Raw genomic sequence first — 140,597 nt, 5'->3', positions numbered from 1 at the left:
TCCCCACCAATTCCAGAAAAAGCTCCAGGATTGATGATGATGATGAGTCTACTTTGATTCCTGTGCTCATTCCTACATTAGTCACTGTGGCTGGGGGCATAGCGTCTTAAGGATTCAGATCTGGTTATGTGGCCACTCCAGGAACCAGGGGCTGATTCATACAAGTGACTCCACACCAGTCACTCGGGCACAAGGAACTGTGGTCAGATTAAGAGGGACTGCTTTCTGGGTAGACACAAGAGCAGCTGTCCAATAAAGAGACGACACTCTCCTCTACAGGCGGTGCTTCAAGTTACCCAGAAGGAAGATAAGCCGTCAATGCGTGGGGGGCACTAGAACAGTGAGTCTGGTTTTACCCTTAACGTCTCCTCATCCCCATGAGGCCAGAAGCTCCCTAAGGTTGGGTGCCCACTCTTGTCTACTGGTGTATTCTCCACGCTGCCTGGCATACCACGGATGTGTAGTACATCCGTGTTGACCGCATTTCATGGAGCCCATGTAGTGACCTGTTTTAACCAGATCTCTTTACCTTGCAAGTGACGTTCTGTTCTAGTCGCCATGAACAAAAATGGGGGAATGTATTGCCTCTCACATAATTAAAATTCTGCCGAGTATTTTGCTTCAGGTATGGCTGAATTCAGTTATTTAAAAGGATGTCATGAGTTCTCTCTCTCTCTCTCTCTCTCTCTCTCTCTCTGTCACCCTTCATCTTTTAAAAATACCTTTTCCAATTTGGCCTTATCTTCAGGCGGACTCTCCCATCGAGGCAGCAAACATGCCCCCAGCACCAAATACCCATTTCCTCAATTATTCCAGCCAGAGTCCTGCCACAGACACTTATTGGCTCAGCATCGGTCACATGACCAATTCTGAACCAATCACTGTGGCCAGAGGAGGTACACTCTGATTGGCCAGGGGATGTACACTCTGATTGGCCGGCCTAGATCATGGACCTAGAGCTACAGATGGCCCGTCCCCAGAGCTGTTGTTGCAAAGAAAATAAAAGTTACTGGAGTGATGGTTGCTGGCCAAACAAAACTAACGGACATCTTACCTGCGCTGACACCGTTCCCTCGCTTTGGGAGCCAGTAGCGCTGAGCCCACAATAAACACCCTTATCAGAAGGACCCTCGGCTCCCACCTCCAGAGACTCACCCTGAGGGGGGCAAGAAGGGGAAAGAGCAGGGAAAGCGGCCATCCCTCCCCTCTGAGGCCGCGGGTGCCGAGCTTCTGGCTGAGCTTCCCTTGGAAGACTGGATCACAAAGATCTGGAAATGGATGTTTCAAATGGAAACGCAGACACACAGTTAATTACAGCGTCCTGCTCGGCGCCACCCTAATTAAGGCAGTTCTCTGATGGGGGCCAAGATTTAATACTCTCTCTTTTATAGTGCGCGGTGGCAAGTGGCGGCCCTGTCCTCTCCCCTCCCTCTGATGCAGCCTGCCTGGCTGGCCAGGGTCTGGGTGGAGAGGGCCGCCTGGCTGGCTGGCTGGCTGGCCGGCAGGCAAATGAGAAACACTATGTGTGCGCCATTGCAGGGACATAGCCGCCCTTCCAGGACAAAGGACAAGTGGGTGCCATGTGGGAGGCAATGTGAGGGACAGAAATGTTAATCCTAACTCTCTCCTTCTGGGAGGTTTTCGAAGAGAAGTGTTAGGAACCAACTTGGCTCTGGGGCCTTCCAGGAATTGGGAAATGGCTCCCAGAAAGCACTGGTGACCTCGCTGGCTAGGAGCACAATCAGGTCCCAATGTCTGGCTTCACGACCTACCCTGATGCAAATAAAACGGGGAGGCCAGATCTATTGCCCCCCCCCCCCAAAAAAAGTAAAAACACCATAGAATTTCATTTGAAACCTATGGAATTTCTCTCTGCCATCCACAATATAGAATTGTTCAGTCCATCATTAATAGAATTCATTGGATGGCAGGACTGGCAGGGACATAAAAATCATTTCACATTAGAGGTGAAGAAATTGAGGTCAAGATAGAAGGGATCTTCCCAAAAGTCTAGAATGTGTTCGATTGGCATAGATGGTGACTGGCAACTGGATCTTACCTCAGGTGCCACTGCTGAGTGATTGGACAGCTGGAGGCTATGACGATAGGATTCAGGGGCATTTACCTTGCTCTGTGGGGAATAGACTCTTGATTGATTAGTGATGCCTACCATGGGCAGCGGAGGGTGTATAGTGGTCCATGTGCCAACTTTTTGCCATCCCAGTGTAGATGTCAGAGAGATGCTCTGAGATAGGTTCTGAAAGCAGGCAGTCTTGCAAGGTTTTGGCTGGCTAGAGAAGCCGAGAGTCAGACCACATTTGCTGAGACAGGCGTGAAATCCACGCAACTCCTCGATGAATTGCCAACAGGGTGCCATGAGGGATTTGTGGTCAGAATTGCAACAGGGGAACTTCCAAGGTTTTTCACGTTAAGGAACATTCTGGTAAAGCTTGGGCTATGTCTTGGCATACCTACCTACCGCCTGGAGCTGGGAATCTCCTACGCCTGTCCCTTTCTTTATGGGAATATGGGTCAGTGATCCAGGTGGTGGATCTCCAGAGCCTTGGAAGGGCAGGGTCTTGTGTAGAGACGTGCGTCGGGATGCTGGTCACGGAGTTCAGAATCTTGACTTGAAGGGCCAGGGCTGAAGGTTGGAGTGTCAGGACACCTAAGTTCTCCTCTTGCCTCTGCTGTCACAGCTGTTCTTTCTCTGCTCAGCCTCATCTACACAATGAATGAGGGCACAGTGGCCTCGCACTTGACCAAATAGTCTCCTTTTTTTGGTGTGTGTGGTAAAAGGCACATAACATAAAATGTACCATGACAACCATTAAAAAAATTGTTTTATGTTTATTTATTTTTGAGAAAGAGAGACAGAGTATCAGTGGAGGAAGGCCAGAGAGAGAGAGAGAGAGAGAGACACAGAGAGACAGAGACAGAGACAGAATCCGAAGCAGGCTCCAGGCTCTGAGCTGTCAGCACAGAGCCTGACGCGGGGCTCGAACTCTTGGACCGAGAGATCATGACCTGAGCCGAAGTCAGACTCTCAACCGATAGAGCCACCCAGGGGCGCCCATGACAACCATTTTTAAGTGCACAGTTCTGTGGTATTCGATACACACACCACCATCCCCACCATCGGTCTCCAAAACTTTTTCATCTTACCTAAGCGACACTCTGTCCCGATGGAACACTAACTCCCCTTTCTCACCTTCCCCTCCTCATCTCCTGGAAACCATCATTCTTTCTGTCTCTATGAATCTGACTACTCTAAGTACCTCACATGAGTAGGAACCTAAAGCATTTGTCCCGTTGTGACTCGCTAATTTCACTTACCATAGTGCCTCTGTCTTCAAGATTCACCCATGTTGTAGCAGGTGTCAGAATTTCTTTTCTAAGGCTGAATAATATTCCATTGTACACACATTCCCCATTTTGCGTATCCATTTGTCTGCTGAAGGACACTGGGGTCGCTTCTGCATTTTGCTACGGTAAATATTGCTGCTATGAACATGGGTGTCCCAACGTCTGTTTGAGTCTCTGTGTTCACTTCTCTTGGGGAAATACCCGGAAGTAGAATTGGTGGATCATATGGTCATTCTATGTTTAATTTTTGAGGATTTTCCTACCGTCTTGCAAAGCAGCTGCACTGTTTTTACATTGCCAACAGCAATGCGCACGGCCTCCTGTTTTACCCCATCCCTACCACACTTGTTTGACTTCTTTTTTTTTTTATTTTTGATAACAGCCATTCTAATAATATCAAGTAGCATGTCGTTGTGGTCTTGATTTGCAGTTCCCTAATGATTGGTGATGTTGAGCATCTCTTTGTGTGCTTATTGGCTATTTGCACATATTCTTTCGAGAAATAACTACTCAAGCCCTTAACTCATTTTTAAAGTGGATCGTTTAAAAACTTTTTTTAACGTCTATTCATTTTTGAGAGATAGAGAGAGACAGAGGGCGAGGCGGGGAGGGGCAGAGACGTGAGGGAGACACAGAATCCGAAGCAAGCTCCAGGGTCTGAGCTGTCAGCACAGGGCCCGACATGGGGCTCGAACCCACGGACCGCGAGATCATGACCTGAGCTGAAGTCTGATGCTTAACCGACTGAGCCACCCAGGTGCCCCCAAAGTGGATTGTTTTAAAGAAATAAATTGGATTGTTTATTTCTAGCTTGGTTTTAATCTCCTATGAGGGCCCCAAAGGACAGGTGCTGAGGAAGGGTAATTTTTTTTTTCCAGCCTTACTGAGGTATAATTGACAACAAATGTAAGATATTTAAAGTGTACAACATGATGATTTGATATGTGTGTACTGTGAAAAGATCCCCACCATCAAGTTAATTCATAGGTCCATCACCTCACATGGTCACCTGTGCATGTGTGTGTCTGTGCGTGTGTGTATGAGAATGGTTAAGATCTCCTTTCTTAGCAAATTTCAGATATATTACACAGTTTGATCAACTAGAACCACCATGCTATACATTAGATCCTCGGAACTTACTCATCTTAACGACCAAAAGTTTATGCCTTCTCACTAACATTCATGTTTTCTCTATCCATTTACCTGTTGACTGATGCCTATGTTACCTCCGTGTCTTGGCTACTGTGAATCACGCTTTAGTGAACATGGGAGTGCAGATATCCCTTCCAGATAGTGATTTCGTTTCCTTTGGGTAGGTACACAGAAGTGGGATTGCTGGATTATAGGGTAGTTCTATTTTTCATTGCTTGAGGAACCTCCGTACTGTTTTCCAGAGCGGCTGCGCCATTCACATTCCCACCCACAGTGCACAAGGGTTCGGAAGGGTAATTTTTGACGGAAGAAGGAATGTAGATAAAAAGGCTCAAGGCTGAAACGCATCCCCCCACCCCCCACCCCTCATCATCAGTTTTGCTTTCTGTGGTATCAGTTACTCGCGGTCAACCACGTTCTGCAAGCAAATGGTCCTCCTCCTGACATGTCACAGGAAGGTCGATAGTTAGCCTAACACTAGCTCACAATGCCTACATCAGTCACCTCACTTCTTCTCATCAGTAGGCATTTTATCATCTCACATCATCACAGGAAGGGTGAGAACCCAGCACAATAGATATTTTGAGAGAGAGAGAGAGAGAGAGAGAGAGCACCTTCACATAACTTTTATTATAGTAAACTGTTATAATTGTTCTATTTGATCATTAGTTATGGTTGCTAATCTCTTACTGTGACTAACTTCTATTTTTTTTCATGTTTATTTATTTTTGAAGAAGAGAGAGAGAGAGAGAGAGAGCATGAGGGGCAGAAAGAGAGGGAGACACAGAATCGGAAGCAGGCTCCAGGCTTCGAGCTGGCAGCACAGAGCCCGACGTGGGGCTCGAACTCACAAGCTGTGAGATCATGACCTGAGCCGAAGAGTCAGACACCCAACCGAGTACGTAGGGTTCGGTATCTCCACGGTTCCGGGCGTCCACGGGGGGTCTTGGAACATCTTCCCCGTGGATAAGGGGCGACTCTTGTACTGAGTCTGGTTTCCCTCTTCATCTGGGTTCTTTCTCCAGTGCTCTCTTCACTGTGGCTGCCGCGGTGGTGGCTTCCTCCCTGGCTTTCCAGTGGTCTCCTCTCCCACCCAACCCCAGTGGCTTCAGGGCCGCCTCAGGGGTCGCCAAGATAGACGGAGCCGCGCTTGGAGGAAAAACTTCACGGCACACTCTGCGAAGTGAGTCTCTTTCCCCAACCGTCCAACTTAAATCCGGGGCCTGGCTCTCGCTGGACTCCTCTAGAAGCGGGAGGTGGAGACTCAGGCCCCCCTGCTTTCTGCACGAGGCTGCTGTGGCCACAAGAGATAGAGGCCCTCAAGTGACCTCAATAAAATCTCGTGACGCTCTAAGAATAGGAACGGTCGCTGCTCCGCTGAGTGCCTTGGGACAGGAAGGGCATTCAGGGTGCCAGGTAGCTGTCCCATAGGGCTGTCTGTCTGTCCCCTCAGCATGGGGCCCAGGCTCCTCAGCCCAGAAGAAATACCCTGAAGGCGACTCTCCTGCTCTTCGCGGACTTTACCCTCATGCCCCCAGTCCAGAGCAGGGACTCAGATTGGCTCCGTGTACCAGGCCTCGACCAGATCCATATGACCCTGTCTGCTCTTGGCCCTGGGTCCCTTGCTCCGTCCCCAGCCGGAGTGGCCCCAGCCGCTCTGGCGCATGGGAAGCCCTGGCCACCATCTCTTGTCATCGCATCTCTTGGCACCACTAGCTATCTTGGCGACCCTGGGGGCAAAGCTCGGTCTGTGGCATGGCCTCCTCTGTACTTGCCCAGGTGGGGAAGGGAGCAGCTCCCGCGCGGATCCAACGGTGCCCACGGAGGCGCTGGCAGCTGCCTGGAGGGGCCGAGTGGCACACGGAAGAGGCAAACCTGGACGAGTGAGAGTCAGGAGGCAGAAGTTTCCCACCGTCCTCGCTTCCACAGACTTTTCTGAGATGGGTCTTCTTCCACGGGTCCTCTGTGAAGATGTCACTCCGCTGGATTTTTCAGGAAGCCGGGACCAGCTAGGTCACGCTCACGTTTGAATTTTGCTTTCCTTCTGCCCCTCTGGGTTCCCTTCCCTCTGCGGGAAGTTTACTGGGCGTGCACTCGGGGTCCCGGCCTGTGGACCAGCAGGTCGGACTCAAGGAGAAGTGGGGGGTGATGCAGTCTCAGTGGGAGACCCGAGGCTGGTGGCACCCTTCGGAGTTGTCCTGAGTCGGGGTGAGTGAGGGACAGGGCCTCTCTGCCCCTCTGCTGATCAGCCAGCGATGGGGCTGCTCCTGGAAGGGGGTGTAACCAGGGGACAGGGGACTTCAGGAGAGCAATTCCTAAGAGGGCGGGCAGTTGGGGGCCACCTGCCCCCCGCAGTCCCAGAGCTGGGGAGTAAGTTCTCCACTTCCGAAGGGGGATCCACTCACCCCCCTTCCCGGCTTCACTTACCCTTGCCCGTCATTCTTGCTTCCCCGGGATTGTGTCTGTCAGTCAACGTTAGCAGGTAAGCTTTGACGCAGGCTCAGCTTTCTGGGGAATCTGGGCTCGGACACCCACTAGTCCACCTTTTTGGGAGATCTTTGTGTTGCGATGTACCACAGGCTACTTGCTAATCTGTGGGATAGCTTTCCTTAGGTCAGGTGATCGACCCTCGACCAATCGTCTCTGGTCAGAGGCAGGGTGAGACAGACGTCAGCTACCTGTGCTCCAGGGACGGTGCATCCCCTCTTCCCTCAGCAGGGGACTGTGAGGGGGATGGTCTCCAGGACTGACGCATCCACTACACCTGCGTGTCTGCTATTTAATGGGCCTCGACTGGGCAGGAGACAGGCAGTGCAGGGCAACAGACAAGGATTCTGTCCAGGTGGCTCACAGTCCAAGTGGGGTCACCCAGCTTTTCCTTTCAGAGCCCTTGGGGACGACCCCAAGCAGAGGCGGAGGCCAACACTCTTGACTGCCCTCCCCCATCAGCCGTTCCCTCCTACCCTCGCGGTCTCAGGGGGTGAACTGTGAATGTTCTAACCCCATTAGTGTGGCCCATGATCGGTTTGAGTCTGGGCGTGGGACTCAGCTCAGTCCCAAAAGTTAGATCTGGAAAAGGATTTCCTCCCCAATGAAACGCCGCACACCAGAGGAAATTACTCTTTTTACCAAACTGCACGTGACTGCCTGAAAACACAAGGACATCGTGGCCATGCGGGATGCGGTGACGGCGGCATCTTTGATGATGTCGCCGAGCCACGGAACTGGCCCGCCCTGCAAATGGCTCCACTCTGGGCTTGTGGTTATACGAGGTGTCAACATCCTTATCGGTGTAGCGACCAAGAGTGACGCCTCTGAAGCCTAGCTACCTGCCACTCATTAGGTGTGTGAACCCGGGCGAGACGCTTAACCTCTCTTGCCTCAGTTTCCTCGTCTGTAATGAGTGTAGAATAAGATCCACCTTGTAAGGCTGCTGGGAGGTGTAAATGGGTTTGCATGTGTGAAGCGATTATTATAGCATCTAGCACCCAGGAAGTGGTATATTAGTGTTGTTATTTAGGCCCCCTTTAAGGACAGACCTAAGTTAACAGGTAGACAGAATTGGATTAATCACAAGCCTTGGTTTATGACATGCCACTGGTATATTTATTAATATAACGAACATCCAGGAACCCGTCGCTCAACTCAAAACTCAAGAACTCGAATATTGCCCATTGTAGTTACTCCCTGGTATGTGTTTCTCTCTCGAACTAGCCCCCTGATCACCCCACCCCGGAGCCCCCCTGTTGAGTAGTGCCCTGAATTTTATATTTATTATTCCTGTGTGTGTGTGTGTGTGTGTGTGCGGTTTTGTCCGATATAAATGTACGGCCAAACAGTACGTTACTTTGTTTTGCCTGCTTTTAGGCATCATAAAAGGGTACATGCGGCATGGTCTTCTGGGAATTTTTCTTTCCATGGAGATGCTTTTATTTGGGGTGTCTGCTTCTCACAGCCAAAGGAATCCAATCCCATAGCACCTTCTCGAAGGGAGAAAGAAAGGCCCACTTTCAACGGACAAGAAACAACAGTTAGATCTTCTCTTCTTTCTCGATTCCTGCACTTAATTTGGCCGTGGAAGTGTGCTCGCCCTCATAAGGGTCCTTCCAAAAGTGCCTTTCTTCTGAACTAGTGTGTGAGGGCATTCCTGTCCTGCGGGCCGGCTGCCCTGCTGTGCAAAGAGTCCAGGTATGAAGCCCCAGAGATGCTACTGCTTGGAGCCCTGGTCCCCGTGTGGAGATGCTGCGGCCCCTGTGGAATTTTTCTGATGCCTTTGAATCCCCACCGGGATTCATTTTCCCTTTTCCATCCCAAATACGGGCTAGGGCCCTGGAAGGCGTGGGAGAACTAATCTGAGGCAAGCATAAACACTTCCATGCCAGTGGAACCCCGGCCAGCAGGAATTTCAAGCCATCGGAGAAGTCTGCCAGCCTCTGGCTGGACTTTGGCTGGGACCCTCTGCTGTAGCTACTTTTAGCTGGGAACATTTTTTCCCAGACTCTTGAAGGCCACACTTGAAGGATGATGATTTACTCACCAAAGACCCCAAACTGACCAGGGGCATTTCTATATCAAGTTAGCCATTTACATGCCTGCCTCCCCAGTTTCCCCATTCTGGGTGGTGGAACCTACTTGTTAAGACCCAGAGCTCAGGAGGCAAACAAACCTGGTTCTACCCCTGGGTCTACCTACCTCTTATTGACTTTGGGCCAGTGACCTAACATGTCTGAGTCTGTCTGTTTCTTCATCTGGAAAACAGAGATGATGATGATGATAATAATAATAATAAGATACCTACTTTAAGAGTGGTGAGAATTAAGTGAGGTAATAATGTATATGAATATACTTGCACCTAATAATGTTTGTATCAGTCAGTCCAGGTGAAATTATGCTGCAGTAACAAACATCCCCCAAAGCTCAGTAGCTTAACACAACAGAAGTTTTTTTTTTCTTTTTAATGCTTATTTATTTTTGAAAGAGAGAATATGAGTGGGGGAGGGACAGAGCCGAGGGGGACAGATGATCTGAAGTGGGCTCTGCACTGACAACAGCCCAATTCGGGGCTCAAACTCACAAACTGTGAGATCATGACCTGAGCCAATGTTGGATGCGCAACAGACTGAGTTTATTTTTCACTCTTATAAGGTTTGCTGTAGACCTAGGCCACTCCCCAGGGCAGCTTTCCCCCATGCGTGTGATACATGATCCAGAAGATCAAATTCTGGTTCCCCCATTTCAACAAGAAGCCCCCATGTTCACTGTGGCAGGGGAAGAGTTTAGCTAAAGAATTGGGAAGAGCCCTTTTGCCCTCAATTAATTGCACAGAACTACTTACATGGCTTCATCTAACAACAAGGACATTGGGATATACAGTTTCCTGTATGTTTGGGGAGGAAAAGTGAACCAGGTACCGGGGAGAACTCAGTGTCTCCCACAGTGTTCAATAAACATTAGTTTCCTGCCTTTATTTTCTACCCTCAAAGAGTTTAGAACCTGTTCAAGGTGACAAGGCATAGATAGATGAAAAGATAAACATATTTTCTTAGTTCCTTAGAAGCATGAGGTCCTTTGCATTTTGTAGAAGGCTTTTCAGCCTCATTTCCATAGTCTCCCGGGGAGGATTTTTCCTGCCGGTGTATGAGAAGGAAGACGGGGAATGGCGTGTGGGAGGCCCATGTAGGGACTGGATGGGCAAGCGTCAGAACCATCTGGTTTTGCGGAGGAAATCCAAGTGCACCAAGCCTCCCAGGAGGGCAGAACTTGAGGCTGGTAACTCAGTAGCTGTCTGTGGACGGACAGAAGGACAGACCGTGAGCCAGGCATCAAGCCAGTGCTATACGTACTGTCAGTCATGTAGTTACTATGAGTACCCCAATTTTACAGATGAGGAAACTGAGGCTCAGAGAGGTGAACCATCTTGCCAAAGACATGCAGCGATGGCACAAGGGAGGAGGGATGGGGGGGGGGCGGGGATCCGGAAAGTCTCTGGGCTGAGGAGTGGGTCAGGGATGCCTGGGTCCTCCCTCGTTCCTTCTGCACGGGCTCCGGCTGAGCAGGCAAGACAGGGGGCGCTGTCTGCAAATTGCCAAATGTGAAACACGCAAGAGGCTCTTTGCAAAAATCCAAAGCACTCGCGGGAATTTTTTCACAAAAAATAAGATGAGACTTTTCAGTATAGAAGCAGCCAGCGGCTCCTTTTTGGATAGAAGGGAGTTGGGGGAGGGAGGGGGATTCTGCAGAGCGAGGGAGGGCACTCTTCTCCACGTTGGGGCCTTAAGCTGGTGGAGATCCGAATCAAAGTGTCCTTCCCTTGTAAGATGGGGACACTGAGGCTGAGAGCAGGGAAAGGTTTGTTCAGGGTCACACAACCAGGAAGTGGCAGAGGCAGGTGGGAACTCGGGTCTCCGGATGCCTGTCCCTCCCGCCACCCCCTCCACGGCTGCCTCGCGGGGCAGAGCGAAATGGAGGTCAGACGGCACAAAGTCAACACCGAGCCCTGTGTGCAGGCAGGACGTGGGACCTCTCCTGAGGCCTGGTCTATCCCCGCAAACCTGTAACGTCCCAGAGAGGAAGGGAGCAGGAAGGTGACACCCCCATCATACCTCAGTCCCCTAAAGTATCTCGTTTTCCATAAGGGTGATCAGCAATCTGTTGCCGTGACATTGTTATTTATTTATTTTTTTTTAGGATTCTGATACAAGGGCAGAAAAATCAAGACCAGGAGGCATCAAAAGGGGATCAAACGGGAGATACCCTTATTTTTTTCTGCCTTGACCAGGGAAGCAGGCCTCCTAGCCAGCTGGGCCCCGGCCTTCCCAGACTCCCCCTCCTGACCTTAAACTACAGCTCAAGCCCTAGTATGTGTGTGTGCCTTGCTCCCCACATCCTGAACTTGGTTTTGCCGGGAACTGGGGTGTGGAATGTTTCAAACGTGGATGGGCTGCCCGGTGTGGCATGCTGTGGGTGGTGTCCCAGGGGGGATGGGAGGGCTCCCCCCCCCCCCCTTTTGGCTTGTGTTTGGCTAACGGGACGTGGCACCCACGGATCAGTCAAGCCGTTCATTCCCTGCTTCTCTCCCTGCCAGGCCTCAGCTCCTACCTGGCGGCCTCTCCAGAGCTCACCCCTTCTGGGTTCTGGTACCCGCTCCGAATCCTAGTGCTTTCGGGCCTCGCTGGGGTAACCGCCCACCACTGGTGCTCGGTCCTCTCAGGGTGCCTCGCGGCCCACGTCCGTTCCCCTTCCCGCGTGCATGGCCCCGTCACAAAGTCCCCTCGCCGTGCCTCTGGGAGATGCCATCTGTTTGCCGCCGGGGCCTGGACTGACACAGGCAGAAGGGGTAGGACGTCCACCCCCGCGGCCCCCGTCTTTCCCGGAGGCCGCGGTTCCCAGGTCCTACCGCTCTGCCTGGCGGTCCCGGCATTTCCGACAGCCCGGCCCCTCCGCGTGCCAGGCCCGCGCCGAGCTCCCGCCAGCCTTATTTATTTATTGAACAAGATGCAAGCACGGTTTCCTTTTGTGTCTAATGTGTCAGCGTTTCAGCGGATTCTGACTTCAAGGCGGGGATTTTGTTGACAATAATGAGATCACCCAGACAATTACCGTTTGATTTTTCCGTTTGCCAGAGAGGGGAAGATTAAAGAAAAGTTAAGAAGCTTTGGCTGTTTCCTGTTATCCATTTGCGGGGAGGGGTGGGGGTAGGGCGGAGGGTTGGGAAGAAGAGAAAATCTAACCGCTTAGAAATGTCCACGTCGGGAGGCGCTCAGCTGTCTGCACGCGGCAGGCTTCGCGCGTCGGTGAGGGCGCCCACGTGGGACGATCCGAGAGGCGCCCGAAGCTCCTCTCTTCCCAGGTTCTTCCTCACCTCAGGCCACAGGATCTGAAAGTGCACCAGCTCCAGTATCCGTTCCTGCAGCTTACATCCTGGAGTGAGACACGGGGGACTGGGATTCAACACACATGTATCATCATCATTATTATTAGGGATAGAAATATTATTGTTTTGGTTCAGCCCTAACTTGTTGGCATGGGGTTGGCTTTACTCCTCCGGCCTCAGTTCCCCCTGTGAGGGATGAATGAGAGGATCCAGACCCCCTTTGGCCCTGACTTCCACCGCCCGGTGCTTCCCCCTGATTTGGGTGGCCAGAGTTTTCGGATGGGGAGACCCTGGGAAGAGCATGCATGGATGCTGAAGGAGAAGAGGGTGCTGAAGGCACAAGTAGGGACTGGAAGCTTCTTGGCTCCCGTCATGCGTTCCTAATGAGACCTCAGCCCCAGGAGGCCAGGCCTCGGCTGGGGGCATTCAGAGCGTGTCCCATGGTCTTCCTGGGGGAGGAACGGTGCCGGGCAACTTAGGCAAGCTGGAGAATCTTCTCCCTCCTTCCATCCTCCATGTGGGGTTCCTAGTGGGGCCCCTCCTGTGAACCAACCTCGCTGGCAGACATCATCTGGCTTCTATGCTCAGAAAGACCATCTAGAAAATGACTCTACCTCTGGAAATGTTCTCACGGCCTCTTCTACACCTTACACCTCTTTCTAGAACATCACAGAGGCTCTCACCCCCAGTGGGTTCTGCCTTTCCCTCTACCTATCACCTTCCCTCTCCCTCCCTTCCAGCTCTCTGCCCCCTCCTGTGCGTGAACGTGTCACCGTCTGCTCCTGCCAGGTTGTCACTCTATTGGTCTGTCCGGGTGCTGGCACTTTCAAACAACCTGCTAGGTACAGTATGTTGGAAGGTGATCACTGGGACAACACAGTTTGTCACCGAAAAGAGAAAAAAAAGAAGAGAGAGAAATCATAGCGGGGTGAAGGGACTCAGAAACTTTAAGCAAAAAGAATGCTAGACAAATGGGAGAACTGAGGCCCAAAGAAAGGGGTGGCTCCACAATGTAGTGCTTCCTCTAAGGCTTGCGTCCCCCACGGCAAGATAAAGCAAGCCGAGGCAGTTTACTGAGTTTTGTTTTGGTTTTTTTCTTTTTGAAGTAGGGTTCACTCCCAGTGCGGAGCCCAGTGCAGGGCTTGAACTCGTGACCCTGAGATCAAGGCCTGAGCTGAGATTAAGAGTCGGACACTTAACCGACTGAGACACCCGGGCGCCCCTGAGTTTTTCATAAAGCTTTTTCTTCTGAGAGTTAGTCCTTCCTACTTTTGTTGTTTAAATATCCACTCTTTTATGACATTGTGGTGATAACGCATAGTTGCTGATTTTCTTTTTAAATATCCTTTTGCGTGGGGGCACCTGGGTGGCTCAGTCAGTTAAGCATCTGACTCTTGATTTTGGCTCAGGTCATGATCTCACGGTTCGTGGGATTGATTGCCGTGTCGGGCTCTGGGCTCACAGAGCAGAGCCTGCTTGGGATTCTCTCTCTCCCTCTCTCTCTCTCTGCCCCTCCCCTGCTTATGCACGGTCATCTCTCTCTCTCTCTCTCTCAAAATACATAAATAAATATTAAAAAAATCCTTGCTTGGCATAAGACACAAATTTTAAAAATTGGCAATATCAAATTGATAAGCCAGATTTGGGTGAAATTTGACTGTTGCCTGATGGCCAATGTCTGGGAACCTGTGCCTCCTAGCATCAGGAGAAGGCACAGGCCAGCGTTTGTTAAACTCCTCTCCTGGTGGAGAGCTCCCTACCTCTCCTGGGAGGTGGTTCTGAGGAGCACAGACTTAGGGAAGCCAAGGCTCACAGCACCCCACTGGCCTGGGCCCGAGCCCCACTGTGGGAGGGAGGTCACAGTCAGGCCCCTGCCACATTGGTTCCTGAGGCCTTATGTTGCTGTGGGCCAGAAAACGCAGGACAAGGTTTCTCCTGCCCAATTAGTGATTATGGGTGATGTTTCACTTTCTTTACTGTTTTCACTTTTGTCTGAATTTTTACAGGCAGCAGAATAACTTTTATAGCCACCTCCAATAAATCCTCTCTACATTGGAGAAATACAAGCCCGCAAACCTTTGTCCTCCATTTTCCTTTTTTTTTAAAATTTTTTGTAATGTTTTTATTTATTTTTGAGACAGAGACAGAACATGAGCAGGGGAGGGGCAGAGAGAGGGGGAGACACAGAATCTGAAGCAGGCTCCAGGCTCAGAGCTGTCAGCCCAGAGTCCGACGCGGGGCTCGAACTCACAGACCGTGAGATCATGACCTGAGCTGAAGTCGGACGCTTAACCGACTGAGCCACCCAGGCGCCCCTGTCCTCCATTTTCTTAAAGTTTATTTATTTATTTTGAGAGAGAGTGAGCAAGCAAGCATGTGTGGGGGAAGGGCAGAGAGAGAGAAGGAGAGGGAATCTCAAGCAGGCTCCGCTCAGCACAGAGCCGGACTCGGGGCTCGAACTCATGAACCATGAGATCATGACCTGAGTCAAGATCAAGAGTTGGATGCTTAACCGACTGGGCTACCCAGGCACCCTTGTCGTCCAATTTTAAAGTCATAATTGCTCATGGCACTAAATTGGAACACCCAGGGAAGGACAATGAGAATGTCTGCCTCCCACGAGAGAGTGATGGCCAACATTTTGGGTCCTTCCTTTCCATCCTAGGACCATGCAGAAACAGAGGACACAATTGGCTGTTCCCTCTTGGGGTTCCTCTCTCTTCCACACGACCCACCCGTTCCCTCTAACCTCCCCAGACGCTGATGCCAGCCCAGTAGGAGCTCCCCTGATAAATGTTTGTGGAGCTGAATGAAAAGGCAGTGGAGAAGAGCCAGTCCCTGAGAGGTGGGCCTCCACTCCCAGGCCCCCCGGAGAGCTCTTTCGGCCAGACTTTGACAGGCAGGGGTTTGTTTCTTCATGTTGGTTAGCTCAGAACGGAGTTAAGACTCCTAATCATCTCAAATGACCTGAAATGGTTTCCCAAGCAACCTGGGTAGACCCTGGGGGGTCCAGAGGGCATGCAGGGGCCCTGGGCCTCTGAGGCTGGAGGCCTGCCCGCCCCTGCTCTCCCTGACACAGATTCCAGAAGGGCAGCAGATGCCTGATGCCGAAAGCCTGGGGAGAGTGAGCGTGTGTGTGCCGGGGTGTGTGGAGCGGGGGGCTGGGAGGGGAGCAGGGGTCTCGCTTGGGCCTGGGGCATTGTCTCCAGGGGCAGGGAGAGGAAGTGGCCTGGGGGCATCGCTGGGGACAGCGATGAGTGAGAAGAATGGGGTCATTCTTCCAGAAAGCTGAGCGCTCAGAGCTGGGGTAACTCCCAGGGGCAGGGGGTCCTGGCTGCTGTTTGCCCAGAGCAGGACGGTCTGGGGATCAGTGCCAAAGCATGGCTGGAGGGTTCCCCGTGGGAGTGGCTAGTCCCAAAGGGGAGGGAGAGCTGGTGCTGGCCCACCATGCAGTCCTGGGATCTGGGGCTTTAGGACGGGGAAGGCCTTCCCGTCATCCACAGTGTGGGGAAACCAATGCCCAGAGAGGAGCAGGGACTCTCCTGAGCTCCCTTAGTGAGTTAGCGGCAGAGCCGGGACCTTAATCCAGAGGACTCTGGAGACTGGGGTTTGAGACCCAGGTTGGTCACTTAGTAGGTGCGTGTATGAGCCCTGGGGCCTCAGCTACTCTGTCTGAAAAATACAGCTCCCCACAGAGCTCGTGCAGGAGGCTGGCTAACATGTCACGGACAGTTTTTAGCTGCTACTTATAACCGACTCTTAAATCTAGTCTCCGGGCTCCTGCTGGATCCTCTAGGCCCCTTACAGCCTGCTCCTGGCTCCTCTGTTCAGCTACTTGAGGACACCTGTTCTTGCTCTGTTCTCCGTGTTTGGCCCCCCGGTGCCCAGACGAGGATGAGCCCAGGTCCCCGTTCTCTCCTGCATTCCTTGCGGTTATCCTTTAAGAACAGATGGCTGGGACAAAGGCCTTTCTCCCAGTTCCGGCCATGGCCGATCCGCAAAGGAGACAGGGAGCACAGCTTCCCAGGAACCCGTCTGACGTGTCCCCTGGGTTACTGGCTGCCGAGAATGGGGGTGGCCTCCGCAAGGCGACCGGCGTCTCTGTGCACCAACCACGTATGTGCCTGATGTGTGATAATCATTTAAGCCTCACAAAAGGCCTGTGATGTTCACGGTATCTGTTACCATTTTGCAGATGAGGAAACTGAGGTCCAGTGGGCCAGAATCACTTTGCTTTGGACGTTCTGCCTCCGTGTGGCCTAAATCCTCCAGGCCAGGAGCTCGAGCTCTGTCCTGCTCCTCGCCGTGACCGGGCACCTCAGGGGCAGGGCTGGGTGCCCTCTGGCTTGGGAGCTGGGCAGGCTTTTGGCTGGCAGCAACTCTGTGGGTTCCCAGTTAGGAGGCGACGGGGAAGCCAGGGCATTTCCTGAGTGCACATCCTAGCCTTCTCGGCGCAGGAGGCCTGCGGCCCAGGGGAGTGAAGGCAACTCTGTGGTGGGGCCTTGTACTGCTGTTTTCCTAGCAGCTTTGCCCTCCAGCTGGGTGGCCCTCAGTTTCCTTATGGAGCCTGGGCCTTGAAATCACCCTCCTGCTCTCTTGTACCTCCCTGCCGGGTCTGTGAGGCCAGAGGAAACTCAAACCGGTCTTGCCTCACCCCCAGGAAGGTGAGGCCTCAGAGAACTCTGGGCCTTCTGTCACCTGTGAGCTCCCAGAAGACCGTGACTCCATACACCCACCCATCCCCCTAAAGGTATAGGATCCGAATGAGTTGGACACAGGCAGCTTCGTGGAGCCAGAGGTCTTGAGTCCTGGGAAGTGGTCAGGCCAGGCCAGGTCCGCAAAGGGCTTGCAAGTCCCGCTCAGCCAGGCACCCACAGCCGCCTGTCATCAGCCGCAGTCTGGCTGCTCAGCTTTCTTGGACCTCTGCTTCGGAGGCCACGGAATTGCTGCCAGTTTTAAGGCACAGAGATCCCAACAACTAGAGATTTCTACCACCAGGTCATTTATTATCTCACACAAGAGAAGCCCAGGGACAGGGTAGCTCCATGGTGGTTCCACAGTCTCTCGCGCACTCGCTTCTGTCCCTCTGTTCCCTCCACTGTTCCTAGCGTGAGTGTGACCTCTTGGCTCGGCCATCCTCATGGCCTCAAGATGGCTGCAGGATTGAATGCCCATGGGCACTATCCAGTGGGGAGGAGACGGCCAGCTTTCTCTCATGTGTCTCTCTTCGAGGGCAATAGACCCCCTGCGGGAAGCACCCCCAGCTCACCCCTTTCCTCTCACTGGCCAGAGGACACCATTGCCATGAGGAGTTTTGACCAGTCAGGATTCATCCCGGGGACGGAGTCTAGACTCCCTCCAAAACCCATTACTTTGGACCTGAGCAAAATGTTAACGAGGTGGAGGAGGGAATTCTGGCAACAGGCATTCAAACACGTTTCCCTTAAATCTCTGTGTAAATACGCGTTTGTGTGCATATATATGTACACTGATGTCTGTTTCATCTTTAAAGCACCTATTTTAATATTATTGAATTCTGATGCTGGTGCCACTGCTGAGATTGCGTTTAGTTGGTCGGGTCTCACCTGGGCTTCAGGATTGCTGGCAGTTGCCCAGGAGATTCCAATAGGCAGCTCGGGTTGAAGACTGAACAAAAAGTTCCCTGAGCCCGTTTACGCCCCCCCTGCTACCCCGGCCAACGCTCAGTATTAGCTTCATTTTTGCCCGTCTGAGAAACGGGAAACAGTCCCTCGCTGCTGTTCTCATTGGCATTTCCCTGGTTACTCTGGAGGATGGGTATCTTTGGGGATGCTCATTATTCATTGGTGCTCCCTACCCCAGGATTGTTTCCCCGCACTCCTGCCCGTCTCTGTCCCTCACAGAGCCGGGACCCTTCCATTATCCTGTCTCATTGGGTCTCCTAGAGGCCTCGGAGGACAGACGGTAAGGTGGGGCCCATTTCCCACTGTGGAGAAATGGACATCAAGGCCCAGGAAGGACCCCAGGACGCGCAGCGGATAAGAGGCAGAGGTGAGCTCACACTGAGGTCTTTATACTTAGGTTCGTCTCTGTTTCCAGGACGCCAAGAGCTTCGAAAACATTTTAGGTAAGGAAGTTTCTTTTGACATCTTACATATAACCCCAAGTAGAGAGCAGGAGAAAGGCCTGTCCCTGAGGAGCTGGGTGTAAGGTCTGTCCCCTGCAGCTCTGTCCCCTGAGGACAGGGGCTGGGTCTTCCAAACTTCCTTGTATCCCCAGTGATGCCCGGGCAGTCCCGGCCACCGGTGGGATTCCACAGGTGCCACTCATAGTGCTGCTTTGTTTGGCCCACAGGGTGATTTTTATTTTATTTTTCATGTTTTATTAAGGTATGCTTTTTCCTGAGGTGTAATTTTATTGTATAACTTCTCTGTAGGAAAATTCACCCTTTTCGGTATTCGGTGCTGTGAGTTTTGACCAACTGTCACCACAGCGACATATAGATAATCTCCATCGCTCCCCAAAATACCCAGAATGCCCTTCTCGATCTATCCCTGCCCGCATCCCCAGCCCCCGGCAATCACCGATCTGTTTTCTGTCCCTATGGTTTTTGCCTTTTCCAGAATGTCATAGAAATGGAACCTGACACGGAAGGGTCTTTTGATTCAGTGCTCTATAACTTAGCAGAATGCATATGAGATTCAGTAATTTTGCTGCACGAGGAGGTGGTTTATTCCTCTTATTGCTGATTGGTGTTCCATTTCATTGAATGTACCACTATTTATCCATCACCTGGTCGAGGGACGCGTGGGTTATTTCCAGTTTTTGGTGATTACGAGCAAAGCTGTCATAAACATATCCTTCCAGATTTTTGTGTGGACGTAGATTTTTTTAAAGTTTATTTATGTATTTTTGAGAGAGAGAGAGAGAGCGGAGGCAGGGCAAGACAGAGGGAGAGAGAGAGAATCCCAAGCAGGTTCCATGCTGACAGCACTGAGCCTGACCAGGGGCTCGAAACCACCAACTGTGAGATCGTGCCCTGAGCCGAAGCCAAGAGTTGGCCACTTACCCGACTGAGGCGCCTGTCATAAATATTTCTCTCTCTTGAGTAACCCCAAGGAGTTGGGTTGCTGGGCTGCACAGCTGAGCGTATGTGTAACTTTATAAGAAACTGTCAAACTGCGTGCCATATAGCAGTACTGTTTTGCATCCCCTCTAGCAATGCCAGACTCTTCTGGTTGCTCTACCTACTTGCCAGCACTTGGTATTGTCAGTTTTTCTGTTTTTTTGGTTTTGTTTTTTGAGAATTTAGCTATGCCAATAGGTGCCTAGTGTTATCTTCGTGTGGTTTTAATTTGCATTTCCGTGATGACTAACGGTGTCGAACATCTTTTCATGTGCTTGTTTGCCATCTGTGTATTGTCTTTGGTGATGTGTCCACATCTTTCGTTCAGTTTGTTTTTAATTAGGCTTTGAGGGTAATTTATATATTCTGGATACAATATAAAGGGGTTTTTAAAAATCGGAATCTGTTTGTAATATTCAAAGAGATTCCAGGAGATTTCACGTCAAAGTTGGCTTTCTGGTTTAAAAAAAAAAATGGGAAGATCTGACAAGGTTGAGGCCAGCATCCCATGTGACAGCAGTGGCTGAGGCAGGGTGGTGCCTGCGTCTTCATATTGGCTCCCTTCCCCAGCCTCCTGCCTGTTTACACGCCAGCCTGGCTCCCGCAGGCATTGGAGTTCCAGACCCTCTGAATGGTGCGTTTAAGGCTTGTCCTGGGGGTTGGCCACATAGACAGCGCCCCCTAGGGCTGAGTTCAGGCTTTGCACCGTTTTTCTTCCCATCTTCCCAATGACCCCTTGTCTGAGATTGAATCCCCAAAACCTACTTTTTCAAAAGAACACAAGGCTGATGCTCCTTGGACCCTTGATGTTCCCCACCTGGCCACCATGTGGTTCATTCACATGGTAGCTTATGTGGCTGGTGCCCCCTGGAGTTGTGCAGTGCACAACCCACATTACCATACATGCCAGCCGAGGCCTTTGTCGCGCCCTAGCCCAGGCCTCAGGTGTTTATTGTTTGCTCACCAGACGGGAGGATGCTATGTAGCATGTACTGGAACCTGAAGTTGTCTCAAGACACCCTACCTTCTCGGCCTTTGGTTTTAAACTTATAAATTCACAAAGAGGATTATACAGGATGAGTGGTTCTTAAACTTTAGCATTTGCTAGAATCTCTTGGAAGCCTGGCTAAAACACGGATTGCCAGGGTTCCTGGGTGACTCAGTGGGTTGAGCACCTGACTTCTGATTTCAGTTCAGGTCATGATCTCATGGTTCATGAGTTCAAGCCCCGCATTGGGCTCTGTGCTGACAGCTCGGAACCTGCTTGGGATTCTCTCTCTCCCTTTTCTTTCTGCCTCTCTCCTCCTATTCTCTCTCTCTCAAAATAAACAACAAACAACAACAAAACATGCTTTGCTAAGCTCCAAGAAATTGCATTTCTAACAAATTCTCAGGTGATGTAGATGCTCCTGGTCCAGAACCATGTTTTGGGAACCACTGTTCTAGATCATTCCAGAGGGAAGGAGAGAGAGAAGAGTGATTCTGAGTGGGAGAGGTTAATTTAGGGAGAGGAGGTCATGAGAAGAAAATGAAATGCCCTGAGAGAGGAAAGGGATGTATGGAATTCTCAGGTCCCTAAAGGACAGAACCAGGGGAGAAGGCTGTGGCAGTCCCTCTGAGTGACATGGCTACACCTGGGCTGGCTGGACCGCGGCCCCGGGCCTTCGCAAAGGTGCTGCACCCAGGTGAGGCTCAAGGCGGCAGAGGTGCAGCCTTGGGGGAGTGGGGGGAAGAGGGGGTGGGGGGAGGAGGGGGTGAAGGGAGGAGGGGTGGGGGGAGGAGGGGGTAAGGGGAGGAAGGGGGAGAAGGGGGGAGGAGGGGGTGGGGGGGAGGGGCGGGGGGAGGAGGGGGTAGGGGGAGGAGGGGGGGAGAAGGTGGGGAGGAGGGGGTGGGTGGGCCCTGCAGGGCTGTCAGGCTCTGCCTTGGGCTGGAGACCTGTCAGAAGTGATCAGGACCCCGTGTCTAGTCAGGCTGCTGGGAGAGTGCTTGGAATCTTGTTTAATTTGATTTTAGAAAACCAAAATAAGGACTTTATTTTACACATCGAGATCATGGAGTAAAATTCATAGCTGCCATCCATGATTTCACTGTGAGCGCCTCTGCCTTCACAACTGCAGGGGTTTTAGCCAAGGATAAAATAATTCCGGGGTGCCTGGGCGTCCAGCTTTGGCTCAAGGTCATGATCTCAGTTTTTGGGTTTGGGCTCTACGTCGGGCTCTGTGCTGACAGCTGGGAGCCTGGATGGAGGCTGTTTCAGATTCTGTGTCTCCCTCTCCCTCTGCCCCTCCCCTGCTCTCTCTCTCGCTCTCTCTCAAAAATGAATAAACATTAAAAAGAAATTAATGGAAAGATAAAACAATTCTTTCTTAAGCCTGCAGAAACCCATGGTGGAAAGAAGTCAACAGATGATGAAAATCAGTTTGTAAATAGCCTGCAAAGTAGAACCGTTAAGAGGTGGTTGAAACTATTGCTCGTTCTCCCTACCTCGGAATCTGTGTAATATAGTAGTGATCAAAGGTGCAGAGGTGATCAAAGCACGAGCCAGGTGCCGAGGGTCTGCTGTATCGGGCACTATGGGCAAGAATTTCCAAGTACATTACATATTTTGAATCTCCCCACAGCCCTGTGAGGTAGGGATCTATTGCTCCCACTTTATAAAGGGGAAACTGAAGTCAGTAAAAAGCACTGTGTCTGAAAGCACACAGCCAGGGGCAAAGGTGGGATTAGAACCCAGATCTGTCTTACGATTTACGTTGTGGATTATACGCTGTGGGATCGGATAATCTCTCAAATCACCTTAAACATAAAATGGCGCTCCACAGGAAGGGTACGGGGTGATGGCAAAGGGCAAGGGCTGGGGGTGGACTGGACCTCAGCAGGTTTCTCCCTGGCTCTCTGGGGCCATCTGGCCTCTGTGTCTATTTCTCCCCGCACATCAATTTCATCCTTCTTTCCTTTGGACACTGCATCATCCGGCTTGCCTGTGGTCCAGTCTTGGTCAGCCCCAGCATGGTTTAACAGACTGGATCCCAGTCCCTACTCCCCAGGAGGAAGGAGCTGATGGGTCCAGCTGGGGTCAGGTGTCTCCCACTGGTCCAACTGGCTGTTTCAAGGGAGGACGTGGTGGTCAGGGGAAGGAAGTGTAGCCTTGGGTGAAGGCTGTCCTCTGAGCCTTCAGCTGTCCTCTGAGCAGGTGGCCCCCGTGTTGTATAGGAAAACCCAAGGCTGTGAGACTAATCACCCAGCTCGCGATGCACTGGGAATGAAGGCTGCTTACTGGGTTTTGAGCCAGGCAGACGGGGGTGGATCCCTTGGCCCCACTGTGTACACTCGGACAAGTTCTGGAGCCCCTAAAGCCTTGGTTTTCTCAACTGTAAAATGTAGAAACTGTAACCATCTCATAGGATCTTTGTGAAGAGTGGGTAATGTCTTGCTCCTTGCACGTAATAGACCTTTAGTGTTAACATCACACATCCCTACGTATAGGAAGGCACCTTTGGGGCTGTTTCTTTTCCAAAATAGCTCTAGTACCAAAATATCCAAATAGAAGAGGACAGATAAATGCTAATTCCCTGTGTCTTGTACTTCTTGATTCTTTGCGTCTATCATTAACCTCTGGGGGGACCTCAGGCTGGCTATTTGAATGGCACAGGGCCTCAGTTTTCTCGTCTGCCAAATGGGCACAATTATTTCCTCACCACCCCCTACCATCTCCAACAGCAACGCAGAGGTTCCTGCAGGCCCAGGGATGCACAAGAAGGCACTTCAGGGGAATCGATACTTTACAGCAACAGGTTCTTATTATTTTTTAAGGTACCTGAAGAGACTTGAAAACCCCTATGCCCCAAGGATCAGGAAAAACCTTCAGAAAACTGGTTATCTCATTTCAGCTATAGATGCCCAGTATTGCCAGATCATCTGATTTTTAAGGAGAAATTAGAAGGAAAATACTTGATTTAAGGAATACTTGAGTATCTGGTCTATTTTAAAAATCATTTAACATTTGAATTAGTATTCATATCAAAAATCATCATGGGGGTCAAATAAGACACTCCCCGGGGCCACCAGTTTGAGTCCCCTCCCCCCACCCCCTCCCACATCAAGGCAGGCAGGGGGTTCGGGGCCTCGCTGCGAAAGCTGTCCCCCCACTCAAGCTCTGGTCCAAGCCTCTGGCCAGGGTACAGAGGCGGCCTTCCCCCAGCCTCCTCCCTGCCTGGGGCCAGGGATGACTTCAGCTGGAAGACAAAGGGGCCTTCATGTTCAAAGGCCGGCAAGACGGTTCATCCTCCGTCCTCCACAAACAAACAGGGAGGCTTTGATCTGGGTGGGGGTGGAAGCGGCAGCTCCAATTAGGAGATCAGCCCGTGCCTGGGCTAAAGAATGTTTGTAATAAAATAAAAGATCTAAGTGACGGTAATGAAGGGTAATAGAAAAATGGTGTCACTCAGGATTCCCCCTGAGCTGTCCCATTTGAAGTGGATGAACCGACTGGTGCAGGAGACGGGACAAAGGGCCGGTCCGCCAGTCTCTCCCTGCCTTCGCCCTCACCCCCGCTCTGGGTGCACGTAAAAGGGCCACCGGGAGAGACGGCATGGCCGTGTTTGCGGAAGCATGTCCCTCCTCACCTTTGCGGACATTGCCACTATCACCCAGGGGTGACCACCCTCCTTCCTTCGAGACGTGCGAGTCAAGACCTTCCCCAGAGACCTTCCTACCGGGAAGACGTCCCTGCTGTCTCGGCCTTTCTTCTCCTTATCCTGCTGTGAGTTGCTTCACACTCTGGAAGCTGATCCATGGGGTTTGGTCCTGCAATATAGCAGGGCTTGGGCTATTTCTTGCTGGAAACTTTTGTTGAGGGCAGAGGCACTTGCAGATTGGGGATGGCAGTTCTTCCTCCCGTGCTGACGTCCACTGTAAGGATGGAGGAAGGTGCATGGAAAAGACTGAGCTGAAGTCGATGGTTTGATATGTAAGCTTACACAGACAGAGGCACAACACATCAACTGCTTTATGTTCGTCATCGGGGCTGCTATGTATGGTTGCCTGGATCGTGCACTGCACAATCCTAGAGGATGCCATTTATAGTTTAGGGAGTAACTATTTCCATAATTCCGTTTCTCTTCATGATAAGGCTCAAGGCAGTCGTTTTGGTTTCCAGATAAGGAAATTGAGGCTCGGAGGGGTTGCATGATATTCTCTAGGCAAGACAAGTAAGCTAGGAATGTGGGTCCTGCTGGCCAATGAAGTCCTTGTGTTACCACATCAGGATACGACACTGAAGGTGACGGCCCAGAATAGGAATTTAGAAGGCACGCTTCTCGGGCTGTATCTTTACTAATTCCTTGAATCCTTCCACATCCTGGTGAGGTGGTAAGTGATTGTCATCTCCATTTTCCAAATGAGGAAGCCGGGGCAGAGGTTGGGCTGGAGGTAGCTTGCCCGAGGACATTTAGTAAGCAGAGCTGTGGGTACTTGAAGGCAACGGGCTGGGTGCTCAAAGCCCGTGATGTTACCCACTGTACTATCTTGCCATCATCGTGACCCTATTTCCGGCTCCTTGGTCCGACGTGGTTTCTATCCCCTTCCAAACTGGTGATTCCATTCGTCTGAGAAAGCCTGCGGGTAGAATATGAATTCCATCCCTGACCACACTTGTCCCCCTCCACGACGGCAGGGATCCCTGAACAGAAATTTCTGGGGGCGATGGGGTCTTGCTCCTTCTTGACCACATCATCCAGCACCCCTCTCCCTGCTCTATCCGGAGGCAGCAGACATCAGTCCCGCTCTCTCCTCCTCCCTCAAGGGGCGCCTGCTTCTGGGGAAACTGCCTGAGTACACCCGGATTTATCGACCATGTATGAAGCAGAAGGCAGCTCTTTTTTAAAAAAAATTTTTTTTTACATTTATTTATTTTTGAGAGACAGAGTGTGAGCGGGGGAGGGACAGAGAGAGAAGGAGACACGGAATCCAAAGCAGGTTCCAGGCCCCACGCTGTCCAGCACAGAGCCGGACACGGGGCTTGAGCCCACGAACCGTGAGATCGCGACCTGAGCCGAAGTCAGACACTCAACCGACTGAGCCACCCAGGTGCCCCCCGGAGGGCAGCTCTTGCCTCGACATGGAAGTCCTTTTAGCTTTTATTTTATTTTTTCTGTTTCTTATTAGTAGTTTCAACTAACCTGGTATGACTTGACATGGGTTGCCTCCCAACTAGCAGTGAGTAGACGTCATGGGGGGACATTAGCCTCGTTCCTGTGTGTTCAAGGACACGAGACACGCCTTTTGAAGAAGACGGGAGGACTCCCAGGGAGCAGCAGGCTCCCACCCTCCTGGTGGTTCCAAGGGAGAGGGACAAGGCAGGTGGCTGTGGAACCAGGACTTGGATTTAGCCCTTAAAACAGAGGAGGTCACTGAGCCTGCAAGGTCGGGCGGGTCCCCCTCAGAGCAAGGACAAGCAAATCCAGAACGCCCCTCTGGAGTCAGCTCTAGAGCCACACATGTGTAGTTTCCTCCTGGCGGGCTGCAGACTTAAAATCCGCCAGACTTTGGAAGCTCTTGAGTTAGGTTCAAATTTCACAATCGCCACCGGTCACAGAAGCCAGCTCCTCCGAGAAGAGGTGGAGATCTGCCCCTTACCCCACTGGCTTGGCATCCTGGGGGGAAGGTTTGAGCGCGTAGAAAGACATAGGCCACTCCGCGGGCCACGGCAGGGGTCTTCCAGGGTAAATCTGACTGTATTCGGGTCTTGCCCTCCCGGCGGTGAGCGCCTGGTACCCCCTAAACTGCACATGCACACACACCGCTCAGGCCCCGTCCCCTCCAGGTTTGCTCCTTCACCGGCACATCCGGTCCCGGGTCCCGGCTACCTCTACCTCAAGGCTGACACCTGGGCAGCTCCGACCTCCCCATCCCGCCGGGTGGGTGCTCTCCTTTGTCAGAGACCTCCAGAGTGAGAGTGAGGTGGGGGGGGGGGGGTGACACATAGGGGTGTGCTGCGTCCATAGGGAGGTATGTGAGCACGTGCGCCTTCTAGAGAAGGACCCCCAGGCAGCGGATGCCGGATTGCGTGGGGTGGGGGGCAAAGGAGCTGGGCAGGGGCCAAGCAGGGTGAGCTAGCTGAAGAATAAAATCGATTCTCCAGGATCTTCATTAGGAGAACGAGAGCTCCGCCCACTCCAGACACATCCCACTTCCACGCATATGTTACCGGGGAGGTTGGTGGAGGCCCGGAGGGGGCTTGAACCGGGGCCGCTCTGCTCCTAGCTCTCCTGGGTGGGGGAGTGGGGGGGGGGGGGGAGCAGGTGGCTGTGACAGCTCACCCAGGGTCCTCCTGCCAGTCAGTGCCCTGTCTGCAGGCAAAGCCAGGGTCCGGCTCTCTTGAACCATTTCTTGCCGTGTGCCCCCGCCCCGCTCGCACGCACGCGCCCTTCAGGGCCTAATTTCTGTCATCTGGACAGGAAGGGGTGTGTCCGGCTGGAGGCGGTTTCCAAACCTCAGTTTTCCCTGCCAGCATCTGCCCCCTGGCCCTGGCAAAACCAGAAAAGGGAGGACAATGCAGTGGGTTGTTCGTACATCTAAATGCATTCCGTTTAACGGACTTGCCTTTCTTCTGAGAGGACGCCCTTCTTCTTTTTTGAGATTTAAATGCCCTTTTAAAAATCAAACGATAGACGCCGGGCGTGTGTGGGCACGTGTGCACGTGCACGTGTGTTTACATATATATATATATATATATATATATATATATATACATATAAAAGCAGAATGGCAAAAGGCAGAGCGTTATCGAAGCACAGTCTGAGAACGCCCGGAGATCTCCCTAGGACCCTTTCAGGGGTCTGCAAGGTCAGGACTATTTTCCTAATGATTCTGAGCTGTTGTTTTCCCTTTCCACACCAATGGTGCAGGAGCAATGGTGGGTAGACACACTGACGCTGGAGCATGATGCCCTCACAGTTAACACAAAACACCGAGGGGCGCCTGGGGGGCGCGGGTGGTTAAGCGTCCAACTCTTATCTCGGCTCAGGTCCTGATCTCACGGTTTGTGAGTTCCAGCCCCGAAATGGGGCTGTCAGTAGAGAGCCTGCTTGGGATTTTCTCTCTCCCTTTCTCATTCCCCCTCCCCGGCTCGAGTGCTCTCTCTCTCTCTCTCTCTCTCTCTCAAAATAAATAAATACATAAGCAACCATTAACAATGACAACAACACAGAAAGAGACAGTATCACTGAGGAAGGCCCTTGAGGTGGGGACATGGATTAATATGTGTTAATTTCTTGACCCTCGAGACAGCCATTTTAATATTGCGGGTCACCAAATGCATAAAACATTCCTCCTACAGACTGAAATACGGTAATTGTCTTAAGGAGAAGTCTTTGCATGGTAGGCTGAGTTGTGAGCTGACCTAACTGAACACCGCTTTTACTTCGAGAAAAAAAAAAAAACTAACCGAGAAATTATGGTCATTCCGACTTGAGTCCTGGCAGCCAGTAAATGAAACGCGTGTCACTTCAAGGAAAATAATGGAGAGTATTTGCTGCCAATGATAAAATTCAAGCTTTCAAATACCTGGAACGGAATGAGTGTCTGATAAATGCTTCTGTCCCTCTCCCTCCCTCCCCTGCTTCTTTCCTTCCCTCCTTCCTTCCTTCCTTCTTTCTTTCCTTCCTTCCTTTTTTCTTTCCTTCCTTCCTTCCTTCCTTGCTTCCTTCCTTCCTTCCTTCCTTCCTTCCTTCCTTCCTCCCTTCCCTCTCTTCATGGTGGAGATTAGCTCCTCGGCCCTGGATGGCAAGACCTCTGAGAATTTAGTGTGAGCAGGGAGAGGAGGTGTCAGTTAGGGCACAGGATAAATTGCCGGAAGAATAGTGTCTCCAAGTACAGCGACTTAGATAAGACAGAAGGCTCTTCTGCCTACGTAAAAAAACACCAAGATGGGGAGTAGTCTGGAAGTGGAGGGCAAGTGGACTCCGTCAAGTGGGTCAGGGGCCCAGGCCACTTCCATCTGGCTCTCTGCCCACCCCGCATGGCTGAAGCTGGATCTTGGCCCCCTGTGTGTGCTCTAACCCGCCAACAGAGGGCAGGTGCACGCATCCCCGGCAAGCAGGGCCACACTTAGCTGCAAGGGAGGCCGGAAAGCGGAGGCTCTCGCTGTGTGGCCTTTCTATTTCTAAAACAAATACGGACAGAGATGCTGGGGCGGGGTTAGCTCTTTCTGCCGTGATGGGCGTGGTGCAGGACGGGAGAGGAGAATGTGGAGAGAGCAGGACGTGGCATCTCTAGGCTCCCACTTCAAGGAGAGGCTCACAAGGACTCAGCACCCTGGCACTGATGCCTCTTCCCACCTTGTCAGTCTGTGCAGGTGATGTGGGCCACGTGCCCTCACGCGTACCCCAAGCACCTGACCTTGTTAGACCTAGAAGGGACCTTAGAGATGCATCCTCATTCTATAAAAGGGAACTGAGCCCCAGAGAGGGGGGAGACTCTTGCCCAGTGGCACACCGTGAGTCAGGGGTGCTACCAGAACCAACTCTCCTTCCCCTGGCCCATGGCCTTCCTGCCGCACCGTGCACCCCTCCGCCATGCGGCACCCCGCCTGCTTGCCCCTGGGTGCTCCACGTGACTCTGTGCCAGAGCTGACCACCCAATTCCTTCTCCTGTGTGACCTTGAAAAGCACCGGGAAAGGAGTTAAGCACACGAAGAGAAGAACAAACAGAAGGATGTAGCTGACGGAAGCTTCATCCTGAGGAGGGGTTTTCCATCCCTTCTCGCGTGTAGATCCCTCGAGATCCTTTTGGCAGTAGGAGCAAAAATCCCACTCAACCCTGCTTACACAATTAAGGGGGAATTTATTGGCTTACGTACCCAACAATTCCGTATTTTGGGGCTGGGTCGCTTTCCACACGCCACTTCCGGTACCAATTTCTAGATCACGTGAGGTGTCTTGTTGACCAGTGGCAGCCCCAGGCGCTGACTCACCTGAGCCATTTGGGCCTTCCATTGGAACCCCCCACAGAGGGCTGGAGAAAGGACTGGACAATTTGATCTGGAGGCTGTATCTCAGAGGATGTCAGAACAGGGGATCTGTCAACTTATGCTTTGATCGCAGCCAACTTCCACCCCTGAGATCAAGGGCCAGGTCTGGGGAAAGAAATTCTGATGGCATGCCGACCCGTCTGAGGTCACAAAACGGTGCGGCGAAGAGGGGGAGACATGCCCGATAGACAAAAACACGGTGATCACAACCTCCCATCTCCCCGTGGGGGGACACTGTCATTCCCTGCGTTTATGGGGTCATGCCATACGGTTATGGCTTTTATTCTCAAGTTTTAACTTACAGATACACACACAGCCTCTGTCGAACAGGAGGCAGTGTGTAGTGAGAAAATCTTGACCCAACATTCAGTAACCATATAACCTTGGGCAGGTTATTCAACTTCTCTGAGATTCCATTTCTTCCTCTGTGAAACGGGGGTGAAAACTCCCTGCTGTCGAGATAACAAAAGACAGAAGGCACCGAAGGATCTTGAAGTGGAGTGGCAGTCAATCAACAGTGGCGACATTTATCACTACGGTCTCCCTCCCTCTCTGCTCTCTTAGGTTGGGTTCCCGGGAGCAGCTCCCAAGAGGAGGGAATGTGTAGGAGGTGGGGAAGCGGGGCCAGGAAGGGAAAGTATCAGTTAGGGCACAGATACCCAAGCAAGCATGTGATATCGAGGCCGTGATAGCCAGCAAAGCAGGGAAGTGATCTCAAGCAAGCCTGGGGTATTGAGCAAGGATGTCATATCAAGAAAGGGTGGCGGGTCAAGCAAGGATAGATTTGATATCAAGGATGTGATGTGATATCAAGCAAGGATAGGGCATCAAGCAAAGCAAGGATGGGCTGTCATGCAAAGACCTGCCGGAGGGTCACGGGGGCTCCCTTCCACCTGGGTGCCCCGGAGATGTATGCGTCATGCCTCAGAGTTGCAGAGGAGCAAGGGAACAGGGGTAGCGATGCCCTCACTCTGCTGGGTGTTGGCCGAGTTCTCCAGTCGCCTGAAGGGAGCTTGCCAACAACGAGACACAGGTTCTGGCGATCGGGACTCAGGGCGGACATCGGGGTCAGGCAGAGGGGTCCGAGGAGACGTGGGCGGACCTACCGGCCTCAGCGGCTCTTTCATACTCCCCCAGGAAACCTGAAGCCGGGAATGATTTTCATGGTGAGGCCAGAGTTAAAGAAGGCCCAGGGGCAGGCCCAGCAGCCTCCATTCTCTGGATCAGAGCTCACCCACTCTGGCTCCAGGGTGCACCCCTTGGAGCTGCCAAATTGCAAAGCACTTCCAAACAGGAGAATCAACGTGCTCAGCTCAAAAGCTGGAGGTGGTAATTTGAAATACCGACCTGAGGAATGAGGGATTTCGACCCCAGAGGCCCTTCGCACTGTGGCCTTGCACCAGCAGGCGCTAAGCTGGGCCAGGCATATATATATACATATATATCAGCCCAAGCTCAACTCGTATTCCCGCTGCTCGAATTTTGAGGGTATAGAGAGACGCTGGAATTTGTCAATTGGCAAAAGGCCTCCCTGCTCAGGTGTCCTCCCAGTGTCTCCTAAGCACCTACCAGGCACCAGGCACTGGCCTCAGCCCTGGGAAGACCTCAGGCCTCACAAATTCATCAGTGACTCCAGTTGCGGCTCAGAAAAGACAGGCAGACCACGTGTGTTGGAGTGCCAAGGAGAGGATGCCACTTCCCACCTGGAGAGGGGGGGAGGCCTCAGGGAAGGGATAGATTTTGAGCTGCCCTAAGAAAGGATCTGAACTCACTGAATTGGGAAAGGGAAATCAAAAGGGCCTGAGTTCACTCACGGCCTAGAGCAATGTTTTAGAATATTCTAGAATATTCTAGAATATCTTACTATTTATTGAGAAACATTACTAGGGCACTTGTATGTTCTAGGACAAGCTCAGGAGTTTTTATATTTGTGAAAAGTATGAAGGTTCAAGGGATGTTGGGGATTTGGGCTCCCTAGCATCTGACCCTATCCTCTTCAGGAGTCATATATCTGTTCTTTCTCTTCTAATGGCTAAGGCATGACTGGGCCAATGGGATGCTTCCCCCTTCAGAGAAGCAGGGGGAGCCAGAGATGCCCACCCTGCCAGCAGCGGCCTAAGGATCCAGCACCCAGAGTCCAGGTAGCCAGTGGTGGTCTGTTTCTCACCTATGTGTCTTCTGACCCTGGTCCCAGCTGCCTGATGCTTCTTGCTTCCTGCCTATTTTCTCAGTCTGATTTTACAGCTACCTGTGAGTCCCTTCTCTGTTAGGATTAATCAAGGTTAGATTCTGCTTTGGCATGCAGAGTCCTGACAGGTCCAAAAGAGAAAGTGAGATGATAAGGCCGGAGAGAGAAATGGGAGACTGACTGATGAAGGCCTTGAATGCCAGGCTAAGCATCCTTTTGGCCAGTCGTTCTTTTTTTTTTTTTTAAGTAGGCTCCATGCCCGACGTGAGGCTTAAATTAAACTCACGGCCTTGAGATTGAGAATCACGTACTCTACCGACTGAGCCAGGCAGGTGCCCGTAGGCCCGTGGTTCTTAATCGGGGATATGCTTCAGAATCACCTGATGCATTAGTTAGATATGGCTGCAATAATGCTGCATAACAAGTGAGTCCATGAGGCATATGACAGCAAAGATTTCTTTTTCTCAGTACAGGTCTGAAAACCAACTGGGGTGACTGACGAATCTGAGTAGAATTGCCTGAGCCAGACTAGGGGTTGGGTTCATATCTGCTCTGCGTATCTCTCATTTGGGGACCCAGGCTGAAAGGCTATTTGGGGCAAATCCTTCACGGTGAATAGTAGAAGTGTGAGAGGAAGGGGTGGAAATACGAAATGCCTCTTACGGCCTTGGCTTGGAACTGGCACCGCGTCACCTCTGCCCCTATTCGACGGGGCAAGATAAATCCCACGGCCAAGTCCTGCCTTCTGGGTATGGGAGAGCCTCCTCCGCTCACCGTGAATCATTCAGAAGTAGACAAGGAAGAGCCGTGGACAAATCGTTTCATCTACCACACCAGCGGTGTTTCCACAATCTGATACCCTGATTCCAAGCCCTCGAGTGGAATATCTGTATTTTGAAAAAGCCGTCCCGGTCACTCTGATGCGCACTCCCGTGGGGTATGTCCTCCTTCTGTGGACAATGAGAAGCCATTGAAGGCTTTGAGCAGAAGCAGGACATCATCAGTCCTGCGCGTGGGAAACGGCTTTGGGCAATAGACGGATGTGGAGGCTGGGACATCAGTCGGTGAGCGTGTGGTCGCCTCTGAGCCAGAGGAGACGATGAAGTCTTGGGCCTGGAGTTCAGGTACGTCTGCTGTGTCACAAGGCACCATAAAACTCCGTGGCTCAACGCAGCCACCGTTTCATTGTCTCTGGTGATTTGAGGGGTTCGCCGGGCTCAGCGGGGACAGTCTTGCTCGACGTGATGTCGACAGGGACCCCAGTCATCTGGGGACTCTCTTATGTTAGACACCCACAATGACCGTTGTTGCTGGCTGCCGGCTGGACACTCAGCCGGGGCTGTCTGCTGGCACGCAAACATGCCCTCTCCATGTGGCTTGGGCTTCTGGCATCGCGGCTAGGTTCTGAGAGGGAATGTTCCAGAAGCAAACATTCCAAGTGGAAGAAAACAAGAGCGGCTCACCGCTGCCACCATATACTCTGTTGGTTCAATGGTCACAGGCCAGCCCAGACTCAGGGGGAAATAAGCAGCTCTGCTTAACAGGGACAGTGACAAGTAGGGACAGTGACACATAAGAGTGGCCATCTTCAATCAGTCACACCTGGGCAGCGGCAGTGTGGAGGGAGGGGCTGCAGATCTAAGAGAATGGACGCAACGTGGCACCTCATGGATCATGGAAGGAAGAACGGAGATGCCCAGAAAGCCTGGCCCTGGGGGTTTGTCAGGGTGGCTATGGGGATCTCATGTGGAGTGGCCCCTCTGTCATGTATTATGTTCCCGGGAGGGATGGCAACGGTTTTCCTTTATCCTTGGAGGCCCAGGGCCATCTGGAGAAGGGGGTCTTCTGGTTCTAGTCACCAGGAGACAATCCAAAAATCATCTTCCTGAACACTGAGACCAGGCCTCGGAGGGCAGCCCCGGATCAGAGTATGATACAGACTTTTCTTTTTCCTTTCTCAACCTCTGGCTCCCTCACAGCTTTCCTTCAGATCTGTGGCTTCTGGTCTCCATGTTCACCCGTGTCACCAAGGACGGTTGCTTTCTGGCACTCAGATTGTTCAGTCTCTCATTCCTGTGTCTCTACTGTTTTCTATTTCCCTTTCCCCGGGGCCAATTTCATGGGGTCAAGTCTACCCATTTGTGCATTGGAGGGTGCAGTTAGGAGGATATTCTGCCTTCCTCAGGTAAGATAATGACTCCCGTTCCCTGCTTCCTTTGGGGGCCTTGTTCCTTCCCATCCAATGCTGTGGTTGGGGGTGGAGCCACCACTCAACTCCATCAGGCCACAGGGTTGGTTGGGCACCTGACTCAAGTTGGACCAACCAAACGCCTGTAGTGATTGGTTCAGAAATGTGCACATGACCCACCCTGGACCAATCAGAGTCCTTCCCCAGGATTTTTCTCTCCTGAGCTGGGGAAGAATAATTCTGTTTTCACGCTGAACACAAGGTTGTTTGGTTATAAGTCTGAAGCTGCTCATGATCTGTCTTCCCAGTACCTGGGTTATGTGACCTCATAAACTTTTTCTTTCTTTCTTTCTTTCTTTCTTTCTTTCTTTCTTTTTATTTATCTTGAGACAGACAGCATGAGCAGGGGAGGGGCAGAGAGAGAGGGAGAGAGAGAGAGAATCCCAAGCAGGCTCTGGACTGCTGTGGAGCCTGACGCCAGGCTCGATCAAACTCATGGACCGTGGGATATTTACCTGAGCCGAAACCGAGAGTCGGTCGTTTAACCGACTGAGCCACCCAGGCGCCCCAAGCCCATACATTTCCTTTCTGCTTGGGCTACTTTCAGTTGGGTTTTGTCACTGCCATTTACAACCAAAAAGTGCTAAAGAAAACATTATTTTTTGGTGTTTTCATGAATGACAATGATGACGGCGATGACGATACGATGGTCCCTTTTATCACAGGTCTGTTATTTGCAGGCTCTGTGCCAAGTGTTTGCACACATTGGCTAGTGATTCACCTTGGTCTGTGGTTATTTGCATGCACGGTGACACTTCCCATGAACCTAATCTCCTCTCTTCGAGATTGGGTTTGTCCCAACACTGTGTAGGGCACCCAGCTTGGTGCCTGTCCTGCACGAGGTGTAGGGCAGCCTGATGACAGCCCCTCAGTGGGTCACCTCCGACTTAGTGTTCAGTGTGACGTGAACGGGGTGGTCAGTGCAGACGTTCTGTTACCGCACAGATTCCACAGGCCACCTGGGTTTGGTCCTCTGGCCAGAAGTTGTGTGGGGCCTGATCTTCGGGAGGTGGCTGCCTAAAAGTGGGAAGGACCCCGCCTCCAGCGCCTCCTGCAAACCCAAGCCTCAGTTCCTCCTTCCCTATTAGTATGTTGACAGCTGGCCCCAGAATTCCTTCTGGGGACGGTGAGGAACCGTGAGGAACTGTTCATTTCTACTAAGTCACTTGGGCTGGAGGCAAGACCTCCCCAGGGCTCCAGCTGGGGGTTCACATGGAGGCTGGACAGTTGGCACGTGGAGGAAGAGGTGACATCTACACCGGCCCTGAAGGATGAGCAGGGGCCCGGAGTGGAGAGAGTAGGGGGCAGAACAGCAGTGAGAGGGCATGGTCTCAGGAGCCTGCTTGGGACTCTCTCTCTCTCTCCTGCTCTCTCTGCCCCCCTCCTCCAGATAAATAGGTAAACTTAAAAGACAGAAAAACCTGCTAACTTGAATGGAGAGCCAAGGTTACCTTGACTTTCCAGAAGGACCACAGCTTTCCTCTGTTTAAAACCTTATTTATTGTGATCTTGTGCCCATTGTCTGGGTTTTTGGTGAGGCCCAAGAGCTTTTCAGTGGTTTGCTAGTCCTCTGTCTGCCCCCCTGGACCATCTAGGCCCCCTGCATGCTCTTATGTAGACAGGTTAATGTTTAGGGGACGAGAAGGAAGAAGATGGGGCGGGGCTCCCAGGCCCCATTCTCAGTCCCTCCTTCCTCCTTCCCTGTACCTGCCCCCCCCCCCCCAGACATCCAAGACTCAGCATGTGACGACAGAGGACAGCAGGTAGTATGGGCCCCACCTCACCTCACACAGTGTGGGACCTTGGTCACCTTCCTCCTAGGTCGTAAACACCAAAGGTCGACAGTGATGTGCAGCCTGGTGAATTCTTGAAAGATGGTCTGATGCCCGATGAAACTGAGAGCCATGCGAGTGTCTATGCAGGAGGGAGGCCTGGCCCATCCTGAGCATGGTTCCCATGGTGGGAGGTCACAGAGGTGATGTTCTTGACGACAAGGCAGCATGAATGATGGATAACGTCTGTGGAAAGCCCACCCTCAGTGGGGGAACTGCAGACCATTTTACAGACGGAGGAAGTGAGGCCAAGTATCCAGCCAAGGCCGCTCAGCTGGCAGGTGAGGAAGGCAGAGCCATCTCGAATAGCCTAGAATCCCTCTCCAATCGTTTCAGCATGTTCCTTTCTTAGCTGTAATCCCCATACACAGATGAGAAAACTGAGGGCAGATATGGGAGACAGGAAGTACTGATGCTCTGCATGGTCTTGGTTTCCCTCAGGTACCCACGGAAGGCAGAAGGTCTGGGTAAAGGAGGGACTCGTATCTTCACCAGAAGCAAGATTTGTGCCGGGAAGAAGGGTCTCAGGGGAGGCCTCAGACTCAACATTCCTTGGCTGAGCCCCAGGCCTTTACACAGACATTGATAAACACTTAATTTGTCATAATTTTTTCTACCACTGGTTGGCATGTACAGTTGCACAGTGTACACACTGACCCACTTGAAGCGTTATGTGGGCATAAACCTGGACGACCCATCTTGCAGTACGCAAGGGCTTGGCTGGCAAGCAGTGGGAAGTCCAGTCTCTGCAACTGTGTTGAGAAGCTCCATTCCTCTCCTTGAACCTGTATCCTCGTCTACAAAGTGGAAATGATAATCAGAGTCCCTTCATTTCCAGGGGGTTGTAAGGATCATGTGGGATGACAAAATGCCCATAGCCCTCCACACAGGGCCTGGCAACAGTGGGCTTTCAGTACAATTTAGCTTCTCACACTTGTCTCCTTGCCTGGTCGAGGGCAGGCAGGAGCCCCACCTGATTAATTCCTGCATCCTTCCTGCCCAGCCTGGTCCCGGCACATTGGAGAAACTGGGTACCCCTTTGCCAAGGAACTGAAGGAATAACATTAATTGGGGGGACACTGGAGCATCAGGCACCGGGCTGGCATTGCCACCCCTAGTTTTCCCTTTTGGAGAGAGCCTGGGACCGGGTCTGAATTATTACCTTCCCTCTCCAGTGTTCATTGTCTCTGGATGAGTTTACCTAAGCAGAGGGTGAAACTAGTGACCACAGGCTGGGTTCCCGTAGGGATGCATGCTCCCTATGGCCTGCGCCACACTTAAAATCTTTACAGTTCGTGGGGCACCTGGGTGGCTGAGTCAGTTCGGCCTCCGACTCTTGGTTTCGGCTCAGATCATGGTCTCACGGTTTCGTGAGTTCGAGCCCCATGTCGTGCTCCACGCTGATAGCGTGGAGCCTGCTTGGGATTCTCTCTCTCCCCTTTTCTCTCTGCCTCCCTCCCCACTCGTGCTGTCTCTGTCTCTCTCGAAAATAAATAAACACACTTAATTTTTTTTTTTTTTTTTTTTACAACTCATGGCCAACTTAAAAAATTTCGAAGATTTCATTTAGAAACCCGGATTCACAGCTCCTTTTGAAAAATCCAAAGATCTAGCAGCTCCGGGCCCTCGGGTGGTAGCTGGTGTTGAGCTGCGGCTGTCTCTTAAGGCTGGGTATGTGCCACCAGACCTCCCTGGCCCCTGCACTTCCCTTATGTTTCCTGCGCTTCCCCGGTGAACCTGTGACCAGCGCCCCCCCACTCCCCCGGCCTTATGGAGCTCCTGTGCAGTCCCAGTGACCTCTCAGACCTTGGTTTGGCATACCAAACTGTGCCGGGGCTTCCTCCGTGTGATGCGTGTACCTTACTAGCGAGAATGTGGAGGTGCTCTCCAAATGAGCTGGCCAACGCTCACAACCCAGCCTGCATTGTAACCATCCTGTGGACCTTCTCTCCCCCCCCCCGCCCCCGCCGCCCTCCCTGCCTCCCTCCAGTCAGCCAGGCTGCTGCATTGTTTTGGGACGCAAACATACACACGTTATTAGAACCCCAGATCAAAGGCGGCATCCCACAGCCTGCCTCTCAATGGTCCCTTTGTGCAGACAGAAGCCTGCACAAAGTCAGAACCCAGGGACAGAGGGAGGGGCTGGGGAGGGGGGCGCTCAGTACAAAGATATTTGTCACCCAGAGAAGTCCGCAGATCATGAAGCTAAAAGGGGCGCCAGGTGGAGGATGCACCCCCAGTAGCTGTGGGAAGATGCAAACAGAGGAGAAAACACCCATCCCTGTGGTTTCAGAGGGGAGGACAGCCGCGGCCCGTGGCCCAGTGCATGGCCCCCATCTGTCCCCCTGCCCTGGCTGGGAGCGGAAGCTGCTTGGAGCGATTGGGTGGCAGTGACCCGTTGGGCACAGAGTCAGAAGAAACAAAAATGATGTGGGAGGGGCCTGGAGAAGACCCGAAGAGGCCATGGGGGACAGTGTCCCCTCCGGTCAGATGGGTTCATGTGCTGTCATTCCTGCCTACAGCAGACATTTTTTTAAAAAATAAATCATTGTTCCACTATATGCTAACTAACTTGGATGTAAATTTTAAAAAGTAAATAAATTATAGAAAAATAAACTTGTTTTCATGTTTACTTATTATTATTATTTTTTTAATGTTTATTCACTTTTGAGAGAGAAAGAGAGAGAGACAGACAGAGTGCAAGTGGGGAAGGGGCAGAGAGGGAGGGAGACACAGAATCCCAAGCAGGCTCTGGGCTCTGAGCTGTCAGCCCAGAGCCTGATGCGGGGCCTGAACTCATGAACTGTGAGATCATGACCAGAGACAAAGTCAGGTGCTTAACCGACTGAGCCACCCAGGTGCCCCAACTTACTATTGTTTTTAACGTTTTATCTATTTTTGAGACAGAGGGAGAGAGAGAGAGAGAGAGAGAGAGAGAGAGACAGAGCATGAGCGGGGGAGGGGCAGAGAGAGAAGGGGACACAGAATCTGAAGTGGCCCCAGGCTCTGAGCTGTCAGCACAGAGCCCGACGCGGGGCTTGAACTCACAGACTGCGAGATCATGACCTGAGCCGAAGTCAGATGCTTACCTGACTGAGCCACCCCGGCTCCCCTATGTTTGCTTATTTCTGAGAGAGAGAGAGAGAGAGAGAGAGCACAAGTCAGGGAGGGGAAGAGAGAGAGGGAGACACAAAATCCGAAGCAGGCTCCAGGCTCCAGGCTCCAGGCTCCGAGCTGTCAGCACAGAACCTGAAGTGGGGCTCGAACCCACGAACTGGGAGATCATGACCTGAGCCCACGTCGGACGCTTAAACGCCTGAGCCACCCAGGCGCCCCAACATTTCTAAAGCCCGTACTGTGGGCCAGGCATGGAGAGGTGAGGCCGGCACAGACCCGACGAACTCAGGCTCAGGCCCCCACGCAGAGAGCCGGCTTCTCTGCTGTGACCAGGGCATCAGGGAGAGCTGGCATCCGCCAGGGTCCTGCGCTGGAGGCCCTAAGCGTTTCACACACGTTGTCTCGTTTATCTCTAGGGCTGGTTGGAACAAAGAAGTACTTTGAGAGTTCAGCTGCTGAGCCAGGAATCTGCCAGCCTGGGGGGCGGTGCGGGCAGTGGTGAGCAGGTACGAGAAGGATTACCGAGAAGAGAGGGGGTTTCTCTAGGAGGGAGCCCACGAGGACCGAATGGAGTCCAAGAGGTCGCGGGGGTGCTGAGATTCTAAGAAGACACTTGCTGACCCTTAGACTTGGCAGGGTCCCAGGGTTCTGTTCTGTTCTCTGTCTCCACTCCCTCCCCAGGGGATCACGCCCAATGTCAGGCTTTAAATTGCTTCTAGATGCTCGTGATGCCCAGGTGTATCTCTCTAGCCTGCAGCTTGCTTCTGAACCCTAGGCTCTTGGATCCACCTGCCTACTTGACCTTGCTGCTTGGCTATGCAACAGGCCTCTTCCAAGTAGCTGCTCAGACGGAGCCCCCGGGGTTCCCTGCCCTGCGCACAGCTCCATCTGCAGGCTCCCTCCTTCCCAGGGATCAGGACAGGAGCTCTGGCATCTTACACAACTCCTCTTTCTCTCCCCCACCCCCCGTGTCCACTGTATTAGCTAACCTCATTGCCTCTGACTTCCAAATACAGTCATATCCTCCGTCTCACCTCCTTGGCTGCTATCACTCAGGTGTAAGCCACCATCATGTCACAACAGTGTTGCTGCAGTCACCTTGTCACTGGTCTCCTTGCTTCTGCCAGGCCTCATGCTGCCACCCCCTAATCCACATTCTGCTTGAAGCACGGTAGCCCGGGCACTCCAGGTCACAATTCTCTGTCGACCCCCTCTCCCTCGAGTAAAGCTGAAGCCCTTGGCAAGGCCCACAAAGTTCTCAGGATGAGCCTTCCCACCTGGCAAGCTCAGCTTCCCCTCCCCCTTGAACATCCCATCCCCACACCCCCATGCTTCGGAGCCACAGCCTACCTTGTACCCAAAACATTCACATTATGTCCCTGCCTCAGGACCTTTGCACTAGCTGTTCCCTGCCTGGATCCGCTTTCCCTCCAGTATCCTTATGCATCCTTATAGCTCCCTTCTTCATTTCCAAGTCTTCACTCAAAGACTACTCTCTGACCCCCCCCCCCCCCTAAGATTGCAAACCCTTCCTTGGTATTTCTTCTCCCTCTTTCCCACTTGATTTTTTTCCCCCATAGACACACCATTTATTTCACTGACTTATTTTTGTCTGTTTTCTTAACATAAGAGCCTGGTATAAATTAGGCCTGCTTCACATCTTTGTGGAATGACTTAATTAGTAAAAGAGAAACACGTTTATTTCTCGGGTCCCGCCTCCCTGACTTCTGTTCCTCCTTCTCCAAGTCCTGCTACGTCCTCAGAAAAGAAGCAAGTTATAAGCCCTCGCAGCTGCTGCGAAGGCATGGCTTTCCTGGGCTTCAAAGGTGGTCTACAGACCAGCGGCAGCAGTCGGATCTGGAGATTGTTAGAAATGCAGATTCTCAGGTCCCACCCCAGACTGCATTTTAACAGCATCTCAGGGGATTCGGCTGCACGTTAAATTCCAAGGAAGCCTCCTCTCTAGCCCCCTGAGAAAGGGGGGCCAAGGGCCTGTCAGGGACCCAAGGTCAGAACACGCAGGCAGAAGTAACAAGGTTAAGAGCTGGGGATAGGCGGTCTCGGGGACTGAGACAGTCTGTCGCGTGGCTCTCTCCACCTGGTTTGCTGTCTCTGCTTCTCTCTGCTCCTGCTCCTGCTTCTTTTTGCTTGTTCCTTGGCTCACGTGGGCCCCAAGGAGCTGCTGCAGGCCCCGGGGCTATGGAGCCCTTCGGTTTTGGAGACCGCCAGCATGCCGACCACAGGCCCTGGGCCTCTCACTTCAAATTCTGCAAAGAGATCCTGGCTCATGAGTCAGGCGTCCAACCAGCTGTGGCCAAGGAGTGAAGGGGCCACGGGGTACCAACATGGCAGCAGGGCCCCCCTGAAGCTGCGCTCTGTGGGATGGATGGAGAAGATTCTGGTGGTGGTGGAGGCCATGGAGGAGGAGGGGGAGGAAGGAGAGGGGAAGGGAAAGAGGAGGAGGGAGAGAGGGCCGGTGAGGCCAGCTGGCCATGAACTTCCCTGTAGTGACCCTGTTCCTTCTTGCCTCACACTGTGGCCGTGGAGCCTCGTGCACAGGGGTGTCCAACTGCCCAGAGGCCTGGAGGCGGGCGAACACGCCCTGAGACACGCTAAGTGCCCACCGTAGACACACGCGGGTGCATACCTTCAGGGGGCCTTCCGACGCCGGCTCTGTCCTCACTGAGTTTCCTTCCTGCCACCCTCGTAGGCTAGGCCCCTGGATTAGGACTTGGGATCTCAGATTGGAAAGATTCTTAGAAGCCGTCTAGTCTGGCATTTTCCAACGTGTGTTCCACGAACGTTTGTTTGCAATCAAGCTTCCAATAAAGGGTTCCCCAGTTAAGTGAGTTTGAAAAACTCTGCTTGTGACGTCGTCTTCTTGAAGAATGACAAAACTCCGTTGCTTACTGAAGGTTCTGACAGGTCCTGCAGAAAAGGAATTTATCTCCCCGTGGCTAGGCCAGGGCTGCCCAAAGTTTCACATGGAGCCCTTTCTTTCATATAAGGATAGCATCTCACAATTCTGGTGTTCTCCATGGGACCTGCTTTGGGAAATGCTGATTGGCTGGATCCTTTCTTCTATTTTATAGACATACAGACTGAGTGTGGTGATTAGGCCCCAGACTGACAGCATGTGACTGAAAAAACAAAGGCTTGGGAAGGTGGAAGTTTCTTTCTCCCTTTTTTTTTTTTTTTTTAATGTTTATTTTTGACAGAGAGAGACAGAGCATGAGCGAGGGAGGGGCAGAGAGGGAGAGGGAGACACAGAATCCGAAGCAGGCTCCAGGCTCTGAGCCGTCAGCACAGAGCCCGACGTGGGGCTCGAACTCACAGACCGTGAGATCATGACCTGAGCTGAAGTCAGACGCTCAACTAACTGAGCCACCCAGGCGCCCCTCTTTCTCCCTTTTGTGGAAAGAAGTCTGGAAGTAGACACACAGGTAGGCAACTGGGAGGGCTTCACAGAGATGCGGAAGAAGGGCTGAGAGGCAGGGATTGGAGGAGGGCAGGACCTCACCAAGGAGCAGCCTGCTGAGGCCAGGCACGCGTCCTCCCTCTCCTTCCCTTCCGGGAAGCCGGTGCTCTGAACTTGCTGAAACACCCCGGACCCGGGAGAGGTTGGTGGCACAAAAATCCAGTTCAGTTCAGCTAATATTTAGGCTCAAGTAGCTGTCTTTGGAGCCTCTTTCCTGTACGACTTGAATCGAGTGGCTTGGGGACCTCGCCCCTCGTTCTGGGGGAAGCCCAGCCTCCTTTACCTCATCCCCAAGGACTGACGCTGGGGCCGCGTTCCTCCTGGCTGCGCCAGGTTCCCCTCCTTCCCCCCGATGAACACTTCCACTCTGCCGACGACCTGTGTGACCCGTTGCCCTATGACGACCGATGTTGGGCCCGTTCCTTCATTCTGTCCTGTGCCACTAACCCAGAGACGTGATTAGGGTTTTGCCCAGGTTGGGAGCGACCGAGGGCCATCCCACCATAGAGCTGAGCAGGTGACGCCTGCCGATCTCACGTTATACCTCACTGTCCTGAGCATTAATTGGCCGGCCCCTCCTCACCGGACTGCCCCTCCTTTGGCCCCTATTTATTGCCCTTTTCTCGTGCTCCTTGGTTCCCCTGACATGCTTTCCTTCCTTTTCCTCGTGGCCATCTCCAAAATTCTTGCGACTTTCTCGTGCAGACCGGTTCACCTCTCCCTTCCTTACGCAAACGGGGTTTGCAGGCCACTTAGCAACGCCCAATCTCACTGCGGAAGGGCGGGATGAAGCAGCCCAGGGACCGGGCGTGGGGGGGAGCCGGAGGAGTTGGGCATTCATTTTCTCTTGAGTGTATCCCAGGGCATATTCTTGGCAGTGTCCTACCTTCTCATTGACAGCGTACCCTGGAAGGGGGAGGGTGGAGGTGGGGCTCAGGGGGCTCTTCTCATTCCATCTAGAGCGCCTCCTATGGGCAGCGAGCGATGGGTACTGCATCTAGAGACGCCAGTCGGGCAAACCCCCTCCTTTAAAGAGCCTAGACTCTGGGAGGAAAATTTAGTACCATCATTAAAAAAATAAGGAGTGCCAAACCGAGAGGCAAGGGAGGGGACCTTGGCTATTCAGAGCTCTCCAGGTTGGGAAGTCAAGGAGGACTACTTCTAGGAGGTGGCATTTGAAGGGAGCCAGTGCTTTAACCTGGGGACAGGCGAGGGGGTGACCCACCAGGGTGATGTGGTTTTTAAAAGGAAAAAAAAAAAAAAAAACAAAAAAAAAAAACCTCCCAGCTCGACATCTAACAGATTTCACCTAAACCAGCCTTGCTAAATCTCAAGCCCCATGAAACCCGTTTCTGTTATAATCTCTCTCTCTTATCTCTTCCTTCCCATCCTTTCTCATTCTCCTCCCCCAAAGGATGGGAAATCTTCAAAGAAAAAGATGTGTCACTGTAAGTATTCAGCCCAAGAAGTGGGCCAGATAAATTATTAAAACACATAAAAAGACAGTGAGTCGTGGGGCGGGGAGCCAGCAGAGGCCAAATAGCCACCCCAGGTGGACGGTGGGTCCGTGGCCCCCCGGGGAGCCCCTCCTCGGAGTCCTGGACAGGCTAAGATTTCAGCGCATGGCCCACCTCTCTGGTTTCTCGCCCCCGGGGCCAGGTTGGTGGGGGTGGGGGGTGTCACGATTCCAATGGCAGCCAGGTCCCCCGGCGCCTGCCCGGCTGGGAAGGGCCAGGCTGAAGGTGGGGGGGGCCTTTGTGTCTGGGCTGGACATTTGGGATTTACTTCCCCCAAGACTCAAACTGGTAACTGTGGAGTTTTAGTTCTTGCTTTTATCTCTTTTTGAACTGTAAAAAGAAATTCCCAAGGGGAACAGGGGATACTTTTTTCTCATGAAAGAAGAAAGCCATGACCGGTTTAAGGAAGTAACCAACTTTTTGAGCACTGTGAGAAAGAACGCGCAGACTTTTGCTTTGATTTAGATGCACCCTGGCACCGGTGGGGGGTGGCGATGAGAGAGACCAAGAGCGACCCCAGTAGAATTCCGTTTCCTCTGGAGGGGGTTCACAGGAGGGCTCCTGCTCTGAATCAGACCCTCAAAACCCCCACCTCCCTCCTGCTCCTGACTCCCCTTCTCCTGTCTGCTTTTTCACTTGCCTATTGCTGGGTGGGTCGGGGGAGTCCTCACTTCGGCAATATTGACATTTGGGGCTGGATAATTTTTTGTTGTGGGGGCTGTCCTGTGCATCGTTGGATGTTTAGTGGCGACTCTCTGTTTGCTAGGTGTCCTAGCAAATGTCCCGTGGGGGGCAAATTGCCCTCAGTGGAGAGCCGCTGCATAGCTGGCATGTCACCTTCTGACTTAGTGCATGCACTATGTTCCCGTTTGTTAAGTTTATTGTTTTTTGTCTCACTTCCTCTCGGTAGAGTGGGAGCTGGGGATTGTTTTGTTCCGCGATGGATCGTAAGTGCCTAAAACAGGGTTTGTTTGTCACAGAGCTGCTACATCATCAGAATGGGTTTCCAGATGGGGGACTCTCTCTAATGGATGTGAGGCTTAGACTGTGTTGGGGCAGGCTCGTATAGAGAAAACAGCCCAGCCAATGGAATCTACAGGCTTCGGTTCAGTCCTCACCAGGCCACCGGCTAGCTGTGTGACCTTGGACAAGTGACTTCACCTCTCTGAGCCTAATGGTTTCCTTTCTTTTTAAAGCAAGTACAAGCCTGCATCAGACAGTTGTGGTTCTGAGGGCTATGCCTGACTCAGGATGATGGCTGGCATATGGTAGGTCCTGGGTAAAGAAGTGCAATATAAAATGGCAAAAACATTACTTTGGGGAGTCCCAGGACTCCTCAAATGAAACCAGCCTGCTAACAGCATTAATGTACCTGCTTATAAGATGAGCCTTCATTCTCACCAAAGAGGACGGATTTGGAGGATAGAAGTAAGACATTGGTGGGTGAAGAAATTTATCACTCTGGAGGCCCATTCCGTTCCCAATGTTCTTTTGTGACATGTAGATGCTCTGGGGCTATGACACCCAATGCAGTAGCCACCAGCCACACGTGGGCATTGATCTCTTGCAATGTGGCTAGTCTGGGAGGAGATGCGCTCTAAGTGTAAAATACACACCAGATTTCAAGCAATTAGCGCAAAAAAAGGAATGTAAAATATCTCATTATATGTTGAAATTATAATATTTTTGGTATATTGGGTTAAATAAAATATATTATTAATCTCATGTTTCTTTTTGCTTTCTTCTGTGTTGATGAGTAATATGGCCTATATATTTTTTCTTTTAGTGTTCTTGCAAGCTTGTAAAAAATTTTACTTTTGGGTCACTTGGGTGGCTCAGTCAGTTAAGCACCACACTTCAGCTCAAGTCATGATCTCCAGGTTTGTGAGTTCAAACCCCTGCGATGGGGCTCTGTGCTGACAGCTGGGAGCCTGGAGCCTGCTTCAGATTCTGTGTTTCCCTCTCTTTCCGCCTCCCCCTGCTCATGCTCTCTCACACTCTCTCTCTCAAAAATAAACATAAAAAAATTTTTTTTAGGGGCGCCTGGGTGGCTTAGTTGGTTAAGTGGCCAACTTCGGCCCAGGTCATGATCTCAGGGTTCCTGAGTTCAAGGCCCGTGTAGGGCTCTGTGCTGCTAGCTCAGAGCCTGGAGCCCACTTTAGATTCTGTGTCTCCCTCTCTCTCTCTGCCCCTCCCCTGCTTGTATTCTGTCTCTCTCTATCAAAAATAAAAATTTAGGTGTGCCTGGGTGGCTCAGTCGGTTGAGCGTCCGACTTCGGCTCAGGTCATGATCTCACGGTCTGTGAGTTGGAGCCCCGGGTCGGGCTCTGTGCTGACCGCTTGGAGCCTGGAGCCTGCTTCGGATTCTGTGTCTCCCTCTCTCTCTGCCCCTCCTCTGCTCATGCTCTGTCTCTCTGTCAAAAATAAATAAACATTACAAAAATTAAAAAAAAATTACTTTTATTTTAATTTTTTCTTCTAGTATAATTAACATACAGTGCTATATTAGTTTCAGGTGTATATAGGAGTCAACAATTCTACACGTAACTCAGTGCTCTTCGCGATAATGCGCTACTCTTAATCGCTGTTTCTTTTTACTTAAAAAACAAATGTGGCTACTAGAAAATTTAGCTTTACACATGTTGCTCACATTATCTTTCTTGGGCAATGCCGCTCTAAGGAGTTGGCAAAGAGGGCAGACTTGAGCCTCCATTTTACAGACCTACAAACTGAGGCTCACGCAGAGAACACAGTCCCGGGGGCAGAGCTGGTCTTCTCACTCTTCTCACAGGGTTTTCTTTCCCCATGCCCAGGCTGACGGGTACCAGGCCCAACTTGACAGGCCCACCGTGTCCCCAGTAGAGCAGCCATTCTCCCTGACAGCCGCAAAGGTGGGGTGGAACCCCTTGATGTCTCCCTCCCCTCCGCAGAAACTTCCCCAGACAAAACAAACAAGCCCATGGGTCTGGCGAACTGCAGCGGGGAGCGGAAACCAAGGAAGATCAAAGGCCCAGCGGTTACCCCCTTCCGGGCCGCGCAGCTGGCAGCGCGCCTCGACCCCAGGAGGGCACCCACGGGCACCGGTATGAGACATCCGAGTGATTGGCTGGCAACTCGTGGCTTTCGGACACTTGTAGCCGCCAGGAGTGGGCCGGGCTCACAGTAGGCTCAGGCGCAGTGGGGCTCCTCTTGGACTCCCAAATCAAAACTTACAGAGGGGCGGAGGGAGGGGGAGACATGGGTAATAAGCGAATCCTTTCTGCAAAAGTCAGGTCGTGGGAAGACTGGGAAGGGGCCGCGAAGCAGGCTCGCAGCAGACCCTTAGCGCCCCAGCAGCGTCTCCTTTTCCGACCTCAGTTTCATCACCCGTAAATTGGAGCCGCCGAGTCCTGCCCTGCCCTCCTCCAGGAAAAATAGAGCGGAGGGAAGGCACAGTACACTGTTAGTGGAGCGGTGGTTCTGGAGAAGGCAGTACCCAAGAGGGTGTCTGTCCCAATACGCCTGCTGGCCAGAGGCCCGCCCCCTACTCCGGTCCCGAGTCCTCGCTTCTCGGGTCCCGGGTCCCGACCTCCTCGCCCCCTCGCCCCCTGGCCCCCCGGCCCCCACGGCCCTCCAGCTCCCCGCGCGGGGCTGAAGACCGCAGCCTGGAGGGGGGCGCTGTGTCCGCCCGGCGGCGCCTGGCCCCGCCCTGCCCCGCAGCCCCGCCCCCTGCCCGCCCCCCGCCCGTCCCCCGCCCGCCCCCTCCGCGGCCCGCCTCGCCTTTGATGCGCCGCGCCCGGCCAATGGGCGCGCGGGGAGGTGCGGGCCGCGGCGGCGGGCTGGGGGCTCGGCGCGCCCGGGCGTCAGTCGGGCCGCGGCGACGGCGGCAAGAGCGCGTCCCGGCGCCGCCTCGGGCTCCGCTCGGCTCGGGGTTTCTCCAGGAGGAGGAGAGCGAGGCGAGGCGCGGCGAGCCGCCGGCCCCGCGGACCGGGCGCATGGCTTAGGGACGCCCCCGCCCGCCGCGCCCCCAGCATGGGGAAACTTCACTCCAAGCCGGGTCAGTGTCCCCGCCCGCGCGCCGGCCCCCTGGCCCCGGCCGTCCTCGCCCCCGCGATTGCTAACTCTCTGCCTCTCCTTTCTTTCCGGCTCCCGCCGCCGCCGCCGCCGCGCGCGATGTGCCTGCAGCCGCCGTGTGCAAGCGCAGGGAGAGCCCGGAAGGTAGGGGCGCGCGGGGCACCGACCGGGGGGATGGACGGGGAAGCACCGCGGACCGCGGCGGAATGGCCTAGCTCGCGGGATCTTATTACCAGGGCCACCCCCACCCCCTACTCCGGCCACCAGTCCCACAGACCCGCTCCGGGAGCAGCCTTCCTGCCCCCCCCCCCCACCTTTTCTGTTCCATCCACCCGCTCCTCTCCGTCTTCTGCTCTCTCTTCTGACCCCCAAGCCCTCCTCTCGCCGTCCCCGCCCTCCGCGCTCACTGCGCCCCCTCTTCAGACTCCTAAGCCCCTTCCCCCAAGATTCTGCCCCCTCTCTTTCCGGCCCTCAGCCCCTTCCCCCGAGATCTGGGCTCTTGCGCGCGCTGCTTCCCTCTCCTCACCCTCCGTTTCCCTCTTCCCCTCGTCCCGTGCTCATCGCACCCATCTTCTGATCCTCACCCCTCTCCCCCGCAGTCTCGGCCTCCGGCGCTCGCTCTTCTGATCCTCAGACCCTTCCTCCGGGGTGCTGCTCCCCCTTCGCGCACCCCGTTAGGTCCCTGCTCCTGGGGCTTCGCTGGACCCCTTTCTCCTGATTACCTGCGTCCCTTTCTCGGATTGTGTCCCGGCTCTCAACTCCCTCCTGGCCCCCGCTGCCTCTGCCGCGCCCACTCGCCCTGCTCTCTCGGGTAACTTTTCGCCCAGGGGCCAGACTCAGGGGGCTTCGTGTCTTCCCCGCCCCAGGTGACAGCTTCGCCGTGAGCGCCGCCTGGGCTCGGAAAGGCATCGAGGAGTGGATCGGGAGGCAGCGCTGCCCCGGCGGCAGTTCTGGGCCCAGACAGCTGCGGGCGGCGGGCACCGTTGGCAGAGGAACCCGGGTACGATCCCCTCCTGCCCTCCTTTCAGCCTCAGAGACGGGCCTCCTTACCCACCCACCCCAACTTTTAGCACCCTCTTGGCACAGCTTAAGTCCAGAAGCCCCTTCTCAGCTGCCCCTGCCCCCCTAACATGACCCTGTACCCCCATGTCTTGGGGAACCTTAGAGGTGGCACAGGTGATGCAGTCTCCTGCCCAGCTGGGGAAAGAGGGCTGTTTGGGGGGAAGGTCCTAGGTGACGAGGTGGTACAGGTCCAGTCTGTGGGGAATCTTGTCTGCGCTGGAGGGACTTGGGGGCCTGCTCTGACTTCTTACCTTGTTCCCGCGCCAGCATTCAAAGGTGGATCTGGAGGGGGTGGCTAGTAAGACAGGGAAGGCATGAAGGAGGGGTGTCTGGGTTGAGGGCAGGACTGTGGTGGCCTCCAAATGTGTTCCAAGTGTCTGTGGCGTTCATCAGTACCATCTGCCCAGGAACCCCAGTAGAAAGGGCTGTGATCTGGGTAGCAGCGTTTGGGGGGCACTGAGACCTGGTAGGTAGGTTTGGGGGGCACTGAGACCCCGTCATTTGGCCCACAGGGAGAGAGAGGGTCTCATTCCACTGCAGCCCGGGCCTTGCCCCAGTAGGTCCCCGAGGCTGGAGTTGTTCCTGGGGGAGCAGTAGACGTGACAGGGGAGCGAGTGAGTCAGGCCCCAGCTCCTGGCCTGGGACTGGTGTTCACAGATGTCCTGTGAGCTCTGGAACTCTGCACGGGGCTTTCAGATGGTCTGCGTGGAACTCGAGCAAGCCAAGGATCAAAGGATCAATCAACTTTTTGATGTGACATTTAATTTTTTTTTTTTTTTTTTTTTAACTTAGAGGGGGAACAGACTGAGTCTCAGGTCTGGTTAGCTCTTTGGTCTCGTCCATGGGCTAGGGAGGGGCCTGGGGAGTCTTTGGAGGTGTGCGTGTGTTTCCGGGCGGTGGCACCTGGGCTCTTTGCAGCAGCCCCGTCGCAGGGGGCTGGTGTTGGGAGGTGAGCCTGTGGATAAAGTCGACTCTTGTCATACTTCTTGTATGAAGTAACCTCTGGGTCTGGGAGAAGCCCCCGCCTCCTCCTCTGGTGGCTCGCTTTAGCTGGGGGCTTTCTCTTCACCATTTTTCTTCATCTGTTGGCTGGGCTGGAATTGGAGCTGCTCTCCCCTAGGAAAGGTCAAAACTTGGTGGGTGGGGGGCACTGCGGTTGGGGCCCTTGAGAAACAGAGCCACAAACTTCCCTTTCTTCCCCCAGCGTTTATAGTTTTTGATCTACTTACTTATTTAAAGCCCAGTGAAAATGATCCGATTTAGCCCTATGAACAAATGCATTTGTAGCTCAAGACAGAGGCCAACTGAGTGGATTTCCATTAATCAAATTTTGGGTTTTTTCAGCCTGTTTATTTTTACAAAGTATTCCTGTAGAATGACATTTATTTGCAGCCCCCCCCCCCCCACCCTTTTTTTTTTTCTCCTTTCCTCAACTGCCAGGCAGCTTGCTCCATGCTTTAGGGGAAACTTGAAATACAGCGAGGGCTTACTTCAATTGACTTTTATCTTCAAAGCCATAACAAATGTTACCCGCATGTTTTTGGTGGGTCTCCTTGGCATCCAGTCCTGGAGGATGGGAGGGAGGAGGAAGGAAGGAGAGGAAAACAAAAGTCTGTCGTTTTTAATTAAATAGTAGTGTTCCCAGCAAGAGGAATGTGAGCCAGTAAAAGTTGCCATTGGGGGAAATGAAGGAGGGTGGGGAGGGGGCCCCAGCTTAAGTCTGTGGCTTTGGTGAAGTCACGGAATTTTGTTGCCTGGTTTCTTCCCCCAGCTGAGGACAGCGTGGGGGTGGTGCTTGCCCCTCCCTTCCTCGCCCCCCTCTCTCGGAGAAACACTGAGGGGTCATTAATGTTTGTTCAAAGCACTTTTGAAGATGTGAGACACAGAGCCATCAGCGTGACATATGTTAGTGGTGGCGGAGGGTGGGCCCCGCCATCCAGGATATTAAGGGGAGGAAGCCTCTGCTTCTTTGGGAGTTATGCTTGGTGACTAGGGTCCAGACACCTGCGTTCCTACCAGTCCCTGGCCCAGCCACCGCATCTGCAGAGCGGGGGCTGGGGAGCCCACCCTGGGAGAGGTCAGGGTAAGCCCAAACATGTAGGCCTGCATGGTGGGGGCCTGTGCAATGATTTCAGGTGGTGCCTCGAGGAATGTTTGTTATCTTAATAGTGAAGCGCTGCTTTTCCCAGGAAAGGTAGTAACTAGGACATCAAACCCCCGATTTCACGGATATTATCGCTTAGGATGAAGCTAAATTGAAAGAGAGTGGTGAAAGTTGATTCCGGGAAAAATATTAAGTACAAGTGGTCAAAGTCGTGACTGTGGAAACAGGATGCTCAGAGTTTGGGAAACACCGAGAAATGGTAAGTAAGACAGCAGTGAGCAACCTCTGTCCAGTTTAATTCCCATGATTCCCAGTGGCACAGAAAGCGTTCTTCCGTTAGCGCAGCGGGAGGTAGGGTGTGGGCTCCAGAGTCTGCCGGATTCCAGGGGCTGTCAGAGGTCCCCCCACCAGCTCCAGGCCCGGCTTGGTGGTGGCCTCTGTCTTCACTCCTTCACATGGCCTTTCACCAGAGTGGCTGGAATATCCAAGTAGCATTGTTATTATTGCGATGAGAACTAATTATTAAGTGCCACGTGTATGTCAAGTACTTTGCTTACATTATCTTACTCCTCCTTATAACCCTATAAAGTTGCCAGCCAGCTTGTGTGAACTCTGTCTTTCTCCCTTTCTGGAGCACTGTCTAGACCACAGAGGCCACGTGTGGTAAAGCCCTGTGCTGGACCATCTGCCCCGAGGGCGCCACGCTTCATGTCCAGAGAGATGGCATGCTGACCCGCTGCTGAGTACTTTGGGAAGAGGCAGCCTGTGGGGCAGGCGGAAGGGGCCCCTGCTTGCCGTCTTCCTCCCTGACCGGGTCTGAGTAGCTTAGTAAATGTTCAGGGTGGGTCCCGGTTGCATGGAAGGCCCTGGGATGTGAGAGGGTGACCTCGCTGCCACCAACCTAAGTCTGACCTCCCGAATACAAAAATAAATGAGGTCAAGCTCTGCCACCAGAGCTGGTCACCTTGTATAAGCCATTTTACCTAAGCTCATCTGCAAAATGGGTATAATAACATTCCCATCCCTGGCAGGGTTATGGCAGATGACTCCTCAAAGAGCTCAAAAGGGAGAAAGGTACCGGGAGGTTTGCGGAGGCACCGGTGGGGGTGGGGAGGGGAGCCCAGATTACAAATCCAGAGGTTTCCCACCTCCCCTGCCCGGCCATACCGTATAGAAGCACGTGGAGGGACACAGGCTAAGGCCGGGGCTTCCGCTCTTTCTGTGGGTACATGACAAACTTCAAGGAAACTGGAGCTCAGAGGAGAAAAGCGATGAGAAATGGGAGGTGTCCACGTTACGAGCGAAGAACAACAAAGCGAACAGTTTATATGGCAGACAACAATGTGCTAACCAATTAGAAATTTACATAAGCATAACCTCAAAGAGATAAAGAAGGATAGTGAAACATGAAGCTACAACAGGCGGTTACAAAAGAGAACCAATTGGAACTACTGGGTCTGGAAAATGTAATATAATATAATGAGCGAAGTAAAAAAGCTCGGTAGGTGGAAGGAACAGCTTAATGGACCCAGAGAGCCTGATAGGAAAACACCTGGAAAAGCAGAATCTGCTCCCGCGGCGTGTACGTGCGAGAGCATACGTGAGTGTGGATGGCCAGATTTAAGGCGGTCCCCTCCCCGCCTGCCCCCACCCGCCCCCCATTTGGCCCTTTTGTTCTTTTATGGCAAAACTGCCTGAAGAAACCGGCTGGGAGCCGTGGTGCCGGTCGGCCTGCCTCTGGCTCGAAGGCGGCTGCCAGGAGGGCTGGTAATTTGATTAGGGGGCACCTAGCGCATTTTGATATTGGGGGACAATTGGGAGGGTGCTGGCCGGGCTGGAGCCCGCGGGGACGTGTGCGGATGGGTGATGGGGTTGGAGGCTGGCTCCTGGCCCAGCTGCTGCCCGAGTTGCCGGATTCCAGGGGAATTACCCTTGAATGATACCAGTTGGCACAATTAAAAGGCCCCATGTCTTCACCATATGGAAAGCGTTAGGCCTCCTTACGTGGTTTCAAAGCTATGTGCCGGGAGGTACACTTGACATTTGAGGTAAAGCATAAATTAAATATTTGGTGTTTCAGAATTAAAAGATGATTTGCTTTGAGGCTGGGGGAGGCCTCTGGGCCTCTACTTGCTGGCATCTTTGGGTTCTCCATGGAGGGTCTCCTCTGTCCGTGGCACCCGGGACTTCAGAGCCCCACCTGGCAGCTTGCTTTACCCCTGGGGAGCAGGGAGGAGAGACTGGGGAAGTCTGAACTGGGCAGGGTGCTGGGGGGGGCTTCTGGTTTCCAGTAGGGCTTGGGTCCCTCAGGGTGGTGCCGGGGGTGGGCGAGGGCGTCATACTCTGAAGGCTTAAACGAATCTCTGTGATGTGGTCTCTGGGAGACTTCGAGGAGCGTCTCATCCTGCCTTCAAAACTCTTCTTCTTTGAGAAGAAAGTTCCCCTGGGCCAGGCCGGTGCGTGTTCTGTTTCCTTGAATTCAGGAAGAGCCCCTCCTTCAGGACGTCAGCTATTAATTATGATTAATAATGAATTGTTATTATTAACTCCCTAGCTGTACCAGGCATCGAGGACATAGTGGCACAGAAAAGAGATGTGGCACCTGTCCTCCTGTGGCTTCTAGTCTAAGAGAGGAGACAAAAAGAATCCACACATAAACAGCCAAATTAACAGGCAGCAGGCCTTGGGAGAAGCTGTGTGAATGACATTCGAGCAGAGACCGGGAAGGCCGTGAGGAAGAGGGTGTGAGAGCGGCAGGTTGGTTTTTGCGCGAGGAGTAGCCGACCGAGGCCCCGGGCTTGCTATTGTCCCTGAGAACTGGGTGGTGTTTGGGTTGGGATGGTGGACCCCAAGGGGCTCGCAGCCTGTGGGGACTACAGATCTCTCCTGGTGCTCAGTCTTTCTGAAGAGCCCTGTGCGTGAGTGGCTCTTGGCATGTTTGAGCCACCTGCCCCCCTGGACAGGTATGTGGGGTGGAACCGGGTGGGTAGTCAGTGTGCCCCCCGCCAGCCATTAGCTTGCTCCTTAGATGTGATTAATGTGGATCGTCATGGACGTGGGGACTTTACTCCAGCTGTTTGGATGGATTCATTGCCCCTGCTACCCTGAGGGGAGAGGAGGGGCACCTGTAGGTCCAGAAGCCCAGTTGTGGGGGGATAGAGGGGACCTGAGGGGTGGGATTGGATTGGCTGCTCAAGGCAGAGAGAGGCACCCCACGGGCTAGGGGACAAGAGCCAGGGACAAGCCAATCCCAGAGAACGGTTGTGAGCCTGTGCCTGAGGGTAGAGGGTCCCTTGCCTTGGTTTACCAAATGTGTCTGAGGAAAGGGAGTGCTGAGGAACCCTGTGGTCAAGGGGCCAGTGCCCTGGCCAAGAAGAGATCTGCTACCTCTGGTGAGCCAGTCACCCCCCCCCCCCCACCCCGCAAGTACTAGCTTGGGGGGTGCTTATAGTCTCACTTGTTGGCTGTGAGTTCCCAGTGTGCTTCGATTTAGAAACTTTTGGAATTTTTAGGTCGCTTGTTGGATTCCAAAGCAGGCGCTTCCGGCTGCCTCCCTGACTTCCCTTTTCTTTTTCACTCACACATGTTCTTTTTGTGGCTCTTGTCTCTCACAGACATTCTTTCTCTTCCTCTCGCTCTCTCTCTCCCCCTCCCCTCCCCACTCCTCCGCCCTCTCCTCCTCTCCCCCTCTCCCCGAGGTAGGAAAAAATTCAGACTCTCACAAACAAAATATCTGCCATTCCATCTGAGGGAGAACTGAGGCAGGAGCCCAGAATATCCTGGAAGAAACGCCAGAGAGAGCTGAAGGCCTCAGTTGTTTAATCTGGAATCTTTGATGTCACCGGGCTCCGTTTATCCTGGGAGGCTGCCTGCCTCTTTAGGGCTGGCTTCAGACTCTCCGCATGAAGAATGGCCGAGAGCCTTCAGGGGCTGGAGGAAAAGCCTGATCACTCCCCGAAGGGCAGGCCTGATGATGCTGCCCCCTCCTGCCAAGCCCAGGTGGGGTGGAGAACCTTTTCCAAACAAGCACTTCCAGAGACATAAGTAATTCTTTGATAGCTTTGCAGGGAAGCAGAGGGGGCCCTTTATCCATGCGGGCAGCAGTCACAGGGCTTTGCGAGGAAAAGCTCAGGTCCCTCCTTGGGTCATCCCTGGCCCCAGAAAGGCGGCTCTGCCTACCCGGGCGTGCCCCGGGTGTGAGTTTGTTTAGAGGGCTCCAAGGAATTGGTCTGGGCTTCACTTTCCGTACGTGTGGAGCCACGTGGGTGGCGCCCTGTGTGCGTGGCCTTGTGTGTGGCTGCTGCCTTTCAGAGGACCCAGGGGTCCTGGGGGGTGGTGGGAGGGGGCTTCGCAGTGGTGTGGCCCCCCCTCCCTCCTCCAGGCCTCAGGTTTTCCAGCTGAGAAGTAGGATAAAATTATTTATTATTATTTAGCAACTATGAATGCATTTTATTCAAGTCGGTCCTGCATCTGTGCCTTAGATGTTGAGTACCTATTTTAGACCAGGTATACATTTGCTCTGCCAGTAGAGCTGGTACTTGGTTCACGGACTGTATATACTCTAGTAGGAAAAGGAAAATAGTTTTAAAAACAAATGACACAATTGAAGTTGTAATACGTACCTCGCAGGAGGAGTACTGGGTGTTTTGAGAACGTGGATTCGGGATCAGAGTGAATCTGGGTGGCCGTTCATTCCCTAGGTGTTCGAGTGTGCTTACGATGTCGTGGAAACTAGGAAGCATAAGACTTGGTTCCCGCCTCACCTAACCTCGAGTTTAGCGGAACTAAACGTTCATCTTTGCCTCCCGTCCGTTTTTCTTATCTTATTGCATTGGTTAGAATCCCCTTTACTATTTAATAACTGTTTGCTGCGTATTGAGGTCAGAAAGCTTTCTTTAACTCCTGGCTTGCTAATATTTTTGAAACCGGGAATAATGATTGAACTTTGTCAAGTGCTCTTGGGGCGTTCTCATCCTTTGCTAATGTGATAGATGATTCAGATGCGTGATTTACATCACTAGACTTCCTCGTGTTCAACTTCCTTTGCATTCCTAAACTCCATCTTTCTTCGTCATGAGACATTGCTGTTTTAAACTGTTGCTGCATTGGACCTGCTGATATTTTCCTCTGGATTTTGCATTGGTACCCATGTAAGATCGGTTCATAGTTTGGGAAGGTGGATACTGCACAATGGAGACAATGTTAGCGGAGTGTTGGAGGACACTCTGGGGGCTCTGAGAGTCTGGAGCAGGGAGCGCCAACTGGCCTTGGGTAAGAGGTGGCCTTGGAGGAGCTGTGATTTAGGCCCAGAGGTGAATCGAGGAAGGGGTGGTGGAGAGCAAGGCAAGGGGAAGGGCCGTGTAATAGTTGTAAGAATGTCTGCTAGATGGGCCAGCAGTGAGTGAGAAAGCCTTGGAGTCTAGAGGGCGGTTCATTTGAGATGCTGATCGCGGTTCATTTGGCTGAGGAGGGATCACCTTTTGGGCCCGGGGGCCTTCTCAACCATGTTATGGACCTCAGTCCTTGTCTAGAGGGGAGGCAAGTGGCGGGCCCTAAGTGAGGGGCCAGCGGGACAGAAGTGGGGGAGTGCTCAAGCAGGGGAAGAAGGAATGTGGAGACCGGTTCTCGGTTGTAAAAATACCGTGGAGGATAAAGAGGAGTCAAGTGACTGTATCTTCTGGGCTCAGTGAGAGATTCTGGAATGTCTGCATTGGTTCAGGCATGACACTTGGTTCTCAGAGGATATCCAGGGGGCCCTTGAGGAGGCCACCAGCAGCTGGAGGACCAGGAGTAGGAGAGCAGGACGCTTCAGCAAACTGGTCGAAGGGGGTCGGCTTCCTGGGGGCACAGAGCAGCGTCGAGGAGGGCAGGGAATGGACGGGGCTGGGGATAGCAATAGAAGAATCAACTCCAGGCCTCAGTTCCCTCATCTGTAAAGCGGGGATGGTGAAAGTACCTGCTCCACAGGGTGCTTTTGTGGGGACTCAAACTGCAAAATGGTTCTAACTGCCTGGCACGTAAGTAAGTGCTCAGTACAAGTTATAAGGCCGTCAAGAGGCACCGGGCTTTGGAGATTTGGGGAGGACTTTTTGAAGGAGGTGGCATGTGAGGAGGGCTCTGAAGGATTTTGAGGCTGAGGGCAGGGGTCAGAGTTGAAAAGGGAAGAGAAGTCATATTAATGAGCGCAGCAGGCTGGGTGGAGACCAGCGGGAGGGGTGGGGGCTGGTGGCCCCTGGGGGCACCCGTCCTGTCTCAAGGGGGCAGCACCCCTCAGCTCCAGCCTGCTGACCAAGGTGTGGGAATGTGGCCCTGGCCCTGCCTTCTGATCATGAAGAGAATCCAGCCATCTGGGCTTTTTTTAAAAGTTTATTTATCTATTTTGAGGGAGAGAGAGAGAGAGGGAGGGAGAGCAAGCGTAAGCAGGGGAGAGGCAGAGAGAGAGGGAGGCAGAGAATCCCAAACAGGCGCTGCGCTGTCAGCACAGAGCCTGACGTGGGGCTCGGACTCAGGAACCGTGAGATCGCGACCTGAGCTGAGGTCAAGAGTCGGGTGCTTAACCGACCGAGCCACCCAGGTGCCCTCCAGCTGTCCGGCTTTTTATGTGAAATCATTCTGATTTAAAGAGGTTATCATCAACCGAATACCGTTTTTAGAAAATAGTTTCTTTGGGCGGGCCCGGGCAGCTAGACTTGGCCTGTTGCGTCCTGGCCTGTGAGATGAGACGTCCGTGGGGTACAAGCGTGTTCCTGGTGATAGCGTATACGCACAGGTCTTAGGCTTTACATGCAGCTTTTGCACGTGTTGTTCCCCCGTATGGTGCAGGTGAGAGGTGGGCTCAGCAAATGGAAGTCCTGGGTCCAGCCTTGCAGAGCTGGATTCGGGCTGCGTCCGAGCAGAGAGCGCAGCCCAAGCGAAGGCTGGGTGCTGGGGAGTCGGGGACAGTATGTTTCAGTTTGGCCGAACGCTCTGGGAGGAGCAGGTGGGGGTGAGCACAGAGAGATGTGGTTTGGGCCACTTGGTGGGCAGCTCTAGTCCATATTTCAAGCTTGCTTTGGTTCTCCTGACCTCCGTTAGACCCGCTGTCCGGTTCGGGCCCCTTTGTGCTGAGGCCCGGCGTGTGCGCAGAATAGGTGTCGGAGGTGTGACTTTCAGAATCAGACTCTCTGTGTCCGAGTCCTAGCTGTGTGTCTCCCCAGCCGGGTGGCTCGTCTCTGGTCCTCAGTTTTCACATCCGTGGGATGGGGAGAGTCTTGGCTCCTAGCTCATGGAGTTGTTTTAAGAGCGAGATGAGTTAGCCCCTCTTGGCAAATCAGGGAGAGGAAAGCAGGTGTCTCTTACAGCTTTCCGGTGTCGCTTGCTGATGATCGCCCGCATGTGCGCTGCACGTGATGTGCAAAAGAGCAGGCCGTGGTGGGCGAATAAGGAGTGGGGGAGGGGTATAGCGTGAGAGGGAGAGAGAGAGAGACTCCCAAGCAGGCTCTGCACTGTCAGCACGGAGCCCACTGTGGGGCTCGAGCTCACAAACTGTGAGATCGTGACCTGAGCCAAAACCAAGAGTCGGACGCTTAACCGACTGAGCCACCCAGGCACCCTGATTTTATTTTTTTTTGTTGATCTTGCCTTTCTGGCTGGATGGGAGGTAGGGGGGAAGCCTCTGGAGCTGATTGGCTGGCCTGCTGTGTGCTGCCCGGTGCCCCTGGCCTCGAGTACTGCTCTGGGCCCCTGGAGAGGCTGGGGCAGAGCATAAAGGGCCCCTGTTGCCTTCAGGCCACAGGTAAGGGCTGGGGAAGACCGGAGCCTCCCAAGTGGACTCAGGCCCAAGGATGTTTTTCTAATTCCAGAAGGCCACGCATGCTGGCAGGCCCCTCACACAGAGGCTTTGGCTTCCAGCAGCTCCCCTGAGTGGGTCTGGGGGTGCTGCTGAGGGATGGCATGGCCAGTCTACACCTGGCTTCTCGAGGGAGCCTGGTTACAGGGCAGTTTTTGACCTAAACTCTGTTATTTTACCCTTCTCCCCCCCAGCGATCTAGAGCGACTTCAAAAGCAAAAAGAGGATGTAAGAAAACTACTACAGACCAGGAATGAAGTTGCCCTTTCAGTGGGCACTGGAGACTCCCTTCTTGTTCCTTTGCCCTGGAAATTCCGAAGAGCCTGGTGCCTCGGTTGGTCTTGGCACGTGCCTTCGTTTTCAGTATTCTGTGGCTGTAGCCTCAATGGGGCTACTAAGTGCTCAGTATATTCTGCACCCCATGCTGAACCATCTGCTGTAGGTCAGGCCCTGAGCCAGGCACTGTTCTTACCACTCAGTTCTCACAGCGCCATTGTAAGGCAGGTACTGGGATCGTCCCCATTTTCCTGCTGGAAAAACTGAGGCTCGAAAGTAGTCTCCCTCCTTGCCCAAAGTCACTCGGTGTGGAAGTGGAATCTTGCTCCAGCAAGATTCAAATTCAGGTTAATCTGGTTTTAGAACTGCCTTAAATCAATATATAGAGGGTATATAAATCACATACCCCTTTAAGCTGTATGTGATAATCCCCTTCGTGGCTCATGAAATCAATTTAGTGACCATCATTAAAAAAAAAAAAAAAAAAAAGAATAAAAACAAGAGAGAACAATGACCAAAGTGAGAGGAAATACTGCTTTGTGTAACTTTGTGTTTAGTTTGTAGGCATGGATATTCATGTCTATTGATAATAGATGGATAGCTAGATCAATCTAGGTCTATGTATATCTACATACACATCTATACTCAAATCCATATATAGGGAGGCCCATTCTAAAATGTAATTCTTACTGTGGGTTGAGGTGTTAGGAGACACTGATGTTTGGTCACTGGTACAGATTCTGAGCCTGGATACCCTAGGTCAGCTTCTTACTAGCTGTGTGACCTTGGGCAAGTTCCCTAACCTCTCTGCGCCAAAGTTTTCTGTCTCAGCTTCAGGGTCTTTCGGTTTGCTGACTTTCTGGTCACAACAGATTCTCCCAGGATTGCCAGGTGTGCTCTCTTGCCCACCTACTCCCTTTGCTTAGGGCATGAAGAGAACGAGGCGTCCTTTGCAGGCCCCCACATCCTCCTCCTGAGAAACCAACCTCTGAGCAGCAGCTGCATCCTGCAAGAACACGTGGCTGAATCTTTAGGGTCTGGACAGAGTACTATGTTGTACGATTTGCTTAACATTATGCACTTTGGGATGGACCAGGCAGGGGCAGCTTGTCTGTGGCTCCACGTGGCATAGTTGGGGTGGCTCAAGCAGCGAGGGGCCAAGAATTCCACTTGGGTCATATGTCCGGGGCCTTAGCTCCCTTCCACGTGGCCTCACCACGTGGTTAGCTTGGGCTCCCTCAGAGTATGGCGGTCCCAGGGTAATCTGCCTCCCTACATGGTGGCGGCCTTCCCTGGAGTGCAGAAGTGGGAACTGCCAGGCCTTCTGAAGGTTTGGGCCCGGAACTGGTGACCCCACGTTCTCCTTGTTAAAGCAGGTCACAGGTTTAGCCCAGGTTTAGGGGAAGGGGCAAAAATACTGGGAGGTGGGATTTCTTGGGGGCCACGAAGGTAGTCTTGCAGAGAGGATGTGTCTTCTGGAGAGAAACTGCCCAGTGGCTGAGGAGGAAAAAGGACTTCAAGGTGTCCATTGGACTTAGGAACCTGCTGCTCACAGCCGGGTGTGGCGGGAGTTTGTCTTGGCAGAATGACAGCAGAGGCAGGACAGGCCTGGGTCATGAGGGGACTGGGGAAGCCTTGCACGTGAGCCGAGCACATACTCGTGAGAACATCCTGGGCTGCATTATTTGCAAGAGTGAAAAATGTGTAATGACTCAGATATCCATCACCAGGAGACAGGCTAACAACAGACCATGGGGTAGCTGGGTCACGGATTTCTCTGCAACTGGTAAAACCAGGGTGAGTTAGGGTGGGCAGTGGGCTGACGGGAAGGAGGCCCTGAAAGGCTCCTGAATGAGCAAAGCAAGAGCAAAACATAAGTATAATGGGGTCCCGTTTTTGTGGGATGCAAAAATCTATTCAGGCCTGTGTCTGTCTGTTTACAGGTGCACAGAGAAGGATCTGGAAGGATACACTGCCAAAGGCTGCTTCCCTAAGGATTGGGGTGGCGGCGGGTGGTGAGGAGAGAAGGAATTTCATTTTTCACGTTATACGTTTCTACTTTGTTTGATTTTTTTTTTTTTTTTTTGGTCCAATGAGCATGGGCTACTTTTGTATTTTTCAAAAAGCCAATACATTTTAGAAGAGAATGAGAGATGAGAAACGGATCACATGTGCGGGAACTCTGTAGAGAAGCTTTGCTGGAGAGGGTGGAGAGGGAAGATGGTGGGGGGAGGGGGGGATGTGGGGTTGGGAAGGGCGCAGGGCACAGTCGAGGACCATCTGCATCAGAACCGCCCGCGTGCGGTCTGAGATGCGGAGAACTTGGGTCTCCCTCCCCCTGGAGGCTCTCTGAATCCAAGCCTGTCTGTATTGGCCGACACCTGTCCTGGCTGGACCCTGTAGGAAGGGCTGAAGGGGGAGGGCTGAGGCGGGGAGGGCACTGCCCATCTGGAGGGCTGGAGGGGTGGAGAAGGGGGCACAGTCCCTGACTCCTGACGAGCTCAGTCAATGGTTCTGTTTCTCTCTGTGCATTTCCGCACGGCTGTGGCTCTGTAAACCTATATGTGGGCTTAGAGCTTTAATGGCAGTTATGATACCTGGCCTTCCTTTCAAGACCTGCCAGGACTCTCGATTTATAACTGGAAGGAAGGAGATGTTAAAAGGACCTCAAGACTAATGCCGTCCGGTAGAACTTTCTGTGATGATGGTGATACTCTGTGTCTGCACAGAGGAATCATTAGCCACCTGTGGCCGTTGAGCACTGGGGATGTGGCTTCTGTGACTAAGGAACAGAATTTTAACTATATCGTATTGGAATTAATTTAAATGTAAATGTAAATAGCCACATAAGGCTAGCAGCTTCCTCATGGACAGTGCAGCTCTGGACCAATGGAAAAAATCCTGTGCTCCAGCACATCAGGCTGACCCCATCCTAAGGGGGGAGGGTCAAAGGGTGGTGGAAAGAGCTCTGCCCCCAGAAAGTGCTGCTCTGCGGAAACCCTTCTTGGGGTCTTTCCAGACCCTGCTCCTTGGAGGCATGGCTTCCTTCAGCCTCAGAGGGCCACTGCTTGGCCACTGCTGCGTGGGGGATGGGAGAGATCGTGGGGTCCTTCCAGGTGGGTGGGTTGGAGCATCTTCTCCTGGTGTCACAGATCAGGCCTTCCTGGCCTTCTTAATCTGCAAGGGCCTTCTTGACGTCTTGCTTCCGGGGCTCTTAGGCGAGGACTTGCCTGCTTGGCTCTGGTGTGCAGAGCTGGGAGGCAAAACCCACTCCTGGGGCAGGTGCCAAGAGGGGCCATCTTTCCTCCAGGAGGAAGGGCCAGAGCCTTATGGTCTGCAAAGCCTTCCTCGCAGTCATTTGTCAGGCATTTAATGTTTCCAGAACGGAGGAAACTAAAGCCAGACTGCAGAGTCCACGGGGCAGGTTTTGCGTGGCCCGGCACCGTGTCTCAGGGCCTTTTGCTCCAGAAGCGTCTGCCAGGTGGATGAGGCTCAGACGGGCTCGTGGCTTGGTCAGGGGGTGCACGGCCCCAGAGGGGCAGGAGTTTGGGTCCGGTCCGCACCTCCTCGCACAGAGCCGTGCTGCTCTGAGCCCTTGAAGAGAGCCTCTGCTCACGTCTCCCCTGCCCCTCAGAGAGGGTCCTCATCTTTTTCCTTTTCATAAATGAAGCAGTGGAAAACGAAAAGAAAGAAAGAAAGAAAGAAAGAAAGGAAGAAAGAAAGGAAGAAAGAAAGAAATTCAAAGTAGTAGTGAAAGTTTTGTAATAAAAAGGAAGCCTCTTTGCCATCTCCACCACTGTCCTGCCAGCGCCCTCTCTCCAGGCATCTGGTTCCGGTTCCTCAAGGAGCTTCTCGCCTCGCTCTGTGCGGATGCACCCTTATCCCCGTGCAGATAGCACAAGCCCTCTTGGCCAACAGGACTGGGAAGCACTGGTGTTTGTAGGTTGATTGGAAAATGGAGTTAAGGTGGGAAATCATGAAAAAGTGATAGAGGAGACTTTGTTTTAACTTCAGTTGCCTGTCGGTAATCTTGCTTTGTTAACAGTGTATCTTGAAATCAGTCCTTATCAGTACATTTAATCTTACTGCTCCTCATGGCTCTCAAGCCTTCCATTCTAAGGATGGACCATAATTTGTTGCACTGATTCTCTGTCTTTGGGCAGCTAGGTTGCTTGTGGGCTTTGTGCATTTCTGCAGCTTCGCTTCTGTACACACACCTCTGCCTCGACATACACACCCGATGTGATTTCCAGGTGTGACTCTACCATTTTTCTGGCAAAGCCAGAGTTTCTCCCCTGGGCTAATATTTTCAAAATTCAGGGGGACAGCAGCTTCAGGGGTGGGGGCAGGGGGTTGTTGTGGTTAAGTCAGTATAACCTTTCTTGGGGTGGCTTAGTCAGGATCCCTTGGGTTTTAAACCCACTCCACTGTTTCATACAGAGGCGTGTTATTGGCCTGTGTTAACTCCAACCCCAACTCCAGAGAGCTCCAACTCTGTCCCGGGTCTGTGGTCTGTGTCTTGCTCTGCTTTTCTTGGGGTCGGCTTTGTTCTCAGGCAGACTCTCCCCAGGTGGTGGCAGTTTGGCACCCAGTGGTCCGGGCTGCTGTTCCAGGCTGGAAGAGAATGTTTCAGCTAAAGCCCAAGCTGGGCTCCCATTGTTTTGACTTGGCTCACAAGCCTATCACAGAACCATGCCTCTGCCTCTGATGGTCCTGGGTCACGTGGTCATCCTGGAGTGGGGGCTGGGATCAGCCCCAAACCTCAAGGGCGGGGGGGGGGGGGGGGGGGGGCGCGGGAGGGGGGCGGTGCCCTAAAGAAACGCCTCACTGGTGCACCTGTGAGGAAAAAGCACACTGGATGGGCGAAACCAACAACATCTGTGCACCGCCTGGTCCCGGGAGTAAAACTCACTGATTGCTGCTCCTGTCAGCAGCTGGCGAGCGTGGGTGGGGACAGAGCAGACGACAATTAGCTGCCTATCTGGGGAGAGCTGCTCCTGGGCCCTGGTAGTTTGCCACCTCCTCCATGCAGCCCACACGGGCCTTTCTTTCAAACCCCTAGCTTCTCTTTTGAGAGACCCTTTTGAGAGTCTGCTAAATCTGATGGTGTCATTCGCTTCACAGAAATGCTCTTTTACACCTTTAATTCCAATTTCAGGGCACCTGTAACCTCCCAGTTAAGAATCTCTGCCTAAGTTTGTATGGCTTTTTTGTTTTTAACCTCATTATTTATGTATTTTTTTTCTTACGTGGGTCTTCTCCTAATTCCAGGGACCACAGAGCTTTGGATCTGGGTTTTGGATCTGGGTTCATAGGCAGCTGTGGTGACCGTATTGACGTTGGGTCTTAATTTTCTCACCTGTAAAATGAGAGGGGGATAAAAGCGCCCACCTCTTGGAGTCGTTTTGAGGATGAAATGAAATAATGCACGTAGCAACTTAAGGCTTGGCTTGCAGTAAGCCCTCTGTAACCATGCTCTCCAACCCAGTAAGGCCGCCAGAGCTGCTGGTAGGTTCTGGAAGATTCCCAGGAAGCCCCACTCCGTCTCTCGGGGGTCCAGCACAAGAGCTGGAAGGGGCTTGGTTGCTGTTTGGTGGCTGAAGAGGTTCAGAGAGAACATCTTTGCTGAGGAGTCGCTGGGGGCCGATCACCTCTGTTTCCGTTTGGGAAAACTAAGGCCTAGGAGGCCTCCGTGACTCATCCAGGTGTCTTGCGGCTGGTTTGGGTTCGCTGTGAGTGCCGTTACATTCTAATCTCAGGACACCCCTCGCTTATTTTAAAAACTGTGTCTCCTGCCCGCCAAGGTCAGGCCGCAGGTGACGGCTTAGCTGTGCATTAGGGGACTTGAAGGAGTTCTCTGATCTCAGCAGCGCCCCGGTCCGTGGCTCCACCGCCTGCCTGGCTGAACACCAGGTCTGGGCTGGTGGGTATTGTTCTGCAGAAATGCGAACTGGTGCTTTGCTTTGAGAGTATTAAGACACAAAGTCCCTGTGGTTAACAGCAAATTAATCACAGTATTAAGGAGGGAAGGTCTGGGTAGACATGACTTCACGAGCCTGTCGTAAAGTCTGCCGCTGCCATGTTTCACTCTCCAAGATTTTTGACTTTCAGAAAAGGAACCGCAGATAGAGTTACCAAGTTTTACAGAAATATTTTTACTGGGCAGAAGATTGCTTTATGGTGAGAGCTGGTTATTTCAGGAGACAAGCAAAGAGCCCTTTATTCTCACGTTCCGTGGGAGGAAAATATTATGCTAGGAAGCCCGCTTCTTGGATGGGCCCTTGGAGAGGCTGGGCCGCATTTCTGGAATCGGGAGTGGGTGACACCAGATGGGGGTCCGGGGCGGGGAGGGGTGCTGCTGGGCAAGCACCCACCTTCTCTCACCCCTCCCCGGGCGTTTGGGGGCTTTGTTACGCAGATGGAAGGAAGCCTAAGGTCACAGAGCAGGGAAGGGATGTGGCAGAGGTGGGCTTTGGCCTGGGGGCGTGAGGCAGAGAGGGGAAGAAGGCGGGGTGGTGCGCCAGTGTGTGAGACCCCCGGCTGGCGAGAACGCACGCCCGGGTCAGAGCTGTCTGCCATCTATCAGATGTGTGACTCTGGGTCCACAGCGATTGGAGTGTCCTTTTTCCAGGCGCAACGTGGGGCCTCCCCAGTTATCCGGCACTCGGGCCCGGGAGGATAAAGCGAGAGGACCCACGTCCGGCATTTACTCATTTACTCAATCCGTAGCATCCACAGTGATTACTGGAGGCAGGGAGACTGGCCTTCCTTCCGCCCACATTCCAGAACCATGTCATCCTGCCGCTTCTTTGACTGGTGCTGTCCAGGGCAGCGGGCGTGTTTCCTGAGTCCCGAAGACTTCTGGTCTGATAACGCCCGCAGTGAGGCATCTGAAATCTGGGCCACCCCAGCCGGTTGGAGACTTACGGGCCTCATTCCTGGAGCTGGTCAGGATTTCAGTTCACGGAAGGGACTGTTCTCTCCCGGAAATCAGGGGAAAAGATACTGGCTTGGTTGGACCCCAGGAGGATGGGTTCGACCTCCGCGGACTAAGACTTGGTTCTCCCCTTCCCCCCTTGGTATAGAAGAAGAATGCCTGCCAGAAGTTGTGTTTGTGCCTGGAGCTGCCATGTGCCTGATAAGGAGACAGCATCCTTGCCCCCTTCTTGCTTCTGACCAAAACCCCTTTTAAGTTGGGCGGTTGGAGACGGTTGATTTATTTCGTTCTCTTCCTCACCTCCCTTTCAGTATTTAGAGTGGGAGGGAGAGTTTATCTTGTTCTCCAGGAGATGTATCGCTTCAGCTTTGGAATGGCATCCAAGTTTACAGAATGGAGTCTGGTGCCCAGTGCCTTCTGGTAAATATTTTGGGAAGCTGGATTCCGCTGGCATTATGGCCCGTGGGTTGGGCAGCGGGTGCTTTTCCACGGCCGGGTGATTGGACCCGGACCCTTTTTATACAATGCCCCGCGCACGGGCTACGCGCTGAGGCATCTGAGCGGCCAGGATCCCTGCCTCTCAAGGGAAACAATATTGCTTTAGCAGGGTGATTAGAACTCTGTCCACTATGGTAACCGCAAGCTCCGCACGGTTCTTGAGAATGTGAGATATGGCTGGGCTGGATTGCGAATGCTTAGCAGATTTCAAAGGCTTAGTATAATAACAAAGGATGTAGAATTTGTCAACAATTTTTACATTGATTACATATAATGATAATACTTTGAAATGACAATATTTTAGCTACATTGATGAAATTTCATTATTTAAAAAATGTTTTTTAATGTTTATTTATTTTTGAGAGAGAGAGAGACAGAGCATGAGTGGGGGAACGGCAGAGAGACAGGGAGACACAGAATCCAAAGCAGGCTCCAGACTCTGAGATGTCAGCATAGAGCCCGACGCAGGACTCGAACCCACGAACCGCGAGATCATGACCTGAGCCGAAGTTGGACACCCAACCAACTGAGCCACCCAGGCGCCCTGATGAAATTTCATCATTAAAATTAATTTCATCGGTTTCTTTTTCTTTAATGTGGCTACTAGAAAAATTTAAAACTATATATATATATATATATATATATATATATATATATATATGTATATATATGGCTTGCGTTTGATTCCTATCAAGCAGCATTGGTCTAGATTCTAGACCATTCTTGATGATATTGCCTCCAAGTAGGCAAAACTTGGTTCTTGGGGCGGGGGCACAAACTTGATACTCTTTATAGGTATGAAGTGCAAATATACATATAGATCTACATAAGTAGTTACACAGTATATTTGTGGTATTAAAATTTCAAGTGATTAGGAAAAAAAGTCTTAAGTAGGCTCTGTATGGGGCAGGGGGCAGATAATGAAGCCTGAGAAACCTTGCTACAGGGACAGCCAGACCTGAGTCACATGCTGGCTCTGCCTCTTATTAGCTGTGTGACCTAGGGTGAGTTCCTTAACCTCTCTGTGCCTCTGTTTCCTCATCTGTAAAATGGGAGGAGAGATGGTACCTACCCCACAGAGCTGTTGTGTAGATTAAATGTGAAGCCCTTTGCTCAGTACCCAATAAATAGGGAAGTTATTGTTAATTCTTACTCATGTGATAAGTGAGGCTTCTGGAGGCAGAACCGAGGGCAGGGGCGTGGGGTGCAGCGGGATTTCTCCTTCTAGAACTTACAGAGTGACCATAATGTCTGTTCTCCTGTTTTTCCATCTGGAAATGTGTTGCTGGGCAGACCTTAACATATGCACAGCGCTTTGCACTGAGCGCAGCATGTGGCTTGGGGGGTATTTGAGCGCTGGTCACTCCCACCCCCAGCCATACCAACACCGTGCCGGGCACTGGGGGGTTCACACTGGGGGCTGTTCATCAGTGACCTTTGCCGGGCTTGTGGCAGAGGCTCATGGCCGCCTCTCCTGGGCAGGCGGGTGTCCAGCTGTCAGGGCCAGGCTGGGGCGGTGCTGGACATCTTCTCCCTGGGGCCACCTGCAAAGGGAGAGCCGGGAGGAAGGTGGAGGGGTAAGAGGGGCTGACCACTGACACCGACAATTGGATTAAAATTCCCTTTCAAGGCCTTGGAAGTTGTTAGTGACATGGACCCTGGCCTGGGGACCGCTGCCTTTCCATAGTAAAACCAAATTCCGTCTTCTGAAATCACAGTTGAGAGACACAGATGCCAAGGCTCTGCCTTCTGTGCGAGGAGGTGGTGAGAGGGGCCGGTCAGCAGCACGGTGGGGGTGGGAGAGACCTGTTGGCCGCTCCCCCTGCTAGATGCCCCGGGCTTCCCGCACATGATGGCCTTGGGGGGCGAGTGGGGGCCTTGGGAGTTTCAGGTGGTCTGGAGATCTTGGGTACCCACTGCTTGACCCCCCCCCCCCCCATGCCACTCACACACCAAACATAACCCGTCCAAACTGGCTCCCTTCATCTTCCTGGGAAACCCACCACTGGCCCTCCATTCACCTGCTGCTCCATTTGGAAGCTGGAGGTCATTCCCAACTCTTTCTCTCAGCTCCACACTGCGTAGCTGACAGATGGTCACTTTGGTCAATTCTGTGACTTAAATGCATCTCAGGTTTGCTGCTCGCTACTATCCCGGTCTGGTCGAGGCCACCCTCATATCTCACCTGGAAGGTTCCAACAGCCCGTGATGTTACCTTCTGTATTTCAGCCAGGACACATTGGGATTTTACAGAATCATGCCCCTCCTTAAATCCCTACCACGCCTGCCTGAAACCTTTAGAAGAATGTCACATCCTTCCCATAGTGGACAAGACTAAGTACCACTTGCCCCTTTCCCCCTCCTTGCCTCCTACTGTCTTCCCCTCACTCCCTCGGTCTCAGCCACTCTGGTCCTTTTGGAACACACCCATCACACTCTGACCTCAGGGCCTTTGCCCATGCTGGCCCCTCTCCTTGAGATGTTCTTCCCGATACAGTTTGCCTGGGTCTTCCTTCCTTACCATTTAGGACTCAACTTTCACATCACTGCCTCAGAGCAGCCTCCCCTGAGGCCCCACTCAAAATGAGTTTCCTTCCTCACTGCTGCTCCTTCTCATGACACCCAGCTCCTTCCACTTCTTGGGGTGCTTATCACCATTGGTCATTAGCGATCTATTCACGTGATGATTGAGTTTCTGCTCACCTCCCGCAGGAACATCAGCTGTGTGGTGTCCAGGGCAGTTACTCTCAACCCCTGTAGCTCTAGGCCCAGCACAGCGCCTGACACATCGTAGGCACCCATTAATACTTGCAGAATGGAATTGCTTTGCTGTGTACTTTGGACACAGTCCTTCCCTGCTGGGCTTCACCTACCCCGTCTGTAAGTAGTGGAGAGGGGTAGCTGGACTCAGTCACTTCTAACTTGTTCCCATCTTGGGTATTTTTTGGAATTAACTGGTGCTTCTTCCTTTACCCCATACGTTACTTTGGGCTGGCTGGAAGGCTGGCTGTTACAGGTCATGTGCCCCACCCCCTTCCTTTGTGCTGTAGCCAGGCTGGGGCTCGGGGGGTCGACCGCGGCACCCCGGGAAAAAGAGACATCCTCTGTGCCAACTAGTGCATCCATAAAAATGGGCGCTCACTACCACCATCATGCTGCTGCTTCACAGCTTAGAGGCAGCGTGGCGTTGGGGCTTGAGCGAACCCTGAGTCAGGCGGAAGCGGATCCAGAGCCGGTCTCTGGCCCGCCCAGCGAACACTGAGGTTAGAAGGGGTGCCGATGGGCTGTGCGGAAGAGGGTACAAAGAATGGGCTCTGGGGTTCGGAGGAATTTGAATCCTGGGTCTGCTTCCTACCAGTTATGTGGCCTGAGGCAGCTTTCCTGATCCTTCTGGGGCCTCAGTCTCCCTGTCTGTAAAATGGGACTACCAGTTGTGTCTGCTCACCAGGGTGTATGAGTTCAGTGAAGGTCTTGCACGTGAAATCACAGTTGAGGGACACAGATGTGTCTGTGCCTGGCATAGGCAAGGTGCTCAGTAAAAGCTCCTTTTGTTATGACTAATAAATATTCCCTTAAAGATCGCTTTTTGCGAGGGAGAAGGAAACAGCAGAAGGAAACGTCTTTCTAGAAATTTCTTTCACCCATGGAAAGGTCTTCGGTATTTTCGTCCTAGCTGGAAAACCCTCACCCCTACACACTCAGCATCACCCTGTCCCCGTCCCTCCATGGTCCCCCTGCACCCGGTCTGGTCACCAGGTGACTCATTAGTTACTCCAGCTGGAGGGTTGCTATGGAGACTTCCTTATGCCGAAATTGCCCTGTGGCTGGGTGGACATTCGGTGATCCTGGCCTAGGGCGGAAGGGTGATGGCCAAGGGGACAAGGGGAGGCCCGGTTTGGAGACTCTGGGCATCCATCCTTGCCGTGCAGCTCGAAGGCGGATGCTGTTGGGGGAAGGGCCAGCAGGTGCTTTCTGGGGTCAGATCGGCGTTCTGCCTGCTCTCTGCCCTATGGAAGCTCATCTTGGCTCAGGTCTAGGAGAGGGTCCTGTCCTGACGGCCCTTTGGAATCCGAGACCCCTTGCAGATGTGCAGTTTCCTGGGGGGGGGGGGTCGGGGGGGGGATTAACACCCTCTCTGAACGTCGCCTCTGAGCCCTCTGGGGTTTTTCTGGCAGCTGGCCCTGTGTGCATCAGACTAACCTGGGGAAATTCAACAAGTAAATAACTTCTGGGTTCAACCCCCGGCAAGTCTTACTCAGTAGGTGTTTGAGGACCCCTGTGGAAACAGGTCAGGCTCTGATCAGCCACAGGGTCTGAAAGGGGGAGGGGCAGCGGCCCAAGGAATATCAGGGTGTTGTTGGCACAGCTGGGGGAGGGGTGCCTGGCCGCACGAGCGACAGCTGTTGACTATATATGTCTGGGGTGCAGCCCAGGAGTCTCTTTTTAAAACACACACACACACGTGTGCATATGTATGATACGTGCATATCGGTACATAACGGATGTCTAAATTTTGCTTGACGTAGGCACTCTCACTTTCATGTTCTAGATGGTAAAACTGAGGTTCGGAGTGACAAGGGGCCTTCTTCCAGGTCAGGATCCAAAATGAAGCTCGGTATCGGATTCAAACTCCGGGCTGTTGTGCCTCATCACTGCCTCTCTTAGGACTCAGTGTTCCTGCCTGTCAAATGGGAACACTCCACTTGCCTTGACCACCTCCTGGGTAGACAGCACTTGGAGAGCGGGACCGGCCGTGGGGAACCGGGTGTGTGTGAGTCACCCCTCCTGACTGAGGGGGAGCTCCTTGGAGTCAGGGCTTGGGGCTGAGGTGGCCTGGGAGGGCCTGTTTGGTTTCGTTGACATTTCTGAGAGATGCTGGGCCTCACTGGTGCCCTGGCTGAGCAGACACAGCCGTCTCCCCCCAGGGACTAAATTTAGGATTCCTCGGCTCTTGGCTGGGCCTCCTCTTGTTTTTGGAAAGTCTCCATTTTGTTCCTCCTGCTGCCTGCGGGCGGCCGAAGCCCAGCCACGGCCAAATGACTGTCCTGCCTGCTCTCCACTCACGCTCTGGCCTGAATTGATCTTGTCGGAGTTAATTAGCGGCTGGTCTTGCAGGCCTGGCCTCCAGCGGGCAGGAGGGGCTGTGCTAAGGGTGTGCCAGGAGCCAGGGGGTCCCCTCCCCACACCCCTACTCACCGCCGCCTCAGGCAGAGGCCCTCTGAGGGAGGCTCTGGGCTTTTCTTTGGCACTTGGTGAGCAGATGCCTCCCTCTCCCTTTTCTTCTGAGCCCTGTAAAAATAACAAGTTAAAAGACCCTCAAGTTTGAACAGTAAAACCAAATACATGAAACCAAGCTGTTTCCATGTGGGGGCCACGGACTGTGAACACCCAAGTTTGAAACTTCCTCTCTTCGGAATTTATGGAAGCCTTGGAAACTTTTCCTTTTCCCTTTAAACATCAGAATTGGCTCAGGGCATTCTTTAAAAGCATAACCCTGGTGCCGCTCACAGCTTGATTTAATACAGCTTGAATACAATAGTAACTTCTGAACCCGGCTCTCTTCAGAGAGCAGGAAAGGTGTTTCATGACACCAGTAAGTAGGCTTTTTTTTTTTTCTCCTTTAGCCAAGAAGTATATTCTAAGATTTATTAGATTCTCCACTGCCCTCCCCCTAGTAACCCAGATTTTTGCTAGAAGTAAAGGAACCTTGCTCAGAACAAGTTCTTTAACTAGGGGCTAGAAGATGCGCGACCAGTCCTCTGGGGGAAACGTTGGCACTGAAACATTCACCAGTGCCCAGAGGCCAGCTGTTTTTATAGGCAGGCGGTTCACAGGTATTTGCTTCACAGACCAGAACCGCTCAGGGCCCCAGCTTTAAGAGCATCAGCAGGAGGGTAATTGTATTTCGGGGAGAAGGGGTGAAGTGTGGGGGTGGGTGGGATGTTGGCGAGGAAAGTCAGCTCTCCTGCAAAGGGAATCCGCTCTGGGTTTCTGGGGACGGATGGGTTTGCCGGCCTGCATTTCTGGGAGGGGGCATTTGACAAGCCAGCAGTGTCGTGACAGTGTTCCCCGAGAAAGAAGTCAGATTCCGGATCCGCCTCTGCCTCAGTGGTATGGGTCTCACGTCTGAGGGCTCCTTCCTGAGGGCTGCGGGGTCCGAGTTTGGCTTTTAGGAGCCCTGGGGCTCTGGTGTTGGGAAGGGGGTTGTGTCTTTTCTCGTCTTCCATCTGGACTTAGCAGAAGCTCGGCTGGAGCCCCGCACACATGTTTTTTTTGGCTCTCATAGCATAAAACAATTATTTTAATTAGTTGCCAAAATCTAAAAATCAGGACATCTCACTTAAAAGTCCAGATATGAGAGGACTGAATTTTGGTGTGGTCACCACGTGTTACACCAGTTAGAGCGGGGCATCTAGTGGGGGCAGAGGCGTTTGGCAAGGTCTGCGGACATTCTCGGTTGTCAGACCGGGCGGGGGGGGGGGGCGGGGGGCATCTGGTGAGTAGAGGCCAGGGGTGCTGGTAGATATCGAACAGTGCACGGGACAGCCGCACGACAAAATTATCTGGCCCCCGCAGCACCAAGGCTGACAAACCCTGCTATGGGGCAGCATCTGCAAAGCCCGCCAACTCCGCTCCTGGCTTCTAGAAGGTTCTGAGTTCCTGAGATTGGTTGCTGGCTTCACAGCTTATTCCCATCTTTTGATCTTTTGTTCAGAGTTGGGACTGGATGCTGGTGTGCCCTCCCTCCTCCCGGGGCCCTGCCTGGGTCCCCAGACAGATGGGTGCTTGGCGTGTGGAATGACCACTAGGCAAGCCTCAGAACAGAATGTACAGGAGCAGCTACCCCTGAAGGTGTTCGGCCCCTCCTTCCCCCCTTCTTCCCCAGGCAGCGAAGATGCAGACCCCTCAGTGGTAGCGATTCCTGGTTTCAATGCCAGTAACTAGTGATTAATATGCTCATCGATCCACAGCTAAATTCCTGCGATCAAGCGGTGGTCTGGAGCGGAAGCGGTGCCTGTCCGTCCGTCATCATGCTTCTGGGTGTCTTTTGTGGACAGGGCTGGATTGGAGAGCTCAGTCTGAGACACTGGAAGTCGGCCTGAGAGAGGCTGCTGGTTGGCGTGTGACTCCCTGCAATTCGTGTTAAGGGGTCCCCAGAGGGGCACCCTGAGCTGTGGGAGGGACAGCGTCAGCACCTGCTTCAGGAAGAGCCCAGTGTAGTGGGAGGTGCAGAAAGGGATTCGTGGGAAAAGGTGTGAACTATTCCAGAGCAGGAGGGGGTGGTGGAAAAAACAGGAGCTTAAATCAACACCCAGTCCGCCTCTCCCTGCTGTGTGACCCTGGACCAGTCGCTGAATCTCTTCATCCTGTGGCCCTCGCTTGTCAGTGCACATAGGGAATGCCTTTCTGGCAGGTTGTTGAGTAGGCAGAATACACTCGGTAGGTAACTTTTTTTTTTTTCAAAATAAGTTCTCATAAGTCATTGAAAAAAATTTTTTAAACGTTTATTTATTTTTGAGAGTGAGAGAGACAGAGCCTGAGCGGGGGAGGGGCAGAGAGAGAGACACACACAGAATCCGAAGCAGGATCCAGACTCTGAGCTGTCAGCACAAAGCCCGAAGCGGGGCTTGAACTCACAGACCGCGAGATCATGACCTGAGCTGAAGTCGGATGCTCAACTGACTGAGCCACCCAGGCACCCCAAGTCACTCTTGATCAAGGTGGTAGGCATAACTGAGCACCCAACGGTCTCAAAGTTCACCTCTATCTGGGGGCATTCAGGTGGGCTGCATGTAGGAGGTGGTAGCTGATCTGACTTAAGGCGAATTTTTCCTGCTTTGGTCGTCGCCTTGAGCTGCTCACTCTGGTGAGGACCTGTTTTCTTGACCCATGGCATTTTTTTTTCTTTCCTCTCCCGTTTTAGATGGGGTGACCCTAGTTGTTGTAGCAAATAGACTCTGACGTTGGGGTGGCTCATTGTGCTAGGATTTTATTTATCGTGCCATGTGCCAGGTATCTTGTTTGAAAGGTGACTCTTGCCCGGGCAGTGATTCAGTGGCCCAGGCTCTTTCCATCTCATAGCTCAGGCTCTCCAAATCCTTCGCCTCTAGCTGGCAAAATTCTGGCATGAATTCTTTCATTCATGAAAGAATGAAAAAAAAAACTACCCACTCCTTAAGATCCCTGACTGTGAGATGGCCCGTGGCATGAAAGCACATGGCCCTGCCCCAATACAGTGGGTGCTGGGAAATACAGTTCTGTCCGGCCAGCCACCTCCCAGTAACAAGCCCACACCGTGGAAGGGGAGCATGACACTTTGGGGGCAGGTGTCTATCTCTCCAGCCCCCGCTCACACCCTTGTATCCTTTGCAGGGTCTCTCGGTGCCCGGGCCTCCTTTTCTGCGGATTTCCTCAGCTGGCCACGTCTAGCTCCATGTTCCGGGAGCTTCTGCCCCTGTGTCCACGTGGAGTGGCATGTCCCCTGGAGGGCTGCTGGTGCGTTGCTAGGAGGGTCACACCTAGGTTCCGATTGGATGGCCACCCTGCATGCACTTCTTGCACTGCTGTGGCTGTTGGTCGGATTCTGAGAACCATTCCTCATGGTTCTGAGGGTGCCCAGGAGGCCTTTCTGCAGGCCTGTGGTCCTGGGCAGCTGGGGATCCTGTTGGGGTACAGGACTAGGCTGTGACTGGGTCATGGCTTTCATGATGCCTCGTCTTATCAAGTGTCTCTGGGGATGCATGTGTTGCTAGGTCACCCTGGAGACGTTAAAGTCTGTCCATGGGCCTCATCTGTGAGAATGAAATCAACACGTACTCAAATAAAACCCTGGCTGCCCATGACACGGGCCACTCCGAGGGTCTACTGAGTCCCTCGCCGTGTAGTCGAACCTGCTACACACACATGCCTTCAATCTGTCCCATGGGCCACTCCTTTGTTGGTCTCTCCAAGTTGGTTTTCTGTTTTTACTTTTGGCTTGAGAACATAGCGTATTTTTAAAAACAGACCTGAGTGTTATGGCACCACGATGGGTCTTCCTTCCTTTCTTTCTTTCTTTCTTTCTTTCTTTCTTTCTTTCTTTCTTTCTTTCTTTCTTTCACAGAGACAGAGAGAGAGCACACACACAGGCAGGGAAGGGGAGGAGAGAGAGAGAGAGAAAAAGAGTATCTCAAGCAGGCTCCACACTCATGGAGCCTGACATGGGGCTTGATCCCACAACCCTGGGATCATGACCTGAGCTGAAATCAAGAGTCGGACACTCAACTGACTGAGCCACCCAGGCACCCCCAGGTCTTCTTGGTGGCCTTGGCCTCTCATTGTGTGCCAGCTCACAGCTCACCCCTTCCTGTGTGTAACCAGGGCGAGCCCACGCAGAGGACGGGGCCTCTTGCTTGGGGTGGAGCCTTCGCAAAGGCAAAGCCTGCAATTTCGGGAGGCCCTCGGTACGTTTGATGTAAGCACAGGCCCACACAGGAAACATAGTACCCGTGCTGGGTGAATGTAAGACACAGCACCCGAGATAGCAAGAGTGCTCTCATCCCACAGTTCTGCCTGCCGACACCAGTTTGGTTAATGTTTGACTCCCTTCCTTTTGGCAGAGATTGCAACTGGGTGGCCTGAATCTCGTCCCTGGGAATATTTTGCTTGACCGGCTCAATTAGAAAACAAATGGATCAATGGCTTACAAATGGAGGTTTTCATTTACAAGCCCAGATTTCTGAGTTCTTGAAAATTGGAAAAGCTGGTAATACTAGCATCAGCTTCTTAACCTGGCACCGTTGAGCTGGAGCAGAGTGTGGCTGTGCCTTTGGACACGGGATATGCCTCCCAGAGCCCCGTGGCACCCGCCAACCCTGTTTCTCTCTGTGGCCCCTCATCATTACTCTTGCCCGTGTTTTCTTATACACGTAGGTTTCTCTTTAATTAGTTTTTCTAGTGCTTGCAAAGAAAAAAAGTTGCTATCAAAGATGGAGGGGGGAAGATGAACCAAGATGATTCTCAGAAAAATGACAACGTATTGCTTCCTGGTGATGAAAGGTTCTGTATGTTTCCTATGTGAATATTAAACGTGGCCCACTTCATTCATTTAAATAACCTAGCCCCAGTACTGCTTCCAATAGGACAGTATTTCCTCACTGCAGTATTCCGTTGGGAATTCTATGGGGGTTAAAGATGCTATGCTCAAATAGGTTTGGGAAACAGTAGATCTAATAACCAATTAATAAGTTTCTTTGCTGCGGGAATTCTCAGTGCCTTTATTGTGCCGAGGTACACGACGGATCTCAAAATGGGGTTTTAATATAACCTGGTGTCCTTTCAGGTTGGTGGCCCGCTTCCCCATCTCCTCTGGCCAGGAGCCCTTTGGGAAGCAGAGCGGTCGGGTTTGAGTGCTCTCACACTGTTAAGTGAGGTCTCTTATGTTCACCCAGCCTTGCGTACTGCGTATCCCCCGCATGTACCTGCTCTTACGCTGGACGTGCGGAGGGCCTCCCAAAGATACAAGCTTTGCTTTTGGTCTTCTGCCAACTCCCTACCGAGATTTGGAGTCCTCCTTGCTGTGTGGGGCCCCTGCCACTTGCTTAGAGGCAACTTGGAGTGAATAGCTGTCTGAATGGCTACTGCCCAGTCCCTGTGGTCGGTTTGTAGCTCTGGGTCTTTTGTGGGCTTCCACAGAGCTGGTGGTTGTTTTCTGCTCCAGGATGACGTCGGGCTATTTTGCAACAGCTCTTAGTCACCGTGAGTCCACGAGGGCTCGACGAGTGGGATCTGGGGAGGGTGGAGTCGGGTGTGGGGAGATCACCCGGTTGATCTCGCTGAGCCGCGTGTGCCGTAAGGTGTATGTCTTGCCCGATGACGCATTCGTCTCTTTGCCCGGCCATAGTAAGGCAGCTCCGGGACCAGATGCCAGCCTTGATCTGTGGAGCTCCCTGGGCTGTTTGTGAGAAGGCCAGAGTGTGTTGCCTGCCCAAGGATGTCTCAACTAATTAGTCCATTAGAGCCGATGGGCCTCAGATCATGAATTTGGAGCTGTCTGCTAATTATGCCTTGAATGTGATTTTAGTTAAACGGTTAAGGGCTCCCCCCGGGCTGCCCTCCCTACAGCAGTCCCTCAGGCCTCTACCTAGAGCCCTTGCCAAGATGCAATTCTTTTTTGTCCTGGGAGAGAACCTCCCCACCCAGGGCCCAAGGGAGACTGGCTCTTGCAGGGGCTCAATTCCAGACCAAGGTCTTTGCAAACAGTATGGTGGCCTCACACCTCCTGGACATCCCTGGGTATGTGCAGGAAACAGGAAGAGTGGCCCTCGCTAGTCATGTCACATGTTCAGTCTGGAAGGGGCCTCTGGGCCTCCTGGTGACCCAGCAGGGATTCTGCGGTCCCAAGGCCGCTGCTTTCACCTTGCTGTTTATCCCAGAGCCACGTCTGGGGCACAACTTTTGGGGTTTCCAGCCCAGACGTGCCCTCAATGACCGCACTGGCAGCTCCGTGGAAGCTCCGGCCTCTGGCAGCCACACGAGACATTCGGGGCCAACGAACAGAGCTGCCCGGCTGAGCCCAGTCAATCCACAGCATCGTGAGACATTAGACGGCGGTGGTTTTAAGCCACCAAGTTCGGGGGTGGTTTGCTCCACAACAGCAGAAAATCAAAACGGACGGTAGCTTCGTGTCGGCTTGCGTGGAAGAAAGATGATGTGTCTCCTGGTATCCTGGTAGAGCGCTGCCTCGTAAATGTGGGAGGGAGGAGGGCAGGACAGTAAGTGGTTTCGCTTGGGGGACACAGCGCACAGGTATGGCGCAGTGACCAGGGTCATGATGGCAGACGTGGCTCGATCCCTTCACGGGTCTTGTCAAGAGTTGTAGGATTCAAAGCCGCCTCTAAATACAGAAACCCTTTGAGAATCCCTCATTTAAAGGAAACCCCTTGATTTAATGCGTTTCTCACTCAAAATAGTATCACTGTTCACCCTGTGCCTCTCCTGAGGTTTATTTCCTATGTCAAAAGAGAATGGGCGGGGGAGCCTGGGTGGCTCAGTCGGTTAAGCGTCTTGATTTCCGACTCAGGTCGTGAGCTCATGGTTCGTGGGATCGAGCCCCGCATCAGGTTTTGCGCTGGTGGTGCGGAACCTGCTTGGGCTTCTCTCTCTCCTTCTCCTTCTCTCTCTGCCCCTCCCCTCCCCTGCTCGTGCTCTCTCTCTTTTTCTTTCCCTCTCAAAATAAATAAACATTAAGAAAAAGAGAGAGATTGGGCAGTGAGATAGTGTATATATGTGTGTGTGTGTGTGTGTGTGTGTGTGCATTTTAACATATAACTATGTGCTATGTATAAGTATATACGTAAGCATGTATATAAATAACTGTATGTATATGGTTAGCTCTTGCCGTGTAACAAACCACCCTATGACTTAGTGACTTAACCGTGAGTTACTCCTCATGCAAGTATGCTTTGGTTGTAGCAGTTTCATTGGTCTGGGCTAGGCTCGGCTGAGCTGGGTTGGGCTTGCTCATGCTTCTGAGGACAGTTGGCAGGTCAACTGGCAGCTGCCTGGTCTGGAAAAGAATGGACTGGGACAAGGTGACTCTCCTTCACGAGCATTTCGCATTCCTCCAGCAAGTGAGCCCGGGCACATCGTGTCGTAGGGACAGAGGTCTAAGGCAGGAAGTGGAGTTCCCAAGTGCCTTATCAAGTCTCTGCTTGCGTCACGTTGGCTGCAGTCCCATTGGCCAAAGCAAGTCACACGGATAAGCCCAGATTCGGTGTGGGAGGACACCACCGAAGGGTTGTGGGTTGAAGGGAAGGGTGGACAAATCGGGACCGTTAGTACATTGGCTCGATGCAACTGGGCTGAGGGATCTTTTTTCCTGCCCACAGGTCCCAGAGCTGCTACTCTCCAAATAGGTGATTTAGTCATTACTCAGCCTGTGTCTTGGTTTTCTCATCTGTAGAATGGGCATAATAATAGAAGGAATGTTGCGAGGGTTTAAAAAGAAGATACATCTAAAGCCTGTGGCACAATGTCTGGCACAGGGTCAATGCCAGCAATGATTACAATTATCTGCCAACTTATAAGTGACCCTGTGTCACAGGCACATGGCAATTGGTAGCTACTGGGGCTGATTGGTTTCTCTTCTTTGGCCTCTGAGGATAAACTAGGGGTCGGTTCTATCTAGGATGGCCCCTGCTGAGCCCATCTTTCCCTAACTCTGGGCAGGAGGGCCTTGTGACACCCCAGAGCCTCTCCTGTAGCACCTGTGTCCCTGAAGGCTCCAGGCTGTCGTCAGTAGATGGTAGCAAGTCCCAGACATCAGGAACAAGGGTGCCCAGGCTGACTGCACAGAGCCTCCTGATGAAGTGATCTGCTGGGGGGGCCCAGGCCGTGGCATTTTCCCCAGCTGCCTCCCCCCCCCCCCCCATAAGAGTCGAGGAGGCTCCCAGATTCAGGATATGCTGCTCTCCTTTGTTTCTTTTTCCTCAAAACTTGGCTTGTTCTGGCATTTTGTTCCAGGGGAAACCTGTCATTAGATTCAGATTTTGACCACGCAGTGCCTGCCACCACTCAGGCACCAGGGGGACCAAGAGGGGCGGCCACAGCCCCTCACTGTACCACACATGTGGCTGGCACAGGGCCTGGGGACACTGGCAATTCCAGTTCGGTCCACTCAGGGGCTGGACGGGGCCTTGGTGGGAGTGTAGGAGAAAGTGTCCCAGCAGCTGGGCTCTGTCAGCCTCGTGGAGACGTGGTCCCCGCCGGCCAAGGAATGCTGGGTCTGAGTCGGGGATGAGGCTGCCTTGGAAGCACATCCCGGGCCCTGGAAGAATCCGAGCGCCCTGGGCAGCAGGCCCGACTGGGGACTTGGGGCCGGAATGCCAGGAACCGAAAGCTGGCCTGACTTCTGAGGCTTGCGGAGCTGGCTCTCCAGAGGCCTAGCTGCCTCCAAGATCCAGCCGCCAAGCTTCTGCCCAGGCGGTGCCTTCCCCTCCTCCCTGGCGCTGCCCTCTTCGGCCTTGCTCCGTGCCTCAGCACCCCCCCTCCCCCCCTCCCAGGGCTGCACAGTGTGGCCCGTGCTGATTTTCTTCTCTTCTCTCCAGCTAGAATCTGGTTAAAGTAATAAAAATGATAGCAGCAGGATCACCAGTGATAACAACTACCATTTCTCGAGAGACTTCCGTCTGCCACGGACATGCCAGGGGCGCTAGGCTCGTTATCTCATTGAGTCTTTGTGCTACTTAATGAACGTAGCTGGTAAAGCTGACCCTTCTTTGGAGTTACAAGGACGTTTCTGTCGGCTTCTTGTGTTTACTCATCGGATGTGCTCGCTGTGCGCCTGGTGCAGTTCTAGGTATGTGTCCGGAGTTAGGTGCTATTACTCTCTGCATGTTCCAGACAAGGATCCGAGGCACGGCGTGGTCAGTTCATGGGTGGACCTGGGATTTCAACTCCAGCGGGCAGGCTCTGACCCTCGGCCGTGCTGTGTGCCTCAGAAAAGATTTCCATGGCCTGACATTTTAGGAGACAGGTCCCCATCAGAGTTTTCCATTTTCACTCTGTTCCGTGACAAGCTGGGTACAAATTGCAGTTACTTGAAGACGCTTGTGAGTAGAGTCTGGTTAGCCAAGGCGTTGGGCCATGGGCGAACAAAAAAGGATCTTCTTCAAGGTTTTTTTCCTGTTTGCCAAAGCTCGGGTCACGGAGCCACAGAGGTATCTCCTTGCTTCAGAGGGAGTGAGGGGTATCTGCCCGCCTCCCCACCCATCCCCAGCCAGGGGTCAGTTAGTTCTGCTCACTCTCTGAGGACCACCCATGCCACACGTCGGATCCAGGATGGAGATCTTTGGGCCGGAGGTTTAAAAATAGGCCGTATCCTCTGTTCAGACTCTTAAAGCCAGAGACTTCTCAGTCTCCCAGGGGTCACTGTTATCTACACCCAGCCCTTGGTGGGAAAGGGGGACATTCTGGTCTTCCTAGAACCCTGGGATGAAAGAGGAAAGTCCCACCTGTCAAGCCTGACTCCTTCATAAAGTAGGAATCCTCTCCAGTACATCCCATACAGAAGGCCACTCAGCCTCCGCTTGACTACCTCCTGTGACAGGGAGCTCATTATCCTGAGTCGCCTCTTTCTTTGTTGGAAGGCTTCAGCTCCCGGAAGGATGGAGACTCTCGGCCCTCCCGGCTGTGAGTCCTGCTCTGCCTTCAGGAGACACCCAGAATTGGCCTTCTTCGTCTGCTGAAGGGTGTGAAGGCAGGAAGCTGGCCTCTCCCACCATCTCTCACAGGTCATCTAGAGCCCTCAGCTGCTCCTTGAGTTCTTAACCTCTCCCATTGTGTTATCAGTTCTACTGCTCTGAAGCTGTGTGCCCTGGAGTAAGTTACTTAGCGTCTCTGAGTCTGAGTCTACGTCTTACAGTTTGCGAGATTTTGTCTTAATATAAAATAGTCAGAGTCCTTACCTTAGACTTCTTGGCCGTGGTAAATGAGTTTATGCATATAAAGTACTTATACAGGGCTTGCTGAGTAAATAAATATCGGCTCTAATTATGCAGTCATCTTTCTGGTTGTCCCCAGACCAAGCCTTCTCAAACTTGAATGCGTATATGAATTATGTGGATTTCATGTAAGTGTGCACATTCTGATTTAGTAGGTCAGGTGAGGCCCGAGACTCTGCCTGACAACTTCCCAGACTGTGTGGAGACTGCTGGCCCTCAGCCCACTCTTTGAATAGCAAGGCTAGTGTAGTCACGTCTTCTTTATGAATACAACTTTGTTTTCCAGGTAGGAAAACTAGATACCCTCTTCCAGTGATGCCGGAATCATCACCTCCTGTGATATAGATGCAATACTTGCAGTAATGCAACCTAACGTTGTATTACTTAGAGGGGGGGAACGTACCATGTTGGATCACAAGGTAACCTTTGTCCTCTGGCTTCCAGTCTGAACCAGTGATTTATGGAAAAATTGTCCTGTGGTTTGCATTTATCCTTCATGGATCTGAAGGAACCTGAGGATCTTTGAGGGATGTGCCTCGCCTCTGGAATTCTCTCTGCTCCTGAACCTGGGACGTATCGTCTGACTAGCCAAAGCGAGTCAGTGAAGGGAGTTTCTCAGGGTCCCATAGAGCGGAGCTCCTCATGACAGGGGTGGCCGGTGCAGGCGGGTCATGAGTGAAGCAGCCTGGTGTGGTGACAGGTCGGTGCCCTGCTGCTAATGGGATTCCAGAACGTACTGGTAACTTCCGCACACGGAGAGGACCACCTACACCTCTTTGTAGTTTCACTGCTCAGTTCATTCAACTTCCCTCATAGAGAAACCGATTTTTCTTAAAGCTTTAAATGCTGATTTCAAGTTGAATTCCCATAAACAAGTGGGACAGAGAATACAACTTTAGAATGGCAGACCAGATCCCCTAACAGCAGATACATTGGTTATCAACTTATCAGTGCACATACCATTCAACTCCTTCCAAAGCTGTGGTGGTACTGTAACTTTAACCTGTGTTTCTTGGTGCCTTATCTGACTCTTCCGGACTGTGATCTGCTCTGGGCCGAAAGGAAGTGGCAGTCCAGCCTGGTGGTTAGATCCAGCACAGCCTGGGGCACCAGGTGGCTTGGGTTTGAATCCCAGCGCTGCCATTTCTTAGCCACTTGGTCACATTTCTTAACTGCTTTGTGCCTCAGTTTCCTCATCTGTAGAACAGGGAAAATACCAACGTCTACCTCGTAGTTGTTGTCACCATGAAATGAGCTCATAAACGCAAAGTGCTTCGGAGGGTGTCTGGCCCATGGTGCCGCACAATGTTTGGTGTCCTCCTGTTATGTTGTGATCTCATTGTGGTGAAATCTAGCATTTCCCAGAACCTGACATCACAGGATCTTGATTGTTGACTAGCTTATTCCTGGTGAGTCTTGGGTCTGGCGGCTTTTGCCAAGATGATTCAAAGTCAAGCTCTTGTTCTTCCAGCTAAGCTGCCTTCCCCTCTCCCCCCCACTACTTAGAAAAGTACTTACTGCAGAAAATTTCCATCATATACAAAAGTATAGAGAATATGGAAATGAATTCCCTTGAAACAATTAGCCAGATAGAACAACTAATCAACTTTCTTGACTTTTTTTTATTAGAGAGAGAGAGAGAGAGAGAGCGAGAGAGTGAGCACAAGTGGGGGAGAGGGGCAGAGACGGAAAGGGGGGGGGGAATCTCTGCTCAACGTGGAGCTCGACGCGGGTCTTGATCCTGCAACCCTGAGGTCATTGCCTGAGCCCAAATCGAGAGTTGGATGCTCAACCAACTGAACCACGCAGGCGCCCCTCTTGACATCTTTTTTAAGTGTTAAACTTCACTTGTGGCATCATAGAGCTTTTTAAGGCTATGTCGTCCTCCTAGGTTTTCTTACTTATTTAAACTTAAAAAAAATCTTTTTATTTATATTTTATTGTGGTAAGAATAGTTAATATAAGGTATACCTTCTTAACAAATTAAAAAAAATTTTTTTAATGTTTATTTAGTTGAGAGAGACAGAGCATAAGTGGTAGGGGCAGAGAGAGAGGGAGACACAGGATCTGAAGCAGGCTCCAGCTCAGAGCTGTCAGCACAGAGCCCGACACGGGGCTCGAACCCACGAACCGCGAGATCATGACCTGAGCCGAAGTCAGACGCTTACCTGACTGAGCCACCCAGGCGCCCTCCCCCCCTGCCCCCCGCCTTAACAAAATTTCAAGCGTACAATACAATATTGTTGACTATCGATCCAATGTTGTACAACAGATCTGTAGGCTAATTCACTGACTTAACTGACATTTTATGCCAGTTGAATGGTAACTTCCTATAACTTTTTCCCCCAGCCCCTGGCAACCACCATTCTGCTCTTCGAGTCCATGAATTTGCCTATTTTAGATACCTCACGTAAGGGGAATCATGCAGTATTTGTCCTTCTGTGACTGGCTTATTTCACATAGCATCATGTCCTCGAGATTCATCCATGTTGCTGGATATTGCAGAATTTCCTTCCTTTTTAAGGCTGAATAATATTCTATTGTATGTGTATACTATGTTTTCTTTATCCATTCATTTATTGATGGAAATTTAGGTTGTTTCTATATCTTGCCTATTGTCCATAGTGTTGCAGTGAAAATGGGAGTGCTAATATATCTTCGGTATCCTCATATATTTAAAATGCTCAAAGAAGATGGGGTGCCTGGGTGGCTCAGTTAGTTGAGCGTTGGACTCTTCAGGTCATGATCCCGGGTCATGGGATCTAGCCCCACATTGGGCTCTGCGCTGAGCATAGAGCTTGCTTAAGATTCTCTCTCTCTCTTCTTCTGCCCCTTTCCCCTACTCACACATGCTCTCTCTCTCTAAAAAAAGAAGAAAAAAATAAAATAAAGTGCTCAGAAAAGAAAACTGCCAACCAAGATTACTATACCCAGCAAAATTGTCCTTTAGAAATGAGAGATAAAGTCTTTCCCAAACAAACAATAGCTGGGATCGGGGGGACACCAGACCTGCCTTATAGGAACGCGGAAGAGGAGTTCTTCAAGTCGCATTCAATAGCAATGCAATAGCATAAGAAAGTATAAAACTCCTTAGTAAAAATGTACAAATACAGAATACTGTAATGGCAGTGGGTAAGTCATTTTGAATTCTATGAAAGTTATAACACAAAAATATGAAAAATAGCTATAAAAATGTGTTAATAGATAGACAATAGATGTAAATAGGTGTAATTTGTGTAAATAGATGTAAATTGTGACAACAGTCACCTAACGTTTGGTTGGGAGGGAGAAGTAGGTGTTGAATTTCTTCATGCAATTGAACTCAAGCTGTTAGCAGCTCAAACTACACTGTTAGGACTATGAGATACTTTATGTAAGCCCCATGGCAATCACAGAGAAAATTTTAAAATGGCACAAAAGAGAAACAGAAAGAAATCAAAGCACATCAGTCCAAAAAAAAAAAAAATCACAAAGCACAGAGGAAGACAGCAAGAGGGGGAAAGATAGACAGAAGAGCTATAAGAATTAACAGACGACAATGAAAAAAATGGCACTAGCGAATCCTTCCCTGTCAAGAATTAAAGGCAAATGGATTAAATTCCCCAATCAAAAGACCCAGAGTGGCTAAATGGATTTAAGAAAATAACCGGATTATGTGCTGCCTACAAGAAACTCAGGGGGTTTTGTTTTTGTTTGGGTTTGTGTTTCTGAGGTCCAGCATGCTCCGTACGGAAGTCCTGTGTGGCCAGCACTCCCAGCTCATTCCACTGGCCCGGTGGAATATCCGCCTTTGGCATGAGAGGTCCAGTGCAGCCTCGGAAGAGGCCCAGTCCTTTCCAGGACTCTTGGGCTCAACTTCGTCTCCCATATCAATCCTTCTGTGTTTATTTTTATTTACTAAGCAAACATTTATGTGGGGCTTCTGATAAGCCAGGCACTAAGTGCTTTGCAAATATTGCTTTAGTCATCACAGCAACTCCAGGAGGTTGATAATATCATTTCTCTGCAATACAAAGGAGGAAACTGAGGCACAGAGGAGTTAAGAGCTGGAAGGTGACAGAACCAGGTGGTCTGGGGCAGAAGCTGGACCCCACCCCACTCAGCGATGCTTCAGGCTCCTTGTGGTGCAGTTATGAGCTCACGGCCATTAGGACTCAGCCTATTGTAAAATTAGCCCGCTATTCATTATTTTTGGAGATGCACATTGTCAAGCTGAGGCTGCTGGGGTCCTTCCTGGGGTGTTTCATGCAGGTATGTGTCTGCTGTTTCTCAGTCTTCGAGCCACACATCACTTTCTGTCTGGGGTCACCGCAGCACTCCTGGAGCAGGGTGTTGGGGCTGAGACCGGCCTGTGAGACTGATCCAGAATCTGATTGAGGGACATGTTCAAATCTCATAAATCTTTCCTTTGCTCCTGAGACAGACAGTCCTGAGAGACTGACCTGCCTGGTGGCTTTGTGAGTGGTGACGGTCCTATGAAGTGGCCTAAAAAGAGCAGAGGAGGGATGGAGGTCCGGGCCTCGCTGAATTGACCCTACCATGAGGCCATGGAATCATGGCCTGCTGTAGCAGGAAAGCCTTTGGAGACACCCTCTTGACTCCTCTGTTTATACAAATGGGGAAACTGAGGCAGAATATGACGTTCCCAGGCCAGCGTTTTTTTTCCTGCCATAACCGTTTGTGTCCCGGTGAGCAGGACTGGGAAAGTAGGGCAAAACAACAGGGATCTGAGTTGGTTGGAAAGAGGGAGCCACTGAAGGCTGCAGAGCAGGGGAGGGATCCCGTGGAAATAAAGAAGTAGTGTGCCATCCGGATTAGGGTGTGAGCCAAGGAGCTAGTTGGCAAAACATTTTCCAGGTAGCTGACCTCAGCCTAGGAGCCCAGCCGAACCAAGAAATGAGGCGGGCGAGGCCGCCCCCGGGGTAGGCCGGGAGAGCTGTGTGGGCGGGGGCCCGGCAACCCAAGGGGACGCTGTCTGCTCACGAGTAGAACAACCCGGGCTGTGTGTGGGATGTCATGGCCTCAGTTTCGGGTTGGAGAGGCCCTTTGCACCTGCCCAATTTGCATTCTGGGCAGCGACTTGGCCGCCGCTGAGGACAGCTGGCTGAGGCTGCAGGGAGACGCCGGGCCTGTGTTTTGAGCAGGAGCCAGGGCTGGATTCTGGAACAGGCAGCCGGCCCAGGTCCAGTCCACACTGGCCCCTGATCAATGAAAACTGTCGTAGGGCCAGCACATTGCCGCCGTCACCGCCTGCGGGCCGCTGGGCTGGGCGGGGCCTCCCAGGGCTGCGGTCCCCAGAGCCCTGGGCTCTGAGAACATTATCAGCGTGTCCTGGCCTGCCAGGGGGCGGGTCCCACCCCTGCCCCGTGCCCTCCCTGCTCCGTGATTCACAGCCCCGTTTGTCCCTGCTGGCCATCTCACCCACGACGGTCCCGTCGACACACGGAAGAAACACGAGACCTGCAGACAGGAGGCAAAAGGAGAGTTCGCTGTTTACTTTTTTGGCTTATGTTTTTTTTACGCCTTCCAGGCACTGTGCCAGGTCGGTAGGGCCTTCAGTAGTGAGGAGATGTGGGGTCCCTGTCCTCCACGCGCTTGTCTAGCCATGTGGGGAGACTGGCGATCCACAAGTAGTCGTACAGAGCGCCGAGGGCTGTAATGAGGGCATCCCAGGTGGTGGGGGGGGGGGGACACAGAGTGGGGGGCCATGCTGAGTCTGGGGGGGTCCTGGGCTGGCTTCTCCAGGAGGGAACATTAAAGCTGAGCTGGAAGAGAAGGAACGAGGTGGCAGCTAGGAGGAGAGAATAGTGGGAGTGGCCTGGGCAGAGGGCAGTGATGGGGAGACAGGGTGGAAGGCATTGACCACGGGGGTGGGTGCAGGTGGGCAAGGTCAGTTGTAGGTAGGGCTACTGCCGGCCCATTTACCCGTGACACTCCTAGTCACTCCTGTTGTCCTGGCCTGGTTATTAATAGCTCCCCCGTTCACTCTCAAAAGTGACCTGGTTTGGGCAGAAAATTGTGTGGCCATAGACCCAGATACAGTCAGTAGTATCCTTGTTTTACAGACGAGGAAACTGAGGGTCCCAGAGGCTCGAGGAAGTAGGGCAAGGCCCTGGAATGGGACAGAGCTGGGATGGGATCAGGGCCTGTCTGACTTGAAAGCCCAGGCTTTCCCATAATCCCATGCCACCTGCCACAGTAAAGTGTAAAGTTAGAGACACAAGCAACTGAAATATTTGCTGAGCGTGACTCCACACAGCATCCCCGTGCCAGGGTTGGTGGATGGCGTCAGAGGAGGCCGGATTGAGCAGCACTCATCCAGGGGCCTGTGACAGAAAACAAGCTCAAACTGGTCTAAGTAAAAAGGGGTGATTTAGTGGTTCATGTAATTGAAAAGTCGAGGGAGAGGACTAGCTTCAGGCATAGTTTGATCCAGGCACTCAGACAGTGTTGTCAGGACCCATTTTCCATGATTTCACCTCCTGGTTCTGTTTTCTTTTGTGTTGGCTTTTTTCTTAGACAGAATCTCTCTGTAAAGAGGTAAAATGTTTTCTTCAGGGTCAGATTCCCGCCCTCACATCTCATTAATGTCAGCAGAAAAAGAGAAGCTGTCAAAGAGAAGCATCTCTTTGACCCAAGCTCGGGTCATGTGTCTGGCCTTGACCAATCGCTATGACCAGGGATGTGCAGAGTTCTCACTGATCGGGCCTGGAACATGTGCCCACCCTTCTGGTTAGGGGGACAAATCAACCCTGTCCATACCTCATGAGTGAAAGTGGTGGAGGGCTAGGATTTCTAGGTAATATATAGAACAGCTAGTTTTATGAATTTCAGATAAACAACACTTTTTTCCATAAGTATATCCCAAATGCTGCACGAGTGCATCTGAGATTCAGATTTGAGTGTCCTGTGTTTTTATTTGTGAAGTCTGGCAAGCCTGTGGAGGGGTGGCTCTCCAGGGAAAATCAAGGTGTTACCAGAAGAAGGAGAAACGGATGTTGGGGGGATGGGGTGGGGAGTTGTTTGTCCAAATCACAGGTGCTCACTACGGAGACAAAGAGAGTGATAAAAAGCTTTCCTTCAGCCTTGGATTTCTCCTGAAGGTACATCTGTGAATCCAGCCCCAAGAGCTATGGACGTTCAGTGAGAGAAGTCCCTGGAGGATGAAGTGCTCAGGAAGGGCTCCCTGTACTTGAGTTAGGCCCCGGAGATGGAGAGAGGCGTATATTGAAATGGGGGTGGGGTGAGTGGTGGGTGGGAGAAAATGTCTGTTTCTGTCTGCCAGTGAGACCTGAGTCCCGGCATGGGATGCCTGGCTCCTCATGTTGCCGGACTGGCTGTGGGGTGATCCCTTTGTCTGAGACTAACCAACCTGCTGGTCGGCCTGTCTGCTCCCTGTGAATTCACCAAACGTGTCCAGATTCCTCCAATCAACTGGTAGTTCAGTGAAGAGCCATCAGGTACCACAGAAGCAGAGCCTGAGACAAGGATCATGTGCAAGTGATTCATGAAGGATGTTCTCCCAGGGCAGATCAGGAAGGAAGGGGAGAAAGCACGGCAAAGGGAAGGCAGGCTATGTGCAATTTCAGGAAAAATCTTGGTCTGAGCCTTATCCTGCAAGGAGCTCTGGAAGGTAACTTCTGGCTCAGAGTTGGCCCGCACTGGAGGTGAGGAAGCGGGGCTCAGGGCCACCTGGCGCAGGGCGGGATTGTGGCGGGGGGAGGGGGGCAGTTCTCTGAAGTCCTCTGAAGACGCCTCCCAGGGGTGGGCCGCCGGTGGGGAAAGCTTCCTGAAGGTGGGTGTGGGTAGCATGCGGAAATGGCAAGGGGTCGAAATGGGGGCCATAGTCAAAGGGTCTCGGGAAGTTGGAGAAACCTGTGCACTGCGAGCACTTCAAGGGGCTCCCGATGCGAATCGGCTGCGATGTTTGAGAAATCCCACAGTGAGGAACCTGGGATCCTCCCCAAACTGCACGAGCCATAGAACCCTGCCTGTGGGGACACCGGTCTGAGTCTGCACTTGCTGACCCGGGGCACCCGCTCCCTGCCTTCTGGTGGAGTGGAGGGGCTCTGCTTTTTATTTCTGGCCCCTGTGGGGGGGACTGACTTTTGTTGGCTCTTGCGGCCCGCTTTGAGTGTTCTGGATCCTGATTGTGGCTGTGCCACACTTTGCGACGAGGGGCAAGCGCTATCTCCTTTTGAGGCTTGAGTTTCCCCATGTGTCCTCCGAGTGGTTCTTAACCTGAAACGTTCGCAGAAAGGTTCAGCGTGCAGTTTTGTTTGTGTGGCATTTTCCTGGGGGGCCAATCTTCAAGGGGTCTGGACCTTCCCTCAGGTCAGAACCCCTGCGCGAAGGCTCGGGTGTGGCCCGGATGCCTGCGGTCTGAGGGGCTGCCTGTATGCGTCTGCAGGCCACTCTTCCTCTGCGTCCAGGAACACACCAGATGTCGTGTGTCAGGAGCCCTGGCCTTCCTCTCGGGGGTCTTGGTTCCTCCCGACTGTACTGCGTGTTCCTGCCTCCCCTTTCACAGCCCAAAAGCCTTCTCGTCTATAAGGGGGTGAGCGCTCCCTCTTGACCTCTTAGGGTACAGGGTGAGTCAGACGACCCGGGGACCGCAGTGGGACAAGGTGCGATGGACACAGTCACTGCTGTGAATGTCCTCTTGTCCCCAGGTCGAAGTGCATCCTTAGAACTTGGATGCCAGCCAAGGCTTAGCACCTCCTAGGCTTCCCTGGGCTTCTGGAGGGACCACTGTGGCGGCAGGGGTCCCTGGTATGACCCATAGGAGCAGACAGCCACCTTTCGGATTCCTACAACCCCTCCCCCCCTTAAAAAAAAAAAGATTTTGGCTTGCCTGAGAATGGAAATAGTAGAATTTGATGTGTAGCCGTTGGGGTCGGGAGAGAGAGAGCTGCCCTCCCCCGCTCCCAGCGACAGCCCAGTTTTATATGCTCAGCTGGCCTCTTGCCATTTCTGGAATCAAAGCCTGTCTGCATTACATGACCACAAAGAAGGGTCTTGCCAGCGCCCCCGGCTTCCTACGCACCCACAGCCAAGAGCACTGGGAAACAGTCGGGTTCCCGGAGGGTTCTCTTCGTGGGCTGTGCACGTGGTGGGGCCGTGGGAGGGGGCCGTGGGATCTGGGGTGCAGAGAGGCCTGGTACTCCTGCTTCCCTCCCAGATGGGATCTGGAAACCACCCATTTCACTGGAAAGTTTCAGACCACACCACCTGGCGGCAGACTTCTGTTTGCGAATCCTTCTCGAACCGCCGTGGGCCCCCAGTTCCGTTTGCTTGCGTGTGTCTTCTTCAAAACGCTTCCCGTCATTTCTGATCGTAGAAGTAGTCATGCACGTTCACAGCAAGCAATTGGACAATGTTGCATCCAGCGCCCAGGCCCAACCTCTGGGACCATTTTGCTGCCGCTCTTTCCAAATGCGCCTGTGTGACCGCGGTGCGTGGAAAACGCATGCGGATAATCTTCGTGGATGCGATCGTGTTCTTTCCGCTCTGTGGCGACTGCTTGCCTCTCTCAGGAAAATGCGGGGAATGTTTTTCTGGGTCCGTAAACTTAGAACCGCATTTAGTTGTTTGACACGTATTCGTGGAGCACCTCCTCTGTCGGGCAGTACTTGGTACGCCAGATGGTGATAAGTGCCCCAGAGGAAACTAAGGCAGAGAAGGGGTGAGGGAAGGCGGCGGGGGGTGGGGTGGGGGCTGCCATTTAAATAGAAGGGTTTGGGAGACCTCACCCAGGTGATGAGGTGAGCCAAAACCTGAAGGAGGGGAGGAGGAGAGGATATGTGGGAAAAGAGTTTCAGGTGGTGGGAACGGCATGTACAAAGGTCCTGAGGTGGGAGTGTGCCCGACATGTCTGCAGCAAGGAGGTGAGGGTGGCTGGGGCAGAATGCATGAAAGGGAGTAACAGCAGGTCAGGTAGATGATGGGGCAGACAGGCTGGGTGGGGCTTTGTAGGGCATTAGGAGGACTTTGGGGAATGGAGGGGGAAGGGCAGAGACTAAGAAATGGTGGCCATCGCCCCAGTGAGAGAGGATGACCTCTCTCCCTGGCTTGGCGTGCACCATAGGTGTGGAGGAGGTGAGGGCGCGTTGGGTTCGAGGTACATTTTGGAGGCAGAGCCTGCAGGATGTTGCAGGGACTTGGCCAAGCGTTGAAAGGGCAGCGGCAGGCCGACCCCTGCGCTGCTGGCCTGAGGAACAGGAAGGAGGGTCCTGCCCTGGTTGGGTGAGGGGGGAAATCAGGGAGGCCGGCGGGAGTCAGTTTGGATGCGTGAAGTCGGAGATGCCTGTGGAACAGCTTGGTGAGTGTGGAGTGGGCGGTGAAGCCACATCGTTCCCTTTAGCGGAACAGCTTTAGAAAGCTCAGTGTCTTTTGAGTATAAGACCATTGCGCGTTCTTGGTTAAAAAAGAGAGAAAGAGGAGGGGAGGGGACGGGAGCAGGGGAGAGACAGGACAAACCCAGAGAGTCCAGAAAGCTGGTCAACTGAAGGGGACGGCTCCCCGGCTGCCCATGCCTGCTCCCCAAGGGTAGCCACTGTTACATGCAAAGCATAGCATGTCCTTCCAGAAGTGTTCTGGAGAATATGCCTCTTTTGTTTCGGAGCACAACAGGATTGGCCCCTCGGCGGTCCTCACCTGCTCTCCCACCGGCCGGCGCCTGGGGCCCTGGGAGCCTGGGTTCCCGAGCAGTGCCGCTAACCCTTCCGTTCTTCCAAGTCCGCCTTCTTATGGGACATTCTAGGCACGTCTGTGTCACAGGCCCATTTTATAGGTACGGACTTGGAGACTGACAGGCACAGATCTGGTGGCACATAAACAGTTAAGATTCCAAATGAACTGAGTCCTCAGGGAGACCAGATGTGTGACCCTTGATTCTGCCCAAGAGCGACATGGGGGGGGGGGGCGGTTGGGGGTCAGCAGTCATGCTGGTTGGGGCCCCGGGGACAGGACTTCACGAGCGGGCAGTCAGCGGTTGAGGGTAGAGGGCTCCCCAGATCGCAGAAACAGCCCAGGCAGGGGTCGGGAGACCCCGAGGTGGGGTCCAGCCTGTGAGGGGCCTGGGGAGAGGCCCTGGGAGCAGCGGTGTGGAGGGGTGTGGCAGGAGAGGGAGGCCTGGCAGGGGCAGACATCGGAGGGGCAGGACGACGGCTTCTGCAAGAGCTTTAGGGCAGACGGGGTGGCCTGAGTGTGTCCATGCGTGTGCACGTGTCCAAGAGAGGAGAAACGAGAAGCCAAAGCCCCTCACTCCTGAGGCTGAGAGAAACACGCTTCCTCAGGTCCCCAGGCCACACAGGGCTCCTGGCCGGGACGACCTCTGCCCCGGGCGGGGTGCACATCCTTTCCCGCAACAAGGTGACCCCCGTCTATGGGGGCGCCGCTTTCCCGGGCGACAGATGACGGCACTGTCAGTCACCAGTAGCCTGGCTCGCGGCCACCCTGCTCAGCAGGGCGCACCCGCTGGCCCCTGGCAGCAGACCTGGGCCCTGTCCCAGGGCCAGGAGCCGCTGGCAGAGATTGCCCCAGCTGCTCAGCGATCCGAGGTGCCCCACAGCCCCCTCGGCCTCTCCTGTTATCAGCGCTCGGCTGCGTGGTGTGGCAGGCCAGTGGCGGGCAGCTCCGTGGCGTAGCAGGGTCAGCAGCGTGGCTGGCTGTGGGCCGGGAGGAGGGTGGAGGAGGCAGAGACTGAGAAGCGCTGAGTGTTAGCCGCTGGCTGGAGCTGGAGGCCCGTGGGTGGCTGAGGTGCTCCCGGGTCCGGCTTTGATCAGCTGTGGGGCCTCCCTGAAGGCGGCAGGGGGTAGACAAGAGGATGGGAGGGTGGGGAGAGAAGGACAGGGGCCCCTGAGAGCAGAGAGGGAACAGCTGCGTGATGGCACGCCGGCCACCCGGTGGGTGTGCCGGGCCCTTTACACGTGCAGTCTCCTCTCCCCTTCTAAGTGGTCCTGCCGGGCGGCTGCTGTCACTTCCCTGTTCAGATGGAGAAACCGAGGCACCGACGGGGAAATCGTTTGTATGAGGTCACACGGTATAAAACAGAGGGGCCAGGGCTCAAGTCACTTGACTTCTCCAACCTCCTGGCCGCGGGGGGTAACAATGGCACCCGGCTCTCAGGGCTGTTGGGAGCGGTTAGCGAGGCCCCTGATGTGCTGGCAGAACAGACCTCTTGGCACACGTCAGGCGCTTGCGAAAGAAATGCTGGTAATTATTATCATTGAGTCCTTTATGTTCCTGACCTCAGTTACTCCCACGCCCTGACAGGCCCATCGGATCCTGGTTTCCACTGTAGAAACTCCTTTGAACTGCCATCTAGTAGGAAAAGTCCCGTCACGCCAACAGCAGACCCTTGAGGCCCCACGTCCCGCCCAGCCCCGGACAGTCTGCCTCGCGTTGGGTCACCTCCTCCCGAGAGCTCCGAAGTCCCAAAGACTGGAGATCAAGGCAGGTCCTGGGTAATGCCAAGCTCTGCTGTCTTCTCTTGGCATCAGTTATTTTAATCTGTGCCTAGGATTCATGGTCCCTGGACACCCGCTCTAGAGGAGGGCCTGTCCCGGGCGGGAGGAGCGGCCGCTGGGCCGTGAGAGCATTCCTGCTTCTGTCCTCGTCTGGTGCTTGTCTTATGTGGTGTCTCTTCCCCCCCCCCCCACCCCTCCCACCTGTCCAGGGAACCAGCCTGATCACTGGGGGTGGGGGAGGGGGCAGAGGACTTCAGCTCTGGGCTCTTGAAACCTTGTAGTTCCCCAGGTGTGATCTGCGTTCTGCTGGGAGGATGGGGCTTCAGACAGGTCGGCGGACGGCTTGTATTTTCATGGTTCTGCATTTGTTTCACGTGGATTCTGTTTTTGACGACCCTGACTATAACTCAGACATCACACCCACAATTTCACGGATCTTATTGGTAAGACTAGGTTTTAAAGAGAGAGAGAGAGAGAGAGAGAGAGAGAGAGAGAGGGCTAATTTAAAGAAAAACGTGAAGTACTCTTGGTCGCCCAAGTGGGACCCAGCTCTGGGGGCATTTGGGATGACGGCAGGTGGAGGCCGGCAGCTTGCTGGGGTGGCAGCCCAGGAAGTGGACCTTGCTGGACCGTTGCCGCCTATGGCCAGCTGTGTCTCCAGGACATGGGACTGGGCAAAGCCATCTTCGGAGGTTATTTGCACCCTGTAGGGTCTAGGGCCTGAGGCTTGGTGGAAGAAGGGATGTGGTGGCCCCAGGGCCAGGCCCCGGGTTGGAAGTCCTTCCTGCTCGGCTATGCCATCCCAGCCCCTGCCCACCACCGTCCACCTTCCTGATAAGTGTTCCCTCAAGTCCAGAAAGCCGGCTCAGGCTGGAGTCCCTGGGATGTGGGGGGCAGAGGCTGGGATGTGCCAATGGGAACAGAGGGATTATATCTTGAGCAGATAAAAACAGTCAGGGAGAAATCCAAGGAATTTTAATTACCGCTGCACATCTTCGGAGTCTTGAAGGCCTGGTCCTTGTAGGCCAGACATGCAGGCCAGCTCTGGGAATTGAGGCAGGCCACTTCTGCTCAGCCTCCCTGCCCTTCTCCAGCTGGGGGTACCCGTGGAGGTGCCCCCCTGCTTAGCAGGTGGCAGCAGCTTCCTCCCTCTGGCCTCCGAGCTTGGCTGGGATCTTGGGCTCTGATTTTAGGGGGGCTGTAATATGGTTCTGAAGGCTCTGGGGGTCACAGCTTTCAATGGCAAAGCAGCAGAAGCCCACCGTGAATTGCCGTAAGCGACGAGGGCAGCTCAGTGGCTTCTGTAACTGTCCCCTCCCCCAGGAAGCACAGGCAAGGGTGTATCTGGCCCCATGGTTCATCCCACAGATACTTGCTGTTTACTATGTATCAGGTACTGTTCTAGACCCAGTTGCCTGCCCTTGGGGAGCTGACTTCTAGAAACGACTTGGCCTAGGGCCTTGGACCAAGTGCCCTCCCCTGGGCACTGGTCTCTCTCTCTGTCCCTTTGTGAGTTCGCTTCTGGGGTACGCTGTCACAAGCAGCTGGAGATGAGATTATACACAGCCTTGGCACCGGAGAAGACTTCTTTCCCGCCAGCCGCTGTGAGAAGCATCCCCAGGGGGAGGACTGTGAATTTGCTTAGCTGGGGGACAGGTGCTGGGCAGGCGGAGCCCGGAGCCCCCAATGGGGGCTACACGGCCATGGGGGGCTGCATTGTCCTCAGGGGAATGTCGGAGGGCTCTGCCCCACATGTCATTTGTTTGAGAAGAGGTGCTGTGTCTTTCTGGAAGCAGCTGTCGGGTCTAGGTTCTGCTGATGTCCAGGAGGAATAAGTCTGTTTCCCTCCCATCGTCGAGGAGGAGGGAACCCCCAGTCCCTCCTGGCCTGTTACTGGAGCCGGGGCCCCAGGAACCTTCCCACCCCCGGCCCTTCACCAGTGGTTACCTTTCAGCCCTGGTTTGCACGTTGCCTACCTTTCAGCCCTGGGTTGCATGTTGCCTAGGTTGGGGTGGAGTGGGGAATTCCCGAAGTTTTGACCTGCCGTTCTGGTGGGTAGAGTGACGCTCAGGGACAGAAGTAACAAAGGTCCACAGGTTAAAGTGCACGTTGGAGATGGGGACATTGAGGCCCCGAAAGTGGATGGCCATGGCTTTCCTTCCATTCCTGATTCCTGCTGGGTAGGGGGACTGGAGCCCCAGAAGATCTCTTCTCAAGGGGACCATGAGCATCATCCTGTACCCACACCCCCACCCCATTCTAGAGACAAGGGGCCCGGGGCCGGGAGGGTTCTAACCCCAGCTCTGCCACTTTCTCTCCTTAAGTGACCTTGGACCAGTCCCTTAATTTCCTGGCTGAGCCCCAGGTCCTTCTTGTAAAGTGGGTTATTGTGTGGGGTTTTATTAAATTAGATTTTAGTGGTGCAAGTGATACATTAATATACTCGTCTCAAAAATTAGACTGCTTCTGAGAAAGTTGAAGTTTCTCACTCTCCATCTCTCTTGTCCCTCCCTCCTGGGGGTAACCATGGGGATACGTGGACGTTGGGTCTGGTATTTTCTTAGATGTACAGGTAGCATTATAGCCTTAACACTACTAAACTTAAACGTGCCTCCTTGCTGCTCTCATGAGAATGTCATCCGGGGGTGGACCCTGGGGCGTTGAACCACTGGACGTTAGGTTTTTGCAGGAATAAAAATGTAAGGATGTTCCAAGCACGTGGCAAAAGAAGGACACTACAGAAGGAGAAGAAAAGCTCGTGTGTAGTGTATCCCGCTACGGGTATTGTGTCTCCCTTTTCTCGTTGACTTTCTTTACGTCTAAATCCCCATTTTACAGAAGAGCAAAGTGGGAGCCGGAGTGGTTAAGCAAGGCGTCTGCGGCCACTCAGCTGCTGAGGGTGGGCCGGCAGGGGCCCGGGCTCCCAGGTTTGGCCGGGTTCCGGGGACAGAGCATCCCTGCCCTGGACGGCCTGCCTGCCCGCGGCGGTGCCGGTTCCCCAGGCACGCCTGGCCGGGCTGCGTCTGTACGGTGTGCTGGGAAGAGGGAGCTTGCCAGAAATTTCCTGGGGCAGCTCCAGGGCGGACTACTTGGATCTAAGGGTTACTGGGTGGCTGGGTCGTGCCCCCCACCCTTCTCTTCCCCCGGCATGTCCCAACCCTGTGCGTTCTTGGAATCTATAAGTTGTGCCGTGTTCTGTGGGCACCAGGAGTTTTCTTTGAAACCCGTGGCACCAACATCTGTTAGCTCTTAGAGAACAGAAAGATTGGCAAAGGACTGCCGGGGCAGGCGGTGGGGGAAGATATTAAGCTCAGGAGTATGAGTCTCAAAGACAAAGAGGAAAAACCCTAACCGAACTCCAGCCCGCTCCCAAGCCCTGCTTTGATGTGGTTTCCCGTCCCCGGAGGCCTTATAAGGCCTCATGCCTGCAATTCTGGACTCTGGGTTGGTGTTGGCTGCACTTAGCACCCGGAGGAGCTGGCCTCTCTTCCTGGGGCCCAGCGTGGGGCAGAGGAACAGCGGTGCTGGGACGTGCGAGGGAGGGGGCTTTGGGTCCTGTGGCCTGAAAGGCCACCAAGCCTGACTGCTGAGCAGGGGGCAGCCTGGCATCAGGCCGGGTGCGACAGGAGGCCTGGGGGTCCAGAGAGGCCTTTGATCAGAACTTAGAGCCTCGTCTGAGGCCGACTGTCCTGAGGGTCGGGGAGAAAGGGCCTGGGACCAGGGGCCAGAATGATTGCCGAGTAGACAAAGCAGCAGTGAAGGGAAGTCACTGCATCCCAAGCCCCATACTGGGGCTTCTTACAGGGGGGGCAGTGAAGGGTGTGGGCTCTGGAGCCAGGCAGCCTGCCTTCCATCCCGGCTCTGACACTGACTAGCTGTGTGACCTTAGGCAAGTCACTTAACCTCTCTGTGCCTCAGTTTTCTTGTCTGTGAAGTGGGGACAATAATGGTATTAGCTCAAAGGATTGCCCTGAGGATTAAATGCGAAGCGTTAAAAACAGTATGCCGGGTAGGAGGGTGTTTCCCAGTGTCTTTGAGGGCACGTTGGGTCTGGTGAGACTTTGAGCTTCTCTGAGCAAAGTTCTGGTAGCCATTTGACAATCAGAGTAGAAGAAGAAGTAGGAAACAATAACTACCGGTCTCATGAGCCTCAATCGTATCAGGTGTAACGTTAAACACTTTACCTGCCGTGGCTCACTTAACCCTCACAACCCGCCCTGAGGCATCATGAGTGCTATCATCCCTGTGTACACGTGGGGAGGCCGAGAAAGTTCCCTCACCCAAATGATGCATCTTGTGTGAAGCAGAGCTGGGATTTGAACCAGGGTCTGACCCATTCCAGTACTGTGCCTTGCACCTGCTGCACTGGGGCTCCCAGCGGGGCTCGTGGCCGTCGAGGGGTCTGAGCGCCTCCCTGAAGGGTGGTCCTGAGGGCCTGGCCCCAAACCTCGCGGGCGGGGCTCCCGGCCAGGGCCCTGCCAAGTCCCAGACCTGGCGGGGAGGAGCCGTGGGCCCTTCTAGTTGCACAGGACAAACAGGAGTACTTGTCCACCACCCACGGAGCCACTAGCCAGCCTGTTTTTCTTACACTTCTTTAAGTGTGATCCGTGGTCCCTGGCAAGTGCCCAGACTCTTGGCTGCCTCCGTCCCCGTGCCCACAGGAGCCCTGATTCCACTGCACAGGCCCAAGCCAGGCATGGCTCCAATCTTAGCTGATGATCCAGAGCCACTCGCCTGGCCCCTTGGGGCCTCCTCACTTAAATCCAGGGCTGTTGGGAACCCCATTCTCTGGAGGTTCTTGTGAGGAGTCTGTCAGTCAGTGCCTCATACACCAGGAGCACTTGGTAAATGATGCAAGTGGCTGTCATTACCATTATGTCCTGTCTCCTATGTCCCTGGAGGGTTGAGGGTGCTTTCTTCGTAGAAAAAATAATAATAACAGTTATAACTCTGAGTTTACAAATTGCAGATCATTTTTATGAGCGTTTATTCCTTGAGAGATAGAAAGCGTGGAGCCGTGGCAAAGATTGAGGGAGAGGATATACTCATAAGGTGCCTCGCACGGTGCCTGGCACTTAGGAGACGTGCGAGAAGGTCAGCTGTCCTATCGTTGCTGTGGTTCGTCATTGTGCCCATTTTACAGAGAAACAGACTGAGGTCCCAAGAAGGCAGTGGCTGGCCAATGCCAGCCCGGTCCAAGGGCGAGCGAGGCAAGGGAGCCAGGACGTGATCCTGTGTCTGGCCCCACACTGCATTGCCTCTAGCTTAGCGATTCAAAGCTTGAAGGCCACAGACACTGCACGGCACTGGCCCCGGGCCGCCTGGCTCAGCGGATGAAATGAACGTTTGCCAATGTCGAGCTTCTGTAACTGCACAGTATGTCAGTGGACCGTGGTGCAAAGGAGCTCTCACAGGGTTATACAGAGCAGGGTAAGGTTTAGCAGGAAGAGGCCGACCCCGGAGCTTGCCAGAAGCCTGCTTTAATATGCAGAGATGTGTCTTTACTGTGTCAGAGAGCTTCGTCCTCACAGCAGACAGTTCTCAGAGTGCGTGATACACACTGTGAGGCATCGTTATCGGGGTTCCAGACGGCTGCTTTGTTGGGAGTGACGTTCGGAGTCTTTAAACTCCTCCAAGTCTGCCAGTAAGAAGACACGTGCGCTCAAAAGTATGGGTCTGGCAGGTCCTGTCTGCCTTGCCTGCAGCGGTCAGGGTGGTGGGCCAAGGTCAGCACTGAGCTCCCCGCTTTCCAGAAGAGCCGAGCGTGAAGCGGGCTGTTGACTCCCTTGAAGACCGTCAGCTGCTCCTGTGAGGAAGTGCTCCTTTATGGGGAGATGGCATCCGTCTTCCTCTGGCATGAAAGATGGGCTCTAATTGGCTGCCGGAGCGTCCCAGCCGTCTAATGATGCCACCTGAGTGCGTCCCTTCCCTGTCACCAGCTCCCTGCTTCCCTGTCAACTCCAGCGCCGTTAACACAAACAGCCAGTTTACAAGCCCGGGAAGTGTTCGGTGATTATGATAATTGGCGGAGGAGGAGGGAGAAGCCATCCTCTCTCCAGGAATCAAGCAGCCTGGTTTTGAAGTCAGTGGGACCCCGGGAGTCTGAGTGGCCACATTTTCACAACCCGTAGGAAAGAGTGTGTGACGCCCCCGAACGATCTGAAGGGAGAGCGAGAGGAGAACACCGGCCCTGATCCATAAAATGTCAGCTGTTGATCCTTTAAAAAAAAAAAGAAAAGAAAAGAAGAGAAGAGAAGAGACTTAGCTCCAGCTGTGTCCAGTTGATAAGATCAGATATACAAAGCATTATTTTTGTTTGGTTAATCAAAGCAAGCCCTGATTTTTCTGTTACGGATCTGAGGTGCAGGATTTTTTTTTTCCTTCTAAGTTTTCAACGAGAAGGGTACGTTCTCATTTTTCTTTCTCTTTGCCCCCCCCCCCATTTTTTTTTTTTCAAAAAGAGAAGTTGGTGACAGCTGCTGAGTTTGGGCTTTTTTATTGCTTGTCATTTTGTGGTTCGAGAAATGCTGCCGTAGCATTGTTGTGGCATCTAAAGAGATAAGGCGGTATAATTTCTCAAACCTTGTCTCTCCCCCAGAAGAGGAGCATTTCCCAAAGTGGGTTCCTCGGAACACGAGTCCCATGTGATGCTTGTGTAAAACAAATCTCCACGGTCTAAATAGGAGGAAAATTGGGGAACGTAGCCTCAGTTACTACTTGGATACTCACAGTGTCCATTACCGTCGTAAATTCTTCAGTACGGGATCTCGCGTAACTTCAGAACAATCTTTTTTAGATCACAGAACTCTTACGGGCAGAATACCAAAAAATGCAGAAGACAGTCTGGCAAATGCCGGCCCTGCTTCTTCCGTATCTAGAGTCATCCTGCAGGGGTGGGGTGAGATAGGTCGTACCTTTGTCGACATCCCAGAAATTTCCCAGCCTGTGGACCAACCAAAGTCCCCTGGCCAACCTGACCACATCTGAATGACAGCCTGAGCAGGCTGGTTGGGACCAAGTCTGTCATATGGGATAAGCCGCCAGGCATCCTCACCAGGCAAGGCATGTGCCAGGATCAGGCTGGTTTCTGGCAGGTGTGTGCACGGGGGAGATGTGGCAGGCCTGTCTGAAGATCAGCCCAAGCCAAAGCATGAAGGTTTCTGAATGTGATGCTGAAGAGTTGGGGTTTATGTTAAGGGTAATAGAGACCTCCCCTTGGGCACTCCAGGCCCTCTTTGTAAACCCATGGAGACGGCCCGCCCGGGACCCTCTGCTGGAGAAGGGTTCAAACTGAGATCCCTTCTCGGGGCCCACAGGGGCGGCTTGCTGGAGTCGAGTTGACTCCAAGGGGTAGATGAGAGACATTTTCTCATCTTGTCTCTGTCTTTTTCCAGGGTGGAGGGTGGAACTTCCTTTCTGAGGGAGAAGTATGGTCGGGTATAGTATTTTATAGTGAGCTGAGAAAAAGTTACTTCCTGAAAAGCATGGTGATAGTTCACTTTTCACGTGTGATAGGATCCACCTCAGTTGACCTAAATTCCCATTGGAAGAATTAGAGCAGGATCCCCGCTTCCTTGTGACCAGCTGGGCACACGTTCGTGACGTCCCATCACCAGGCTCCTACCTGACTCTGTCCAATTCTTGCTTAATGTCCCTGCTTTGTCTTCCTCTAGGAGCTCGTGGGTGAAATTTTCAGAGAAACGCTCAGTGAGGAGGAAGAGGAAGGCTTTCGGCTAGAAGGTACTGGAATCCATTGCTCTCTTCTTCCCAGGGTGCAGTGAGATGGGGAAGGGGCCATCTAGTCTGCCGTGTGCCCTGTGTGCCCTCTGGAAAATCTGCAGACCAGGCGGAGGACTGGACCCTGTCAGTGGGGGTGAGTGGGGGTGAGAGGCAAGAAGGGAATATCGCCCTTCACAGGTCCAAGCCCAGAGTGGAGCCAGGCTCCCGAGGCTCACATCCTGGCTCTGCTCTGTATTGGCTGTGGAGCCTTGGACAGGTTGTTGGAGCTCAGCTTTCCCATTGGGGGGTGATCACAGTAGCAGCTCATTGGCCCCTCAAACTGTGTTCGGCACGTAGCTGATCTATTTCCCCATTTGTCATTCACATTGCTCAGCTGGAGCACATACAAATGGCACCCCACTGGCCGCTCTCCGCTCACTCCTGTCTTTGTTCAAGGGGAAGCACCTGTTGTGGAAAGGAGGCGGACACTGGAGCACCGACTTGACTTTGGGCAAGGCACGCCACCTTTCTGAGCCTTAGTTTCCACACTTACAGAACAGGAATGAGAGCCTTCTCCCTGCTGGACTCCCTGAGTTGATGCAAAGCATAGGTGGCATTGACTGGAAAGCATTTGCGAAGCGGGATAGCATTTCCGTTTTATGCTCAGAATCCGAGAAGAGAATCATTGCACTGGGAAGCCTTAGGATGGTAGGGGCTTCGCTATTGAGGTGAGGACAGGCAACTTGTAGGGGAGCTGAGGGTCTTAGGGGGATCTAGGCCTTGGGCCCCTGTAGAGCCTTGAGAGGAGAGCAGACAGTGCCAAGCGTTTCTCAAGGGGAGCCTGGGCCAGGCCTGAGGACTGTGGCCACACACAGCTTGACAGTTGTCATAAGCATAGGGTCCCCCTGCTCAGCCCCAGGCCTGCTGCATCCAATCTACACTGTAAGAGACTCCCCAGGTGACTTGTGCACTTTGAGAAGCACTGTTTTAAGAGATCCACCCCGTTGCCCAGGAGCTGGACGCAGGCTGGGACCCAGGTATCTATCGGACTCAAATATGAGCAGGTCCTGAACCAAGGGTGGGGAGTCCCATGGATGGAAGGCTTTGTGAAGGCTTGGGGGTGTTTCCCTTGAGCGTGCTTGCTTGCAGATCTGGTGGCTGCACGCAGGGGCTCTGCAGCTCTGATTCTGTCATGCCCTGGCTCCCCTCAAGCCTCAGCTGTCATCTTTGGTTCCATGGGGAGAGATGTCAGGAGTTGGTGCCGAGAGATCTGGGGAGTCAGATAAGGGTGTGCAGGGTGTAAGCCCTTAGGGATTGAGCTGATCCCAGACATTGATTACATGGGCATCAGCCCTCATTCCTGTTAGGTATTCATTTGCTCATTCGCACCATAACTCATTAGCAAGTTCATTCTCTTGTTCATCTATCCCTCCACCTGTTCCATCCATCGCCCATTCACTACCCATCCAACCACCACTCATCTGTCTGTCCCTTTGTTCCCCTGTCACTCACCCACCCACTGGTCACGCCCCATCCATCCATCCATCCATTGCCTTTTCATTCTCCTCTCTACTCTCCTGTCACCTGCCCACCAGCCAGCCAGCTCTTCGTTATCACTCAGCCACCCATAATCCATCCTCCACCCATGGATGGATTCAATCATCCCTTCATCCACGGAACCATCGTCCTCCAATCATCATCTATCTGTCTTTCTATCCATCATTTGTTGAGCCTCTAGTTACTGCTAAAAACAAGGCAGTTCTCTGTCCATTGAGGCTCAGTTTGAAATCATGTAACTGATTTCAAGTGAGGTGTCTTTGCCTTCAATCGGACATGAAATGGCCCGCCCATGGAATCCACTTCCCTCTGATGTCTGCATTCAGAGCATGCGTGCTGTTATAATGAAGTAGAAGGAACATTGGCCCTGGCTCCCCTCCCAGCTCTGGTAGCGACCTGCTGTGGATTGTGGCCAGGTCCCTCCAGCTCTGGGCCCCCCTTGCCCTCTGTAACATGATGAGTGGGGATGTGGAACCGGACTCTGTGGGTGCACGGAGGCTGTGGGCTCCTTGCAGGGAGAAGGAACCCCTGAGACACGGGGAGGGCGACACTTACAAACATTGGTTGATGGATGGGGGATGAATATGAGGTGCCTGGGGGTCCCAGCTCCCGTTGGGGGAAAGGGTGTGAGGTTGGCATCATTCAGTCTGACCCCATGTCCCCCCACCCCCCGCCCCAGCTGCATTCCTGGCCTTGAAGGGCAGCCTGGGCACCTTGCTCATTACTGATGATGTCTAGGCACATCGGTGCCACCACTGATGAGGGAGGGGGCTCAGGCCACTCTCCTGCCTCAGTTTCCCAACTAGGGGTCGGACTAAGTTGTCGGCGGTCAAGCTTTTCGGCCTCTTTCTTCAAGCCAAAGCTGACGCAGAAGCAGAAAATACAAAACACATCAGGTTGCAGAAAGATGCAGCATGTCACAGTATGTTTTGTGTAAAAAAGGGCACGACACAGCACTCCGTATTTCCTTGCACATATGCGTGTGTACCGCGTGCATATCACGGGGTGGCTGGAGGCCTCGACACACAAAGACAGTAGCTCCTCTTGGGCGTGGGAGAAGGATACTAAAATCAAAGTGTGCACAAAGAGGACGATAGTGATGAATGTCCAAACTTTCACAAGGAGGATGAATTGAGAGGCGAACCACAGCATTAAAAAGTGAGAGCACTGCGTAGATGAAGCAGTTAAGAGTGAGACTGCTCTGGTGTGTGCCTGGGCTGCCCGCGTGGCCCTGGGACTCCTTGGGAGGATGCTGGGCCCGTGACTGCCTGTGGTGCCACGGTCGCCCTCGGCGCAGAGGCCTGAGGCCAGAATGGGGGGACGTGGCCACAGTAAGAGCAGGTGCTGCTGAGTCCCCGAGAAGCATCCACCTGGCCTGGGGGCGTCCCTCTGTGCTACCCGGCCAAGGGAGAGCACGCAGAATCCTGACTCTCTCCTTTGTCTTCCTGTTGGCCAAGTTCATTGCCTCTTGGCGGGCTGGAGGGCTGTTTAAGGGAGAAAAAAGGCCATCTGAGGCGTGAAGATAAAAAGAAGTCTTTTAGCCATCCCAGGAGAGGACGGCTTTAGCTCCTGCGTTGTTATGTAAAGCCGGCCCTAATCCAGCATCTTAACCGCCTTAACTGGCCAGCTGGGAGCTCGCGGGACGGCAGATTAAGTCCGGGCTTGGTGCGAGGCTTCCGAGCTCCTTTTGAACTGTGGAGAGAACAAAGTAAACATCAAAAGTCCCAAGCCAGGAGAGCTGGCTGGGCGTGGCAGGGGCGGACACGAGGCTGGCTTTCCAGGGGAGAAGGGGAGAGGGACCCTCCCTCTGCTGGCCCGGCTGGGGTCTGAGCATGGGCGGCCAGCCCCACTCGTCACTCCAGTACCCACCTGGCGTCCCCACCTCCCCGGCTGGGCCGTAGGACAGGCGGTGGCAGCCTGTGGCTTGTGGCCTGAGGTGCAAACGGGTGCCACCCTTGTTTGGCTGACCTGTGTCACCCTGAATGGCCCCCGGAAGAGCTGTGTTTGGGGGTGTTCTCTCCACTTGGCATAAGATGCAGCTTCCTCTCTAGGTCCCCTCTCTCCCTTCCACCTAGGGCTGTCCCCCTCCCTCCCCATGCCTTGACTCACTTCTGCCCCTCCCCCTCTAGTATCTGCCCACTGACCCTAACACCGAGTCTGTTTCCTGTCTTCTGACCTCCACTTGGGGATGAAAGCAGGCAAAGAGCAACCTGCCTGGCATCTATGGAGAGCTGACTTCACAGAACGCCCATCAAGGAACCCTCAGGATGAGTGAAGTCAGGAGGCCCCTCCCCTTGGGGGCCCAGGTCCTCCCTCCAGGACCCAGGGCTGCTGGGGGGGGGGGGGGGGGCAGGCCTCCCTCTGCGCAGCCTGGGTCTGGCCTGACGGGGCCTATGGGATCCCCACTTCCCCAGCCTGAGGCTGTGGTAGAGTAGCTAGTCCTGCCCGGCAGGGCCGTGGTGTTGGGATTGAGGCCCTGGGGTCCGAGTGGCCCCACTGTGAGCTTAGGACCTGCCTGACTCTGGATGGGCCCCAAAGTTTGTCTCACCCCCACCCCCTCGGAACCCAGGGGAAGTACCTTCCTATCTTTATTTGGACCTTTTGGGAATTTGCAAGTCGGGCCCCAGAGCAGCCGGGCTTTAAACCACAACTCACTGGGTGACCTGGGGTGAATCCCTTCACTTCTCTGTTCTGCATTTTCCTTGTCGGGTGGGGGGGGGGGGGGTAATCATTAGCACTTCCTCCTCAGGGCTCCCGTGAAGACCGTGAGGTCATTTATGTAAGCCCAGAGAACGGCCCTGGTGCGGAGTAAGTGCCCGGTGTCTGTGAGCTGTCATGAGTCTTATTGTTTTATGGGTCTTTTCTTGAAGGGGAGCCAACTGGTGTTTATAATTATTTACCAGTCCAGATCAAAGAAGACCTATTTTCAAAGTTTCTTTAATCCTATTAGCATCTCTGAATGTCTCCTTCTTCTCCCAGTGCCTGACATAGAGTCTGGCATGCTGTAAGTGCTCAATAAATACTCACTGGAAGAATGAAGTCAACAGCATGAAGTCAGACAGTCCCCTCCCTCGGGCCACCCAGGCAGGTCCTGTGTACTCCCCCTTGCGGCCCAGGTCCGTCTGTCTCGGCCCCCAGGTGTGATGTGTCAACCATTCACAGACCCGAGGAGCCCTGGGAAGGCCTCTAGCCCCCTTCATTTGTAGTTGGCCAGCTGAGGCCCAGAGAGGGGACGTGAGCCGTCTAAGGTAACACAGCAGACTGAGAATGGAGCTCAGGCCTCTGACTCTTGCTCATTCAGGGAGTATTTAGCTGAGCATCTCCTGCAGGCGTGGGGCCCTGCTGAGTCCTGGGTGCTCGACCATGAACCAGGTAGGTGGGCCTTACTGGCAGGGTGCTCGCCTGAGGGAGGCAGGTAGTGACTGAATAATCCAGAGAACGGCCGTGCAAATTTCTGGTAGTGGTAAAACGCCGTGAGGGGTAGATTGTGGCAAGGCCTCTCGGAGGAGGTGACATCTCAGCTGAGGAAGGACCAGCCTTGGGAGGATGTGAAGGGAGAACAGCCAGGAGGAGCAAGCAGAACCCCAAGGTGGAAGGAACTTGGGGTTTAGGGAAGAACAAAAGGGAGGCCTATGTGGTAGGAGGAGCCACTGGGGACAAGGGTGGGCCAGCGGGCAGGGGTGGGACCACACGCTTGGGTTTTACGCTGCCTTTGAAGAGAAGGCATAGGCGAGTGCCAGCTTCTGACATCCGTTTTAACAAGATCCTTCTGGAAAGCGTGATGGGCCGCGTGTGGGGAGGAAGGAGGTCATGGAGACGGGGCACGGTCACAGTAGTACGGGTGAGAGGTGATGATGTCACCCAGCATCGGGGCTGGGGGGCTGGAGGGCAGTGGGTAGCCCTGGGGGTAGAGGTGAGAGAGGGGAGGTCGGTGAAGGAAAGAAGGGATCCCGGGTTCGCCTTCGACGTCCGGCTTAAGGACAGAAGGCAGTGGTGGTGCCGCTTCTGACGTGGAGGCTTAGGCGGGTGACAGTGGAGGCTTTTTGTTGGGGGCACATTGGGTTCAAGATGGCTGTTGGACATCCAGGTAGAGAGGCCAGGTAGACAGTTGGACACTGAGTCTGGAGGTCAGGGAGCAGCTGGGGGGAGAAAGAGAGGGAGGGAGGGAGGGAGGGGACTTCTAAGGACGTCCCCACAGGCAGCTCTGCACCACTCCCTGGCAGGGCCGGTCAATCGGCGGGGCTGGCCAGTGGTTCCCTGGAAGCCCAAGACGAAGAAGACACGACTGGTGAGCAGCGGGGCCCCCCCGACGGAGGGCAGGCGGGCCACACCCCGCTGGCTGCCGTGTCTCAGTTCAGAGCCTGTGCTCCTGCGAGTGTCAGCGAGGCCCGACTCCACTCCGCGGCAGTCCCCCCAGAAGCCCGGGTGTCGGCGGTGACAGCAGCTTCTCTCAAGTCTGTTCTTCATAAAAGCTCAGCTGGAACAGTGGAAATTCTGACTTGTGTCAGATACCGAAGAGGCTTTAGTAGTTTCAAGTAGCTCGGGGTTAGATTCTAAAAGTTGGATTTCATCACATGTTTTAACTTGGGCGGGGACCGAGGGAGAGTGGAAGGGACATGGTATTTTTAGCCCCAAAAGGCTTTTTTCTCCTTCCTGCTCCCTCTCCCGGCTTCCCCCCCTCCCTCCCTGAACAGATGTTTCGTCTCAAGCCTATACAAACCTCAAAGCAGAGTGGCCATCAACCTTATGCTCTGATGAGGGAAAAGGCCAGAATGCTATTTGTTGGGAAGGGTTGTTTCCTTTGTTTTCTGTTTTCCTCTCCTCTTTCCCCTTAGTCACAACCGGTCCTTAAAGAAATTCTCCCTACGGTAAAGTGCACCCTGGGGAGGCAGGATTGTGAAGAAAAACACCCTGGCTGGCATTTCTGGTCTCAGGAAGGGGTAGACACCCGCCGGTGGAAAGTGACAGAAGCCACCTTGGAGAATACTCATCATGTCAATTCCTGTTTTGGTGGTGGTTTTTCCTGACAAGCAGGGCCTCAGAGTGATGGATAGTTAAGTCAGGATTCTTTGGCTTCTTTCGACATTCAGCCCAAATTTGCTGAAGCTTTGGCTCACGATATTGAAAAATTCTAGGGTGGATCTTGCCCAAAAAGGGCCAGCTGGGTCTGGGAGCTCAAACCGTGTCATCCAACATGCACATACTCTCCCTGCCTTCCTCCCGTGCTCTCTCCCTCCCTCTCCATCACCGGTGCCCTCCACCCCTTTGTTGGTCTGTCCTGCTAAGGTGGGAAGGATGGCTACCCAGCTCTAGGTGCTCACATTCTGTGAACTCAGCCATCACAGGTGAAAGAGAGCCCCCAAGTCTCACTACGTCTCACTTTGCTGGCGCAGGTGGATCTAGGTTTTGTGGGACCCGAACCTAATCCGGCTTGGGGGCCTTCTTTAAGAAAAGAAACACATGATTCTTTTATGGATTTATTTTTTTGTATGATCCTTTTATAACTTTGAACCAGATTATATATGTGTCCTGTTAAACCTAAATACCTGTATCTCCAACTCAGCCCTCCCTTAGCTCGATTCCAGAAATGCCTGTGTTCACCCCAACTGTGTGACACAAGAGGATGTACAGAAGTCAGAATGGGAAGAGACAGGGGTCGTAGCTGCCTGGGGTTAAAATGCCTAATTGGAAAGTGTCAGAAAACCAAGTGAGCATGTGAACACATTGCTTAGGGCCTGTCCCACGCAAGTGAGGGGCCCGCAGGCTTTCACTCCATTGGCTTCAGGACGAACTCTCCCGTTATACTGACCAAGGAGCGGCCACAGTGGCCACCGGGATGAAATATACCATGTCGGGTCTGGGCGCTGGGTGCACCCCCGAAGCTGGAGTCGAATCAGCCCTCTGTAAACCATGTGGATTGGGATGCGAGGGGGGCGGCCACCGGAGGAAACCCAGATGCTCAGAAGGAGGAGCATGGTTGCGAGACAGCCAGGAACAGGTGTCAACGATTGTGTGACAGAGTGGAGAGACCAGTGGCTGGGGAGTCAGGAAACCAGGCTTTTAGTTCTTCTGTTTCTATCCCTTCTGGGTTCAAATCCTGGTGCTGCCACTTACCGTCGTTTTGATGGTGATTATGGTGTTGGCGGACCCGATGTGGTGCGACAGGCACTGTACCGTCTTCTGGGGCCACAGCGAGAAGCTAGGATGAACTGAGTAATGATAACGGCGGTGCGAGAGAGTGTCACTGAGCAGGGAACCCTAACCTAGCCCCCGGGGGTATGCAGGCACCATCTCCCAGGTTGGAAGGCCTAAGCTGAGGACCTGAAGGGTGAGCAGGAGCTGGAGAGCCAGGACAGGCGTTCTTGGCAGGGATAACAGTGTGAGAGCACGGCTGGGTCAAAAACTGGAAAGCGATTCCGTGGGGAGACAGGGCTGCGAGACAGCGGCGGGCAGATCGATCTAGGCAGGGAAATGGCTTGATCCACTTTGCTTTTTGAGTTTAGCTTCCTCTTTGGTAAGATGCAAACAGCAACCTATCCTGCCTGGTGTTACTTAGAGGCCCTGATGGAGGAACGCGCACACCCACTAACTCCACCAGCCCGCGGCTGCGCTTGTTGACAGATTTGTGTGTCTCTGGGATCCTTGCTCCCTGAGGAGAGCCTCGTGCAGATAACACAAGAAACCATTTGGCCTGGAATGTACATATGATACCTTTCTCTTTTTACTGGCAACAGATTTACGCGCCTAATTATATTTGGCATAGGCTAATATTAAAATTCCTCTGCATTCCCTCTCGCAGCTGCTGGCGGAGGGCTGGGGAGTCAGAAACATCCTGGCGAGCCACCCTGAGACTAAAATATTTGCGGCAGATAATCTGTACATGGACAATTGGGAAAGGCCTGTGGGGACATCAGGGCGGGGGTCCAACCTCCGGCAAGGAAGCGCTGGCTTGCGTTAAATCTTTACGTCGTATCAACTGGGAAGAACGTGGCAGGTAACCGGGCTAAGAGAGCCATGCCTTTGAGTGTTAGTGATTTCTGGTCTTTGGTGGGGTTGATGTAGTCATAACTGTGTTTCAGACTTGTCCCCTACTTCCAAAGTTTATTATCAACCAGGCCTTTCTGGATTGTGTTAAAGCAAGCTGGCATTTGCTGATATCGTCCAGGGTTGGGATTTTAGCCTAATATGGGATTCAGGATCAGACCTACCTCTTTCAACCACCCCCTTCCTCACTCCGGTTCCTAGTCTCAATCAGGCCAGAATTTATGGCGTGTTTGTTATGCAGGCTTCCTTGCGTCTGCCTATGGGATTTGGTGCAGTTGAGCACACTGGGGTGGGATGGTTGCCCTGTGCATGGGTGGTATGTGTTGTGTGCTCTGGGCGTCCCAGGGGCACTAGCCAGCAGGACCCTGGCTCCCACGAGACCTGCAGTCTGCCTGCCGGCATGTGGCAGGCTCCTGTGAAGCTGTCAAGAGACCCCAGATCAGATTGTGCAGAATGAAGGGCTAGTCCAGGTGGGGACAGACCGTGCTCTGCGCGTAACAAATGCATTTGTGCAAATTGGAGAAAGGAGCCCCCCTCAAGACACCTTTCTGCCGTCTGTCTGAAAACTGTCACCAGCAGTACACAGGCATCTGGGGTCCGGCCTGTGAACGGAGTCCCCTAGAGTTGTGCAGTACACAACCTGCTTCTCAGATGAGCCCAGGCCCCTTGGGGAAGAACGCTGAGGTGCTGGTCCCACCTGGGTGCCAGGGAGGGTGGGGCTGCGGGAGGGCGGATCTGTTTTATTTCACAGCCTGAGTCTCACACTGTTTGGGTGGCGCCGGCTGTCAGCAGCTCTGGCTGGGTGGGCTGTGCCATCCGGCTCCCTGGGTCACTGCTATTTGCCAGGCTAAACAGTCTTGAGAAAGTGACCGTGGCTCTCCCAGCATGCAGTCCCAAATGAGCTGTTGATGCCTCCCATTGGGACTGGGGGTGCAGGGTGAGGGCTGGGAGTCTAGACCCCACGGCCCCCCCCCAAAGATCGCCCCCACTTGGGTCTTTCCTTGCTTACTGACGCTCCCCTGCACTCTCTTCTTTCCCTCTCTTCCTCCCCAGCCCCCTCTTCTTTTTAAACTGGGGGAGGGACAGGGAAGAGACTGTCTTTGATCTCAGTGGAGGAAAAAAGTCTGTTCTGTTCAGGCTTTTGGCTAACACAACAAACAGTGTTTAAAATTTAACTTTGCTTAATTAATTAGTAATTCTGTTTAATGCTGTCTGATCTCCCTCCAAAAGGTATTTTGAAGCTTGAGAAGGGAACATCAAAGGGAGCCGGGTGAAGATGGTCAAGTAATGCATTTAATCTGGCAGTTGCTGGGGGTGGAGAGATGCCAGGTTGGGAGCTAATGTGGGAGAGAGCCATCATCTGGTAAACACAGCCAGCAGGCTCCTCGCAGCCATGGTGTGAGGAAGGACAGGGATTAGTTTCCGAGGAGAAGGAGCTTACACACTGCCCCCCAGACTCATCTGAGCTGAGAATTGGTTTTAAGAAAGCAGAGTTGACATTTTCTCTCTTCCATGCCTGCTGTGTACGGTTGGGCAGGTTGTGTACTGCACAAGAGTTTCCAGTTAAGCAGGTGACCAGCAGGTGAAATCCAGCCTGCACCCTGCTTATCAGGGTACCCTAGCGGGGAGGGAGGGCTGCATTTACCTAAGTACAGTTCACCATCTTTTCTTTTTTTAAAAAAAGATTATTGATTGATTGTTGAGGGGGAGGCAGAGAGAGAGAGAGGGAGAGAGAGAGAGAATCTCAAGCAGGCTTCTCGTTGTCAGCACAGAGCCTGACACAGGGCTTGATCTCACGAACTGTGGGATTGGGACCTGAGCTGAAGTCAAGAGTCAGACACTTAACGGATTGAGCCACCCAGGTGCCCCCGCAGTCTTTTCTATAAAGGGCCGGGAGAGTACATCTTTTGGGCTTTATGGGCCATACGGTCTCTGTCGTGACTCCTGAACTTTGCGTTGTAGAGTGAAGCACCCACACACGGTGCACATGAGCGTGTCTGTGTGCCACTCAAACTTTATTTACAAAAATAGGCGTTGGGTGGGTTTGGCTCCCAGGGCGTCCTGCTCTCTCATCCAAAGGTACTTCACAGACACTGTGAGCCCAGAATATAAACCCAGAATACGAGTCTTTGAACTTGAAGGCTTTGCTTTCCTCCTTAGTCTATCCCTTTCCTTCCTTCTTCTCCTTCCTCTCCTCCAGCCCTCCTTTCTTCTTTGAAATTAGCTGGATGGCCTGCTGTTACTGTGAATGATTAAAGAGTGATCAGAGTGCCTCTGAAATTATGCCCCCCAAAAGATCATCTCTGGGGGGAAAAAATCCGCCGGGCTGAACAGGAGTAAGAGACAGAGAAAGGGCTCGAAATCTGGAGCCAAAGTCCATCTTGACAAAAATGCCATTCTCTTTGCTGGTTGGTGGGACCTGGGCAGCCCGAAGTGAGCACCCTTTACCCTTGCTGTGCCTGCCCGTGAGCCTCGGGGTTGATGGATAGAGGGCGGTTTGTTCTGCACACGGCAGGTGGGGCCGGGGGCTAGTTGATGCTGTTTGGTTTGAGAGGGTTCACATGTGGGTGTAGAACTCACAGGAGTTCCAGTCCCTCCTTCTGACACTGGGGTCCGCCAGGCTTTCTGACCAGCTCTCTGGTACCTCCTCTGGCCATTGGGCAGGGGACAGTGACCAGGTGAAGGGCCTTTGGTGGGGACAAAGGGTGCTTACTGTCCTTGTTCCCGGCTCCCAGGGCTCTGGGGCAGGGTGGCTCCCAGTCTCCCCCCGCCTGTCGGTGGCCAGCCCCATGGGTGTCCGGGTGGTTGTCTGAGCTGGGGTGGGATGAGGGACCCCCTGGTGAAAAGAAGGCAATCCAGACCACGTTTGTCCTTAGAGAAGACACATAAAGAGGGTGAGCGGTGGAGGGGACGTTTTTTCCCACATCCCCCCCTCCCCCGCCCCGGGTGAGGAGAGAGGAGGGGAGGGGAAGGGAGGAGGGCCTGTATGTGGGGGGGGGAGGGTGCTCCAGAAAAGGAGAATGCAGGGACAGAGGTTTCCTTTCTTTGGGTTTTATCAAGTGGAACTTGAAAGGCAATGTTGAACCTGAAGGTGGTTTTCTGATAACTTCTCTTTGAACTTGAAGTTTGGCTTCGATAAGCTTGGCTGGCTTACATCTCCAGCCGGGACCTCTGTGGAGGGAGCTGCAGCTTTGAAGATGGGGCTGGCCTTTGTTTTTCTTTCTTCTCCCCGCCCTGCAGGGGGGCTGAAAAGAAGATGTTGCAGGTCAGGAGAGCACCATGGTTTCTCCAGTGGGGTGGTGTTGGGCTGAGGGGGGGCACTGGGATCTGGGCTATCCGCAGGGCTCATGGGTCATCTCCATCATTTGCAAAAGCCAGTGTTTACTGAGCACCTATCGCCCGTAAGCTGCTGTGCTAAGTAGGCACTTTTCTCACCGTGTCCCCCTCCTCCCCATAACTCTGTGGGGAAGAAACCATCTCATCCCCATTTAACATACGAAGAGACTGAGATCCGGAGAAGTCCAGCGCCTTACCCCAAAGTTGCCCAGGCCAGTCAGCTGCAGGGTCAGGATATGGACCCAGGACATCGGTCCTCACAACCAGGACACTCCCGCCGAGCTCACTGGCACCCCCTGGAGGTGCTGGGGGGCTCCTAGAGCAGATGGCTGGGCATGGAGAGAGACCCAGCTCCCCGACTCGCTCAGACAAGCCTCTCGACCTCTTTGCCTTCTTTTAAATAGAGGTGACAGCAGTGCCTACTTATTTGTCACCTCGTAGAAGTGACTCTGCCTTGTACCCTGTCTGGTTCCATGGTGGCGGCTGCTCTGGCCCAGCGGGTCGCCAGTACGGGGGAGTCAGGGTGGCCTAGGCTGTGTGCTCGGCTGTCCTCGGGTCACTGGCTGGTTGCCCACTTGACTGTCCCGGGGCTCGGGTCACACTGGAGTGGCACACCTCCTGGCCATTGCGGTCTCTGCTTTTGGAAGAGCAGGGAGGGCAGGGCCTGGTCTTACCCAGTATATCAGAAGCAGCCAGGGTCGGTCGCCTTCCCCCCCATCAAGTGCTCCCTATGTCCTCCTTGGCTGCATTCTGTGAAAGCACCAGAAGGGAGCTGGGGTCTGTGACTGCAACTGGGGAATGGTTGCCCCGACAGCCCTAGAGAATGGTTGCCTTGCTGTGGGGGCATCATGGGCCGAGGGTCTCCCCGCGTCTCTCTGGGTGTGCCCGGGGTGAACAGAAAGAAGGGGGCGCTCAGGCCCAGGCGGGAGGGGAGCTATGGATGGGGCCATGTCAGTCGGTTGCCGCCACGGCCTTCCTGTCCCCGCCTGTCTGGACTGGTGACCCGAGCGTCCTTATCGTCAGCTCCTCCCTCCCTGTCCTGCTCCCCATCCCAGGCTGCCTGTGTTTGATAGGATGCTTCTGTGTCCTTTTGTATTCCAGAAGCCTCGGTTTTGAGAAAACTTAGCTAACAGCTGTGCTGATTCCCAAGAGATTGAGTCGGGGCGGGGGGCAGGGGGGGACATCATTCCTCCATCACTACTAATCACTAGGACCCTGTGTGCTGGCCCTAGGCCCTTGGCCTTTCACAGTCATAGCTCATTCAGTCCACACAGGGATCCTCTGGGGAGGGGACTGTTATGATCCCCATGTTACAGCGGGGGAGACTAGTTGAGATGTCTGGACAAGTTCTGTGACCCGCCCTGGGTCACACATAGTGTCAGAAGGATCCGGGCCCAAGCAGAGACTAACCTCCCCGGACTGGCTGAGAGAGGCACCGCGCTCCCCGTTTCCCTCACTCCTCCTGACCACGCACCGGTGTGCTGGGCGCAGGCAGGCGGCGTCTTTGAGGAGGCCAGGATGTCAGCAGGGAAGGCAGCGGGACTGTGTGGAAAGCGGCCCTGGTCTGCGACCCCCCTCTGTGGTCTGGCACTGCCCTGGCCGGCTGCAGACTGCTTCTCTGAGCTGTAACGTTGGGGCAGGGGATGGAGGTCTGAGAGGCCCACTGGGTGATCTGAGAGGCTGGCACAGATGCATCCTGGGAGCAGTCTGCCCTGGGTGTTATCAGAGCCCAGAGAGCACAAAGTCATTTGGCCTCCACACTGGCGGGACAGGAGGGGCCCGGCACCCTGGCGGTCCTGCACACGGTCCCCGGAACAAAGCCGGGGTGGGTACGGGGGCCCCGCGGCCCTGCTGGGGACTGTCCTCATGCTTTTTCCCCTGCCGTCCCCGCAGTGGCCCTGCCTCCCGAGAAGACAGACGGGCTGGCCAGTGGAGACGAGAAGAGGAGGGAGAAGGCGAGTGAATCTTGCCCGGGTCCCAAGAAGCAACTGAAATTTGAAGTAAGTTTCCTTTCCTGGCGCGGACTCTGGAGAGAAGCGTTTTCTCCCCTCAGTGGTACTTTTCGAGAAGGGAGGCTGCGGCCCTTCCAGATGTGAAGGCCCTTCACCTCCTGTGTGAACAGCGGTCCTCTGTGGGAGGTTTGTCCTGCCACGTCTGGGGCCGCCCCAGCTCAGCACAGGCCCTGAGGACTCCCCGCTGCCACCCCACTCGGCCCTGGCCCCTAGCCGTGCAGCGTGGGGTGGTGGCCAGAGGCCGGGTGGTCTGGGGGAAGGATGCGAGCATGGACGGGGGTGCAGCCTTTACTGTACGAGGTGACCGCCTCCCTCTCTGGGCCTCAGATTTCCTCACCAGTGAGAGAAACAATTCCTGTCCAACTCCTGGGGCCTGTTCTCATCATGGGCTGGTGCCCAGGGGGCAGGAGGCCTTAGGCAGGTCCCTGACCCTATCTGGGACTCAGTTTCCCTGTGTGGTGAACAGCACAAGGAACACGCCCTCCCAGAGCTTGCAGTCTGTTTGTCCTGCCCCATCCCAAACAGGGTATTAAGCTCCTTCTTTGCCCCGAGCAGGGCCAGGTGCTTGGAGAGCAAAACCCAGGCCTATCGGCACGGCGCTTTCCGGAAGCTTCTCTCTGCCCTCCTTTCCCCCTCCCTTCTTCCTTCTCTACTTTCCTCCACGAGACCACAGATAGCTCTGGAACCAGGAGGCTAGGGTTCCCTTCCTAGCTCTGCCACTGCCCCACTGGCCTCACCTATGAAATGGGGGGTAGGAGCACTATCCATCTTATCGGGGTATTGTAAGTATGGGGAGTTAATGCATCTAACGTGCTTAAAAGGGTGTCCAGTCTCACAGAAGCACTTTCCTTCTTCCTTCCGACCAAGCTTGATTGACAGCTGCTGGTTACCAGGGGGCCCAGCAGTGAACTGGGCAGGGCTCCTGCCCTCACAGGGGACAGACCCAGTAACTGCACAGCCGGCGATGTGATGGGGACCTAGGAGCACGCGGAGGGGGTGGTCTCCTGAGTCAGGCTGGAGGGATGCGGTGTGACAGACTTTTTGCGCAGCGGTGGCTGCGAGCACGGGTTGGAGAGGACGGGCGTCTGAGTGGAGCCTCTGAGTGCAGGAGTAGGAGTTGCGAGAGGTCATGACACGGAGCCTTTGGGGTAAGGAGAGCACTTGAGGCCGAGGGAATGGCAGGAGCAAAGGCCCAGAGGCCTGCCGGTGCCACACGTTATGTGGGAATAACAAGCTGCATTGTGCTGAGCGGTGACGGTGGGGACTCGGGGGGATGACACGGGAGAGGGTGAAAGACAGGTCACAGCGGGCCCCGAACGCAGGAGCTGAGGCGGGTGAGCACAACCTGGTCGGGGAGCTGAGGTTGCCAGCTTCCGCCCTGGGGCCCACCGGCGTCCCTAGTGTCTTGCGGGGTGGTCGGCAGCTCAGAGGGCAGGCTTCTGATGTCTCGCTTCCCTGGAGGCCTGTTTCTGGAAAGGGCCGGGTCGACTGCCTGGGACTCGGCCAGGGCCCATGAGGAGGATTCACCTGAGAAGTCCCAGTAGTGGGGGCACGAAGACAAAAAAATGCACATGACAGAGCTTGAGGGAGGTGGGGGTAGGGATAGTTACTCAGCCCTGAGCTGTCTTCGGAGCTGAGCACAAGGGCCAGGGAGAAGGAATCGGGTAACCGCTGTGTGTGCGTGCATGTGTGTGCGTGTGTGTGTGTGCAGGGCAAGTGCTGTCCTACATGAAACGGTGCCTCGCAGAGCAGAGTGGCCACTTGGCAGGTATCAGACGGGCATGTCACAACTGAGGGAAGGCCGACTTTGAACTCAGCGTGGGCCGCCCGAGGACTGCTGGAGGGAACTGGCTTCGAGCGGCAGAGGCTGGGGGCAGGGACGCCGTGCGCGGGCACATTCCTGCCTGCGTTCAGAGGCCAGGTACCACCCCTCTCTGGGGGCGCCGAGCCTGTCTTCCTGCAAAAGGAGAGGGGAGCGGAGGCAAGACGTGGCACAGAGTGGTCTGGGAGCATCGTCGCTTGTTTTTATGGAATGTTGTGACTCTCTTTTCCAAAATAGCCCGCCTTTCTAGAACTTTCTATGTGGTGTTCCACTGGCCCCTGTATACGTGCTGCCAGTGACCAAGCTCACCACCTCCCAGCTCAGGTCCCTGTGGTGAGACACGCTGGGCTGTGTGAGCGATGATAATGAAGTCATTGTTAACATTACGTACATCCTATGTTAGCACTACAGCAAAGATCACAGCAGCTACTACCATTAATTGGACTTCTCTATGTGCCAAGCAGTTCCACGCTTTTCCAGTTCCATCACGGTGGACCCTGAGGCAAGGACTTGGGAGGTGATCCCAGGGAGCAGGAATGGAGGGAAGCCAATACCAGTGGGTTGATGGGTGGATCCCCGCCAGGGCAGCCGGGACTCAGACACAGAAGCTGGATGCTTGGGGTGGGAGGTCGGGGAACTGTCCACCATGGCTGCAGGGGAAAGCCGAGGGGATGTGGGGCGGGGCACTTCATGCTCCCAACAGCCTTAGGAGAACAGTACTGTCCTTTTCCATGATTTATATGAGAGGAAACTGAGGCACAGAGAAGCCATGCCCAGGGTCACACCGTTGCGGAGGGCTAAGCACTGGCTGGCATCTGGGGCTGACCTGGAGCTTTACCTTTTAATGCTCACCCTCTCCTGCCTTCCGGGTCAGGTGTCCACCCTGGGAGTCCTGCCATAGCCTCTCATTACTGGGCCCTGTGTCTTCCAGTAACTTCTGTCCCTTGGTCCAGGTTTAGTTTCCCTGAGGCCACAAAGAAGCCTCGTCTCACACCCCTGACTCACACCCCTGGTGTTTCCTTTGCCTCCAAAGACCCAGATGCGGTCTGGCACCCCTGTGGGCATGCCTCCCTGGGCCAGACCTCCGGTGCCCAGCCTGGCCTCCCCTCTGACCCCTCACGTCTCGGTCATTTTGCTCTTCCTTCACACAAGGTCTGGGGAGAGCAGCAGGGAGGTGGCAGCCCCAGAACCTGGCCCCTGGGCGCTCCAGCCACGCCCATGTGTTGTCTGTTCATGCCCAGGAGCTACAATGTGATGTGTCTGTGGAAGAGGACAGCCGGCAGGAGTGGACCTTCACCCTGTACGACTTTGACAATAATGGCAAGGTCACGCGCGAGGTGAGTGCACGTGGCTGGCATGGGGCCACTGGCCATGCCCTCGAACACTCCTGCCCCTTCTCCTTCTCCTAAGGCCGGTCCTGCTCCCACAGGCAGCCTGACGGGCAGTGGTGGGGCGTGGGGAGGGGAGCAGGGCCGCTGGAGCTTCAGGGAGACCTGGAGGAATGTCCCAGAGCTGCCTGGTGAGTGGGCAGAGGTGACAGGAAGGGGCGGCCGGCACTGGGACTCAGGCCAGGCACTGCTCCCACTAGAGAAGGGGGAGGTCAGGAGGCAGGTGCCTGAGGTCCTGCCTCCTCCCGTCTGTAGTCCCAGAGCTGGGACCACCCCAGGCCACCTCCCACCGCAGCCGGTCTGCCCGGGAGCTGGGGCCAGGGCGGGGCACACAGAGGCCAGGTGGGGCCTCCCTGCACCCACACAGGAACGAGCACCCCCAGCCCCGAGGGCTGTGTCAGCGGCTCTGTGCACGGCCGTGTCCCAGGCCTGTTCTTCAACACCCGTCTCCCTCTGAACACCTGTGTCTCTCCCCTCGGCCCTCCTGCCAAGCCTCTCTCCTCCCTGTGTGCCTCTCACCCTTCTCCCACGCCTCTGTCTGAATATTGAGCACCCACTGTGTGCATCCACTGTGCGCTAGGTGTGAGGACAAGGTCAGGGGGGACAGTGCAGACAGAGTTCCCAGCCTGTGGCTCTGGCAGCTGCTTCGGGAGGCAGATCCCAAGCAATCACAGGGCAACCGTAGGCGGTGACGTGTGCAGTGAAGGAAGTAAACAGTGCGACAGAGAGGGACCAGTGTGTCTAGGGAGGCCTCCCTGTGGGGACAGAGTCCCGGGCTTGGACCCAGCAGGAGTGCTCCGGGTGTTTAAGGAACCAGAGGAGACCGGTGGGCTCACCAGGAGACATGGCTGCGGCCGGAGCTGGCAGGGCAGGCCGTGGCTTTGAGCCCTGGTGCTGAGGGAGGCCACTGGTGGGTTAGTTTAAGCAAGAGCATGACCTGGTCTGAATTCTTGCAGTCCCTGCCTCCCTTTTACCCTGGACCTTGGCATCACCCCTTTTGCCTCCTTATTTCTTTTCCTACTGTTCCTCTGTGACATCGTCTCCCTCCTCAGGAAGCTCTGGTTTCCAGACAGGTCTGCAGAGGGGTCCGAGGTTAGCATGGCTGGCCGCCTCTGGCTCGCCAGGGCATCAGGGGTGTGCCCAGAGAAGCTTTGCTGTCTTGTGTCCCTACCTGGTGCAGGGCTAGGGGTTTTCTTTTCTGTGGGTGGTGCAGGAGAAGCTGCCAGAGGGGAGGCCTGGCTGGAAAAAAGGGCGTCTCTTCCTCAGCCGGGGCTTAAGGAACGTTAGAACAGGGGGAAGAAGCCATGAGTGACTTTTAATAATTCAGGACTCCTTGGGACATACGTGACAGAATCCCAGCAAACTGCTGTAGGTTAAAAAATAATAATAATAAAGGAATATATTGGTTCATGTAACTGCAGTGTGGTCCAGGGCACTGACTTCAGGCACGGCTGGATCCAGAGGCTCAGTGTCGTCAGGACTAGCTGTCCTTGCGGCTCTGTTTCCTCTGTGTTCCTTCATTGTCTGGCAGCCTTTCCCCTGGCCAGTAGCAAGGTGGTGGCTGACATTTTACTCTCTATCTGAGACTCTCAGCGACCCCCCCACCCCACCATGCGGAAGTTCCAGAACTGAATTTCACTGGCTCCGATTGCCTCGCACGAGTGGCCCTGACCCGGTCGTTTTTGCCATGGGTTTGTGATGTTTCAGATGGCCTATTCTGGGTCAGGTGCTCCTTCTGGAGCCCAGGGGAAGTTATGTGATACATGAGCCACACAGACTGAAGGTGAATGTGCGTTTGGCTCATGAAATAAAATCAAGGGGCTGTTATTAGGAGATCGTGGGCAGGCAAGGCCCCCGAGAGGGGCCTGGGTACTTGGGAAGCAGCGAAAACCCTTCCTGGCTGGACACCCTGCTCGTGGAGGCTGGGGATGGTCCAGGTGAACCCCCGTCCCCTCCAGCTGTGGTTCTTTGTGTGAGGGGTTATAGTTTTTCCAGAGTCAGAGCCACCGTTCTTCCCCATCTTGTTTGGGAATGTATGGCAGCCGTGGTGTAATTATCTTCACAGGGAGACACACTGCAATCTGGAAACCTGGTCAGGCGAGCTGAGTTGCGGAGGCCCCGAGCTGTTTGTTAAGGCCACGCAGGCAGCCAGGCCGGGCTTCTCAGGGGTGTGGCGGCATTGCCCTCTCTTCTGACATGTGCAGTGGTGAAGGCCATGCCGCCTCTGGTCGCTGCCTTCTTCATTCCTTTCCGGTTCGGAAATGCCGAGGGGCCTCACGTGCTGACCGTAAAAGGGTCGCCTCCCCCCGCCCCGGCCCCCCAACCTTGGAGGCCTCACAGGAACCTGCTCGCAGACACTGCTGTCTGATTGTGCGTCTTGCCTTCCTTTACCCTTGGCAACCAGAGGAAGAGCAGGGAAGCGAGGGTTTCCAAGGAAGGTGCTCCGGCCCGGCCTGGAGAAGGCATCGCTGGATCGTGTCTTCCTTCTGCTGAGGAGCGAGGAGGTTGGCTTCCGGTCCAGGGAGAAACCAGCCTAGTGTTTCCCTTGGTCTATTTTTAGCCTCAAGGCCACTCCTCAAACCTGGCTATAAATACCGGTCCCCTCCATACTCTCCGGCTGTCTGCGTGCGAGGGCAGAGGGGCTCCTTCCTCACCGCGGCTGCAGCCCGGAGCCGGCGTCTGGGCCAGCTTCCCAACTCGGAAGAAAGCGCCTGTTCGTTTGGGCAATAAATATTCGCAGGCACCTACTTCTGTGTGCTGGGCCCCGTGCAGGCAAGAGTTGATTTTTCAGCCGGGATTGCCAGAGTGTGCCGGTTCCTAGAGCCCGAATCCCTGGGCCCCCCGGCTTGGGACGACGCTCGGGGGGGGATGATGTTGGAGGGCGTCACTTTCCTCCTCTGTGAAATGGGGATTTGACGCCTCCTTCTTGGGCTTCCTAAGATGGTAAGAGGGAGGGGGCAAACGTGGCTGTGCAGAGCAGCCCTAGGGAAGAAAGGAGGAGTCCCCTGTGGGCCTCCCCAGAGGAGGTGGGATTGCTGAGCAGGCCAGCAAGACTGGGTCTCAAATTGGCCGCTTCCACAGATGCTCCAGCCCAGCCCCCCAGAAGGTTTTGTTAAAAATTAAGTTATCAGCCTGGATGGCTCGGTCGGTCGAGCGTCCGACTTCGGCTCAGGTCATGGTCTCACGGTTCATTTGTTCGAGCTCCGTGTTGGGCTCGCTGCTGTCAACGGAGAGCTGGCTTCTGATCCTCTGTCCCACACTTGTCTCTGCCCCTCCCCTGCTCACACACACACACTCTCTCTCTCAAAAAGAAACATAAAAAAAATTAAGTTATTGCAGGCAACGAAAGTAAAAATAGATACGTTGACTACATCAAAAACGGGCGCCTGGGTGGCTCAGTCGGTTGAGCGTCCGACTTCGGCTCATGTCGTGATCTCACGGTTCGTGGGTCGGAGCCCCGCGTCGGGCTCTCTGCTGTCAGCACGGAGCCTGCTTCAGCTCCTCTGCCTCTCTCTCTTCTCTCTCTCCCTCTCTCTCAAAAATAAATAAACATTAAAAAACACCGTTTAAAAAGTTTGAAAACAAACCCCAAACCGAAAAGAGCAAGTGCCGCTGAGGAAGGGGCACGATCAACCCCGCGTGCTGTCGGTGGGGGTGTGAGACGATGTAACTGCTTGGAGTTGGGAAACAGCACGGGGGCTCCTCGAACAACGACACGCAGAATCGCCACGGGACCCGGCCATTCTGCTTGTGAGTACACACCCAAAAGCAGGGTCTCGAGGAGATCCTTGCGCACCGTGTTCACAGCAGCGTTCTTCACAACAGCCAAAAGGCAGAAGCCACCCAAGGGTCCGTCCACAGATGAACGGATAGACGCATCCACACAATGCAGCATTATTCAGCCTTAAGAAGGAAGGACGTTCTAACACGTGCTGCAACGTGGGTGCACCTCCGGGACTTTCCGCTAAAATGACAAGGCCAGTCACAAAAAGGCAAATACCGTGCGATCACCCGGAATGGCTTGTCATAGAGACGGAGGGTAGAATGGTGGTCGCCAGGGGCTGGGGAGGTGGGGAGCTGAGAAAAACTAAATGAGAATTATCCAGTATCAAAGAGTCCGAAGATTTAGCAGGAGATTCTGGACCTCCGGGGTGACCCTCACTCAGCTCGCATGGCCACAGGGCAAGTCAGCTGTGGTGAGCGGGAGGCACCGTTGATGGGTACGGGATGAAGCGACGGCTGAGCCCGTCTGTGTTTACAAAGAGCCGCAGGGCAGATAACTGGCCTTCTGTGGGCCTGGCCTATAGAGAGCAGACATCTCTTCCGGAGGTTTCCTACACCATGTAAAGCCGGAAGCCCCGCCTCAGACAAACGACCTTAGCGGATGCCCAGAACAAAGGGAGACCCCGTTTATCCCTGCATTCGCCGGTCAGAAGCGTCTGAGATGTTTCTCGGAGCATGGGTTGGACACCAGTGTTCTGGCTGAGGGGACAGCTTGAGGCCCAGAGACAAGATGAGATTTGCTCAAGTTCTCCCAGGGTATTTCATCTTTAGGGACACATCTGCTTTTCCATTTGCATTCAGAAGGAGCTCACCAGACCTGAAGCAGGTGCTGTGGGTGCCTTCTTCCCAGCAAGATCGCTGACCTGCTTCTAGGTTGACCTGCTGCTGTGGTGGACAGTGCCCGCCATAAGACCTTTCTCTGGTGCCCGGGAGCCGGCTCAGCCTTTGCACGACAGCCCGGAAGCCCAGGGGCTAGAGCATCCCTGGGGTGGGGGTGGGGGGGCGGGCAACTCTCAACCACCAAGGGACGGGAGTTTGCCGAGGTGGGTTCCACACAGTCTTTCCGAGGGCCCAAGTGGACTGAGCCTGGTTGGCCATGGCCATACCTGCTCGTTCGGGGCGTCCACTGTTTGCTGTCCCCTTGCTTCTGTGTCCTAGGACCCCTTCTCAAATGAACCTCTCACGTGCAAGTTTGTGCCTTCGTCTTGACTTTGGGGGAGCCTTCGTCTTGACTTTGGGGGATCCGGGGGGGCTTCACCGGGCCCTCTGATTCCTGGGTTGTCGAGACACTGAGACTGAAGCCCCGGGTGCCTTTCTGCTTCGCTCCCCTGCAGGACATCACCAGCCTGCTGCACACCATCTACGAGGTGGTTGATTCCTCCGTCAACCACTCCCCGACGTCGAGCAAGACCCTGCGGGTGAAACTCACCGTGGCCCCCGATGGAAGCCAGGGCAAGAAGGGCATCCTTCTCAATCACCCTGGTGAGGGGTTGGAGGGCCGCCCGGGCCACAGGGGCCAGTCCACTGCAAGCTCTCGGAAGGATCACACCCCTGCCTGGGAGGAGCGGGAGCGAGTCCTGGGGGTTTCCACCGGGAGCGACTCTGTGGACAGGCGGGATTTGAGCAGGTCCTTGAAAGAGCAGGATCTGGATAGGGAAGGGATTACAGGTGGGGGGCCCTGTGGAGGCAAAGCCCTGGAGGGGCGCGTGGGCATAGCTGCAGCTACAGTGAAGGCTTGTGTTGTGATGAGCCTGGGCAGGGCATGGCCTTGAATGGCTGAGGAGCCTGGGGAGGAGGGGAGTCTAGCCGGGGAGACGGTAAGGGGACAAGTAGCCGCGAGACCCCCCTGTCTGGTCCTGGCTCGGCGAACCCCTTCCACAGAGCCACGGCGAGCTGCCGTGGGCCACTTGTCAAGGGCTGCATGCCAGGGAGCTTAGAAAACCCCAGCAGAGCCAGGAAGCTGGCGGACGCAAGAGCAAACCGCTCACCCGGCTCTTTCTCGGGCGGGACTCAGACCTGCAGAGCACGAGGCCCAGAGCGGAGACCAAGCCCGCCGAGGAGCTGCGCAGCTGGGAGAAGAAGCAGCGAGCCCCGCTCAGGTACACCGGTTGCGGGAGGGTGGACGGCAGCCCAGTGCACCTGAGCACATATGGAGCGCCAGCTGTGTGCCGCCTGAGCGGCGGTGGGGGGGAGGGCTCCCGACTGTGTTCTCTTCGGGGCGGGGTGGGGGGGGTGGGTGACTTCAGAGGACAGGCTCACAAATCAAGCTGAGATTTTAAAAATAACTAAATGTAGGTCCGCATTCCTTTGTCCCAAACGCTTTGGGCCCGAGATGTTTTGGCATTCAGCATTCGCCGGGTTTGAGACAAGGTGTTCTCGGCGTAGTTCCGTATTCTGTGTGGTGTCTGGGCAGCACCTTGGGATTTAGCGCACTGACATTTCCGCACGGAGCCGCGGGACTGTCCGCGTGAAGTGATGGAAAGGCTACAGCTACCTTCACATCCCTTTAGAGCAGCGTGGCTGCCTGACAGGTCATGAGCAGTCTTGGTCTTCGGGCTTTTTGGGTTTCAGAATCGTGGCTAAGAAATTGTAAGGCCGCGGTTCTCTTCCGCCTGTTGTTATTTTGTTAACTGCAGGGAGGGAAGGGAAGAGAAGAGAGGAACGGCGGGCAGTATAGGAGGCGAGAGGAGGCCTCAGTGGCCCAGAAAGGCAGGGGCGGGGTGTCTGTACCTGTTGTGAAATGGAAAGGAAGTGGCCGGAATGTGAGAAGCACGAGCCCAGAGGGAAGAGAGAGAAGGCAGTCCAAGCAGGGGCCGAGGCTTGTTGTGGGGAGGGGGCTGGGAATCCAGGCATCCGGGCATGCAGGCTAGCTGTGCTGGGGAGTGGGGAGGGTGAGGGAGGTGGGGCTGGCAGATCAGAGAGCCTTGGAGGGGAGAGGCAGGGAACCCAGGCTCCCGCAGTGGGAGAAATGTGGCCTCTGGGGGCACCTCTGTCCCCACCCCCTTTCTTACACACGCACACACCGGTAAGGCCCATTCTGGGCTTTGGGGCCGGGTACAGAGCCTGCCACCCTCTGTGGCAATAGCTTGGGAGCTTCCGTCCACACCCTCTGGGGCTCCAGCCCTAAGAGGAGTTAGGCCTCTTGTCTGCAATGGGCACACATGGTTTGAAGCCTGACTTTGGGGCATCCTGAAGCTTTGACCAGTAACCTCTCACCTTTACTTTGGATCTGTTCAAAGCAGATACCTATCTGGTCCTCCCAGAAGGCCCAGGGAGGCCGGAAGAGGTCTTATCTCCGCCGTCAGGGAAGGAAATAGAGACACAGATTGCCGAGATGACCACTCCCTTCCCCTCACCCCCTTCCCAAGACCCAGAAGGAAATGAATGGAAAGTTCAGAAGGATTCCTCCTGGTGGCTCCCCAGGTGGGGGGGGGGCGGGGCTGCTGCCCACCCACTCACTTGCTTCGTTGTCATAGGTTCCAGGGGGACAGCCGTCTGGAGCAGTCTGGTTGCGACCACCATTGCGTGGACGAGAACATTGAGAGGAGAAACCACTACTTAGATCTCGCCGGGATAGAGAACTACACGTCCCAGTTCGGGCCTGGTAAGGGAGCTCCTACACCTGCGGGGTGGGGTGGGGTGGGGGGCATTCATCATGCCCCTGGGCTGGGGGCAGGTACAGCTTTGATTGGACGGGTTACAGAGTCCTCTGGGAGGAGATGACATTAAAAACACTTAAAAGACTAACACGTGCACAAAGCTGAACAAAATCAAAGAGCATCTTGGGGCCTACAATGCAATGAACACAGTAGTTCTGTGCCCCTACCCCAGGCCCTTTGCCCTGGCAGATTAGCAACATACTGCTCTGTCTTCCTCAGCCGTTGACATGTGTTGACGCCTTGCTGAAATAAATGAAGAGGCGGCCCACTTCATTTCACGCCCCCACCCCTTCTCTCCTTCCTCCCACGTGTAATTCCTGTGTCGGTCACCTCTGTAAGTGAAGGAAGATGCCTGAATTTCCTTCGTGTTCCCATGACCTTGGACACGTAGCAGGGTCTCTGTCTCTCTTTCTCGCCCGTCTCCTGGAAGGGGAATGAATTCTTTTTAAGGACCCGACGAAGAAGCAGTTCTTCCCGTTTAGCAGATGGCAAAGTTGCGTTCCAGAGAGGTTCCTCCAAGGCAGCGAGGAGCAGTCGGGGCTGGGGGGGAGAGGGGGCGGAGGGGGCGCGAGGAGCCGTCAGAACAGTTAGTGTTCCGGGAGCACTGCGCGTGGGCGTGGTTTCGGGGGCACAGTGCGGCTCCCGCACACAGTAGGTGCTCATGAAATATCTGTTAAATTGGTTCCTAGGCTCCCCGTCAGTGGCCCAGAAGTCAGAGCTGCCCCCCCGCACCTCCAACCCCACTCGGTCTCGCTCCCATGAGCCAGAAGCCATCCACGTCCCACACCGGAAGCCCCAAGGCGCGGACCCGGGCTCCTTCCACTTCCTTGACGCCCCATTCGCCAAGGTCTCGGAGGTCCAGCAGCGGCTCCGGGGCACCCAGGATGGGAGCAAGCACTTTGTGAGGTCCCCCAAGGCCCAGGGCAAGAGCGTGGGTGCGGGCCACGTGGCCAGAGGGGCAAGAAGCAAGCCCCCTCCGGGCCCCGCCGTCCCCGCGGTGTCCCCGGCCGCCCAGCTGGCCGCCAGCCCGGCCCTCCTCCCCACTCTGGCACCCCTCGGGCACAAGAAGCACAAGCACCGAGCCAAGGAGAGCCAGCAGGGGTGCCGGGGGCCGCAGGTGCCGCTGGCCGTGGGCGGCAGTGTCGTGGGGCGGGACCGCGTGAGGGACCTGCCCGCTGTGGTGGTGTACGGTAGCCCGGCCGGCCAGGCGGTGCAGAGACACGAACATCACCACCACCACGAACACCACCACCATTACCACCACTTTTACCAGACATAGACCCCTCCCCAGGAAGCCCCGCCCTGCCATATGAAGGACCCCCCTCCCCCTGCCCGCCCAGGCATTATTATTCTATTAATTATTGTTATGATGATGATTATTGTTATTAATAATTATTGTTACTCCACTAATATTCAGCTAGCCTCCATGTAGAAGATCTATGGAAACACAGAACTAAACTTTTATTTATATGTTGTGAGGACTGCATAACTTTACCCGAGAAATGACTCTGGGTTTGGAATTGGCCTGTCGACCGGCGGAGGCTCGCGCGGGCTCCCGAGCTGCGGTTTCCACGCAGGCTGGCCCACGCCCGTCCCAGCTCTGGGGGAGCCCCCGGCCAGAACGGTGCCCTACCCCAGTCTCTTCCGGGAGAACGCCCTTACCTGGCCCGCTTCCAGAGACCCTCGAAATCTCCGAGAAGATAAACAGCTGCTACCTCTTAGTATCATTCTGATTTTATTTTGCCCTTAACTGATTGTAACGTGCTACAAGGGATTTCAGCGGACTGCAGACGCGTGACCTTCCTGGCTGTCATGGTTTTTTACGTCCCAACCTAGGAACCCTAGCTGTCCTTTCTGGCGTTCTCTTTCACGCCTTTCCAGTGGGATCACGTCCTTGCCCAGAACCGGTCCCCTCTTCTCTGCCATGCACAACAGGAAAATACGCTTCTGGTCCTCCCTTCCGCTTTTCTCTCTTCTTTAGAAAGATACACACACATATTTAAAGACTGCCCCCAAAACCAGCCTTCTCATTTTGGAAACCTCTGGAGAGGGAACCCAACCACAGAAACAACTGTGGTTTTCCAAGATCAGGCGCTTGTGTGTTGTTGGTTGTGGCCGAAGATGTAGAGACCTCGTGTTCTGCCGCTGGCAAATACACACGTTCCTACACGGTTCTCTATCGGAGCTCCTGTATCTACAGCCAGGTGCCATCTGTCCATTTCTATGTATCTTTCGATAAATATACACTCTCAGGTACCTGTTCTGGTGTGCAGAGATCAGTGGCTTGCTTCTCTAGACATTTCCTGAGCCCAGATGTGACCCTGTGTGCCTCCTGTTCGGGCCACTCTCCATCAGATGCGAATGGTCACTTGCTTCTCATTGGCGGTCCTTTTTTGGGGTTTGGGGTCTGGCAGATTGGGAGAGGCTTGCTGGAGTCTAGAAGCTTGGAAGGAAATGAGGACAGCGGCCGGAGCTGGGACCCTGGAGTGGTGGCCTCCACAGAGCAGGATTTTATCTGATAAGGGCCCGGAGAGACTAGGAAAAGGACCACTGGCAACTAGTCGGGGTCCCATGAGAAACAGATGACACACACTCACGTTGGGTAATTTGAGGGAATATTTATGAACTGTGGGCAGAGCCTCCGTTTCGAAAGAGTGCAGGATCGGGGGCTAGCAATGTGTGGGGCGGCTCCTGCCCCTGCAGTGGAGCAGAGAGGGGGGGGGGCGTCATCCTCAGCAGCAGAGGGGTGGGGCTGGGGGGGCCCCCTGAAGGAGCCGTGAGGGTCCCTCACTCTGGGATGCAGCCAGCCTGTGGGGACCCTACAGAGAAATATGATGGATATCCTGGCTTCACTCCTTCCTGCCCTGCATCCTATCGAGACCCCATTGACTGAAGCCACTGGGAGCCGTGGGGCCAGAGAGCTGTTACTGAGGGTCACATGGACATTCTTTCAGGGCAGACACAAAAAAAGGAGTGGCCAGCTGCCTGCCTTTCTGCTGCTTGGTTGCCAGCTGGCACCCCCTCTTCCAGAGCCTCTGGTTTTGGTTTAATGTGGCTGGTAAGGAGTTGGTTTTGATAGTGAGCTGGGGGAGCACATCAGGCTCAGAGAGGTTAACTAACTTGCTTGAGATCACACAGCAGGTGGCAGAGCTGGGATTCTAGTCTCCCTGTCCCCCCCTCCCTCCCCATGATCCCTTTAACCACTGGAGTGCTTAACCACTGGATCAGGGCTTCCCTTGTTTTGAGTTGTGGGTTTCTATTAGCATCCAACTCAGTGGGAATGTAACCAAAGCAGGGAAGGCAGGGAAGCAGCTGGCTTGGAGAGGAGAGGAGCCAGGGTTTGAATGAAGCCCTCCCTTTCTGGGTTCATACTTCCACCACTGGGTCACCGGGAGGGGGCTGCTGGCCCTCTGAGCCCCGCTACCACGTGGAAAAGCATCTTCTGCCCCGGGAAGCCCAGGGCAGGCTGCTGACTGGCCGGGCTTAGAGCCGGAACCGATTCCTGGGCCGATCCCCGTGGCCCACCTGAGGTCACATGTCCAACCTGCAGCAAGGGGGCGGGGTCTGTGCCAGAAGGAAGGAGAGGAAGGGTGCTAAGCAGGCAGACGCTGATGGGGCCCCAGGACCAGAACTGCTGCAACATGGAAAAGAAGCAGGAATTGTGTCCACACAGGGAGTATCTCTGCAGTGGCTTTAGAGCATTTCCTCAGCCTCTGAGAAGACGTCCCATTCCATCTCTCCGAGCCCCACGCCTGTCAGGATTCTATTTCTTAGTGACTGGGATTTATTTAAAATACCATTTTGAAAAATCGTGACAGGTGCACATGTTAAAGATTCGAATAGTTCAAAATGCTGTTTGGTAAAAAGTACACTTCCCTCCAGCATCCCTGACTCTACCTTCCCGGGCTGTTGAGTGAAGCCTGGTGGTTGAGAGCATAGACGTTGGGGCCAGGCTGCCTGGGTTCAAGTTCTGACTTCCTTAGCGTTGTGTTCCAAGTCGTACACCATACTTCTCAAGCCTCAGTTTCCTTTTGATACAGGGGGATTATAAGAGACCTACCCCACAGGGTTGTTGGGAGAATTCAGTGAGTTAACATATGCCCGGCCCATGGGAGCACTATGAAAATGTTAGCTGCCATTATTTACAAGAATAAATGCATTTATAGAAGATATCTCTCCACTTAAGTTTTGTTTTGTTTTTGTTTTTTTTTGAAAAGACTTTACTTGTTTCGGAGGACTTTGAGGCTTACAACAAAATTGACAGGAAGGTTCAGAGATTTCCCATATACTGCTTACCTCATGCATGCACGGCCTCCCCCATAATCAACATCTGTCACCGGAAGGGTAACATTTTTTTTTTTTTTACCAAGGATGGACCTACAGGGACACACTGTAATGACCCCAAAGTCCATAGTTTGCCTTGCGGGGGTGGGGGGGTCACTCTTTGGTGTTGGACATTCTGTGCATTCGGACAAATGTGTAATCACATATCCATCATTCTAATGTCATACGGAGTATTTTCACGGCCCTAAAAATCCTCTGTGCTCCTCCCATTCCTCTCTCCCCTGCCCCGTTTTGTTATTTTATTCAATATTTCAAACAAGATTTGAAACAGAAAACTGTGTAACAGTAACTGCCAACTTACCACCCAGATCTTACAAATGCTGACAGATTACAATATTTATTTCAGATCTATTTTTAAGAAAGAAAACACCGCCATTGCTGCTTAATCCCCTTCCCGCCCCCACTCTTTTATTTTTACCCAAGGAGTAACATAGTATTCATACTCAGGCACTTTTCTCTGTGACCTAATGTATTTGGAGAGCTTCCCCCCAGCGTTTATAGAGCTCCGACCCCTTCGCTCTGACAGCTGCTCAGCCTTCTGTTCTCAGAGGCCCTGACACGGACTTGTCCCATCCACCCTACCGTGCCTGTGGATCTCTCATCCCGGCACTCAGGGTCCTTGTGCCCAGCTCGACCCGGTCCTCGCCAGCAGAAGCAAGAGCCACAGGACCAATACAGAAGTGCCAAGTTCGGGAGCATGTGTGATTTCGATGTGGTTTGATTATAAATGACCTCTGAAAGAAGGTGTACCAAATAATTAGAAGCGGAGGAAGAAGACAGAGGAAGAGGAGGGAGGAAGGAAGGGAGAAAGGAGGGAGGGAAAAACAACTAGGAAACTACAAGGGGTCAACCGTACTTCTTGGTGAGGCTCTGAGCACATGTTCCTGCAGGCTGGTGTGGGTGAGTTTTGTCTTGTTTGCAAGTCTCCTGACATCCTTTGCAGAGGAGCTGTTGCTGCAGGACCCTGAGCTCTGAGCTCCCCTGGCGCCTGGAGAAGCTGGGGGGGGGGGGGGGGGGGGAGGGGGGCGAGGACAGGACTCGGCTTTGCGGGGGGACTCTTTGCGCAGGACTCTTGCGCGCGTGCACACAAGCACTGGCCAGTGGCTAGGATGCCGCGTTTCTGCTCGTCTGTCCCCGGGCCCTGAGGACAGTCTGGTGTGTCAGGCAGACAGCCGGGGTGAGGCTCGCAGCTGCCGGAGCCCCCCTCTCATCTCCTGGGGAGCACGGGGCGGTGGGGGGGGGGTCGGGGAGCCTGGGGGCGCTTGTGCATTTCCCGCCCAGCCGTGCCAATTACACTTTTTGGCAAAGGAAACAGCCGGGAGCGGTTTCTTTTGCTTCCCCCTCGTTGTTCTCAGCGTTTAGATGTCAAATCATTACAGAGCCGGAGGGAAGGCAGCCTTGGAGGCGGCAGGAGGAGGGCCAGGCTGCCTGCACCTCAAGTACGGTTCCTGTCAGCCGCCGCCACTAATGACCCCAGCTTCTGTGAGGCCCGTCAGCACTCGCGGGAATGAAAGGGGACCCCTGAGATGTGCTCCGCCTAAGCAGACTGTGACCCCGCCCAGCCCCCCTCGCCTTCACCTCCTCATCGAAGGCGGGGCTTCAGCCAGCAGAAGTACCTGGGGGAGGCACACGCCAAAAGACCCCCACAGCATCCTTGCCCTTGTCCGGTCCAGCCCCAGCCTCAGCCTCCACCTTCCCAGCCCCGCCTTTGCCCCCCAAGTCCCGTGGGCACAGCCTGGCTCCACCCCTTCTCGGTGTGCACATGGCTGTGTTTCGCAGAGTCAGTACCGGTGGCACCCACAGTCGAGTGCTCCTGAAAGCCGCGGGGAGGGCACCCTTCCCCTATCATTAAAGTGTCATTACACCCTTGTGGGGGGCTCTGATCTGGTTTTTGGTCTTGTCCTCTTCTCCCAAACCAGCAGACCTGTGAACCCGACCCCTCTTCTCAGGGGCTTGTGGCCTTGAATGATTTTACTGATTATTGTATGTCTCTGCAAAAGGCTTTCTATGCTCAGCATCTTTCTTCCTTTAGCATGAGAAGGCGGATGAGTGTGAGACCCATTTTCTAGCGACTGTGGGGGACGGATTGCGCTCAGGTCCTGGTCTCATGGTCCATGGGTTCGAGCCTTGCATCGGACTCGGGGCTGACAGTGCAGAGCCGGCTTGGGATTCTCTCCTCTCTCGGCCCTTCCCCTACACGTGCACAAGCTCTCTCTCAAAAACAGATGGATAAACTTTAAAAAAAAAAAAAAAAAGAAGAAGAAGGTGACCCTGCGGAGGAAATGACACACAGAGCAGAGCCTGGCCTAGATTTTCCATCTCCCACTGACCGTCCCGCGGGCTTCCTTTCCCTCCACCTTCTCCCCACAAAGGGGAGGAATCCTGGCGCATTCAGCCTGTGAGCCTGGTGGAAACAAGAGGATCTCTATCTTGACCTGAGATGCTCCAGACGTGACTCTGGCATCGCCCAGCTTGCTGGGGTGGGGGTGGGGAAGGCAGGGTCGAATGTTCGCAACCTGTAAGTCTCACCCCGAGTGCTTCAGAATCACCCGGGGAGATTTTTTAAAAATGCCACTTCCTGGGCCCACCTCTGATGGTGCTGATTCGCCCGGACGGGGGTGTGGCCAGGCATCAAGGTGTTTGGAGCTCTCAGGTGACTTCCGGTGCAGCCAGGGCCAGGGCTCTGAGCCTTGCATTTTCCCCAGATGACCTCAGAAGGCCCCTTTGAAGGAAATACCTAACGTCAGGGGTCATAAGAATCTCCCAGGGAGCATGTTAAACGCAGATACCCATGGAGAGTGAGATTATGTGGGTCGGGGGTGGCAGACATCATCGGTGCTGTTAACGAGCTCCTACCCCAGGGAGTGGTGTTACAGGTGGGCCCACAGGCCACAGTGTGAGAAGCCCAGTGGCCTGTGCCTTGGCACAAGCGGGGTGGAACCGTGGTGGGCCTGCCTTAAGGAGTTTGTGCGCTAAGGTGTAAATGAGGCAGAGACAGCTCCCCAGACGCCTTTACCATGAAGAGCCTCCAGAAAGCCTCATGATGTTGGAGCAGGTGGCCATGACCGCACCAGAGGACAAAACCGGAGAATTCAGTCACGGCCCTCGGGATGCAGACCGAGTTCTTTTCCCAGCTGCCCAGCCGCCTGGGCTCTCAATAACCCACCGCCCCTCCCTCGGTTAAACCACAGGCACCCAAAGCAGCCAGATGTAGTGAGATTCCCAGGTGTATCTTTCAACCAGGATGGGTCCGCAGAGCCCCCTGGCGTGTGGACCACACGTTCTCCTTCCTCTCTTGGCTCTTTATATAGAGGTGCAAGTGGCCTTTTCTCAATCCTCCCACTTTGTTTGGGGGCCCTTGCTCCCTGGGGGAGGCACTCGTGTCCTTGGTCAAAGCCAGCCTTGGGGAATAGAGGCGTGGTGCAACCCCCGGCTGACGGTCTTTGCAGTACTATAGGCCCAGGCTTGGTTACCGGCAAGCTTATGGTGCCCTGCCCTGCCCCTACTCGGGTCTACACTGGGGGCCACGTGCGCGCTGGCCCTTTGGACCCTTCCTGATCCCCCATGTCTGGACGGAAGAGGTATGCACAGAGGGGCAACAGAGATCTAGAAGAAGGACCAGGGAGGCTTATCCAGCCACGAAGTAACTGCCAATGTCTGAGGATGCACTGGAGGAGGAGAGCAGTCCCGGACCCCCTGGGCCACCGCTCAGATCTCAGAGGGACAGGCTGAGCCAGATGAAGGCCTTTGGGGACTGTGGGCGTTACAAAAGGATTACCATTCGCCAGCTCCCTGCCCTCATCCCGAGCTTTGACTTCCTCCTGCTCCACTGAAGTGACACTTTTCTAGCTATTTCTCGTCGCAAAATTCTGGATGAGTCCGTTGAAGCTGACTTTTTTTCTATAACAACAAACCCTTGCTTCTTGTCGCCAGCTTAGCTGGTGCCCAGACAAAGGGGCGGGCAGCGGTGTGTGTCAGCATTTTGCTGGGTTTACTGGCATCCTCCTAGGCTGGGACATCTCTCCAGGCGGGGACCTCTGTACTGCCGGTTCCTGGAGCAGGCACAAAGTAGGTGGTCACTAAAAGGAAAAGATGGCAGGAAAAGGAAACGGAAGGCGGAAGGAGGGGACTGGGGATTTCACGGCCTTTATTGACCGGAGGGTTCACAGCATTCTCCTGCCGGTGAGTCCTCGACTGTGGAGTTTTACAAAGCCGTAACAGTTCGAATAAAAGTCTGGGAAAGCAACACGGCGTCACCAACTTCTCATTTCGCTAAATAAGACCGTAAAACAAAACCAAACCAAACAGAAAAGAAAGCCACGGTCTTTTACTGTTCAAAGAAACATTTTTTAAAAAGAAAAGACAAAATTTAGCCTTATTTGAAACGAAAACCCCCTCACTGCATTGGTATCCCCCCCTCCCCGTCGGAAACCGGTGCAGATTTGGCTGAAGGTTCGTGGGGTTCGTGAACAACCAGCTGTTGTTGGGTGGGAGACTGCCCCCAGTTTAAAGGTAAGAGAACTGAGTCCGGAGGAGGCGTGTGGAGGCCAAATTGCCACTTGTTCCCAAAGCTGAGTCCAGACCGGCTCCGAGGCCCCCTTTCCGGTCTTCGGCCTGCACTGCCTGCTGGGGGGCATGGGGCTAGGCTGGCATCTGTGATATCTGGGGAGAGGGTTTCCAAGGCCTCAGTCGCGGGCCAGTGGCTCTGCAGGGGCCGTTGTGGTGATCCTGCTTGAGCTGGCCCAGCTCAGCCACAGCCAGACTGTTTGAGGCCTATCACTGCCTGTCCAGCAGTCAGCCACCCGCTGTGCCTCCGGGTGTATGTTGGAGGGGTGGTGAGGGCCTCTCTCACCCTTCCCATACCCTGCCTCCTCGGAGCCTCCTGGGTCCTCCTCCTCTACCGTCTGATCCCTCAGGCTATACCCACGGTGGCCCACCAGGATGTCATGTTTGACCCACCTGGGCTTTCACAGATTTTGAATTAATTTCCCAAATCCGAAGGTTTCACCTGAATATCTGGATTTTTAGCTTTTCTCGTAAAGATCAAAAAATAGGATTCCACCAGGCCCACATTCCCAACGGGGCAGCAATCCCCAGGAACTATAGGGACGTCCCTTCAGATGGCACGTGTGCTCTCCGGTCGTCCTGGTCAACCTGGGGCACGTGTGCCTTCCTCGGCTTGCTGCCGTGGAATCCCAGTCCATGACCCCGAAGATGCTCAAGCTCCTTTGGGGAGTCAGCTATGCCAGTAAAACCTGGGTCTGCTCAAGGCAGCGTTTCAGATGCTAATGGGGGTATTTCAGGCACGGGAGGATTTTCATGGGGGAGATCTTTGGGGCCAGTTCTAGAAGGCCTCCCTCAGCACATGGCCCCATTCCTTCTTTAAGTGAGGCAGGGTTGGCTGGGGGCCCTTAGCAGAGGGTGCCAGCCCATGTGAGACCCTGCCCGGCACTGCTTAAAGAGGCAAAGTGGGTGGAAAGAGCCCCAACTCAAAAGACTCTGGTTGATTCCATCTAGCTGGGCTCCTTTGAGCTGACCATGGGTCAGTGACTTCACCTCTCAGAGGCTCAGTTTGCCTTTCTGCCGAGCGGGCCTGATGAGATCTGCTTTATTTTAGCTCCAAGGTCTTCGGAGATGTAAGCAAGCTGAGAAATACAAGAGGAGATTCTTACACCTTAAATTCCGTGAACAAATCCCCACACGCCCCAGCTTTCTTGGAAGGACAGCAGAAAGGCTGCCGAGGAGGAAGGGTTCTCAGGGTGGACACATAGGGAAGCCCAGCCCGGCCCTGTCCAGGCCTGGCATTGGCCGTGACTCCCGCCTCCCTGGGCTGCTTCTCACTGTTCAGGTTGGGAGTCTGGCCCTCTCCCATCTGCAGATCTGGGAGGATGTGGCTCCAGAGCCTCTGCGTATGACATCTGGTTTGGTGGGTGAAGTTTGAGGTGGTGAGGCGGTCCAGTAGCCAGGCCCCCAAATGAGGGCGTGGGGGCTCAGCTCAGCTGGTAGGGACTTTGAGGTCAGGCAAACCCTAACTGAGACCTGGGTCTGCTACTTCTGAGCTGTGTGACCAGCGAGACCATTGTGAGACCAGCGGTCCAACTTATCCGGGCCTCAGTTTCCTTCTCTGTAAAATGGGGCCAATCAGAGGACCTGCTTCACTGGGGGCATTGTAAGGATCAGACTAAATGATCCAGTGGATGTGAAGGGCTCAGCTCAGAGCCCGGCACAGAGTAGGCCTTTAAGAAATGACAGCTGCTGTTACGAGATCTGGTCCTGCAGGGCTTATGGGAAAGGGGGTGTAGTCCTGAGGGACATCTTGTTCAGCCCCTGGACTTAAGCCCTGAGCTGCAGGATCACTGTGGAGTCTAAATCACCATATCGGTCATTTATGGAGCACCTGCTGTATGCTCAGTCTGCATTTGCTGGTATCCTTAGGCCAGCCTTGTGAGGAAACTAACAAGGCAACTGTGTGTTGAGCGAAATGACTTACCAAGGTCACAGTTGATGTGTGGCAGGGTTAAACACAGAGTGACACCTGAGCGGGGGGCCAGCTGTTAGTCACTTGACTCTCCCTTTCCAGGAGCCTTCGGACACTGGCAAAGATGAGCAAAGACCAGTCCTACCCTCTCCTGTATCATCACCCTCAGCCAAGTCTGGGCGAATGTGAGTGAAGGCAAGATCTAGCAGGTGGGACAAGCCTGAGGCCCCAGCTGCGGCAAGACGGCGCCCTGCCCGTCCACTTGAGTCTTGTTATGTTCTGGAAAGTCATCGCTGACCCTGAATCAGCAGATACCGAACCATTGCTCCTAGGTGAAATACAGGGTTAGGTTCCTGTGAGCCCGGGCTTGCAATACGTTTGTCCACCATCAATACATAACCTTGTTTTGTGTGTGTGTCTGTTGAAAGACACCTGACTCTCTATATAATGTTGGTTCATTATCATTTGAACTCAAGGCCAATGGCAGTGTAACTCATGCCTGAACGAAGGTAATCTAACGTGCATTTTCTCTATAAGGCACATAAGAGCCTTCTGGTGCCCACGGGACAGCACGTCAGTACCACAGGTGGTACTTTATTTTTGTTTTTTAAATTATTTTTTAAAACTTTATTTGTTATTTATTCTGAGAGAGAGGGAGAGAGAGGGAATCCCAAGCAGGCTCTGCACTGTCAGCATGGAGCCTGATGCGGGGCTCGAACTCACGAACCATTGAGATCATGATTGGGGATCATTTGAAACGGCTAAGTCACCAATACAAGGCGCAAGAGTACAAAAGTGTGACACTAAATCGACTGCAAAAAGGACACTCGTTGGTAGTATAAGAGCGGGAAATGCGAAGGCAGAGCATGGCCTTGTTTGACGTCAGCTGGAAACATGCACGTCTAAGCGGCTGAAATTTTTTACCGCTTGGCGCATGACTCTGACTGTGAAAGCACCGTGAGTATTGATTTGGAGGTTACAAGTAAGTTTAGAGGGTAGGCAAATTCATAAAGACTCGGAATCATCAGAGTTGGCTGTATGATGCTTGTTTGTGCCTCTGATTATTCAGCTAACATCTGTTTCCACCAAAGCGCTCTCTTGCTTCCCAAAGATTGTTTTGTAATCCCAAAGGCCCCGCAAAGATAGGTGCTTGTTAAATCTCTGCCGAGCAACTGGAAGACAGTGCCTTCCTGGCCTCCCCACCCAGCCTGGGCCATAGCACAGGGCCTGCTCTGGTGTCTCACGGGTCTCTGCGGATCCATTCATTCATAAAGACTGGTGGGCAGGGAGCCTCCCCTCCCACAAAGTTGTGCTCGGGTTCTTTAACTTGTTGGTCCTGCCCTCAGGGAGGGGTAGCAGCGTTTGGACAGGCTGAAAACCTGGAATGTACTGCGGATGCTCTGGGTGGGTGGGAAGAGAGAGGTAACACCACTGAGCTTGGCCTGTGGGCTCCCAGTATAGCCCAGGCATGTGGCACCCGGGTGACTTTGAGTGGCATTGTCCCCTGGCCAGATCCTCCCCAGGTGGCCACCGTCACCTGATTTCATTTCCTCTGACTGTATCCTCTAAAAGCAGCATCTGATTGTTATTTGTTCAGAAATTCCTAGCTGGAACATTCCAGTGTGGTCCCTGTGACCTTTTATTCCCTCCCTCCATCCTTCTTTCCTTCCTTCCTTCATTGTGGAGAATTTGGCATTCAAGTACCTCCCTCAGTCGGTCGGTCGTGCTGTGTGGTTTACTTGCTGCCAGTCTGTCTCTGAGGGCTGACTACTCCCTGATGACAGGGAGCTGCTCGAATCGAGCCTGGTCAGAGGAAAGGGTGATCCACACTGGGTACTCACTGTTCAGAGAGGTTTCTCTCAGGCCCACCTGGCCTGGACCACACCTGTCCCAAATTCCTCTCCATCTGTACTCTCAAATATTTACTGATCAACTACTATGTGCCAGGAGCTTTGCTCAGCACCAAATAAAATAGACATCCCCTCTCCCTACCTTCACAGAGCTTTCAATTTAGAAAGGAAATAACAGTCATAAAAATGACACTGTTATCAACTGTGATAATTTCTGGGGGGACGTGTGAAGAAATAACAGAGGGGACACGATTGAGACCAGGGTTGGAGAGGGCCTCTCCAGGAAGCCACATTCAGGTGGAGACCTCAAAGATAGGAAAGATATATCCAGGTGAAAAGTTCGAGGAAAGCTTGTGCAAAGGCCCTGGGGCAGGAGAGAGGGTAGGCCATTGGATGAACTGATGGAAGCCAGGGAGGCTGAACACAGATTGTAAAGAGGAGGCCCAGGATGGGCATGACCTGGGAGTCCTGGTGGAGAGTTTCCTCATTACTATGAGGACACATTAAGAAGTTAGAAGGTCGGGGGTGGGAAAGGCGGTTAGGGTGTGTGACCCTCTGGCCACTTGGTGGAGACTGTGAACAGTAGGCAGGAGAGGAGGCTCTCCTCATAGGACACAACGGCAGCCTGCCAGATAGACATCGCTTGTGTCGCTCTTACCCACAAAAGTGCTAAGGCTCCACTTGTTTGCCCACACCGGGGATCAGCGGTACCTTCTCTGCTGCTGAACATCTTCTTAAGTAGGGGAAGGAACAGAAAGTGAAGTTGGAAAGAACAAGAGGGCAAAGACAGGGGCTGAGAGAGAAAGAGGCCTCCGTTTCCTCTCTCTGGTAATTGCTGAATTGGCGCTCCTGAAGGCAGAAAAGGAACGACTGACTCATGTCCCTCCGCCAGAAGAGGGGGAAGAACGGAGGCATGATATTGACTTAAACGCGGGGGATTTAAAAGGCCCCTATGTTCCCACTTTGTGCTTTGCTTCTAACAGACAGCC

At 53.8% G+C, this 140,597-nt stretch overlaps 1 protein-coding gene across 2 annotated transcripts; it reads left to right on the top strand.

Moving 5' to 3' along the window:
* Nucleotides 1-47,706: 47,706 nt before the first annotated feature.
* On the top strand, nt 47,707-131,108 carry NKD1 (NKD inhibitor of WNT signaling pathway 1). Of its 2 annotated transcripts, XM_047836393.1 has the most exons (10): nt 47,707-47,942; nt 48,071-48,103; nt 48,826-48,959; nt 102,290-102,356; nt 116,166-116,272; nt 119,348-119,443; nt 124,612-124,759; nt 125,292-125,376; nt 126,754-126,881; nt 127,626-131,108. In XM_047836393.1, the coding sequence occupies exons 1-10, from the start codon at nt 47,918-47,920 to the stop codon at nt 128,213-128,215; spliced, it is 1,413 nt and encodes a 470-aa protein (XP_047692349.1). In that variant the 5' UTR covers nt 47,707-47,917; the 3' UTR covers nt 128,216-131,108. The 2 variants fall into 2 exon arrangements, with proteins under 2 accessions (XP_047692349.1, XP_047692350.1); XM_047836394.1 differs by lacking the exons at nt 47,707-47,942; nt 48,071-48,103; nt 48,826-48,959; nt 102,290-102,356 and adding an exon at nt 107,688-107,733.
* Nucleotides 131,109-140,597: the final 9,489 nt, after the last annotated feature.

This window comes from Prionailurus viverrinus, chromosome E2 (genome assembly GCF_022837055.1).
Source record: "Prionailurus viverrinus isolate Anna chromosome E2, UM_Priviv_1.0, whole genome shotgun sequence".
Lineage (NCBI taxonomy): Eukaryota > Metazoa > Chordata > Mammalia > Carnivora > Felidae > Prionailurus > Prionailurus viverrinus.
This window is presented reverse-complemented; position numbering and strand designations above follow the sequence as displayed.

Excerpts from the sequence above, each read along its gene's own strand:
- NKD1 (XM_047836393.1), top strand. The coding sequence starts at position 47,918 with ATGGGGAAACTTCACTCCAAGCCGG. Across the intron at positions 48,104-48,825 it reads GCGCAGGGAGAGCCCGGAAG|GTGACAGCTTCGCCGTGAGC; the intron begins GTAGGGGCGCGC and ends TCCCCGCCCCAG. Across the intron at positions 116,273-119,347 it reads AGAAGCAACTGAAATTTGAA|GAGCTACAATGTGATGTGTC; the intron begins GTAAGTTTCCTT and ends GTTCATGCCCAG.